The sequence below is a fragment of the Cololabis saira genome, chromosome 15 (assembly GCF_033807715.1).
Source record: "Cololabis saira isolate AMF1-May2022 chromosome 15, fColSai1.1, whole genome shotgun sequence".
In the NCBI taxonomy this organism is placed as follows: Eukaryota; Metazoa; Chordata; class Actinopteri; order Beloniformes; family Belonidae; genus Cololabis; species Cololabis saira.
Window position 1 is genome coordinate 35162075 of NC_084601.1, and position 144179 is coordinate 35306253.

Here is a 144179-nt window from a genome sequence, read left to right on the forward strand (position 1 = left end):
ACACACACACACACACACACACACACACACACACACACAGACATACTGTATACATACACACGCGCACACACACACACATAGCCACACAGACATATACATACACACACACATAGAGACATATACACCGGCTCGTTCACCTGCATGCTTGCTCTGTAGTTTTTGGGGTTAGTTAATCGCGGTAGCTCAGCTCAGTTTGTGATTGGATCCCGAGACTTGGGACGGTTGCTGCTCGTGTTTTGTCCGGTTCCGTGGCGGTTTCGTGTCTGTTCTTTTTTTTTTTTTTCAGATTTCCAGTGCTCGATGTGCGCCTCCATGTGTGTTCTCGCGTCCTGGATTAGCAGCAGATGTCACCCCCCTTCCCCCCAAAAAAACAAAAAAAGATTGTATGTGTATATATATGTATATATATTCAATATAGTAACAATGCACATATACTGTATATATATATATATATATATATATATATATATATATATATATATATATATATATATATATATATATATATATGCCTTATATATATATATATATATATATATATATATATATATATATATATATATATATATATATATATATATATATATGCCTTAGGTTCTTACCAGCATGGTATTAACCATTAATACGTGTGCAGACTAGGTAAAAAAATAAAGATAAAAAAAAGCTTTACTTGGTAAACCTGGAAATGTGATGTCACCTACTGATCTGTCTTTCCTTGTTTATTTCCTCTGAAAAAAAAGATAACATTTAAAATGTTAAAAAATAAATCCAGATTTGACATGGATATTTATTAAGAATTTTATTTCAGGCACTTATTTAGAAAAGTTAGGGGAACAAGGATAAAAAAAAGCAACTCTGCAGACAAATTAGTCTAGTTTTTAAAGACAAATCTATCCCCCATCCTGTCTTGATGTAAGATTTCAGTGGCTCAATATATGATAAATGTTCCATGTTATCCTTTCTGTTCGTGGAGACAATAAAAAAAAAAGTTTAATTCAAGAAAGTGAAGTGAAATCTGCTGTTTGGCAGCAGGCAGTAGGATTACTGACAATGACAATTACTGAAATGACAGTTGTTTTACGGTCATTAAAAGGAAATCTCAGCAGAGGGGAAACCACTGACCGCTTCTAGTTAATGCTGTTTAGTATTTTTTCTACAAAAAAGGGTCATATGAAAAGTCAAATCAGAAAACGCGCAGTGACTGATAAAATCTTATCATTATGAAGTGGAAGTCTTTGTGGTCATCTAAAATTTTACTTTAATATCGGTCAGGAAATTTTCCACCCCAGGGGTGTTCGCTAGTGTCAACAGTACTACAATAAAAACAGTGCGAAAATATGCCTCTTAAAACAAGTTCACAGAATTTGTGCCATGTTTTTACGATATAAAGTCATAATTTGGAATTTATAAAGCGTGTAAATCTGTGTGACAGAAATCTCTGACTGAAGACACCCTGTTACTGAATCACTGTATTGTGAAGACGATGCTCAGGGTTTTCCAGGATCATCAGTTTATGAAGTATCCTCCTTTCCACAATTAACTGCAGAGGCTTCAGAACATACCCCAGAACAAATTTAGCCTTCTTTCCCAGTTTGTTCAGTTTCATTAGGTCATTGGCTCTGATGCTGTTTCCCCAACAAATGACAGCAGATGGGATTAAAGTCTCAGCAACAGACTTATACAAGATATTCACCATCTTGCTGGAAATACTGAAGGACCTAAGCTTCATCAAGAAATAAAGTTTGCTCTGTCCAAATATTTTGTTTGAAATATAAACAAAGCCTTAAAAAAAATCCCTAAATTCATACTTACTTTGGACAATTGATATGAACATCAGTTTTTACATAATTATGACACAATAAAGCCCTTATTGTTGGGCCTCTGTAGAATACCATATTGGCAGGATCTATCCCTGGTTAATCCAAAACTAGGCAAATGGGGGGAATGAATGCTCTTTATTATGTTCCTTCCAACTAGGTGAATATCCGAACTGAAACTGAGTGTCTAAGTTACCAAGAATAAGACTTGAGAGATGAGTCAGATTTCAGTAGAATTAATTAAACAAGGTGTCTCGATGCAGAAATGACTCTGAACAAAGGAAGCATAATCATTGTAAGGCATACATGATGATTCATTCTTATGATTCTGGTAGACAAATCATAGGGTCAAGGTTAATCTTTTTGGGGCAGACTACCAGTCTGTACACTCAGTTGGGCCAAGGCTATATTTTGCTGCTCTCAGAAGTTTTGGTTTAATCAAGTGGCCAAGTGAACAAGCACAGTAATTGGTTCAAACATGCGCACCTAATCTCAGTTATCAAAAGATGGCTATCTTAGCTTGACGTAACTCATGCTAAGCTGCAATGGTATCTAGCATTACTTTACATTTATTCAGATCAAATCTGTCCATCCATCTTCATGTAAGACGCCGCTTCTGAAATGACAAGTGAAACGAATACAGCTGGTGCTGAAACTCGGTTTAATGAGTTTGATCCTGATGGAGGTCCAGGCAAAGGAAGTCAGTTGACCATTGGCCACTGGTCCTGCTAGTCTGAAATGGTCCAGGTCAACCCAGAGCAACAAGCTATGTTATCTATAAAATAACACTGATTATGCTTAATTATCAACCAGTGGAGCAGTGGAAACACACCAAAAAGCAATGCCAGCAACACTGAGGCCAACATTGTTGTATATGTCCAATTTATTTATTTATTTTTTTTTTTGGGCTCTAGTGGCCCTTTATTGAGATGCAGACTGGAAAGGGGTAGAGAGAGAGAACGGGGAAGACACGCAGCAAAGGTGCGCGGGCTGGATTCGAACCCACGACCGCTGCAGGAGGAGGACTGTAGCCTCAGTATATGAGCCGCCGCTTAACCCACTGCGCCACCGAGCGGCCCGTATATGTTCAATTTAAACAACTTAGTAGGAGACCTAATCGAGGTAAGCATTTATTCAGTGCTGATTGAATTTAGTAGTCAGTGAACAGACTCATTAGAGACTTGTCACTGCCCATGTACCACGAAGACTAAATGGACCATCTTCAGATTGCATGATGCCACAATGTATTGTAAAAGTACATACTGGGGAGACAATATTGTGCTTCTGTGGGATATGGGATTTTGTGAATGTACACCAGGACAGTGGGGGCAATTAACAAGGGGAATGCAGAGTGCATCTTTATAGTACTGGGTCTTCTGCTATGGGCGATTCAGTCCCTACACAAACGAAGTGAGTGTCTGGTCAGCATTGCTGATAGAAAGTTGGATTTTTTCCATCAGATATTCCCTTTGTCACCAGTATAAATTTCCAGGTGCTGCCATGGGGTCAAATGGGGTCCAATTTGGTGGTCAAAGGATTTCATTTCTGTTTCATGCAGATAATGTGGTCCTGTTGGCATCATCAAGTTGTGATCTTCAGCTTGCCTTGGAGCAGTTCACACCAGAATGTGAAGTGGTAGGAATGAAAATTAATGCCTTGAAATCTGAGATGATGGATCTCATTCAGGAAAGGCTGGAATGCCCTATTTTGGTTGGTAGTGAGCTGAGGAGTTAAAGTATTTAGGGGTCTTATTCACAAGTGAAGGAAGAATGGAGCGGGACATCGATAGGTGGATTGGTGAAGTGTCTGCAGTAATGTTAGTACCAGTCTCTTGTGGTGAAAAGAAAGCTGAGCCGAAAGGCAAGGATTTTTAGTCACTGGTTCATCCATGTTCCCAACCCTCACTTTTGATCAAAAGCTGTGATTAATGATCAAATGAGTAAGATCTCAGATTTAAGTAACTGAACTTCTTAAGCCAAACAGTGGCAAGGAAAACTCCCCTTTAGAAGGGAATAAACATTGAGTAGGACCTGACTAATGAGGGGGGACCCTCCTGTCGAAGGCCAGTTGGGTAGAGCAAGAAAAAGGAGACCAGAAAGAGAGAATGAAGAACAGAGAGACGAGACACAGACACACTGTCAAAGGTACAAAAGACTAGATATATTACTATTAATTAGAACGTATAAAGGGGTGTAGACATCAGACACTGAGGTGGTCTGGGGGTGGGAATGCAGGTAAGGATGTCAGTAGGTATCCAACACAGACATATACACAGACAGTGGATTGAGATGAAGAAAGGAAAGAGAAGAAGAGGAGAGAAGAAGGGGGCGAGGGGCACCGCTCAGTGGATCATGTTGGTGTCCCCCTGCAGCGTAGGCCTATGGCAGCATATCTATGATGAAGCTATCTTTAAGACAAGCTTTTCTAGTCTTGTCCTATAGCTGCAGCTATGACTACTGGTCCTAACACACTAAAGTTTAGGCTTTACTAGACAGACACGTTTTAAGTTTGGTTTTAAAAGTGGATGTGGTGTCAGCCTCCTAAACCCTTGATTTGGATACTCTAGGAACTACGAGTAAACCTGCACTCTGAGAATGGAGAGCGCTATAAAGAACATAAAGTACTATCAGGTCTCACAAATACTGCAGAGCTAGGCTGTTTTGGACTTTATTTACACAAGTAATAAAACTTTGAATTGGATTCTGAGTTTTACAGGGGAGGGACATGGTCTTTCTTGTTGATTACTGTCAGCACTCGCGCTGCTTCACTTTGGAACAGCTGGACGATATTCAGAGAATTACTTGGACATCCTGCTAATAATACATTACAGTAATCTAGTCTAGAAAATACGAATGTGTGAATTCGTTTTTCACCATCATTCAGGTAGAGAATGCTCGTAATCTTATGTTGTTTCAATGACAATCACAAAGATTTTGCACTGTTGTATGGGAGGCCACCACAACACTATCTAATCCTTTCGTAAGGTGTTTGGGACCAAAAACAATAACCTTGGTTTTATCAGAACTTACAAGGAACAAATGAGTGGACATCCAGTCCTTGATGTCCTAAAGACATGCCTGAAGTTTGGCTAGCAGTTCTGTTTCATCTAATTTCATAGAAAAATACAGATCTGTATCATCAGCATAGCAATGAAAATGAATGCCATGATTCTGATAATACTTTCAAAGGGTCGCATGTATAAACTGAACAAAATTGCACCTAGCACTGAACTCTGTGGGACACCCTAGCAGACCCTCGTCTGTACTGAAGTAACCTAATGAACATGAACAAACTGGAATCTGTCAGATAGATATGATTTAGAATGACATTGAGCTTTTCCTTTAATCCCAACAACATGCTCTAACCCAGGGGTTAGGAATGTCTGGCCTCCAAGCCCTATACGGCCCATGAGACTATTTCAACTGGCCCGCAAAGCAGTACAATTGTTAAGTTTTATATCTTCATTCATGCATATATGAATAAATAAGAAAATCAGAAAAAAAAGTCAACGTTCAAGTCAACGTCAATGTCTGTGAATACCTGCCATGTACGTGTCATTGCATTGGGCTGGAGTGATTGAATCAAGTGATGCATCATGGTGAATGTCAAGAAAAGAAAGGTTGATGCAGAATGCTGGGTATTCCAGGAAAACATTTAAAAAACTTTCTTTGTTGAAGTGTAAGGCAAACCAGCAAATTTTGAGTGCTATTGTAACTCAAAACATGCTAAACTCGATCAGAGAGGACAAATGTGTTTGGATAAAATGAATCTCTTCATCGGACTTTGGGTGCTCAACAAGCAACTTTCACATGACCACAGACTGACAGAGAGAATATTATGTTTGCAAGGGTTGTGATGAGTGAATTAATAGCCACGAAGTTGAAGAGACTTCATGAAGGAGTGCCTCGTAGCCACCACGGAGCTGCTCTCGCTCAACAAAGTGAAATTATTTCAAAGCGTCAGTTTGTCTCAAAAAAAATAATTTCAGACTGGATTACAGATAAGGCACAAAATATTGAAAAAACACTGAAGAACACTGTAACAGACTTTCAGTACTTTTCTCTGGCTTGTGATGAGACAACAGACATCACAAATACAGCGCAGCCTGCCATCTTTTTTGCGTGAGATTACGACACTTTGAATCAAAGGAGGAGGAGTTGCTGTCTTTGCAAACCGTGCATGGCACTACTAAATATGAGGATTTGTTTAATCAAGTTGATGTGGCCATAAATAATTTTGAACTGCCATTTTTTTTTTTCTTTTTTTATCCCCGATTTTGTACCCATTTTATCTCCCAGTGCTCCTACCTAAGACAGTCCTGGGCATTGCCCCCCTCTAACAACCCCAGGAGGCCCTGCACTGAGCTCAGGTCTCCTCCTTAACCTGAGGAGTGAGCAGCAGCAGCTTCTTTTCACCAGACAGGGTGGGGTTTCTCCGGCCGGACGTAGCGCGTGGAAGGATCACGTTATTCCGGCCAGATCCTCCCCACCCCATCTGGCGCCCCGGTTGGCCAGAGGGGGCATGTATAGCCCAGGACTGTTGCATGTTTTTGTGAGGGTAGCTCACATTAGCTACTCAAGGGAACACGGGGAGAACATGCAAACTCCACACAGAAAACTGAACTGCCATTTGAGAAGTTGAGAAGCATTGCCACTGACGGAGCTCAGTGGTTGGCGTCTGAGTCCAGAATAGATCCAAGTTATTTAGTTGTATGGCACTGTATAATACATCAAGAGAGTTTGTGTCAGTGGCGACTGGTGTAGTTTTCTCTGGGGCATGCAAATAGCATGCAAATAATGTAGTAAACTAACACACCTGTATTTGAATAAATTAAATTAACAATAGCATCATTATAATGACATGCAGTGTTTTATTTTTTGTACATACATTTTGTCCTGTTTTTGACAAGTTTCTTCTCCATAGAGTGCATGGCCAATGCATTAAGATGATGCTGTGTCGTTGTGTTCCTGAGGAAGGTCTTGATTCTCTTCAGTGTTGAGAAGCACCTCTCAGATTCAGCTGTAGTCATAGGAGTTGTGATGATGCCACAGTCTGAGAAGGTGTCCTGAAAATGATTCCCCATGAAGAGCTGGTATAGAGGGTCTGCATTGACGTCACATCCCCACTGGACCACGCCTCTTTACTCGCACTGAGTGGCAAAAATGGCTGCAACTAGTAGGGGAAACTGTGGAAAAGACAGGATAACAGCCGATTATCGGCTTAAATTAAAGGCAATTGGAGTTGACAGTGACCCGTACAGTTACCCCAAGAAACAGTGGTCCATGGACATTAATATTTGGCCACGAATTAAGTTTCCTGATATTTATATGTACTTAATTACGCCAGGGAAATACACGAAGCAAAGCTTGAAGGCATACAAAAGTCTTGACGCTTGGTCCGACTTCAAGGCAGAATTTGTTGGCGAAATTAAAGTGATGAGGACAACGAACTTTATGATTTGACCGTTTAACGTTAGCTACCCAAAAATCCAACATTACCTGATACAAAATGTGAACCACAAATCCACATTTCGGTGCCTGGAATCCAGTTGTTTCTGCGAATTGCAGCTATCCATTTATCTCTCTTAAGCTTATTTTTCGTCAGTCTGTAAAACGATAACTCCGATTCCTTGCTAATTCTATGAGTACAGTCGATGGCACAACAGCTCTTTCCCATTTTAGATGTTTTTAGACTGTGCTCAAACTGAAAGTTTACGCTGCCACGCAGTCTTTCTGCCACTCAGTGGGCGTAACCCGCTGTGAAGGCGCATCTGTGACGTAATGCGCATTCCCTCTATAGAGCCATAGTACCACTGCAGCTCTTAAACTCTTCATTGCTGTAGATGAGGGCTCGGGGGTTCAAGGTTGTTGTACTGCTGGAATCTGTCTGCTTGTAGCAGTGTAGCACTGACCAGCTGCTTGGTGAAGGAGAACCGGTTTTGTGCACGGCCTAAAATGGTAAGCAGAAGTAAATGGATGGATGGATCTTAATATATAGTATTGTCTGTGTCCAACTGGACTCACAGCAGTCTGACCAGTACAGATGGACCCTCCTATGTGATTTCTTGATTGTATATATTGTATTGTGTATGTATGTATGTATGTATGTATGTATGTATGTATGTATGTATATATATATATATATATATATATATATATATATATATATATATATATATATATATATATATATATATATATATATATATATGTATAGGCTCTGTCCTTCACAACAAATCAAAGATTAAACACTGTACAAATCTGTGTCACACTAGAGTTGTAGTCTAAAACAAAAGGAACCAAAAGCTACAAGTATGTTGTCATGGTCCACAGATTTGGTTGTTTTTAATAAAGCAATGTTTTGGGAATTTTTTTAATGTTCCGTTGGTCTGATTGTTTTATTTTGAAACAGTTTGTTCTTTGTGCTCTCTGGACAGTTTCTCATACTGTCCTTCTTTCTCTCTTGGGGCATGACTGAATAGGCTTTTCCACATAAAAAAAATTCCCATTGAGTGAAAGACCTGAATGTGGCAGCTGTGATAATTACTATTTCAATTCTCCCATTGTCAAGGAAAGTTGACAACGCTGCTTTATTCATTATGGTCTGTACTATCGGAAACACTGGCATCCGTCACGAATCGATTCTCGTCATACACATTGAAAGCTGAATGCTTGCGAACTTCCGTTCAAAACAATGGTGTGCAGTGCTGTTTTGTAAATGGTCTTTGATCTTTTTTTTTATTATAATGCGTTCCCCATGTTTTCCTTCATCTGGGTTTACATAAGTCCCAGCTGCTTGTAGACCTCTCTAGTACAGAAAACTAGAGCAATGTGGAGTCTGGTTGGAGTCTAGTCTTTTCAGTCAGACAATTCGGTGAGCATACTGTATGGCCGGCCTGGCTTCCACATCAGAGAACTTGACTCGTAGGGAGTGACTGACGGTAATTGCAACATCCATTAGTATCAGCCAAAAATAAATATTAGCTGGCCTTATGCCAGATAAGCTTTCAACATATTCTAGAAATATGAAAATATGTTTTTAGCCTAAATGTGGATTTTCATTTACAATGTACCTACTCAAGTACCTCAATCTACCTAATGACCTAGATTTCATTTGACTAAATATACACATCACATTTTACAGTGGACGAAAACACAAATTTCACAGAAATATAATGGAAAAGAAATTTAAGATTCTAATTTTGTATGTGTAAACTTTACTGTGTAGTAGCTACAGAATACATCAAAGGTTGTAGGCGGCCCCGATTTAGTTTTTTTTTTTTTTTTTACTTTTCATATTTATTTTCCAGTCTACAATACATGGAAACTGTCTCCTTGGTTCCTCAGGAGGTGACAACAAATACTTTTATCTTATTCCTACTAAGGATTATAGGAGCCTATCCCTGTTACAGTGTGGTTGTGTTGAGGACCCAAATGCAGGAGAGCAGGAGTTCACCAAAAAGCGGGGTTTATTGGACAAAAACAAAACCAAAAGCGCTGCTTAGCAGGATCAAAAAAGGCAGAACAGAAACCGGGATCCAAAACTAGAGAACATGGAGGGAGCAAACAATACGGACCGACAGGGAGCAGGGGAAAGACAAGACTAGATATACACAGGGGATAACGAGACACAGGTGCAGACAATCAGAGCAGATGGGAAACAGGAGGGGCAGAACTGAAACACAAACTGGCAAGGCAAGGCAAGTTTATTTATATAGCACAATTCAACACAAGGTAATTCAAAGTGCTTTACATTGACATTAAAAGCGGCAAGACATAATTAGAGAGTAAATAACAAATAAGATTGAATAAAGTTATGAATAAGATGATAAGAAAAGAAGTAAAATAATAAAAAGCACAAGCTGTTAAAAATAAGGGCAGTAGAATACAGCAGGTAAGTTTAATTTAGGAGTACGCTTGAGTAAACAGTAATGTTTTTAGGCCTGATTTAAAGGAGCTGACAGTTGGAGCAGACCTCAGGTCTACAGGAAGTTTGTTCCACCGGTGAGGAGCAGAATAACTGAACGCTGCCTCACCTTGCTTGGTTCTGGTTCTTGGGACACACAACAAACCAGATCCAGATGAACCTCAGGGGTCTGGGAGCTTCATAGGAACTAACAGATCAACCATGTGTTTTGGTCCAAGACCATTCAGGTCTTTGTAGACCAGCAGTAAGATTTTAAACTCTATCCTTTGACTCACTGGAAGCCAGTGTAGTGATTTCATGACCAGTGTAATATGGTCCAGTTTCCTGGTGTAATGTGGTCCAGTTTCCTGGTGTTTGTAAGGACTCTGGCGGCAGCGTTCTGGATCAGCTGCAGCTGCCTGATAGATTTCTTGTTCAGGCCTGTAAAGATGCCATTGCAATAATCCAACCTACTGAAAATGAATGCATGAATAAGTTTTTCCATGTCTTGTTTAGACAGAATCCCCTTAATTCTAGCAACGTTTTTCAGGTGGTAATAGGCAGATTTAGTGATAAACTTTAGATGGCTGTTGAAGTTCAGGTCAGAGGTAGGTCTGGGGGAAGTGTCAAACCCTGACAATCCCAGCTTTCATTGTGAAAGACAGAGGCACAGGAAAAGTTAACAATCCTATGTGCAAACCACAAAAACACTGTGGCAAGACATTCGTCAATAAATGTAGGATTTATTAAAACCTTGATGAAACAGCAGAAAGGGGTGACTCAATGCTTTTGCACACTGAATTATTTCAGAAACATTTATACCATCTGTAAAATTTTTGATGATAGCCACAGCACTTTTATTTGATTTTTAAATGTTATATTCTGCCTCATCACATATAACCATGTTTTGTTCTATGTTTAGTGTTTGCTGCCTATCCATCAGTTCACCAGAGGCATGAGGTGGTCAGGTGTCTACTCTATCACAAGACTTACAGGAACAAAACAAATGTGTGATTAAAGTATTTTGTGTGTCTTTCAAAATATCACATGAATATGAAATAGTTAGCAGCTGACTTGGGAATCCCAGATTTTGTACACAAACCCACACTGGCTAATTATTACAATTATTACAAACTACAACTGTGTTGTGACATTTCTTTTTATCACATCAAAAATTAGCTGCTAATATAGAGGTAGTATCTGCTTTGTCTTTCTGCAGTTGCTTATATTGATTTTTAGTCCCTCATGTTCCTTTGCACATAGGAAACAAATGTGTGTATTTCAAGTACACAATCCACAGTTAAAGCTTCTATCAAAAAGCTGATAGGCCAGCACTACCTAATCCTGTAATGTAAATGTGTTGTAATTATCTGTCCACGTGAATAACCAGAAATAAATAGTATTGTTTTATTACTGTCAGAGTGGGGGGTTGAGTAGGACCCAGATGCAGGAGTTCCAAAAACACAGTTTATTAACTTAAATCCAAAAAAGCGCTGCTGAGCAGGAATTACAAAAAAAAAACAAGATCAGCTGCCAGCGATCAGGGCAGATGGGAACAAGGGAAGTCAGGACAAAACTTAAACTTAAGTTACTTAAAGGACATGGGATTTCAAAATAAAACAGGAACCTAAATACCAAAACTGACAAAAACCCAAAACCGTGCCAAAAACCCCAAACTGTGACAATTACTATTTATTCATCACTGTATGTCATTTAGTGCAAATGGATTATAGCAATCAGTGGCAAGGGTTTGCTGACTATAGAGCACAAAGGACAGGGAAGGTTTACAGTGGAACTTCGTGATGGTGGGGAGGGAATATTGCCCTTTCAAAAGAGACTGGAGATCTCCAGTGTGTCTATACCATATTCTGAAATGTGGTATTCATTCAATGAAAGAGCCTACTGAAGAAATGAAGGGGTTGAAAAGGCTAAAGACTGTTCTGTCAAGCAGTTGACAAATCACAGTCATTGCTCGGTCAAAACGTTATGGGAGAGAATATAAGTCGGCATAAGTTATCCCTCACATTGTGAGGTTTGAGTCACAGTTGTTTCAATGCAGAGAAACACAAAAGGGCAGAGTGTAACATGTTAAATCCACAGTCCTGTGAGTGATTGGTAAAATGGCTTAAATGGTGAGGAGAGTCACAAAGTGCTTGTAGTGGAATCTTTCACAAATATCCTTCCAAGTAACAGCGTTGGGTGCACTGGTGAAGCTTGCTAAATCTTAGTTAAGCCGATAGCCCAGAGTTGTTTCCTTTTGCCCTAATTCCCAGCGGCATCTGTTTTGAGATGATTTGGATGAGCCTTAGAGTTGCAGAATCACAGTGCAATTTTTTATTTTTATTTTTTAGTTTAGTTTAGTTTATTTCGGTCATGACATCACAAAAAAAAGAAGAAAAATGACAACAAGAAAACCAATACAATGTTCAAAGAAAACATTACAAAAAGTTTTCCAATATACAAATACCATCTAGACCGAAAAAGGTGTAGGCTGAAGCAAAGCTTATTCATTGCCAGTGGTGGACAGTAACGGAGTAAATTTACTTGAGTACTGTACTTAAGTACATATCCACAGGATTTGTACTTTACTTGAGTATTATATTTCTTTGGTACTTATTACTCTTACTTGAATACATTTCAGAGACAAATATTTTTACTTTTACTCGAGTACATTTCTAGGAAGGCTGAAAAGTACTTGTTACTTTCAGGTCTGCTCTTTTTTCTTCTTCCCTAAAATCCTATTGGACACAAGCTGTTTTTGTCAAAGGAGGAGACCTATCACAGTGCACGCTCTCCACTGGGATGTACGTAAAGCGGAAATACGTCAAGCCTCCTCAAAACGATACCGCCAAAGTAGCCTGCGTTTGTCAAGACAGAGCCGCAACAAGTCAAGACATAACTGCAACAATGGCTACGCCTGCGTCAGGAGAAGAAAGACAATCCGCTGAGTCGTCTGAGTCTGATAATGAGCCGGACTCGGAGCAGGGACTTTCACAAAATCCTTGGCCGTATCTTAACTCAATGTTTGAGTTCGACCGAGTAAAAAACGAGGGCACAGACAAACCACAGACATTTACAACTTAAACTTTACAACTTAAATTAATTTTAAAAAAATATAGTAATTTACTGATGTGGAAAATAAGAAATTTACTCTTACTCTTACTCTTACTTTTACTTAAAGTAAATTTAAAAGCATTTACTTTTGGATACTTAAGTACCTTTAAAAGCAAGTACTTTTCTACTCTTACTCGAGTAATATTTTGACTGAGCTACTTTTACTTGTAACGGAGTAAATTTTGACGAGTAGTATTTGTACTCTTACTCAAGTACTGGGGTCGAGTACTCTGTCCACCTCTGTTCATTGCCTACCCTCAAAAAGATTAATTAAAGTAATGGAATGAAAGCAAGAAGTAAGAGAAAAGACTGACAGTAAAACAAATTGCCTCCATGGGGATAACAAAAATTCCTCAAGAAATAACAAAAATCTAAAATAAAGGTGCAGTCTACATGTTTCCTTCATCCTTAAAAAATCAAATCAAATCACTAATGAAATACCCAACTCAACATAGCAGCATCACCACTCATTAATTTGATATAAAGAAATCATCCTTCTTTTCAATGTTTTTTTTAAATAAAGTTAAGGTTCTACTTGATTTCAAATCCCTCTCCAACTTATTCCAAACATCCACCGCTGCCACTGTAGCATCTCAGTTTGGTGTTGGTTCTGATTGTTGATTTCCAGTGTCTGCTCTCCCCTCTGAGGTTGTAATGGCTTTGTCTTAAATTGGGCATATTTTGAATACAGTCTGGCAGCATGTTATTGTTGATTTTGAACATAATCTGTGCAGTTTTGAAGTCCACCAGTTCATTGAATTTAAGCTCATTTGTGTCTATAAATAATTGGTTGGTTGTTGTTGCTTTTATCCAACTTTGTATATGAGTCGCATTGCTTTTTTTTGGAGTAAAAATATTGGTTTCGTGATTGTCTTAAATGTGTGTCCCCATACTTCTATACAGTATGTTATATATGGTTTTATTAAAGATTGATACAGGAGATTTAATGAGTTTAATGTTAGAATATTTTTACATTTACTGTATATAGAATTGCAATGGTTTTTGATATTTTGTTTTTTAAGAAGAAGAAGTTTTTAAGAAGTTCATCTCCAGTAACTTCTGAATATACGCAACATAGCTTAAGCAATTCAGATCAACTGATAAGTGAAGCTTGGTTTTCTGCTGTAATAAGACCCCCAAAACCAAGCCAAGGAACAAACAGTTGGTCTTGAAGGGAGTTAAACCTGTCTGAATAACAAGAACTGTTTCAGTGTTAACTGGGAGACAAACAACTGTGAAATTTGCAGAGAGCATGAAAAAAAAACACAAACGCGACTTACATGCTGTGTTTTACCATGCTTACCATTTGACTTGACCATAAATCACTGACTTCAGTGACTTTTAAAGAAAATTCATTTGTAATGACATTTCACAGTAAACGTGGTTGTCGTGCTGTAGTGGTCCCCAACCCCCGGGCCGCGGCCCGGTACCGGGCCGTGGGTCATTTGGTACCGGGCCGCACAGAGAGAAAAAAAAAAAAAAAAAAATTAATTAAAAAATTATTTCTGTAGAATCCCCGACTGATAATGTTTGACTCTCAAACTGATGGTTCACAATGTTTTTATTCCTTGGATGTAAATACACTGCAAACACACCGTAAGAGCTATAAAGGAATAAAATAAAATAGTTAGTCTTTCTACATTCATACAAGTTTAACTTAATGAGTTAATGAGAAAACAAACATAAAAACACATTTATAGAAACACTGATATTATAGGTAATTTACAATTTCCATTATTTCATTTTATTTCTTCAAAAATGATGTTTTATTATTATTATTATTATTATTATTATTATTATTATTATTATTATTATTATTATTACTACTACTATAGCGAAAATACCACAGTTTTTAATGCCGGTCATTTTATTTAGTTCAGCTACACCTTTAGATTGGGCCGTGGAAATATTGTCAGACATTAAACCGGTCCGCGGTACGGAAAAGGTTGGGGACCACTGCTGTAGCTTACAACTTGAACAACAGACATATATGACCCATAACCAACTTCCTCTCCTGCAGTTGCATGCAAAGCTCAGCAGTGATGAACTATAAAAAGGAACATTTGTTTTGTAAATGACAGAATGTCACAGCTATGGAAAAACTCCATAGATAGCCATGTACTGTAGCAAGACAAGGCTTGAATGTAGCCCTATGTGTGGTATCACACGGGTTCAGATGAAGGCTATGCAAATACAGTTCCTTAACCAGGAATCATTATCTATTTTCCACCCTGAGAACTAAAAATAGAGAACTCGAGAGCATTAGAAGCAGATATTAAGGTTTCTTTGATTAAGCTATCAAAACTAATCAAATATAATCGGTTCCAAATGTAAATCATTACCCAAAACCCATGCTTTTAAAACTGCTTACCTGTCATTTTCTTTGTTTGACATATATTGCTTCCTGTTTTATGTTTGTAAAGTGTCTGAGTATATAGAGAAGTGCTCTATAAAATAAACGTTTTATTCTTATCATAAAGCAATAGGCACAATGAAAATGAAAATAGTGATTAAAAGATCTATTATTAGACATGATTTGTGCTAAACTACAACAAAAAGCCCTAACAAAAAACAAACCTCAAGTGCACACTTTCCTGAATTGGGAAGATTGAGGTTTAATGTCCTGAAAGAATGACATACCTCCTGCAAAAAGACACTGGGATAAGAGTATTATACTTTTAATTAAAAAAACACACCTCTGCATCATTTTTACCATCACATCTATGAATCTCAATCATGCCTTGGCCACTAAGAAGAGCCAACAGGTCAACACAAACATTGGTTTTTGCAAACACCGCTGAAAAAAAAAAAGCTTGAATGCAGCAAGATGACTTGCTGGGTAGCAGTGTTTGTTTGCAGCTGGAAGATTCTCGGTTCAAATCCTGGCCTTTTTGTATGAAGCACATTTCCTGATACTTATGTGGGTTTCCAAATTCAAAAATACTTAATTAAGCCCTGAAGGGAAATAAATTGTTGCAATTGTCATAGGTTAAGTCTGTGGGCAGGAAAAATCACGCATAGCAGTTTGTGTTGTTAGGCGTCTGGATGAGCCTCTAACTAAAGACCCTGCTGCTGAATCCCTGTGTTGTGAAGAGGATGCTTAGGGTTTTCCATGATCTTCAGTTCATGAAGTACCACAGTGCGTTGCACAATCAGCTCCAGAGGCTCCAGAACAGTCCCCAGAACAGAGCCAGCCGTCTTTATCCACTTGTTCAGTTTCTTTAGGTCATTGGCTTTGATGCTGCTCCCCCAACAGATGACTGCAGATGTGATTTAACTCTCCACAACCGACTTATAGGAGATATTCAACATCTTGCTGCAACTACTGAAGGACCTAAGATTCCTCAAGAAGTAAAGTCTATCCTTTCTTATTTTCTTAAATAAGCAGCAGTGTGTTGTCCAGGTGCAGACCAAGTTATTTATACTCCATCTCCACTTCTTCTCCCATAATTTAAAAACTAATCAAATTAATGCCGGCTCTCCTAAAATCCACAATCATCTCCTTTGTCTTTTTCAAATTCAAGATTAGATGATTGTTCCTACACCATATCCCAAAGAGTTCTCTTTACTCAGTCTCAGTATTTTTTGCAGAGCTGGGTTCCATTCTCGCTGGGGACGCTGTGGGTGCTGAGTGCGTGTTAAGTTCCTCCACGACTTCAGCACCAGCACCCTGGGTGGGGTTGGCGAAGGGGCCTTTCTGTGTGGAGTTTGCATGTTCTCCCCGTGTTCCCTTGGGTAGCTGATGTGAGCTACCCTCACAAAAACATGCAGCAGTCCTGGGGCCTCATTTATCAACCGTGCTTAGAAAAGGTTCTAAATTCTGTCGTAGGAATTAAATTTAGAATGTGTGTAAGTACAAAAAAATCCGTAATTATCAAACATGCGGACACCGGTCGTACGCACACTAGTAAGTAATCAGTGATGATAAATCCCACCTGTTCTTTACTGCCATGCTCGTGCATGGTTAGCGTCATTTGCATTCAGAAACGCCTCCAATTGACCATATATGGCAGCGACAATCTCTTAATAATACGTGAATGGATTCCTTCACATCAGCACGCTCTTTGAAAACGCACTCCCTGCCGAGCGCACGGTTCTCCAAATCCTCCAACACTGCAAGATAAGCCATGGTACTTGTATTTTCTTTTCAGGTCGTCCTGCCACAGCTGTCTTGTATAGCTTGTCACACCAATTATTCAAAATGTATGCTAAATTACTAATTGAGAATTTTTATTAATTAGAGGTAACAGGGAACATGTGTGAAGTTTGAGATTGCTGAACACTGTGACTCTTTTAATGGCTTCTATTTGTAGTTTCACCGTTCTACCACTTGTGTGTACGCATGGTCAGAGCTGTGCTTAAATTTACATACGTTCCTACGCACAAGTACAAGTTGATAAATTCCATACTGTAGCAGGGCGAGTGCTACCGGGGCCGACCGAAGGATGGAAAGACACAGAGTTTCGTGCAGACCCGTTTATTCAGCCACAAACACCACACACAGTGCAGAAGCACAGCATTAGACAGCTCCTCCGACATTCCTCTTCTGCTGTCCAGCTCTGCCTTATAAGGCAGGCAGGGTGGAGGCGCGGCAGCCACTCAGGTTGATGGGACACAGGTGCGCGTGTCCCATCCACCTCTCCACCATGCCACACACCCCCAACGCCAACCTCGAGCCGGGGTCCGTCCGGCCGAGCCTACTCCCCCCCCCCGCCCCCTCGGAGCGGGAGAGGAAGCCCGGAACCCTCCGGGCCTTCCTGGTCGGGGGGTCGTCCCCGGCGTCGGCCTGAGCAGCGGAACCGTCGGGGTGGTCGCCCCCGGCCCGCCGTGGAAGATGCGCTCGGGACGTCCACGACCGCCTCCCTCACGGCGCAGCCCCGTTCTGGAGCTGGTGCGTCCCGGACCACGCCCTCCTTCGTGACGCAGCCCTGCGCGGGCTGCTGGTCCGCGGGACCAGCCGTCGCTGGCGGCTGCGCCTCCGCAGCCGCCTCCCCAGCCAACTCCGCCTCCGTCTCCGCCGCTGACTCCATCCCAGGAGCCGTCGCCGCGAGCGCTGCCGCGGTGAACCTCAGACGGGGTGCAGGGATGGGCCGCTCCGTGGGTCCCGCCGCCTCGGGAGCCGTCCCTTGGCGGCCCGCAGCTTCTGCCTCCTGGCCTCTCAGCTGCGGCGCCGCCAGCTCCCCCCGCGCTGCTGGCGCAGGGGTGGGTCTCCCTGCCGCCACGAGCGCTTCCATCGCGGCGAGCTGCCGCTCGCCCTGGTCGCGGAAGACGGTTGTCAGGTCCGCCATGGCCTGGGCGAGCGCGTCCAGGGCCCGCTCCGGGAGGGCAGGGGGGGGAGTAGGCTCGGCCGGACGGACCCCGGTGCGAGTTTGGCGTTGGGGGTATGTGGCAGGGTGGAGGTGCAGCCAGTGTAGCAGGGCTAGTGCAGGAACCTTTTATTTTCTCCCTTCACCCAAGACACACGTGCTTCAGCTCCTTCACAGCAGACCCAGGGAGACGAGACCCTTTCTGCTGTCCAGCTCTGCCTTATAAGGCAGGCAGGGTGGAGGCGCGGCAGCCACTCAGGTTGATGGGACACAGGTGCGCGTGTCCCATCAACCTCTCCACCCTGCCACACATACTTTGCGTGGGAATGTTCTTACGCACACATTACGCACATATCTGTGCATACGCACGGTTGATAAATGAGGTCCCTGGGCTATACATGCCCCCTCTGGCCAGCCGGGACGCCAGATGGTGTGGGGAGGATCTGGCCGGAATAACGTGATCCTTCCACGCGCTACGACCGGCCAGAGAATCCCCACCCTGTCTGGTTAAAAGAAGCGGACTGTTCACTCCTCAAGTTAAGGAGGAGACCTGAGCTCAGTGTAGGGCCTCCTGGGGTTGGTAGAGGGAGCAATGCCTGGGACTGACTTAGGTAGGAGCACTATATATATATATATATATATTGCAGAGTGAAGACGAGTGGTGAAAGTACAGTCCCTTGTGGTGCTCCTGTGCTGTTCACCACGTGCTCAGACACACGACAATTCAGTATCACAAACTTTGGTCTGCCTGTCAGGTAGTCAGTAATCCAGGTGATTGTGAGGATTTTGGGATAAGAGGAGTACATATGTATAGTCATTCGAAGATGGATGAGATCTTTCTGGCAATGGAACATGCCAGGATGTGTAATGGTTGCTGAATGCAAATCCAGGAGATGGAGACAGCAAGACTTCACTTCCAGATCTCAAGAATAAAACAAAAAAAATCTGGATAATATACAGACCAGCAGACTTAGAGATTGAGGTTGAGAGGTTAACAAGATACTGGTTGAAAAACAAACAGGATGGAGGTGTGTTTGGCTGTGGGCAGGAAAGGAAGATGCTCAACTTATTTTTGAATGAAACCTGCTGAACAATAGTTCATTGGCTCTGTCCAAACTTCCATCTATCTGTTCCTCCTTCTGCTTGAAGCCTGTGAGCTTCTTCATCCCTGACTGCACTTCTCTTACGTTGTTCTGCTGGAGCTTATTCTCCAGTTTTTTTCAGTGCACCTTGTGATTGTCTCTAATCTTGACCCTCGGTTGTTTTTGTACTAATCTCAATCATTTTCCTGTGTCCCTCCTTGAAGGCTTTTCTTCTTGTTGAGGAGCTTTCTCCAGGTCACTGGTGATCCAAATGAATCCCAGTCTGTAGCCTGAACGACTGAAAATTATCTTGAATGTTTATAACTTCCCTTATTTGGAAATGTTTTATAAGTTAAAGTGCAGCAACCAGCAACAATCGTTTCTCTTAGACTGAAATGTTTAGTTAAGACTTATCTGAAAGCTGCAGACTGGAGAGCAGCAAAAAAACACCTGGTTTTAACCCTCCTGTTATGTTCGTTTCTCAGGTACATCAATGCTGTTCCCGGGTCAATTTGACCCGGTGCATGTTTAAATACCCAAAAGATGTCAGAAAACTAAAAAATCCAAACAAACATTGTTAATATGTCATTACTAACTCCATTACTAACTATTCTATCAATATTTAGTGCAATGGTGTTCCTTACCTCTGACAGGTAATGGTTCAATTATGATATGATTCACTCGTTTTTCATAAAAAATACATGTTTAAACTTTTTTTTTAATGTTTCACCACTTTATAACTTTTGAAAGACCAACATATAAAACACAATAGTTTGCATCACATGCTGCCCAGATTTTGATGCCATATTTAGCTGGTTTGGAAGGCATGTATTGCCTAAATGGGCAGCGACCTCTGAATGCCACCAGCCTTTCATCCACTGTGATATTAGGGCCTGGGTTATAAAGTAGTGGAAGTTGCTCTACCCACTTGTCCCACACTGTCCTAATAGCTGCCAGCTTGTCTCTCTCCCGTCTACCAGCCCTTGTCTCTCGATTATCAAATCGGATTACTCTGGAGAAAATGTGAAAAGTCTCCAGAGACATTGTCGCTCGAAATATAGCCCTGCCCGTCTCAGCATCCCAAAGACTGGCTGTCGATTCATCCTTCGACTTATAGACCCCAGCCAGGATGAGGACCCCCAAATACGCATCGAAATGTGTTTTGTCCAGCTCCTTCCACTTCTCCCCCAACACACGCCTCCCTTCTAGATTGGTCATTTCCAGAATTATTTTCTTTATTGAATCTGGCATGACCAGCTCAAAAGCTGACTTGATGTCAGTCACACGAGTCACTGCCATCCTAGACAGTTTTGCCTGACGCACATTTGGGGATGACGACCACTGTATTTCACAATTTTTTGACATTATTTTGAGTGTAATGTTGGTAGGATTCCCATGCAGAGAATCTTTTATATGTTTTGCCCCTCCCCTGTTGAGTGTCCAGTGAGTGTGGGTGGAGTTTTCCCGCAGTAGCTCAGGTGGTAGAGCGGGTCGTCCAATAATCGGAAGGTCAGCGGTTCGAATCCCGCTCCATCCCAGTTGCTGTCGTAGTGTCCTTGGGCAAGACACCTTACCCTGCTTGGCCCGTGTGAGTGTGTATGAATGTTGGTGGTGGTCGGAGGGGCCGTTTGGCGCGGAATGGCAGCCACGCTTCTGTCAGTCTGCCCCAGGGTAGCTGTGGCTACAAAGCGTAGCTTACCACCACCGGAGAGAATGTGTATGGATGAATAATGGTCTAAGTGTAGCACTTTGAGATTCGTTGAATGGAAAGTGCGTTACAAGTTAAATTCATTATTATTATTATTAGATTGGGGTGAAACATGTCTCACAGTTGCAAAGAAAGAAATAGTCTGACATTTCTGACACTCTTTTACCTCCAGATTGACTGCCGGGTCAAACTGACCCGAACAGTATCTATGTTATATAAACATGCAGGGGGGGGTTGCAAATATGTGAGGTGAACCATTTTCATATTATATGTTGATTACACTAATTAAGGCAAGCAGAAGAAGTTTCATACTGAAAAAATACTTTTAACTATTTTTCCCAGATCTTCAAACTTTAAAACGGGTCAATTTGACCCGGAACATAACAGGAGGGTTAATGATGTGGGCCCAGCTGCAGATGATTCAAGGACTGAGGATGAGTATCACCAGGAAATAAATGACCTTCTTAAATATAAGCAGGATGGGGGCAGTTATTGCACAGGAGTTTTTCCTTTTGGATTCATTTTCGTTAAACAAAATGAGGTGAATGGTGAAAAACCGTGACATTTATATGCTGTTGGTCTGCGGAGTTGCCAAATACTCAAACCAACTATGATCTGATATTTTTTCTTTAATTTGTTGACACAAAAAAAGATTAAAAGAGGGAGCCTTAACTTCTGCATGTAGAGCTGGCTGAGCTATCATTTTACAAACGTGGGGAAAGCTGAGGTCAGCATTGATGACATGCATGCAGGAAATATATTTCCCTAAATATTAGTAATCTGAAAAAGAAAAATGCAATTCAGAGTAGTTGCAAGGGCCTCATTGTCGTTAGATACTCAAATTTAACTCTGGTAAAACTTTTTTTAGATTTTCCCAGAAAGATTAATCAACTTCCTTTACTAGATTTAGAGACGCTTTACTTCTACTGTAATCCTGCTGCAACAAAAGTAACTAAATTTGGCTAGATAATAGACAAGATAAGACGTAGATGCTTGCTTATATCCTGACCAGTCGCACCACCTCAGTGTCTGCTGTCGTCATCCGCTTGTATAATCATCCCTCCAGTTCACCGGTTAGTCATTGTGTCTTTCTCTCTCCTTTCTCAGGTTTTCATTCTCTCTCTGTTCTCTCTTTTCCCTCTGTGCCAGCTGGACTCCAGCAGGACGGTCCCCCCCTTATGATCCGGGTCCTGCTCAAGGTTTCTTCCCTCCTCAAGGGGAGTTTTTAGGAGGGAAAGTTTTTCTTCCACTCACATTATTAATGTTTATGTAATATTGTACACCCCCTCCACGTCTCTTCTCAGGATAGAAACAGTTTCCTTACCTCCTGAAAGCCAAAATCACATCATTTGCATCATTCATATTAAAGTATTTGTTCCCACACCAAACCACAAACTGACCCACCACTTACACTATTATTTCTACATATGACAGGACTCTGATTGTACCAAGTCTGAGGTTTTAGCGGGTGGAGTAATATATATTTATATATTTTTATATTATTTTTTAAGAAACCTCTGGGTGTGGAGTTTGTCTGCATGGATGACAAATAGTCTTAAATCATAGGGCCCTGTTGTTGATGTCTGTGGGATATCTTCATCAGCCAACCAGACGCAACAAGCTTGTATATCCCAAATTAAATTACAAATGCTTTTCTTGGTTAAGTCTGTCCTGTGTCACCATCCTGATGACATTTCTTTGGAGTAAAGTGGGAAATGTTGTCACACAAAAGGTACACAGAGTTTTCCAGTTAAGGAAATTGTTTTGCGTCACTGCCCGCCGGAGTCATGACTCCACAGAACTTTGCTGCTGGAAGTGTTCCGACTTGTCTAATAAAATAAACCCTGGTATTTATTTTCTGTCTGTAGCCTTTATAGCTAAATATCCAAGATACCAGTAATAGGGGGGGAAATCCGACTCAAGTTTAAGAAGATAATATTTCGTTTTCATTATCAGTAATAAGCATAACATCCAGCTTCCAGGTCGCGGGGGCAGCAGTCTCAACAGAGAAGCATAACATTTATTTCTAAAGAAAAAGTGTTGGCTGAGAAGTGTCAGAAATCGTAGTAATGAAATGATCACATCACCAAAAGATTATGATTCCATACACAGACGTTCAAGGACAAAAATGAAAAACATGCTAAGTCACGATGAGATTTTTCAGCACCCTGGACAGATCATCATCTTCTAACTTTATTACAGTAATTAATCTACTTATTGCAGGTTTCCTCCATTTTAATTCCAGATTTTTCTAGATGCAATGAACACTTCAACCTTTACCCTTCCTATTTTCTACAAGCTTAAATGGGGGAGGGGGGGGCATCAGTAAAGCTCAAAAAAGATATAATTTCTGGTTCGATGCAACAAAAAGATAATTTACTGCATGTGTCTTTGCATTTTTTTCTAATGATTTTCATACTGACATCTTTTGGACAAGACATGCATTGCAACAAATGGAGAAAGTGAAAAGTTCCATGTTTCCAGTTATAGCCAAATAATATGCTCAGTTCCACGCAATGAAATATATGAATAAAATGCAACTTCCATCTCTCGATGTCCAAGAAGATATCCTACACCTTTGTCGCCCTGCAGACCAGTAGACTATCCACAAATCTGTTACTTTCCTAAAGCAACAACTGAAAACTTAATTGCATCCTTCAGCAGTTAAAACAAAGCCAACTTAGATAGAGTCAAGATAGCCAAAAAGAGAAGGGGAAAAAAGATACACATGTAAAATATGTGCAATGACATACGGTAATTACAAGTTAAAAGACACTTTTAAATGAGAACTGAGACTGTAAAATGACAACTTGTCCTATTGTTAAATGATGAAAAGGCAAAGGGAGGTGTAGGCCTATCCTTCTAAAATAATCAAACATCAGGGAAGCATGCAAAAGTAATAACCGTTAAACAGGATTTTGATCAGGGCTGAATACTATTGGATCAAGCACTCCATCTAGTGGTTAAAGAAGAGAAGCACATCAAGTCTGACGTCTTCAATTCATGTACGTTGATGTGAATACAATCGTACCACTTTTTTAAAAGTATATATATATATATATATATATATATATATATATATATATATATATATATATATATATATACATACATATATAAAATGACAATACATACATCATTTGTTCAGTGCCAATCAGTGGTTGTCCGACTTCTGCTCTGCATGTGGGTTTGGTTTTATCAATAACTTTGACATTTTCTGGAAAAAAACAGATCTATTCGGGATGGACAACTTTCACCTCAACCGCAAAGGACTCACGGCCCTGGCCTCTCACCTGTCCACACATCTCCCCTGTCACACAAACTGACGCCATAAGTCCACTCCCATCTTCACCTCAACCTCATAACCATCTCACATCCCCGTCATCACAAGCAACAGAGCTGTACATACCAACTGTCCCAGTACACCTACCCGCTCTTCCCGTCCCAACCTGATTCATCTCAACATCCTAAACAAGAACTCTCAGTCCACCAGCCCACATGCAACCCTGAACATGGCACTTTTTAACGTTTGCTCTCTGTCAAACAAGTCTTTTATCATTAACGACCTGATTTTAGATAGCAATTTAGACTATTTGTTTTTAACTGAAACATGGCTCAGCACTGATGCACCAGCTGTTCTCACTAAGGCTTCCCCACCACATTATAGTTTTTTATTTTCTAACAGAACTGGGAGAAGAGGTGGTGGGACTGCAACAATAATTTAAAACTCCATAATAACTAAGGACATTTCTTTCGCAAATTACTCATCATTTGAACACCATGCCTTTGTTTTTAGCAGTCCCCCGATTGTATGTATTACTATTTACAGACCACCTAAGCGCCATCCCTCTTTTATCAGTGAATTCTCTGAACTTTTATCGATTTTACACTCCACTTACAATAACGTTTTAATAACTGGTGATTTTAACATACACATGGATGACAATTCAGATCCCACCACGACTGAATTTTTAAATCTTTTGAACTGTATGGATTTTAAGCAGCACGTTACACAGCCCACTCACAACAGAGGACACGCCCTGGACCTGGTAATAACATATGGCCTGTCCACTGGTGTGTCCTCTGTTGTCGACCTGGCTGTATCAGACCATTATTGTGTGTTTTTTAGTATCACCAGTTTTACCCAACAGGAGGCCCCGGTGAGAACAGTGAGGAAGCGCTATCTTACTCCTGAAGTGGCTGCAAATTGTATTGAAATTTTACATAAAAACCCTGCTGACATCTTACCTGCACCCTGCGATCTTATAGTTGATCATTTTAACAGTAAACTGAGGTCAGCTTTAGACTCAGTAGCTCCACTCCACACTAAAATATTAACAACCAAACCCACATCCCCATGGATGAACACTGACGTCAAAAATTTGAAAATAAACTGCAGGAGTGCAGAGAGGAAATGGAGGCAGACAAAACTAACAGTACACTTTGAAATACTCCGGAACAAACTCAAAATTTACAATAAAGCAGTAAGACAGGCAAGAATTTCCCATTTCTCCCAACTCATCACAGATAAAAAGAATGACCATACATTCCTCTTCTCCACAATCGCTCGTTTAACCAATACTGATTTTAAGAAATCCTCCATGGCACAAACAAATGATCTATGTGAGGACATTGCAGACCACTTACAGAGGTAAAATCGATGGCATCAGATCCACTCTTTTAGAACAAAACAGTGTTGCTTTTAACAGACCTGAACTATGGAGCCAAATCAAGGCCAAAAGTTTTGCTAATTTGAAAATAAAATTTGAACCTGAAAATTCTTTTTTACAGTTTCAATTGTTTTTTTTTTCAGTATCAGATCTTTTTTTCAGTTTCAGAACTTTTTTTTTCAGTTTCACGTCTTTTATTTCAGTTTCAAATCTTTTTCGGTTTCAGATCTTTTTTATCAGTTTCAATTTTTTTTTTCAGTTTCAGACTTTTGGCCCCGAGGGGGGCGTGGCATCAACTGAGAGGGGCGTGGCATCATGAGTGACAGCATAACAGAGAAGGTAGGGGACGTTCCTCAGTCATGTTGCCTTCAGGAAACGTAGGTTGCAGAAGTTATCAGTAGAAGGATGATTCAACACTGTATATACACCATATTCACGTGATTGGCAGTGGAAAAAACTGATATTAGTGACACATTTCTGTTTAAAAAGCTGTTTTAGACTGTACTTGGCACCAATCGCAGTATAAAAGCAGTTCAACAGCCACACTTTAAAGTTTGACATTTCCCACTTCCACATACTACCAAGTACGGTCTAAAACAGCTTTTTAAACAGAGATGTGTCACTAATATCAGTTTTTTCCACTGCCAATCACGTGAATATAGTGTATATACAGTGTTGAATCATACTTCTACTGATAACTTCTGCAACCTACGTTTCCTGAAGGCAACATGACTGAGGAACGTCCCCCGCCTTCTCTGTTCTGCTGTCTCTCGTGATGCCACGCCCCTCTCAGTTGATGCTACGCCCCCTACACCAGATCGGGGCCAAAAGTCTGAAACTGAAAAAACATTTTAAACTGAAAAAAAAGATCTGAAACTGAAAAAAAAGAAGTGAAACTGAAAAAAAAAAGATCTGAAACTGAAAAAAATATTTGAAACTGAAATAAAAAGTTCTGAAACTGAAAAAAAAGATCTGATACTGAAAAAATAAATTGAAACTAAAAAGTTTTTTTTAGGTTCAAATTTTATTTTCAAATTAGCAAAACTTTTGGCCTTGATTTGGCTCCATACTGAACCATCGCTTTTATCTGAGGAGATACTGGAGTATTTTGTCCTGGTTGATGCAGAAATGCTCGGTCAAGTTTTCTCCCGAGTTAACCCAACAACCTGCCTTTTAGACCCAATTACCACATCCCTCTTAAAACGATTGTATGGATTCTTTGAGTTTGAACTTTTAAATATTGCAAATTGCTCTATTCAGACAGGTGTCTTCCCTGCTGCCTTCAAAACGGCAGTGGGGAGGCCCCTTCTGAAGAAGAGCAACTTGGATCCTGAGATGCTTAATAACTACCGACCTGTATCCAACTTACCCTTTTTAAGTAAAATTATAGAAAAACTGTTTTTTATCCAGTTAAATGATGATTTTTAAATAGAAACAATATTTTAGAACAATGTCAATCTGGTTTTAGGATGAACCACAGTACCGAGACAGCTCTCGTGAAGATTGTTAATGATCTCAGGTGTAACATGGACTCAAGGAAACTATCAGTCCTGGTGCTACTGGATCTTAGCGCTGCCTTCGATACAGTAGACCACCACATCTTGTTAAACAGACTGAAAAACCTGGTCGGCCTCTCTGGTACTGTTCTTAACTGGTTTTATTCCTACCTCAAAGATCTTGCAAGTCTGGATACATGTTCCTCAATAACCCATGAAAGTAAGTGGGGGGGTGCCCCAAGGTTCAATTTTAGGTCCAATACTTTTAATCTCTACATGCTTCCACTTGGGGACGTCATCAGGAGACACGGCATCAGCTTCCACAGCTACGCTGATGACACACAACTGTACATCGCTGTGTCTCCTGATGACACTGGACCTATTGATTCCATTTTATACTGTGTTTTAGACATCAAGTCATGGATGGTAGAGAACTTCTTACAGCCCAACCAGGACAAAACAGAGGTTTTAGTTATTGGTCCTGAAGACAAGAGAGAGAAACTTTTACCAAAATTGAATAATTTGAAACCCTCACAGTGCGTGAGAAACCTGGGCGTCCTTTTCCACTCTGAGCTTAATTTTATTCCACACATCAGAAACACCACAAAGTTTTAGGTTTTTACCATCTTAAGAACATAGCCAGAGTCCGCCCGTTTCTCTCTCTGGCCAGCACAGAGGTGCTAATGCATGCTTTTATTTCTAGCAGGTTAGATTACTGTAACGCCCTGCTTTCTGGTCTTCCGAACAAGAGTATGTCACAGCTCCAACTGCTCCAGAATTCAGCAGCACGTGTGCTGACGTAGACCAGAAGGCGGGCTCACATTACACCAGTTTTAGAATCGCTGCATTGGCTCCCTGTACGCTTCAGGATTGATTTTAAGGTTCTTTTACTTGTTTTTAAGTGTCTTAACGGCCTTGGCCCTTCTTATCTCTCAGACCTGCTTTTACCATATCGGCCCTCGCGGACCCTGAGATCCTCCGGTACTGGGGCCTCATCTATAAAGCTTGCTTGCGCAGAAAAAGCGCCTGAAAGTTGCGGAAGCCGCCATCTACGCAAAGCCTCGGATCTAAAAAGAAAAAACTAATCGGAAAAATCTGCGTATCCCTACGGCAACCCCGACCCTCCCGTAAGAATTTACGTAAGACACGGGGAACTGGCGAGGCAGGCTGTGAGGTGGTGAAATGAAGCCAGATTCATCATGTCATACTGATCGTGTCCCTCTGTGTGTGAAGCTCAGTCAATCAGGACTCTGGTGCTGCTGGAGCTGCAGCCGTGGTGACACGCCGGGAACCTCCTCTTCAGCCACCACTTTAGGACAGAACAAATGAGGGGCTGCGTTTAGGGAGCCCCACGGAGCCCCTAAAGGGACTCCGATTTTTTTTCATATATATAATGAGTTTTACGCGCGCGTGAAACCTTTTGTAAGCCTAAATTAGGGTCCCGCGTAAAAACGACGCAGAGCCTACGGCGTAGGGTACGCAGCGACGCGCACCTACGCCGTAGGCTCTGCGTTGGTGTGACGCAGAACCATAAACCCGCCCTGAGCACCTCTGAGGGGAGGGAGGAGGAGTGGGAGCGGGGGGTGAAGCGGGGCTGCGGGGCCGTTCTCGTATCGCTTTCATACAGTGTCTTGATAATTTGCAATTTAAGGCTGAGCCTACCGTTAGTTTTTAAACTGTAAAAAGTAAGGGGGAAAAAAACATGATTTTGAAAAGACGGGGGGACGTGTGTGTCCCTGTTGCGCCGGGGAACCCACGGCGTTTAGCGCAGCAACGGCGTGCTGCCACTCACTCTCTTTATTTCATATTGTTTATATACTTATTCTAACTTTTACTGTGACCAAATAACGTCGTTTTCCTGTCCCCTCATCCACAACATCTAGATCTCCGTGAAAGTCAGTGTCACGGTGGTGGGACACCCTCTCATTCATTCTGACGCCAAACAGGCTGCAGGAAACCACTGCATATGCTCAGTAGGCTCATCCATATGCATTTATGGTAAAAAGAAAGTGGGCGTGTAGAGGGCGGGATATGAGGCGGATCCAGCTGCGCAGCCTTCCAGCATGACTGTGATTCATAAAACGAACATTGCGTGCAAGATTGCGTGCACATGGTTTTATTGATCCGGATTTTTTTTTGCGCCCGGCACTTTCGGCTTTTGGGTGTACGTGCAATTTTAGTATGACTCCTACGCAGTCCATTTTAAATGAGGCCCCTGGTCTTTTATCTGTTCCCAAAATTAGAACCAAAACCTTTGGTGAAGCTTCATTTCACTTTTATGGCCCACGCCTGTGCAACAGCCTGCCGGAGGAACTCAGGTACTCAGAGTCTGTCCATGCTTTTAAAGGTCGGCTCAAGACTCACCTTTTTAAATGAGCTTTTAACTGAGTCTCCTTTTACTTGTTTAGAACTACTTACTCATTTTTTCCTTTATGTAATTTTATTCCTCTTAATTTTCTCTTAAAGCTTTTATTAATTACTTATTTATTTTCTTACTTATTTACTTATTTATGTTTTAATCTTGCTTCTACTGCTTTAGTGCCCATAAGTTATATTTTATATTAGCATTCAAGTATGCTGTTTTTAGTATGTTTTACACTCCTTGTAGTTCTGTTCATATCTTGTTTATTGTTTCTTAGTTTTCAGCTCCAGTGTTCTCCTCATGGGGGCCCTCCACGCCGGGAGCTTGGTCTGCCTACGGGGGGCTGTCCTGGCCTGGATAGTTGGGGTCCTGCTCCAGGGTCTGGATAGTTGGGGTCCTGCTGTCCTGGCCTGGATAGTTGGGGTCCTGCTCCAGGGTCTGGATAGTTGGGGTCCTGCTCCAGGCCTGGATAGTTGGGGGTCCTAGTCCAGGGCTTTATAGCCGTGGTGTGGGCCCCTCTCTGTCTGGGTGGGGGGGGGGTCTCTGGTCTATCGGTGCTCAGCCATACTCCATTTTTATCACAAGGGTGGGGGTGCCGGGTGTGGATGCATCTGTATAATATGCTGTGTGTATGTGTGTATGCCGTATGAATGAGGGTACGGGGAGTGGGGGGGTCAAGGTCTCTTTTTATGTATTAAAAGTAAAGCACTTTGTGTTGCACTCCAGCTGCATGAAAAGTGCTATATGAATAAATAAAGTTTAAGTTTAAGTTTAAGATCAATCCATCTTTTATAGCTGCTTAATCCAATGCAGGGGGACACAGGTCTGCTGGAGTGTATTCCCACTTCCTGTGTTCAATTCAAAACAATCAACCTATGCATTTTTGGCCTGTGGGAAGAAGCCAGAGCACCCAGAGAAAACCCACACAAGGATTGAGAGAACACGGAAACTTAGAAAGCAAACAAATACAGCAGAGAAAGAATTGAGACGTGCAGCAAGACCCAAACTTCTCACCTGGATAACATGGTCACTCAAAGCCCTACATCTGGCATTTAGTGTCACAATCCACTCACACTCTGATACCTTTTAAAATATACCATCTTGGGCTCATAACTTGTTTCAGTGTAAACATCCCTGAAAATGCTTTATCCAAATAGTGCGAAACCCACTGAACGTTAACGAGATCGCTAACAACCGCTAGCGGAACCGCTAACGGGACCGCTAACGGGACCGCTAACGGGACCGCTAACGGGACCGCTAATGGGATCGCTAACGGAACCGCTAATGGGATCGCTAACGGAACCGCTAACGGGACCGCTAACGGGACCGCTAACGGGACCGCTAACCGAGCCGCTAATGGGGTCGCTAACGGGACCGCTAACAACCGCTAACGGAACTGCTAACGGGACCGCTAAAAGAACCGCTAACGGGACCGCTAACGAGATCGCTAACAACCGCTAGCGGAACCGCTAACGGGACCGCTAATGGGATTGCTAACGGGACCGCTAACGGGGTCGCTAACTGGACCGCTAACGGGATCGCTAACTGGACTGCTAATGGGACCGCTAACGGGATCGCTAACGGAATCGCTAACCGAGCCGCTAACGGGACCGCTAACCGAGCCGCTAACGGGATCGCTAACCGAGCCGCTAACGGGATCGCTAACGGGATCGCTAACAACCGCTAACGGGACCGCTAACGGGATTGCTAACGGGACCGCTAACGGGGTCGCTAACTGGACCGCTAACGGGATCGCTAACTGGACCGCTAATGGGACCGCTAATGGGATCGCTAACAGGACCGCTAACAGAACCGCTAACGGGACCGCTAACACCAATAGCACTACCATCCCATAATAAACACCTACCATCCCATAATAACACTAACATCCTATAAAAACACTAACATCCCATAATAACACTAACATCCTATAAAAACACCTGCCATCCCATAATAACACTAACATCCTATAAAAACACCTGACATCCCATAATAACACTAACATCCTATAAAAACACCTGCCATCCCATAATAACACCTATCATGTGTGTGTGTGTGTGTGTGTGTGTGTGTGTGTGTGTGTGTGGGTGTGTGTGGGTGTGTGTGTTCATCTAAGGTTAAAAGGTCAGGGTTCAGATTTCTCCATTTTCCAGGTTATACTATGAAGTCTGTACTGAGTGAGTCATGTGACCAGTTCTGGGTCAGCCTAATCAGTCAACAGCTGAGCTCTGGTTGCTAGGGGCAACAAGAACCTGATACAGAGGGAGCGGGAATGACTCAGCTGGATTTTCGGTTGTGACAAACCTGAAATCACTCCACTTTGCGCTCAAACCGTAGCACTTAGCAGAAAAACGAAAACATTTTGAGAAACAGAGAACCTACCAGATTATCTAAATGTTATTTTCATACAGATATTCCTTAAAATGTGTTAGTAACGGCAATTCGAAAACAAAAATGAGATTTTTTTTAAGAAAACTTCATTTAACATGGGAGTCAATGAAGAGACAGACAGGAATTGGCGTGACTGTTGGCTCCCCCGTTAAAATTTTGTGCACACCACGCCTGTGAAAGTCACATTTTATAAATCACAACACCTATGTCTATATTCTGACCAAAAATGATCTGTCTACCTTTTACGGTTTGGCCGTGACCTCGAGTTACAAATAAGAAATCATGTTTTTTTTTCAGTGTAACTACACTCTAGCAAACTGACTCCCGTGCTCTAGATTTGAAAAAAAGTGATTTCCAGTCCTCGCTTGAGCGCTCATATCTTGAAAAGTGTACATTTTAGGAAAAAACAGTCCGGGGTTTGGAGAGAGAAGAGAAGTTTTCCTCCGTTTTGAAGTTTGAATGACGTTTCTACGTCCAAATATGAGAAAGATACGTGACTCGGAAAAAAGGTGAATTTTGTCTTTTTTTTCTCAACATTTTCCCATCCGCTTATAATGGCGCCATTGAAATGCATGGGAAAATCTTCCCCATTAGTTTGGAAATTTGGAAATGTTTTTGCACTTCGTGCAAAAACTATTCGTGCCATCGTTCTGAAAATCCACAGGACTGTAGTTAAATTCAGGGCCTACAACTTTCTAAATCGGTTCGGAATTTTTCGAGTAACGGTGTGCGAGTGGTGAGGCCCCAAAGTTCATGCAATGCGTTCCGGATGGGGCAAAAAGCGCACGTTTGTGCACGTTGCGCAAAAACGTGCACGCCAATTGCTTATAAAAGTCATACCCATCGATTCCCGATTAAGGCGCACGTTTCTACGTTTTTACTTTTCGCGTTTTCTCAAAGCTGTGGGACTAGTTACGGGACGAAGTTTATACGGAAGAATATGGAATAAACTAGACAAAATTCCCGGGAAATTTTGAAGTGCCACGGACTACTGCCGGATGATCGCGGGGCTTATTTGCACCCATGAAGGTCAAGGACTCGATACTTAGTCATTTGACACCACCCATGACTCTCTATGTCAAACCATTCAAAAGTTATTACAGAAAATATGTAATAGGCTAATAGAACCGCTAACAAGACCGCTAACGGGGTCGCTAACTGAACCGCTAACGGGATCGCTAAAGGGATCGCTAACGGGACCGCTAACGGGACCGCTAACCGAGCCGCTAACGGAATCGCTAACCGAGCCGCTAACAACCGCTAACGGAACCGCTAACGGGACCGCTAACGGGACCGCTAACGGGACCGCTAATGGGATCGCTAACGGAACCGCTAACGGGACCGCTAACGGGACCGCTAACGGGACCGCTAACGGGATTGCTAACGGAGCCGCTAATGGGGTCGCTAACGGGACCGCTAACAACCGCTAACGAAACCGCTAACAGAACCGCTAACTGAACCGCTAACGGGATCGCTAACGGGATCGCTAACGGGACCGCTAACCGAGCCGTTAACGGAATCGCTAACCGAGCCGCTAACAACCGCTAACGGGACCGCTAACGGGACCGCTAACGGGACCGCTAATGGGATCGCTAACGGAACCGCTAACGGAACCGCTAACGGGACCGCTAACGGGACCGCTAACGGGACCGCTAACGGGACCGCTAACGCGATCGCTAACGGGATCGCTAACGGAGCCGCTAATGGGGTCGCTAACGGGACCGCTAACAACCGCTAACGAAACCGCTAACAGTACCGCTAACAGAACCGCTAACTGAACCGCTAACGGGATCGCTAACGGGACCGCTAACCGAGCCGTTAACGGAATCGCTAACCGAGCCGCTAACAACCGCTAACGGGACCGCTAACGGGACCGCTAACGGGACCGCTAACGGGACCGCTAACGGAACCGCTAACGGGACCGCTAACGGGACCGCTAACGGGACCGCTAACGGGATCGCTAACGGAGCCGCTAATGGGGTCGCTAACGGGACCGCTAACAACCGCTAACGGAACCGCTAACAGGACCGCTAACGGGATCGCTAACGGGACCGCTAACCGAGCCGCTAACGGAATCGCTAACCGAGCCGCTAACAACCGCTAACGGAACCGCTAACGGGACCGCTAACGGGACCGCTAACGGGATCGCTAACGGAACCGCTAACGGGACCGCTAACGGGACCGCTAACGGGATCGCTAACGGGATCGCTAACGGGCCGCTAACCGAGCCGCTAACGGGATTGCTAACGGGATCGCTAACAACCGCTAACGGGACCGCTAACGGGATTGCTAACGGGGTCGCTAACTGGACCGCTAACGGGATCGCTAACTGGACCGCTAACGGGATCGCTAACAGGACCGCTAACAGAACCGCTAACGGGACCGCTAACACCAATAACACTACCATCCCATAATAAACACCTACCATCCCATAATAACACTAACATCCTATAAAAACACCTGCCATCCCATAATAACGCTAAAAACCTTAAAAAAAACACCTGCCATCCCATAATAACACTAACATCCTATAAAAACACCTGCCATCCCATAATAACACTAACATCCTATAAAAATAAAATGGGGATCATGTAAGGTCAGGGTTCAGATTCCTCCATTATCCAAGGTAAAGTATTATGAAGTCTGCATTGATGTGTCATGTGACCAGTTCTGGGTCACATGACCCGGAAGTATGGTAGTGTATATTGTATTGGAATGACTCAGCTAGTTTTTTGGATTTGACAAGCCTCAAATAACTTCACCTTGTAATCAAACTGTAGCTCCTATCAGAAAAACAAAGACATCGTGAGAGAGACAGAACCCGGAAGATTCTGACAATCTTAATTTTATTCAGATATTCCTTAAAATGTGTTAGTAACGGCAATTCGAAAACAAAAATGAGATTTTTTTTAAGAAAACTTCATTTAACATGGGAGTCAATGAAGAGACAGACAGGAATTGGCGTGTCTGTTGGCTCCACCGTTAAAATTTTGTGCACACCACGCCTGTGAAAGTCACATTTTATAAATCACAACACCTATGTCTATATTCTGACCAAAAATGATCTGTCTACCTTTTACGGTTTGGCCGTGACCTCAAGTTACAAATAAGAAATCATGTTTTTTTTTCAGTGTAACTACACTCTAGCAAACTGACTCCCGTGCTCTAGATTTGAAAAAAAGTGATTTCCAGTCCTCGCTTGAGGGCTCATATCTTGAAAAGTGTACATTTTAGGAAAAAACAGTCCGGGGTTTAGAGAGAGAAGAGAAGTTTTCCTCCGTTTTGAAGTTTGAATGACGTTTCTACGTGCAAGTATGAGAAAGATACGTGACTCTGAAAAAAGGGGAAATTTTGTCTTTTTTCTCGACATTTTCCCATCCGCTTTGAATGGCGCCATAGGAATACATGGCAAAATGGTCTCCCCATTAGTTTGGAAATTTGGAAATGTTTTTGCACTTCGTGCAAAAACTATTTGTGCCATCGCTCTGAAAATCCACAGGACTGTAGTTAAATTCAGGGCCTACAACTTTCTAAATCGGTTCAGAATTTTTCGAGTAACGGTGTGCGAGTGGTGAGGCCCCAAAGTTCACACAATGCGTTCCGGATGGGGCAAAAAGCGCACGTTTGTGCACGTTGCGCAAAAACGTGCACGTCAATCGCTAATAAAAGTCATACCCATCGATTCCCGATTAAGGCGCACGTTTCTACGTTTTTACTTTTCGCGTTTTCTCAAAGCTGTGGGACTAGTTACGCGCCGAAGTTTATACGGAAGAATAAATAAATAAAGAAGCCTGAGCAATAGTATGAGTGCCTCGTGCTGCGCACGAGGCACTCCTCCTCCATTGAGCTTGCGCATCTCAATGGAGGAGGAGTGCCACGTGGCGCAGCCGTGGCACTAACTAGACAAAATTCCCGGGAAATTTTGAAGTGCCACGGACTACTGCCGGATGATCGCGGGGCTTATTTGCACCCATGAAGGTCAAGGACTCGATACAGATTCCAATGACACCACCCATCTCGCAGCACGAGGCACTCCTCCTCCATTGAGCTTGCGCAGCTCAATGGAGGAGGCGTGCCACGTGGCGCAGCCGTGGCACTAATAATAAAAAAAGGGAAACCTTTTCTAGATACTAATATATCGCCTTCATTTTCATGTTTTTCCTCATTTTTTCGGCCGTGTTTTACTTTTTGGGGATTTTTTTTTTCCACATCAGTGCGGGGTCATGCTGTACACCCGCTGGTGCGCAGTGGGACTTTTGCAACTTTAGCATGCTAGCAGCATTGCCCTTTGGGCCATTCTGGACGATTGCAATATGGTCATGCCACTACTTGGCATGCCCATAATAATAATTCATTTTATTTGGAGGCGCCTTTCACGACACCCAAGGTCACCTTACAGAATAAAAACACAGGAAATACAATTAAAAATACAATAAACATCCATACAAGTAGCAAGACAAATAGTATAACAGTAGACAAACAAACTGGTGGGAAGTAGTGCGTGATGTCCGGTTATAGTGAATGGGCAAGTTTGAACAGGTGGGTTTTGAGTTGTGTTTTGAATGTGGTGATGGAGTCTATTTGTTTTATGTGTGGGGGGAGGGAGTTCCAGAGTCTGGGTGCCGAGCAGCTGAAAGCTCGGGCACCCATGGTGCTAAGGTGTGAGGTGGGAGTGTAAAGGAGTCCAGCAGAGGTTGAGCGGAGGGTGCGGGAGGGGGTGTAATCTTGCAATAGGTCACAGAGGTAAGTGGGGGCTAGGTTGTGAAGGGCTTTGTGGGTGAGGAGGAGGTTTTTGTAAATGATACGGTATTGGACTGGGAGCCAGTGGAGTTGGATGAGGACGGGGGTGATGTGATCAGATGACTTGGTGCGGGTGATGATCCGGGCGGCCGAGTTCTGTATGAGTTGCAGTTTGTCGGTGAGTTTGGTTGGGAGGCCAGTGAGGAGGGCGTTGCAGTAATCAATACGGGATGTGATGAATGAGTGGACCAGGATTTCTGTGCTGGATTGGGACAGTGCTGGACGGAGTCTGGAGATGTTGCGGAGGTGAAAGAATGCAGTCCGGGTGATGTTGTAAATGTGAGGTGCAAATGAAAGTGTGCTGTCCAAAATGACGCCGAGGCTCTTGACGTGGGGGGAAAAGGGCACCGGAAAGCCGTCGATGATGATGGGAAGGGCGGGAGAGGGTTGTGACTTGGTGAGGGTGGATTTGGAGCCGATGAGAAGACTAGTACACATTTAGGTCTGTAATGGAACGTGACTGTTGATATTTATAAGGGAAAAAAGGGGAAAAAAATTGAAAAAAATTGAAAAAAAAAACGGCCCATAGCGCGAGGCCCCGTGCGGTCGCACGGTTCGCACACCCCTTGTGGCGGCCCTGGTCCCCAACATTAAAACCAGGATGAAGGAAAGTCAGGATTTCCGTGTGAAATACGCTCGCGGTTCAACTGCGTCTCGTGGCGAGCCAGCCATAATGCGATCATGAACTTTTGGGGGTGTGATCGATGTCCTGGCCTCTTGATTAAGTTCCTTTATCTGTTCTTGAACAGTTTTAACAAGTTGCATGCAGTTATGCAGTCAGGAAGTTATTTTGCGCTTAGATCTGCAAATGCTAAAAGTAACATCTGCATGAGTGCTGTGACCTCTAACCTTGTGTTCCTCAGTGCAACATGCTTTTATCAACATAATCACTGGTATTTATTCCACTTGTCAATGTTTTTAATGTGTTTTATCTAATGTAACTGGTATAATCCTGGTTTTAAATGTATAATGCATTTTCAAAATGTTAAGCTTTGAACCTCATCCGTCTTTGAGCAGAGTTTAGTGTGAGTGCAAGCTATGTTTTTACTCATCACAAGTCACGAGTAGAGATGAATAAGGGAAGTTCTCAAGGGAAGTTGTTAATTCTCACACGAGCGAGGGGTGCAGGGAGATGTGTGCCCATGTGTTTTTAATCGGCCCCTATGCTGCGTCACTTGTTTTTATCCTCTTCATGACCTCATCACGCGTCTGGGTGCACAGAAGAGTAGAACAGCATGATGTCATGAAGGCGGGCCCACACTCTCACTTCCATGCACACGAAAACATTCTCACACTGTTTTCATCTTACCCACGTTTCACTGTTTGTTGACTTCCATGTCTCACATTCGTTCTCTCTTCCTCTAACATCTCTTATTATACTAATCGTGCTTTCTCTTCTAGTTCTTCACCTTCCCCGCCCTCTTTTTTTCCCCCTTTGGCCCTAAATTTTCTCACGGCTGCAGAAACAAAATCTCACCATTTCTTATAAACCTTTTGCAGAATTGCCTGCTATGTTGTTGTCATTTTTACAGCAATAACAACTGTGATATAAGAGGTCCAGTACAGTCCAGTCTAAAGCAATCCAATTCATTGCAGTACGCATTTTTGTGTGGATTCTGCCATTTGACCTCACTTCCTCTTCAACATATGCCTATTTTAAGAAGGGTGCACAGCCCTGTGCTTCCCGCTTTCAAGGTATGGCAAATGCAGCAAGACGGGACGTTTAGTGGAGATAAAGATGGGAGAGTTGGATAATCCTTTTTCTGGTATTCAAATTCAAACATTTTAGAAGTAGGCTGCCCCAAAGTGTCATGGTTCTGTTTGTTTTGTAATTAATTGTCCCTTCAAACATTAAAAAAAATGATCTCAAACACAGAAAAATTATCATTTCATAATGTTTATAATGTAAAGTCTCATAATTTTTAGTCCTGTGCTTAGAAGGTGGATTTGATGTATTGACTAAAAATACTTTGCTTATCCGGGGTCCAGGGCAGTAACCAGAGGTGGACAGAGTACTCGACCCCAGTACTTGAGTAAGAGTACAAATACTACTGGTCAAAATTCACTCCGTTACAAGTAAAAGTAGCTCAGTCAAAATATTACTCAAGTAAGAGTAGAAAAGTACTTGCTTTTAAAGGTACTTAAGTATCCAAAAGTAAATGCTTTTAAATTTACTTTAAAGGGATTGTGACATGAAAAACACATTTTTCTTGATTTTTTGTGTTTTGTTGGGTGTCTTGACATCAATTACACCCAAAAAACAACGAACTTTTAACATTCAGTGCATTGTGTGCTTTCTGGGATTTTCCGCATAACTATGCAAAAACGGCGCATGTGGTTTGGTGGCGGATCGTTACGTAACGATCCGCTAAATCACCGCCCCCTCCACCCAGCTCCCTGTCTCCTCTCCTCTCCAGCGCACCATAAAGGCTGATTTATGGTCCGCGTTACACCGACGCAGAGCCTACGGCGTAGGGTTACGCGGCGACGCGCACCATACGCTGAACCCTACGGCGTAGGCTCTGCGTCGATTTAACGCGGAACCATAAATGAGGCTTAACACGCCTCTTTTGTTCTAATCACCGGAGGAAAACTGCTAAGAAGACCCGCGGCCACTGACTGGACTTAAGATAAGGGGACACTTTATTTACATGGCTTTATTTTTATGATTGTTTGCTGTGGTTCGCCCTCCTGCTTTTCCGTGCATGCTTCGCCTGTCGCTCCCGGCGCCGCTGTGAGCGTATGGCTGGCGGAGGAGGAGGTTGGGAGGAGGAGCGGAGCAATGATTGACAGGAAAGGGGGGAAAGGAAGCATTTTTCACGGCGCAAAAAAACACTGTAATAAAAAGCCAGGAAAAGATTACTAGAGTGAAGTTTTTCTTGTTACACTCTTTTAGACACATTTGAGGGATGTTGCCCAAGACTTTTAATAGTGTTAAAAGCATGTTAAAAATGATGTCACAATACCTTTAAGTAAGAGTAAGAGTAAATTTCTTATTTTCCACATCAGTAAATTACAATATATCTTTTCTAAATTAATTTAAGGATCTTTTAACTCTTGTTTCTGAGAATTAACTCTTTGAAACCAGCTGCACTGATGTGCTGCTTTTAGAACCACAATGTTATATAAAACCTGCAGAAACACCAAAAACAAATCAAATGAATGGGATCATAAGAGGACAGCAGATGATGCAGAGTTTATTAACAATCATGAACTGAAACCAAATGAACCTGCACCATCCAACTAAGTCTGGATCCCCCTCAAAGACCACTGCTTTACAAAAAACTACATCTCTGCTTTCAATAACTCAATGTTGAAGTCACTTAACTTTACAGGAAGGACATGTACCAGTACAATATAGCAATATAGAGCATAACAAACTGTCTCCCAATATCCGTCTAAAAATAGGATTTCAGGGAAGAAGAAAAAAGAGCAGACCTGAAAGTAACGAGTACTGTTCAGCCTTCCTAGAAATTTACTCGAGTAAAAGTAAAAATATTTGTCTTGGAAATGTATTCAAGTAAGAGTAATAAGTACCAAAGAAATCTAATACTCAAGTAAAGTACAAATCCTCTGTATATTTACTTAAGTACAGTACTCAAGTAAATTTACTCCGTTACTGTCCACCACTGGCAGTGACCAAGCGGGGAAGCCCAGATTTCCCTCTATGTGGCCACTTGGTCCAGCTCATCTGGGGGGATCCCACGGTGTTTCCAAGCCAAGAGACACAGTCCCTACGGCGAGTCCGGGGTTTTCCCTGGGGTCTCATTCCAGTGGGACGTGCCTGGAAAACCTCACCAGGGAGGCGTTAAGGCTGCATCCTAACCAGATGCCGGAGCCACCCTATCTGCCGGCTCTACTCTTCAGTCCCCAGAGGAAACCCTGCAGAGGAAACTCATTTCAGACATTTTTATTCAGTAACTTCTGGAAATAGAGAATTTTCTCCGGTATATTATTAGTAAGGAACACTAAATGAGGAGACGGACCTACTTAACTTCCAGGGAGCTCCATCACTTTATGCTGCATGTTTTGAATCATAAAAGATTCACAGACAAAATACTGCACTGAATTACTGTACACTGAAAGCTCAGACGGAAACAAAGTCACTCCTGCTTGAAATGACCTCCTTAGTTAGTAAATGTAGCGGCTACTTCTGTTTATGGCACAGCTAATTGTTCATAACAGGAATTCCAAAAAAACTGAGTAAATGCTGCTGAAACCTCTTTCCTCAATGTGTAAGTTGTAAGTTTCCTCATGTGGCCCCTCCAGCTTTTTCTGCGTTAATTAACTTGTGCTTTTGAACTTTTCTCCCCCCCATGTTGCAGAGAGCGTGCGGGAGGCGGTGGGTCGGCGGGTGAAACTCACCCTGAGGCACAAAGTCCAGCTGGAGGTTAAAGGTGACAAGGTGGAGAACAGAGTGCTGGTAAGTGAGGGTGGTCGCAATTCTTTTGGTTTCATTAGACTGGAGGCAGTTGAATCCACTTCTAATACAAAGTTTGCTTTTGAATTATTAAAGCAGCACTATGTAACTTTTCCACCTTAATATCATATTTCCAGAGTCATTGTGATGGTACATCAACTTCCAACAGGTTTAATGAACCTCTGTCATGGTTTGAGGGGTCTGTATCGCCTTCACTGGCATTATGTAACTTTGAGGAGCATGGTAGGAACCCTTCCACACTAAAAAACTACACATTTTTACGGCTTTGACTGCTTTACGGCATACGTCACTTCCCCCTCCTTCCCGATTTGTAGTCGAGACGAAGGCTGGGCGGGGCGTGGAGCGCAGAGCTCAGCTGGAGCTGGTATGATGGCCGAAGCAGTGAAAAAAACGAAGAAAATAAAAGTTTTATCGGAGGAGGCGATAAAAAGAAAGTGGGAGAGTAACAAGCTAAATGCCCGGACAAAAAAATAAATAAATGCCCGGACAAGAATAAACATTGGCCCGGCGTTCACTCGCTGGCGTGAGCTGAAAGACGAGGAGGGATGTCCGACAAGAGAGACAGAATTGTTACGATACAAATGTAAATGTAGAGTTCTATGTTCAATAAGAATCAAAATTAGAATGTTTTCACATACAGGGGATTCATCTTGGGTTCTAGTATTTTTCCTGAGAACTGTAAAATTGTGCAGGGCTGATCTGCAAAATATAAGGAATGGGCATTCAGTTATTCACAGGTTATAAAGTTTTTTTTTATTTTGTCAGTAAGTATGTTGGACTAGGGTATGAGTTTGTAGTTTGGGGCGCATTTTCTCGCTGAAACAGGACGGGGGGCGGGGGTGACTTCACTAATAAAACCAAGTTGAACTAGTTATTTTCAACATCGTCATATTATATTGTTTAGCCAAAAAATAGATACATTACCTCTTCGCTATCCATCCTTCAAACGACCGCTGAAAACAGAAAAGTAGTTTTGAAAGTCTTATTTCATTCAATATCAAAACAAATGCATGCGATGGGACAGGATCTTTCCGGCAGTACGCGCTGGTGCTCATGGGATATGTAGTGTTCTTTCTGGTAAAGCACTACCGCTTTTGTCCAAAGGAGCCGCCAAACTCAACAAAAGCTGAAAGTTACATAGTGCTGCTTTAAAACACCACAAATAACTTTTTTGTTCACATTAAAATGACAGTTTGGGCTTCATTTGAAGGATTTTTAGCTTACTTGAGCGTCATCTGGCTGCAGCAGTCTCCCCTCTCATATATTGGCAAAGATCAGTCAAAGTACATTTGGACTCCCGTCCCGGGGAAACAGCTGTGTGTCATTTTAGGCACAGAAGCTTATTCACAGAGCTACAGTAGACATTGTGGTCTTAATTCTGCTTAAGTCTCATAATCGGTGTGTAAAATGGTCTGTTGTGATTGGCAAAGTGTTATTGTCCTACGTGGTGAGATGTGTTGGTGTGGGCATGTTGTTGCAGGAACTAATGGTTCCTCGTGTGTAGGTGAGCAGTTAATATTTCTGAGGCCTGTTTTTGATACCCTCAAATCTGACTACTGTTGAAAGCAAACGCACACATTCTCACTCCTTAAATCAGCTCTGGTTTTGAGGTAGTACACTGCAAAAACTCAAAAATCTTACCAGGAATATTTGTCTTATTTCTAGTTAAAATGTCTCATTTGTAGTCAAAAAATCTCATTACACTTAAAACCAGAGTCATTACCAGAAAAATAACTTGTTTGACAATTTTCACCAGTTTTTTTTAGGTACATTTTCACTTGAAATAAGTAGAAAAATCTGCCAGTGGGACAAGATTTATCTTCTCATTACAAGCAAAAAAATCTTGTTCCACTGGCAGATTTTTCTACTTATTTTAAGTGAAAATCTACTTGAAACAGGTGAAACGTGTTGTTTTTTCCAGTGATGAGTCTTGTTTTAAGTGTAATGAGATTTTTTGGCTAAAAATGAGACATTTTAACTAGAAATAAGACAAATATTCTTGTTAAGATTTTGAGTTTTTGCAGTGTACTCTTTAGAGTACTGCTTGTACTTGTGCTGCTTGTATTTCTTCTTGTGTAAATGCCCCTTAAACGTTATTTCTGCCAATCAACTTGGCTATTATGTTCAGTGGAAGTGGGATGATTGTCCACGTGTGCGTCGTCTGCAGGAGTGATTTAATACAAATACAACGTTTTAGCTTTGGGCAGTCAAATCTGGTTCAGCCTGTTGAGAAATACAAAAAATGTGGAGAAGAGGGCAATAATGACAAGAATAAAGCAGTAGAATAAAATAAACCATCATTTTGTGTCTTGGCAGAGGTTATGTTTTTAAATAACAAACAAATGTCTAAGCTAATATCTCAGCACAATCCTCCAGGAAGATGCCACATTTCTGAGTGCAGTGCCGTTCTTCCTGTCCTGGCTTTCCGTCTCAGCGTCCCTGCACCGTAGATCCGTCCTTCCAGCTGTGCCGAGTCTCTTTTAGACGGGATCATCTCTTCCTGTGTGAGCCCAGTAGTGATTCCAATCCTCAAATTTCATTCTTCAAGAATGTAGAACCGGGTTCAGAAAAGTTCCCGGTGCTAAAAGTACCCATCAAAACTCAGCTCGGGACAAGTGTGGAAGCAATAAAAACCACTGTGCTCATCAAAATATCTGTGCTACAGTCTTTTCATCTCATCTGAGGTTTAATCTCTGAGTTGTGAGCTTTGGTTGTTCTCCAAGACGGTTGCAAGTGGTTGTTAAATATTAGGAGTGACTGTGGCTGCAGTAGCTCCGGCTGAAGGAGCTGCTGTAGTGAATCACCATGTGAGAGCTTCCCTTTTCTTCTCTCGCAGTTTAAGGCCCAATCTCAATACTCCCCCTACTTTTCTTCACTCGCCCTTCTTTTCTTCCCTAACCCCTAAAAAAGAAGGGGGAGATTTTAGGGCACTTGAGATCTAGGGCACTTGGCCCAGGTGCCTGTCCCATTTCTCCTACTCCCCCTCGTTTTCATCCCTAACCTGATCAGGAAGCTGAGAGCCAAAAGCTGTTTTAATTTCAGCTGTAGCGCTGTTAATATGCCACTTTATTAAGTTTTAATATTTTTTCAGGCATAAAGGTAACCTTAAGATCCGCAACCGGGGCTCAGTTTATCCAAATAACGCCTGTTAAGAAATTTGACCCGATGTTTTCGGAGATGAGAAGAGCTGCCGCCCCCGGGGAGCAGCCTCAGCTCACAGCCCGAGAAGAGACGTGTCCGCCGGGTCAAGCTGCTGCGTCGTCCTGGGAGAGAAACTCTCTCCCGGGACGCAGCTCTGTTGAGAATTACGCTGGCTGAAATAAATCATTTAGGAAGATGTTGGTTTAATAGATGAAATCTAACAGTTGTAGCTACGCCTTTTTTTTTTTAGAGTTTTCTGTCTGCAGGCTCCGGAGTTTGGGTCCGCGTTAAATCGACGCAGAGCCTACGGCGTAGGGTACGGCGTAGGGTACGGCGTATGGCGCGCGTCGCCGCGTACATCGACGCAGACCTTACGGCGTAGGGTACGTAACCTACGCCGTAGGCTCTGCATTGGTGTAACGCGGAACCATAAATCCCTTTATTCTGGCGTGATCTTCCGCAACTTTATCTGAAAGTGTGTAAATTACCCAGATAACAGCTGGATTACTTTGTGGTTTCTGAAGACTATTATATCAGAAACATCCAAAACAAATCTGACGAGTCACAGGATTATTTCTCTCTATTTCTCTGAGACGAGTCTGCCTGTTTGCCTTCGGTCGGCGAGTCAAATCGACACAGAGCCTACGGCAAAAGCATTCTGGGAAACTTTCATACCCCCTCGCTCGCCAAGTCAGCATCTGAAATCCCTCGATTTGAAGGGGCTATTCTCAGCCCCTAGCCCTCGTTATGCCCCCTCCCCCTTGGTGAAAAGAGGAATTGGGACACCACTACCTTCACGGGAACGCGCAAAAGTTAGGGTTAGTGAAGAAAAGGAGGGCGAGGGGGAGTATTGGGACGCAACCTAAATCCTTAAAGATTAACTGATGCAGATCATTCCCTGTCGTTTATTTTAGAAGTGGGAACTCACACCCAGGCTTTCGTCTTGATCACTGGATTCTGACACATTGATCAGTGGATTCTGACACATTGATCACTGGATTCTGACACATGTTGGGTCTGATTCAATTCATTTCAGGGGAAATGAGCCTCAGTTCATGTTTTGCTGTTGAAGTTCTACCCAAAAGTGCTGGAGTGGGTTCAGGACGGGTCACGGCTTTGCACACATCAGTGAACCTTTCTTTTTATCACCAGAATGTGTTTGGGAACATTGTCATGCTGGAACAGGAAAGGACCTTCCCAAATCTGTTGGCACTCTGTTTGAAGGAAAATGAAGATTTCCCGTAGTTTGATTAAAGGAGCCATGTCCAGAAAGTGAATAGTTTCAGACTATAATATCAAAGCAGTTTAATGGCAAAGGCTCCGTAACTTCCTAATCCTGACAATGAATCAGTGCTATTAGTTCTTTTGTTTTGCAACCATGGAGGAATTTCCAGACATACTTAGTCAAGAGCTTAAAGGCGGCCAACTTGCCTGATTTATCAGTGTAATCTTTTGTAAATTTTATGAAATTGCAAAAAAAAAAGAAGAGTAATCAATGAAACCTATTCCTAAATGTTTAGATGAATAAAGTTAGCACTGTTGATTTGGCGCAAACAACACGTTTCAAAAAAGTTAATGCAATTAAAGAAGATATTGCAAAAGTTGTGAAAGGGCATTAAAGGAAGCGCCTTGTGACTTAGTTAAGGAACGTGGGCGTTGCTGCGGGATCTGCTTTCATGTAGCTGCAGGTTTGTGGATTCACCGCTGCATGCGTGGGTGAGGGAATCTCAAAAATATTTAAGGGCGCAAAAACGGCACGTCCTGCTCACCTTTCTGTTTTCATTCGCTCTGGTCAAAGGAAGCGGTATTAAGCTCAATTTAATTTTCATTTTTATTTACACTGTACATACAGAGCACATGCTTTTCCTTCATTTACATAACACGACTCTGTAACTCCTGTCAGGACTTGACCAAAGCAGCACATTCACATCCACAACCCCCCACCACACACACACACACACACACACTTACAGACAGTATACTGCATTCCACAGTTGGTCATCAGATTCAGTAATTTCTTGAAATGAGGTAAACCCCACTAAACGATAATACGTCACACTTACTTGTATTTAATTTGTGCAAATAAGAAATAAAGACTGTTCTCTGAACAAAGTTGCAAAAGAAAAACACAAATCAGTGATACTGTCAAAGGAAAGCAGCTTCAAGTTTCAATGATATGACAACCACCACACCTGAATTCCTGTCATAGTAATGCTTTTGAAGAAATGTAGCGCCTCATCATTAATGTTCCTTTGCAGGACATAATATCTGATGGTTGATGATTTCACAAGTCCTTCTGATTAATAGATTTAGTTGTGACAACAAGAGTTCACTTCTTTCAGTCTCATCAAAAATCTGAGTGATGTGGGCAAAGAAATGCTCAAGATCTACACTGCAAAAACTCCAGATCTTACCAGGAATATTTGTCTTATTTCTAGTTAAAATGTCTCATTTTTAGTCAAACAATCTCATTACACTTAAAACAAGAGTCATTACCAGAAAAATAACTTATTTGACAATTTTCACCTGTTTCAAGTAAATTTTCCCTTGAAATAAGTAGAAAAATCTGCCAGTGGGACAAGATTTATCTTCTCATTACAAGCAAAAAAATCTTGTTTCACTGGCAGATTTTTCTACTTATTTTAAGTGAAAATCTACTTGAAACAGGTGAAAATTGTTGTTTTTTCCAGTGAGGAGTCTTGTTTTAAGTACCCGTATAATGATTTTTTTTTTTACTAAAAATGAGACATTTTAACTAGAAATAAGAAAAATATTCTTGTTAAAATTTTGAGTTTTTGCAGTGTATAAACAAGAACTGTTCACTAAAGAATAAAATCTGATGTCTATATGTCGGACACTACTAGCAGTGAATTCTAGTCTTTGGTTGTTGTAATCTGGTCAGTCTGTGTGGACTCATTCACCTTCCCACTAACTGAATCAGCCAAAATCCGGTGTGCAAAACACTTGATGGGGGATTTTTCCTGACGCTATAAACTGAAACAGGTTGCTCCGAACTCGTGCTGTCTGCTAACGCGGCCCTGCTCCTCAGGCAGGCCGCTATCACCGTTGCTTATCTCAGTTGCGTCATCGGAGAAGATTTCATGGCTTCTTTGCCAGTAGCTGGACGTGAGCAGATGTGACCTGACGAGACCTCCATCGTACATCAATACAATGGGTTACAGTACTGTACATGTCCACAGCTGGCTGTCAACCATGACTCATTTTCACATCAAATCTCTCACTCTCTTTCTTTTAACATCATTATGGGTAAATGTACTATGAGGGCCACTTAACTTAATTTCAACCTTAATTTAGCAAAAAATCTCAAACACTTGGGATGAGATGAGTTAGTCATTTTGCCAGCTTGGAACACGTTGTCTGAGTGAGCAGCCATAATGTGCACTCACTCCCTGCCAGAGCAGAAGTTCAACACATGGTGAAGGATAATATATGTTATTATCCCACTCGGTGAAAAATCCTCCTGAGAGGCCAACACTCCCTCCAGCTTCTCTGCAAGTGGAAATATGCAAAGCTGTTGGGCTGTGAAGTCAGGAGGGTCTCAACACGTCATTTAGCCTGAAAACGTGCAGGTTTCCTTTATTTCCTTTTTTTCATCTTTTGTGTGTTTCCTGACTTTACCATCTTTCAGTCTAACGTGAATTATGAATATACAAAATGATAAAAGGTTGCTTTTATTAATCCTGTTTTAACTTCTAAAATGTGCTTTACCCTTTTCTTACTCACCTGTTTGCACACCCGTACAGCAGTTTTCAAAATATCTAACTATATAATGTACAGTAGGGCTGCACGATTCTGGACAAAATGAGAATCACGATTTTTTTGCTTAGAATTGAGATCACGATTCTCTCACGATTTTTTTCCAATATAAAATTTATTGCACTTATTACTTTAACTTTGCAACAGCTGAACAAAAATATAATAACAATAAACATCTCTTGTCTTCTTTACACAAACCTTTGAATAATTTAAACAATAATAACAATTTTGAACAATATTTGTTCCTCCCTGAGTTGAACACCCGTTCAGAAAGGGGACTTGTAACAGATCCTGTAGTTCTGAGGCAACAAATTATTCCTCTGGCTGGGATGAACCCCCCATTGCCTTTTGCTGCTATTAAGAAGCTGCCGATACAAAAGGTAAACGTTACAAAAAATATGATGGTGCCTGATAAAAGACTGGCATCAACTTTGTAACACCTGACATTGAACATAAAAACAATAAACATCTCTCTTGTCTTTAAATAATTTTAACAATAACAATTTTAACAATATTTATGTGCAATATGTGTCAGGTGATGAGAAAGGTAGATGTTTCTCCAAATGTAATCCACAATCATTAACAAAATATAACAAACATGACAACATGATAGTTGACCATGACAGGACTACAACAACCTAGAACATAGGCCTAGTCCTTTTTTTAATGCAGCTATCTTTAAATTTTTTTTTTTTTTTTTTTTTTTTTTAATATAAATCGTCGTCATTTGGAAATGAGATTGCGTTCAAGCATGAATCGAGATCGCGATTTTTTTTAACGATTAATCGTGCAGCCCTAATGTACAGTACGTAGTACTTTATTTTCAACACTTACACCGATCAGGAAATTGAGAATCAACGTCAGGGTTTGGTGTTTAGCCCAACGATTCCTCAAATCAATTGTCCTTGGGCACTTGGGCAGTCTCATCCTGCAGCCCTTTGCTGCATCTCTTCCCCCTCTTCTCTGCCCATTTCCTGTCTGTCTCTCATTTTCAAAATAAAGGCCAAAAAAAATACTCATGATCATAAAACGTAACCATAAAAAGTTCATAACATGGTTTAAAAGAAACACACAGCATTTTAATTATGTGTGCAGAATCCTGTTAAAATACTGGGTGGGTCTGGTATAAAGTCATTGGCCTCTTTTTTCCTTGTTCATGTTTTATTTTACGACTTTTAAGTAAACATCTGGCTGTTTTTTAAAGATTTTTTTTTAAATAAGTTTGGTCTTTTTTCAACAGGTTGCATTGATATTTTCATCAAGAAAGGGTTTTGGTTTTTACGACATTACCGCAATTTTACAGCGGAACAAATTTCAACAGTGATTTAATTGAGACATACAGTGTTATATACCAGGCAGCTTCTCACGTCTCAACGTTTGTGTGTGTGCAGGCTTTGGCGTCACATCGAGCCTATCTGTTGACAGCACGGGTTCCTTCAAAGGTACGTGAATGTTTTTATCAGTGTGTACTCCACACTTCACTCATGTTTTCATCTTCAGTTTGTCCCTTTCCTGCATCCATTTGTTGGGTGCGTTTTCTTGTTTTGTCTCTTTGTGATAAAGATGTTGCTCATACTGACATGCTAAACAACAATGGTCAACATTACACCTGTTTAACACGAGAATATTAACAGGTACTTACTAAACGACTTAAACTGTGGACTCTTGAAGTTTGTGAGTCATCACAAATTAGTGCAAAAAGCGTCTTTAGTTACCGTATTTTCTGGACTATAAGCCGCTACTTTTTTCATAGGTTTTCAACCGTGCGACTTATACAAAGGTGCGGCTGTTCTGTGGATTTTTCTTCCACCGCTCGGGCGCTATAACCGGAATTAGAATCAAAACTAAGACAAAATAAATGCAAAGAAGAATACGCTACTTCTTCTTTAGCAGATAGAAGTAGGTAGAAGCAGATTTCAAACAGATAAATAAATAAATAAATACTGGTTATTTTCTCTTGGTTCTGTCCCGTTTTAATCAGCAAAGTTGCTGCCGTGTTAAAAGACACTGTTAGGAAAGGATCTATTTAGGTACAAACATGTAACATTTACAGTTCAAAATGGTTCTGAACATGTAGTAAATATCTAATTGAACAACATAAATATCTGCGGCTTGTATATCTTTCTTTTTAAATAGAGTGGATGCGGCTTGTATATCTTTTTTTTATTGTTTTTTTTTTTTTAAATAGAGCGCATGCGGCTTATATACAGGTGCGGCTTATAGTCCAGAAAATACGGTATATTTTATCTCCAAATGATCAATGCTAACGTATAGAGATGAGTCCTTTTAATTCATTTCTTTTTATATTTTTATATAATTATTCATATTAATCAAAACAAACTTCACATGGTGTCTTTCAAAAGTTAAGCTTTATACATGAGGGCAAAGCATTAGTTAGGTCACTCACTTAGAATCCTTGATTTTTGTTATTTTAATTGTTGTATGGTGTATAATACCTGAGACTGTTTATGAAGCGTTCTCATCACCTCTTATATGTTTTTACTGGTGACTGTTCAAACCAAGAACTGTTAAAAGAAATTTGAGTGTCCACACTACAGAATGATAATGCTGCGTTTTTGTGCCTCGGCTCCAAAGTAGACACCGGATTACCAGCTACTACGGCAGTGTGTTGTCCAGAGGATGAAAAAGAAAACTAGATGTGCGTGGGTTCATGAAATCCTGCAGACACAAGGAGCTGAAGCATCTACTCTTCTGTTTCCTTTTGATATTTGTGAATTTTTTCACTTTCATGTAAGTCAATACTGGCTTCATGATATTCCTGCTATTGTCAAAGAACAAAGAAACTCCAGAGAGCCCTTTGGCGGTTAATACTGCTTGGCAGTTTGTCAAAAGTTTACCTTTGTTTTTTCAAGTGTATTATGTGTGTAAATGTACATGAAATCACAGTGAAAGTGGTTCCTTGGTTTATTACCTCTACTGTTGACATATGTCTGCGGTGCATTTCAACATCTACTTTATTTGGAACTATATTTACAATAATCTTTTAAAGACCTCATAGTAATTATACTTTGGCCTTTATTGCCAAAGTATAATTACTGGCCTTCACTCCTCATACTGAAGTGTACAAACTCGCGTTATTGCTGCTTCATAATGTTCTACTTCCCTCTTTTTCTCTGCTCCCGTCTCTTCCCTGTTCTTGGTTCGTCTCAGTCTCTAAGTCCTTCTACCCAGATGAGAACAGGTCCCACCATGTGGAGATATTTGATAGTTTTACCCACAGTGCAGCTGTGAGAACACAGCCTGTGGGAAAGAAAAACAGGGACAGGAAGAAAAGTTCAAGCAAGAGGGCCAGAGACAGACTTAGAGAGAGAGAGGGGGGGGGGGGGGGGGGGTGGAAGGACTGAAAATACAATAATGTTTTCCTCGTTGCAAGACCAGTCTACCTATCATATAACTAAAACACTTTTCAAGAAACGGAAAGTAATGAATCCCTTTTTGTCATAAGATAATACACAAGATTTCCAACTTACAGAAGAGCAAACTTTACACAAAAGTATTAAACGTGTCTGGCTATGAGACTCAAAAGCCAATACATATTCCAGCTGATCCCTGAACTTGTTAATGTTTCTGTTGGTAAATGGTTTTATAAATGACATGTCATCAGATTCCTGATTCTTTTTTTAAAAAAGGAAGTAAAGTCATTGTTAAATGAAGTTCTCAAATGACTAATGACGTTGACATTTAATTTTCTCATCCTCTATTTGAATGGTCCACTGGTTACTTTACAGGGGGGGGGTTTTCTTATTTTTTTTTATCTTTTTCTATGTTTGCGTGTGTGTGTGTGGGCCCTCTTCTTTTTCCTTTTGATAACCAAGGAGTGTGTGAATCAAGCCAGGAAACTTATGAACAAGTGGAAAATAATTCAGAGGGATACTTGGCGTCAGATGAGACTGTGGGTGTCCGACCGTCGGTTTGGGACGTGTGATTAATGTGTAAACAAAGAATCTCCAGCTTTTCCATCTCTGCAGAAAAGATTATCTTTATAATGTCACATGATCATGGGAAGTACATTTGATGACCGTAGATTTATTTTTATTTGAAGGAACAGCCATTGTTGGTCTAGTGCAGTGTTTCCCAACGTGTCCTGCGTGTTTTAGACGCTACCGTCCACCGGACTCAAATTAACAGTCGTCACCAGCTTGTCATCAATGTCTGCACAACTCTGTTAATGCCACAGCTCCTAGTAGGGAAACACGGAAACATCCACGACATGCAGGACAGTGTGTCCCGAGCACCAGGGCTGGGAAACACTGGTCTAGAGGGACTTCCTGTGGCTGTTCACCAAAACAAGGGGAAAGTTTTAAAACACGGATACGACTTCCTTGAGATAAATGCATCCGTTTAATGCAGGACTTTCCCATTCCCACCATGTCCGTATTCCAGCAGAAATCAGTGACAGCTAAGCAAAACTGAATCCTTTATCACCTCAGCTGTTTTCTGATTACATTTACATCATGCACAGCTTTTATTTACTAAGAACTGTTTCAAAGGAGATGCCTGTAGCCACACACATTATAAAGAGGAGACGCCACATAGACTGTTGCTGCCGATCGGAGCTGGCGAGCCATGTGGCCGCCATCTCTGGACCGTTCCTCAGCCCTGTTCACTCGCGTGTTTAAAAGGAATTAATACGACCATAACTCACCGGATTCTCAATCGATTTTCCAGCAGTGTTTCTTTGTTGCGTAAATCAGACATGTTGCCATGACACAGGGTGCTTAGTTGCATTGAAAACAGATATTTTCATAGTTTGCGCACGGATAGCAGACTTAACAGAAATACAATATTTTGTCTTTGTGTCCAAGTACATGTACACAAAACATGCATTGAGAGAATGTACTGGTCAGTTTTACTTATTTAAAAAAGAAGAAACAATATCTGATTCTATTCATGTAATCACTATTACCGTATTTTCACGACCATACGGCGCACCGTGTGAAAAGGCGCACCCTCAGTTTTGTGTGTCATTTTTGGTTTTAAAACACACATACGGCGCACCGACCCAAAAGGCGCAGTCTATAGACACGGAGCTGCACACACGCGCGCTGCAAAACACACACACGCGCTGCAGAACACACACACAAGAGTGCTTATTTTAAAGTAGAGCAGGAGCAAAACTTAGTTTGATATTTTATTTCACTTTTCACATCAATCAAACCCTTCAAAGGTTCATCTTCTGTTTCCGCATTAAAGAATTAAAAAAAAACACCGGGTCGCCACACATAAACCTGTCTCACCCCCCAGCCCTTTTCATTTCACTCTGGCTGGAAAAGTCTGTTTAGGCAACGCTTTTCTTTTAAAAATCACCATAGCCGGCAGTTTCTGTCCATCAGCGTGGCAGGCAAGCACAAGAGTAAATACGGTACATATAACCAGATTGCTGCTGTGCCATATTCCTCATCTATGATGTCATCAGGATTCCTGGTCCAGATGGGCTTGGTCTTATTCAGCTCTTCCTGGTCAATGTGCTTCTCCTCCATCTTCTTCTTTTTCTTCTTCTTGTCCATGTCTTTTGAATCCTTCTCATACATGCATGATATTGCTGGTGGACAGATTATTGCAGGGCAGTAACTATTGTAATGACTAAATAACTAATATTGATATTCAAACTTGCTTGTCAAAAGTAAGATTGTTCCCTGTTTTTGATGGTCCACCGAAGAAAACAATGCACAGTGCTCTGAGATCGTTTATCCGTAGCTGCTGTGTTTGTTTGCAGAGTAGTGACCCTTCCAAGATGGCGGCAGCATTTCTAGCGCCCCAGTAGGCGCGGCATCTATTCGCTATTGTGTCTATGTCTGTAGCTACTATGATCAGTCTGTTGGTTTGTAAACTCCAGTTTTGAAACCTTGACCTTTTGCAGTTTGCTTGTAATGTTGTAAATTAATTTAGGAAATGCATTTCACTCTAAAGAGAACTATAGTTAAAAAAAATAACATATACAAATAAGACATGGAACCAATAAATAAAGCTATTATTTTGAGAAGTGGATTCATTTTCTTTTACTTTGCCTCATTTAACTTTTGCAGTCGTAAGAGCCCTCTACTGGCTGTCAAATACATGTTTGTTTCCGTGGGTCCATTGCACAAATGTACCCCTTCATTATGTTTGTGGAACTTGCTTGGAAAAGACAGCTTTCTTCGAGTGGAATCACACATTTAAACTAAGTTAGAACATTAAAGAACTACCTACCAACTAGAGGGTAAACTGCCCTGGTGCCATCAGACTAGCCCTGGCTTGTCCAGACTTGGACGTGGGACTGCTTGCTGTACTTTGTCAGCCTGTCAGTCTGGCAGAGAGACTTTGGCAGCAGATCCCTTAGGTCTTGCGGGTGGCAGGAGCGTGTGTGGATTGGACGTGTTGTTGCACATCCTGTACATGCCCAATCGGATTTAGAACAGGGGAATTTGAGGCCTGTGTCAACACTTAAAGATAGTGTTTTTTGAAAGGCTCCTGAACAGTTGGGATGGTGTCACTGCTACAAGCTAGTATTCGTTTGGTCTGCAGTGATGTTTGAGTTGGTGGTATGTTTCAAATGTATGTCAATGTAAATACCAAGAGCCATGCAGCTCAGCAACAGCAAATGGCTCTTGCATGATTCTACATGATTCTCTTGTAGGTTTGCTGGTGTGCCTGGGATCATTTTCCTGTTGTTTGACCCAATTTTAGAAAAGATTTATCTGTCAGAGAGATGACCTCATATTTCACTTGATAATACTTGAATTACATAAGACTTTGTGATTGATACAGTATCTGCAGGGAGTCCAAATCCCATAAATTTGAAACAAGCCAAAGTCATGAACCCTCTACCACCGTGCTCAACGGTTAGGATGTGTTATAGCTGTCAGCTGCCCCGCCTTTCTCTTGCAGTTTGTTGGCAGATTTGTCTTTCATCTGAAGCAATGGTGACTGTAAATGATGATGTGGGGTTCCCGTTGCTGACTGGACCTCCCATCCCGCCTCCCTGCTGAGACACTCATGATTTTAATGGTATTTTTCCGTCCTGCAAGTCATGTAACTACCGAGATTCAAAAACTCTACAAAAGTGCATCCTAGCTTAAAGTCTTGCTAGCTATAGTATATTCAGCTCGCCAAAGCTCCTTATGCTGCACTTCTGTTGTAATTGGTGAAATGCATTGTGCAACCAACCCTGTTATGTACCGACTGTTTCCATAGTTGACTATGTGCATCGTACACTCATACCACTGTGAAGTTCTCAGTAAATGTGTACTGTAATTTTGAAATTGTGTGCGGCACTTCTTTGCTACTACTACTTCTTTTGTTAAACCTTACGGTTAATGTAGAAAAACGGCTATTTTTCAAAATAGCCGGCTAATGTGCAAAATAACCGTCAGGGTGGCTAATGTAGAAAAACGGCAGTAGCCGGTTAATGCTGTGGATGTGTCAGACCCGACACTTTTTCGGGGAGTGTAACGTTAGGCTTCTTCAACAGCCATAAACAGTCTTGTCAACAACAAGCATGTGCAGCATATGGGCTTCTTCCATTGGCTGCTACACACCAACTGCACTGATTGGAGACTGTAAGTGACTGGTTTGAAGCGCGAATTTCATCCATTCAACTGAACTGTAGGCTATTCTGTAGTAACTGGACTCTATCTACCAAATGAATTACGTTTGCTTAGTTTGTTTTGGTTTCATCAATTTGTGCAAATGGAGGAGGAGGAGAGATCTCATCATGCGCGCGCTTCGGGTTTGCGCGATTCAGGTTTAGGAGCTTCACCTTCCATGAGAGAGACGCAACAACTGTTTGTCTGTTTTTGAGGTGGCAAAGAGAAGAATAGATATTTTCTAACAAAGACTGTCACACTGGATATTTGCGAGTAGATTTCCCAGACCTATAAGGCTGGTAGAGGTGAGTGCACTCCGCTGCGCTTTGCCACCTCGATGGCAAAGCTCTATTCTGGGGTGCCAATGACGTGATCTACTAGTTTGCATTATTCGTTTTGGAATACTCAATTTAAGAATATACTGCATGGGATTTGGACTCAGAATAATTGCTATAATTGCCACGGTATGTGCTCGAGCTGACCGGAGCATCGAGACTGCAGAGATGATCAAAAATGTGATGTCCGCGCACCATGAGCTTAAAAATGTATGTACTTTGCAAAATAGCCGTTTTTCTACATTAGCCGCCCTGACGGTTATTTTGCACATTAGCCGGCTATTTTACATATTCACCGCCCTGCCGGCTAATTTACACATTGACCGGCTACTTTGCAAAATAGCCGTTTTTCTACATTAACCGTAACATATATACCAACCAGACTGCCGCTGTGGCCATACGCTCTTGCCATATTCCTCATTTTTTATGTCATCAGGGTTATTGTGTCTATGTCTGTAGCTACTCTGACATCACCCGCTGGTTTGTAAACTCCAGTTTTAGTTTTGTTTGTGACTTGGTATCATTGTCCCAACCTTCCTAAGTGGCTTTTCTTAGTTTTATTCACTTTAAGCTACTTTCAAGCCCCTTTTTGTATCATTGTTCTATGGGTTAAGGAGAGTTACAAACATAGCCTGATACATCACACCCAAAACTAGAAAGATGTGAGGTCTGAAACTGATCCATAGGGTTTCAAGGACAGCACCGGCAGTTGCTTATCTGACTCCTCACGCAGTTGGTTAGTGCTATGACCAGTCAGAGCTACAAACACGGTGATGTAATCAAGGGACACAATCACATTCAGATTACTTCACTAATAGCTAACTCAGAGCCAGTTTATCAGATGCCTGGGTATCATTTGTAAATGGGACAGGCCTCATCCAGCACAATCCCTAAGAGACTGAAGACCTTGGTGGCGAACATGTCTCGCTATTTTATCTGTAAAACCAGGACTCCGGACTAGGAATGGGTGATATTTTACCGTTCATGATAAACCGTCAAAAAAATTCCCCACGGTAAGAATTTGTATCTCACGGTAAAAATGATAAATTCCCGTTGATGATGTTTTTGTGTAAATCCTGATTTATGGTTCTGCGTTAAATCCACGCACAATGTAGGAAGGAAGGAAGGAAGGAAGGAAGGAAGGAAGGAAGGAAGGAAGGAAGGAAGGAAGGAAGGAAGGAAGGAAGGAAGGAAGGAAGGAAGGAAGGAAGGAAGGAAGGAAGGAAGGAAGGAAGGAAGGAAGGAAGGAAGGAAGGAAGGAAGGAAGGAAGGAAGGAAGGAAGGAAGGAAGGAAGGAAGGAAGGAAGGAAGGAAGGAAGGAAGGAAGGAAGGAAGGAAGGAAGGAAGGAAGGAAGGAAGGAAGGAAGGAAGGAAGGAAGGAAGGAAGGAAGGAAGGAAGGAAGGAAGGAAGGAAGGAAGGAAGGAAGGAAGGAAGGAAGGAAGGAAGGAAGGAAGGAAGGAAGGAAGGAAGGAAGGAAGGAAGGAAGGAAGGAAGGAAGGAAGGAAGGAAGGAAGGAAGGAAGGATGGATGGATGGATTTTATCAATTCAATTTAATTGGTGTAGTTTAGTAGCATTTAGTATCTTTTAGAGCAGTGTTTTGGCTCCAAAGACCGAATCTGGTGATAGATTTATAGTTACAAAGGTGGAGTTGAATTGGTATTTTTTTATCGTCATTTTTATCGTTATCGGGATAAATGCCAGAAATTATCGTGATACATTTTTTAGTCCATACCGCCCATCCCTACTCCGGACTGCTGGATATCAGCTGGCATTGGGAACCTCGAATCTCTCTCTCTGTGGATGGCAAGTTGAAGGGCTGAATGTTTCATTTGTTCACCTCTTTCATTTGCTCCTCCATCAGGGCAATCAGTAGGGAGAAGATCAACACCAGTGGGGTTTCACTAAGTCCCAATACTATCCCGTAGCCTGTCGGTAAAACAGCAAATACATCTACCGTACCTTGCAAAGGAATTATTTGAGTGCCATCTTCTGTTGAATCTTTGAAAGAAAAGGCAGAACCTTTAAACTCTCGATGCCAAAACCACTATTCCTGAGCAGCAGCAATCTTCACTGTTTACATCCAGGGAAATGGGACCTTTTATGAGGAGTACTTGATTTTCTTTTTTTAGATCTCCAGGGGCCGGATTCTCCAATATGTTCTTAAGAACGATCTTAAGAAATGTCTTAAGATCTAAAATTAAGAAGTTCATAAGAAAGTTCTTAAGTGCAATTCCTCAATATTCCGTCTTAAGAACTGTCATTTCTTAAGAATTTCTTATTTTTCCTACTTAAGAACTTCTTAAAATATGTCATTGCATTGCATTTGCCAACAAACAACATTTTTATATATATATATATATACACACACACATACAGGTAGTTTGGTCTTAACCGTCAGTCACTCACTAAACATGGAGAAAATTCATAATAATTAACTACCACACTAACTAACATGCTAACAAACAGTTAACGGTCTCTTTGTGTAATTAATTACAAAGTATATCCTCAAACTATGACCTACTAGTCTAAACTTGTCTAAAATGTGTTGAAAAAGGTGATTTTAGAGTCGTACCTTTTCACAGAAGAAATGTTAAGACAGGTCAAGGTTGTCTTAAAGTTAAGAAAAAAGTCAAGAACAAATTTGAGAACTTTTATTTCAAGAATACCATTTTTTCTTAAGTTTTTTCTTAAGAAGAAACTTAAGAAGAAAGTTGAGAAAATACTTAAGAACTTTTTTGGAGAATATGACTTCTTCTCTTTTTTCTTCTTAAGACTGAACTTAAGAAAAAAATGACACTTAAGAAGATTTTTTTTCTTAAGAATGTTTTGTGAATCCGGCCCCTGATGTGTAAAATTCCGACTACAGGCTTTGACTGCAACATCAGGTTTGAAAATGCGGTCTTCCGCAGTATAATAAAAATGTTGTTTGACATACCTGAGGTTCAGAAATGGGCAGTGAGTGTAAATAAAACTTTCGATAACCTCAGGACACATCTGCAGACTGAAGATCTCCAGTGCAGGCAGCTGACCTCTGATCTGTTGTTCCAGAGCGAGCCAGTGGGTTCTCTAACTTTGTGTGAAAGAGAGAGAGGGAACAGAGGCTGGTTTGTTCCTCGGTGTCTGCTGTCCCAGCAGAGAGAGGCAGCAGAGGGAGAAAAAAAGACAATGGAGGAATTTAACAGCTGGCAAGGAGAGCAGGGGAGGGGGCCCTGCGTCTCTGTGCCCCTCTCTCCCTCTCTCCCTCGCTCTGCTTCATTTCTTTATGCACTCTTTCTGGCTTTCTCAGTCACTCTTATCTTTCTATTTTTTTCTATTTTTTTGTTATCGTTAAACTTGATATCTCTTATACCTCTCATGCACTCTGTTGTCTCACTTTCTTTTATTTATTTATTTATTTGTTATTTTCACTTATTCTGTGCCTTCTTCTTCTCTTTTGCTCTATTTTTTATCCCCCTCCCCATCACACTTGCTTCTTTGGCAGCAAGTAAAGGGAACAACCTTATTTTTACTTTCCCCTCTGTGGATTGAGAGGAAAAGCGTGTGTAAGTGTGTGACTCCGCTCCAAACATTTGTTCTGCAGACTAGTCGGAGCGTTTGTTTTTGCATTCCAGTTGTCTCCTGTAAGTTTGACTTCATGTCTGTTTCTGTTTGATCTAGTAGTGCGAATGATTCATACTGCAAAGGCTCAAACGCTTGTCCTTTCCACCACAGAACTTCAATTATTAATAAAATATTAGTGGCTTCACTGTATTAAAACAATAGTTTTCTTAGCGAACAGTCACCTTCAAAACAAGTTGAAGCTTGTCAAGTTAAGCTTCTGCAGGAAAAGGCTTTAATTCTAGATCCCACTTGATACATGAAGCAGTCCTGAACATTTCAGCCATATGTGAGCAGCTCATAACAGCAGTATTAATGTGACTGTAACAGCATTTACTCTTGTCTCAACGAGGGTTTTAGTGAGGTACAACTCTGGTTGACAGTCAGTGTTGCAGCTCAATCCAGAGACGACGGGTGAAGATCAAGGGCCCGATTTACTAAGATCCTAAATAAAGAGTACTAAATTGCGTGTGCACTGAAAAGGTTTGCGCGTGCTGTTGTTGTGTGGTTTGCGGGTGATCAACTAAGATTGCGTGCGCAATTGATAACAGGTGCAAACCTCAGTATTTAAATGAGGTGTCTTAAGGTTTGCGAGCGCAGATCTGCGCCATGGAGAGTCTGGATGGCACAGTCACAAGTCACAAGCGCAAAATGAAATTTGACGAGTTGGAGTTAGAGATATTAGTGGAAGAGGCAAATAAACACATTCATGAACTACAGCAAAGAAATGTAAACATTACCAAAAGAAACGCAATATCGGAGAAAACCTGCGATAGAATAAATGCAGTTGGTAACACAAAAAACGGAAAAACGTCTGGTTTTTCATATTTCAATTTTAGGCACAGATCAAAAATACGAAATAGAAAAACGGGCCACAGGACCGAATTTGATTTTAATATTGAATTGGTCGGGTTTGCGTGAGCCGGCGGTGCTCGGCATGATCTGAGGAGAAAAAGACAATTCAGACACAGAGCTGGAAAGCGCTTTGATTCATCTATTTATGAGTTAAGTTTATATTCAGATGTCCACAGTATATTGCAAACATTATATATTATATAGCAAACACTGACAGTAAATGTGTGACAGACCAGACGGGACCATCATATGGCCGTCGATTTAACGCAGAACCATAATTCAGGCGAAGCTGCAGTCTGTGCGCTGATCCTGACACAGCGGGTCGGAGCGGATTTGGTCATGATGTTTAACCTGTGTTTTGTGATTAATAAGCCCGGGTTTTAATTAAATGTAATTTACGAAGGATGATTTCACGTTCAATAAGATAAGTAATCAATAAAATACAAAGTTTTGGCACAAAGGCTTGGCCTGCTTGTGGGCGAGTGGAGGGGGGCACATTAAAAGAAGGTGGCAAGATATAAGGCGGAGAACTAAAGAAAAAGTGGCCTTTAATAAAACTTGTGCAACCATTTTTAAAATAGCATGCAGCAGAATAAAGACTCTCTCTGCGTATTCTTTGATTTTGGATGTCGCCTCCTTGCCACAATAACAGCAGCAGCAGATTAGCACCTTCCTTTCGAACGTATTAAATACAGACGCAATCACAATACGCGCAATTACTTTCAGGCTTGGTAAATCTCATTGCGTGTGGTAAATGGACCAATTTGCATCTTCCCCTCCCAGTATTTAGCGCTCTCTGGCGGGTACGCCCCATATTGATTATTCATCAGGACAAAAGTACTAACTGAATTGCGTGTGCAATTTTGCTCCTTTCAGAGACGCAGTCGTCTTTGCACGCCGTTAGTAGATCAGCTGGCACTTTGGTTTGCGGGTGCTGTCAAGTTTGCACAGGTTTTAACACACGCAAACCTTTAGTAAATCGGGCCCCAAGTGTCTCCAGGCTGGGATAGTTTCTCATACCAAATTGAGTAAACTTTCATTGTTTCAATAAAAATTGTAAGCACACCATTGTGTTTTATATTATAATATCTAATGCAGGGGTCGGCAACCCAAAATGTTGAAAGAGCCATATTGGACCAAAAACACAAAAAACAAATATGTTTGGAGCTGCAAAAAATGAAAAGTCTTGTATAAGCCTTAGAATGAAGGCAAATGGCGAAAGGCAAAATGTCAAGAAAAAAGTTGAAATGTCGAGATTAATGTTGAAGTACAATTTCGAGAAAAAAGTTGAAATGTCGAGAAAAAAGTCGAAATGTCGAGATTAAAAAGGAAAGGAAAAAGGAAGAAGAGGAAAAAAAGGAAAAAATAAGAAAAAAAGAGGAGAAAAAGAAGAAAAAAAGAGGGGAAAAAAGAAAAAAAAGAAGAAAAAAAGGAAAAAAAAGGTCAAACATTTTTGAAAAAGCTCCAGGGAGCCATGTGGCTTCAGAGCTGCGGGTTGCCGACCCCTGATCTAAAGCTATAAGACCTCTGTTTATTGAAACATATTTGAAAATAAGATCTCCAAGAGCACATAAAATATCTGTCCATTATATTGGAGGCTTTTATGAAATATTTTGGTTCATTAAATTTGCAAAAGAAATGTAAAAAAAGCTGGACTTGTGACTGACGAGTAGATGCGAGCGTGTTCGCTGTGGCGTCCAGGGACAACTTGTTGGGACATGTCAGTTTTCTTTAATTATTTTTCTGAAGCAATAAACACAGAAAGCTGTCAGGCTGTTTACTAATGTCATGAGTAAATGTTGAAATACAATATGAAGTTGAGATGTTTACTGATGTATTTCAACATATGTTTCTATTTACTTATTCCAGGTTGAACAGTCATTCAGCTACTTGGATATACAAGGGATCAGCAGCAACAAGCCCACTCAGGTCCAAACACACAAATACAGTTGGGAAACATTTCTCTCATTGTTGTTATTTTAATATTATTTATGGCATAGAGACACATATTGTAAAAGTAACACTTCTGTTATCATAAGTTTTCAGTGAAATCAGTTCATATGAAACCCTCAGAGTTTCTAATTGACTGAGCCACTTTCATTCTGAGCCCGTTTCATAGAAACCAGGTCACATTGGGAGCAGGAAGTGTTTTTATTCATGCCATGTTGCTGCGCGTGTCTCCTCCTGCAGCTGGTGCTGGAGCACGAGCGAGGGCCATGGAGCCTGAGGTTCGGCTCAGGGGAGGAGGTGGATGAGGTGATCGCTCACATCGGCAGCTGCCTGCACCGAATCTGTCCAGCTGGGTCACCGGTGTAGGTACCACACACACACACACACACACACACACACACACACACACACACACACACACACACACACACACACACACACACACACACACACACACACACACACACACACACACAATGAGACCCAGAGACTTCCGCATGGTTTAAAAGGAACTGAGCAAAACTCTCATTAATGGGCCATTAAATGCTTGTCGGCAAAAATGGAACAAATGGCCAGTTAAAGGGGACCTATTATGAAAAACATCTTGCTTTAACATATATAAAGTGGTCTCCCCTCAGCCTGCCAACTCAGAGAAGGAGGAAAGCAACCAAATTCTGCAGGGTCTGTACAGCCGCCCGGATGAGCCGTCCAGTGTGATGTGGATCTACGAGCCGTTCAGATTCTGCTCCCGTCGTTACGTAACCAAAATGAAAAAAACACTCCCACAACTAAACACCGTGTAACTGCATGCGAGCGTCCGACTATCGTAGCACTGCGTGACATCAGACGCTCTCTGTCCATCTCCCTCCAGCAGCTGCCACTTTATTGAGGTTTTTGTAGTGAAATGAGGAGGAATCATAGAGATAACTTCTCATTTCAACTAACTGGATCAGCCGTTCCTCACCATGACTGTTTCCTACAGCGCTTTCAACCGGCTTTCAACGCGAGCAGCAGGAAGAAAATAGAAGCAGGGCGTCAAATGTTCAGCTCAAAACGAAAAGAAAATTGATTTTGTCGCTGATGCTCGCTCGCATCGCATGCAGTTAGGACACAGTAACTCCGCCAGCCGGAGCTTCCGCCATTTTTTCATAGCGGTGTATCGCGTCATTCAGGCAGCCAATCAGCACAGACCTCATTATCATAGCCCCGCCCACTCAGAATCCCTCATAGATAATGAGGTTAGAGAATGGGAAGATAAAGACATGGTTTAGAGGCTGAATTTCTAATTTATTTAGCAAAAACAATCAAAAGCTTGTTTTTAAGACATTCAAGGCCTGTTTAAAATAGGGATTAGATGCCATAATAGGTCCCCTTTAAGTCATTAAATGCTGTGCCCAAAAATAAAATACAGAAACTTTCTTTTTGTGCTTCAAGCCAGCATTTTCTCTATGTATTCATTGCCCATGTTTCTTTTCTTCCCCTCCCTGACTGCCGTCTCTCTGTAAGGAAGGAAGATGATGAGGAAGTTGAGCCTGAAGCCTCCAGAGAGGATGGCAGCGCTCCAGGCCTTCTGGGACGGCCAGGGTTCAACTGATCTCGGACCATGCGGTAAATGGGCTTCAAAGTTTAAAGATCATTTTATTGTTTGTATTAAAAAGGCTGAGACATTTCTGTCACGTGATTCCACACAGGGGGCTTTTCTCACCAGTACTGGTGCGTGTGTGATTACTTGGGCCTGCCGTACAGGGAGGAGGTCCAGTGGGTACGTCTTTCTTGTTTGTTTAGTTTTTATTCAGTTGCCCATTATTTATATAATACTCAAAAGTGGTTGTGCTGCTTCTCACGGCCACCAGCTCATTCTCCTCTGCTTAACTTCCCCTTTTATGGTTTTATTTTCCACTTGCCATGATTTCTTTTAACTTCTTTCCTTCCTTGATGATTTTCCTTCACCTTGTCCCCTGCGTTTATCTGTGCTGCTTCCTTTATTCCTTCATCAGCGACTTCTGATAATAATTCTATTTATGTTCTTGTCTGGTTCGCTCTTCATTTCCTCTTATTCTGCTGCTTCAGGCCGACCTAGCAATGAATCATCCAGATTCTTGTCCTTTTTCGCCAGGATGTGGACACCATATATCTCACTCAGGACACCCGAGAGCTCAACCTGCAGGACTTTGTCCACCTGGAGAACAGGCACGCACACTACTAACCTACCTGATGTGCAGCATGGGGCTTGTGAATTTCACATTTTTATCCAACGTGGCCCAATTGTGTGATGATTCTTTATATTATTACTAGGGGTGTAACGATACACTAATCTCACGATACGATACACGATACTGAGGTCACGATAACGATACGATACGATATTATAGCAGTATTTTTTTAACAACCTTGAATGAGGAACATATGACTGGAAAAATTGTCTTTTATTTGAAAGACACAAAATACCCTATTGTTACAGTTTGTAATGCTTTATAACTGTTTAAGTTTTAAAGAGAAAGCCAGGCCAACCATTTTCCACAAACTGAACTAAAAGTAAATGTCAGGTTTGCATTATGCATCTTCAGTTTCATACAAGTACAAATATTTTGCCACAAACTAAATAGTTTTTCTCATGTATGATTTGACTTTTTTCTTTTCCAGAAATTGAACAACTAAAATTAAATAAAAAATAAAAGTAAATAAATACATACAATTTTACATCATAAAACAGATTGATTCATGCACCTTATAAGTGTAAGAGGAGATTTATTTTTGTTAAGAGGTTATTTTGGTAATTCAGGGTTCATTATTTTATAAATATATTCTTTATATTCTGATGTAAATCAGGGACTATAATGACACTAGTCAGTTTATCTGTAGTGATTAGTCTGTTTTAGATTGGGTGGAGTGATACGCCACAGTACGGCACTAGGTGCTGTGTTGATGCTCTAAAATCCTACACTGTTGAGGGACATTAAAGTACACTCCAACTCAGCAGAAGTTGTCCCCGTTTTTCTCCTACTCACAACCCCAAAAAGGTTTAATTTAATAAGGTAAGGCTTAACTCTACACCAGCCTTACATAAGTAAAAGTTCAGAGCTCAAAACGGCACCGCAAAACGGTACTAGTTTCTTCTGAGCGGAGGAAGATTTTGGTTCGCAGGTCGAGGCGCGGTCGTCACGCGTGGCCAGATGCGCGTTACTAGTCAACACAATGGATTAATATTAATAACCCAATATCGCGATACACTTTGTCACCTCCACGACACGTTTCGTGACGTTTTTGTATCGCAAAATTTCGTGGCACGATATATTGTTACACCCCTAATTATTACTATATTCTAGCAGCTATGTGTTTTTAGTAACAGTTTCTTGAAAAATAAGCACAAATATGATATATATTTCTGCTTCCACTCCATGCAGGGATTTGGTGGCGATCATTGCGGCACTGGAACACAACCAGTGGTTCACCAAACTCTCCACCAAAGATCACAAACTGGTAACTTTAACTTTGCTGCATTTCTGTTTCTGTTACCCCCTAGTTGTACTCTTAACCCGCTGGGTTTTAATGTGCAACCACGTCTGCTGCTGGGAAATCTCTCTGATATGAGTGACATGTCATCCGACACCTATCTATGGCTTCGTTTCTTCTTTATGTCCAGTCGACAGATGTGTGCGACCAGATTTTGAAAGTCGTGGCCCGATCCAGCCGGCTGGAAGAGCTGGTTCTGGACAACGCTGGACTCAAAAGGTCAGAGGCCAAAATGATAAATGAGGTCCTGGTGTTTTTGTTCATGAATTCAAGTCCAGTCATTTTGAGCGGATTTCATATTTTCATTGTCAAATAAAAGAATAAAGAGAGAGAAAATATGCAATTTGATTTCAGTTCTGTGATGGATAGTACAGGTTAATCCTAACTTTTCTCATCTGCTCTTTTTCTTCATGGTCTTCAGTGATTTTGCTCAGAAAGTGGCCAGCGCTCTGTCACACAACCCCTCCTCCACACTGCACACACTCAACCTGAGCAACAACTCCCTGGAGGACAAAGGTTGCAACATGTGCACCCATTTACACACCCATCCACACACCCACACATCTCCAACCATGATTACAATCAAGCATACAGGGTTTGGCATGCATGTGCACATTATCTTGATGCCATATCTATGTATTCTTCCTGAAATTCATCCTAAATGAGCTATTTTTGATTTATTTCACAACATGGAATATATTGGGATTTATTGCAAACTTGTGTTATTAAACTTGCACATAATCTCATTTCTTGAGAACTCATCTAACATCTAACACACTTTTATTGATAAAAAATTAAGTTAAATTGAGAAAAATGATTTCTTCTTTTGAGTTTGGTACTAGAACTGTCATGCACGTCATGTTTCCCAGATGCTAAATCTGTATTGCTTTCAGGTGTTTCTGCTCTGAGTGCTCAACTCGCCAAACTCCCCATGGGCCTGAAGCAGCTGAGCCTCTCCAGGACTTCTATGTCCCCTAAAGGTGAACACGGGGAAAAATAATGATAATTAAAGCTGCAAGCAGCGATGAACGGGCCCTCGCGCGTGCAGTTTTCACCAATAAAAGTCAAGGACTCAAAACCGAGTCCGATGAAACCATCCATGACTCTTTATGTCAAACCATTCAAAAGTTATGGCAGAAAATAGGAACCAATCAGAAGAAGGGGTGGAGCTAATTTACACCATTGAAGGTTAAGAACTCTAAACCAAATCCAATGACACCACCCACATGTCTGTATCACAACCTGTTCAAAAGTTATAGCAGAAAATAGGAACTATCAACTATCAACCAATCAGAAGAAGGGGCAGGGCTAATTTGCACCAATTATGTTCAAGGAATCAAAACCAAGTCCGATGACACCACCCACGAGTCTCTATGTCAAACCATTCAAAAGTTATAGCAGAAAATATGGACCAATCAGATGAAGGGGGGGCGCGCCGTCTAGCGTCGCCACGGTAACGCTTTTGACTGAGAAAAGTAATGCCCATCGTCGCAGGATGGAGACACACATTTTGATGTATAACACACCTGGGTGCACGTTACGGTTCGGGCCGCATTAACGGCCGAATAAATGGAATAAATTGCGCCAAAATTATACGTTTTTTTTTTTTTTTTTTTTTTTTTTTTTTATACAAAATTATACGATTAATTCAAAATGGCCGACTTCCTGTTCGGTTTCGGCCATGGCGCCAAGAGACTTTTCTTTAAGTTGTGACATGATACAGGTGTGTACCGATTTTCGTGCATGTACGTCAAACCGTATTGTGGGACTTGAGGCACAAAGTTTTTTAGGGGGCGCTGTTGAGCGATTAGGCCACGCCCATTAATGCAAACCATTAAATATCACATTTTTCGCCTGGCTTGCGTGGAAGATTTGGTGAATTTTGGGGCACGTTTAGGGGGGAAAAAAGGCCCTCATTTTGTTGGAAAAATAAAAACGAGTGGGAAAAAAAAAAAAAATTCCTACAGATACCATACTTACTATCATACCATATTTGTCATTTCTTGCAGGAGTAAACGGCCTCTGTCAGGCTCTCTGTGCCAACCCGGTCGTCGTCTCCACCCTCACACACCTCGACCTGTCCGGAAACTCCCTCAAGGGCGACGACCTCCAGGTACAGAACCCTCCTCATCTCGAATCCAATTTCAAGACAAACTACAGCCTCAGGATTCATTAAAGAGAAAACGTTTCAAGATAGGCTTTCCAGTATCCGCACATGTATAAATAATTGAACATTTAAGAGACGAGAGAGATTATTTTTATTAGAAAAATGTATTTTTTCTGGATGTCTGATGTATTTTGGGGTGGGGTTTGTCTGTACAGTATCTGCAGAATTTCCTGAGTCAGCCCAACTGTTTGGAAACTTTGGATCTGTCCAACAGCGACTGCTCACTGGAGCTGGTAAAATCTGCACACATCATCCACTTTAATGAGCACATTCTCTCATCAAACGATAGGCAAGCCTGAGAGCCAGCTCACTCCGTGTTTGTTTTATCTCGTAGGTGTGTTCATCTCTACTCAGAGGATCACTGAAGCATCTCTCGGTCCTCAACATGTCAAAAACCGTCTTCTCACATAGGTCAGATGTCGAATTCAGATTCATCTTTTATGCAGCTTATCATTCATAAGCTTTTATGAGCTATTATTGCTGACTCACGATTATTTCTAATATTTCAAAGTTTGAACGTGTGGTAACCCTTCAGTTTAATGTGATATTAGCACTTCTGCCCTCTCCTTCATGCAGGAAGTGTAAAGAAATCCCTCCGTCCTTCAAGCAGTTCTTCAGCTGCGCTCAGGCTCTGACTTCTGTCAGTCTGTCAGGAACCCGACTGCCCCACGAGGCTCTGAAGTAAGAAAACACTCCAGGCCGGTTACAGTATTTTCAAGCCGAATTAAGTTTCAGCACATCCTTGAAATGGACATCCGCCGTTGATCCCTGAGAATTACGAGGATTTGTGTCGTTCTGAAACTCCAGTGTCAGCATTCAAAGTCATGCAGCATGAAATGCAGGGCGAAAGAGGAAGTGCGAATGTATTTGTGCTCTGAGTCACAGCAGCAAGCCGCGGGCCAGAGTCCAACGGGCATTCAGACAAAACAAGGAAAGAGGCATGACTCCTTTTTCCGCTTGAAGGACTTAAAATTGAGTTTCACACTAGCACGTGCAACAAAGTAAGCCCTGATTTGTACGGGCTGAATAAAGGCACTTCAGGAAGGGTTCAGGATCTTTGCTCTGGAATAGTCCGGAAGACTGATCATTCTACACTGCAAAAACTCCAAATCTTAACAAGAATATTTGTCTTATTTCAAGTTAAAATGTCTTATTTTTAGTCAAAAAATCTCATTACACTTAAAACAAGACTCGTCACTGGAAAAAACAATTTTCACCTGTTTCAAGTAGATTTTCACTTAAAATAAGTAGAAAAATCTGCCAGTGGAACAAGATTTTTTTGCTTGTAATGAGAAGATAAATCTTGCATCTGGCAGATTTTTCTACTTATTTCAAGTGAAAATTTACTTGAAACAGGTGAAAATTGTCCAATAACAAGTTATTTTTCTGGTAATGACTCTTGTTTTAAGTGTAATGAAATTTTTTGACTAAAAATTAGACATTTTAACTAGAAGTAAGACAAATATTCCTGGTAAGATTTTGAGTTTTTGCAGTGTAAAATCTTAAACTAGAATGAGCAATACTTGATTATGTAAAATATTAGTTTGAATCCATAATAAACCGACGTGTCTGAGTGGTTTGTGAATTTCCTGTGCACAGGGCATTGTTGTTGGGCCTCGGCTGCAACCCAAACCTCAGTGACGTGTCTCTGGATCTCAGCTGCTGTGAGGTGAGACGGCACACACATCCACAGTAACTCCAACATACTGCCCGAGCACTTTGAATTCACACAATAATACCAAACTGATGGAATAAACTTCAGAAAATATTCCAAAACACTTTGTAAAACTCTTTCAGCTGCGGTCCGGAGGCTCCCAGATCCTGGAGGGTTGCATCGCTGAGATCCCAAACATTTCCAGTCTTGATATTTCAGACAACGGTGTGGACATTTACGCTTTGTTTGTGAATCAAGTTTATTTGTGAAGCGCAGCTCATTATTGTTCCTCTGGTGACTCACTCAGGTCTGGATGTGGATCTCACTACTCTCCTTGTCTGGCTTGCCAAGAACCGCTCCATCAGACACCTTTCGCTGGGCAAAAACTTTAACAATATCAAATCCAAGTGGGTGAACACACAGAATGTAAAATGGTGCGGTACCTGGGCATCGAAGCACATCTGATCTCGTAGTAAAACTGCACTCTCCTACTATCTTACAGAAATGTGGCTCAGGTCCTGGACAATCTGGTTCATATGATTCAGGAAGAGGAGTCGGTGAGTGGACGTTTTCAGGATCAACCATGCATTATGTTACACTTTCTTTTCTTTTTTTTTGTCCTACACTGCAAAAACTAAAAAAAAATCTCATTACACTTAAAACAAGACTCATCACTGGAAAAAACAACAATTTTCACCTGTTTCAAGTAGATTTTCCCTTAAAATAAGTAGAAAAATCTGCCAGTGGAACAACATTTTTTTGCTTGTAATGAGAAGATAAATCTTGTCCCACTGGCAGATTTTTCTACTTATTTCAAGTGAAAATGTACTTGAAACTTAAGTTATTTTTCTGATGATGACTTTTGTTTTAAGTGTAATTAAATTTTTACTAAAAATGAGACATTTTAACTAGAAATAAGACAAATATTCCTGGTAAGATTTGGAGTTTTTTGCAGTGTAATGGGAACAGCTTTATATTGTTTGCCTTTAATTTAATCATACTATCTGTGAAGCCATTCTGACAACACTCAGGTAAAATCCTACCTTTTTAATAAGGTGTGAAACTCCTCCACTCATTGCAGCCTCTGACATCGCTGTCCCTGGCTGATTCCAAGCTGAAGGCCGACCTTTCCATCGTCCTCAACGCGCTGGGCAGCAACACGTCTCTGATCAAGCTGGACATCAGTGGAAACTCTATGGGAGACATGGGAGCCAAGATACTGTCCAAAGCCCTGCAGATCAACACCAAGCTCCGGTGAGCAGGGAAACGGAGTATCTTTAAATCATCTAATCTTAAATCATCTACAAGTCAAGTAGCTGCACTGCAAAAACTCAAAATCTTACCAGGAATATTTGTCTTTTTTCTAGTTAAAATGTCTCATTTTTAGTCAAAAAATCTCATTACACTTAAAACAAGAGTCATTACCAGACAAATAACTTGTTATTTGACCATTTTCACTTGTTTCAAGTAAATTTTCACTTGAAATAAGTAGAAAAATCTGCCAGTGGGACAAAATTTATCTTCTCATTACAAGCAAAAACATCTTTAGTAGGTTTTTCTACTTATTTTAAGTGAAAATCTACTTGAAACTAGGGCTGGGCGATATATCGAGATTTTAATATATATCGATATATTTTCTTTTTTTTTTGTCACTTTGTTTTTATTAGATTTTCAGTTTTTTTTTTACAACTGCACATTTTTACCAGATCACAAAAATTATCTGTATATTCACCGTGCAACAAACAAACAAATAAAAATAAAAAGTAGAAAAACAAACATAAACTTGCGGGTTAGCACATTAATAATCTATCCAATAAAAAGAAAAGAGGAAGAGAAAAAAAAAAAAAAAAAAAAGAGGCCTGCATCCTTATGCGTTCTGTAAATAAAATGTCCACTTTTGCCATCTCTTCTCAAATAGCCCTTCCCTCAAACTCAGGATATGGGTCAGATTCCATAGTCGATATTTCTTTAATAATATCCAGCCACTGTTTAAAAGTAGACGATTCAGGTTTATACCAAGCTCTAGTGATGGTTTTCCTAGCAGCTGTAAGGAGTGTCTTAAACAACCAGTGATCCTCTGCCTGCACTACCGTTACAATATGACACAAGTATAAGACAGTACATGTTAATGGAATCTCATACCCAAGTACTTGCGTCAAAACTGAATATACATCATTCCAGAAAAATTTCAATTTTTCACAATTCCAAAAAATATGTGCATGATGTGCATTTAAAGAACCACATTGCCTCCAGCAAGGATAAGATGTTAATGTTTTTTTACTTTGGATCTTAGGCGTTATAAAATACCGAATTAAATTTTTCCAATTAAACACTCTCCATTGGTGTGAGCTTGTGGAAGTATGTTGGAATATACACGTCATACCATTCTTCTGATGAAATTTCCACATTCAATTCTTCTTCCCATTTTGATTTCACATAAATGTTGAATTGCCTTTGCATTCCATTAGACTCTCATAAAACCTGGAGATCACTTTGGTACATTTGATGTTAGGTTTATATGCACTTAGCATTACACTTATCACTGAGTTCATCTCCTGTGAAGGCTCCATCTTCACTTCCTTGTTGTAGTAATCTCTGAATTGTATATATCTAAACAAATCCCTGTTTTGAAGCCCAAACTTGTCTTTTAAAGTTTGTAACTCCTTATTTTCAATTACTGTACCTATTGCTGTAATACCTTTTATTGTCCACTGCTTAAATGTGGCATCATTTTCTCCGGGCTTGAATTCAGTATCAAATGTAATCCATCTGAGTGCCTTCTGATCTTTTCTTAATTTAAATTTCCTAACAAAATCAAACCAAAACTCTAGTGTTTCAGATATCAATATCATTTATATCGATTTTTTATTTATTTTTATTTATTTTTATTTTTTTTTCATGATTTTGATATAGCTTATTTTGTGACAATTTGACTTGAATGTTTTATTTGAGATTTGCACAAATGTTTTGTTATTTGCACAACTGTCAACCTCAGTGGAAAAGTCTGCCTGTTACTGTCTACATTGTATTAATTGCACAGTGTATTTTAATTTAATTGTTATGCAGGAAAGGGATATTTGTTTTATTTTATTCAAGAAGCATTTTTATTCTATTTATGCAGACAGTTTATTTTTATTTCATTTGTTTTATACATTTTGATATTGTGCAGACCTCTGTTAATAAAGGAACCTGTGTGACATTTGGCACGTGAAGCTAACAGAGATGCTATGCTATAATGCTTTGGGGGAAACCCCAATTATGGCACAGAAAAAATATCGATATATATCGAGTATCGCCATTCAGCTAGAAAATATCGAGATATGACTTTTGGTCCATATCGCCCAGCCCTACTTGAAACAGGTGAAAATTGTTGTTTTTTTCCAGTGATGAGTCTTGTTTTAAGTGTAATGAGATTTTTTTTTTGACTAAAAATGAGAAATTTTAACTAGAAATAAGACAAATATTCTTGTTAAGATTTTGAGTTTTTGCAGTGTAAAGCGGTGTCAACTCATCATCAGTGCATCTGAAAACTCCAGTCCAGAAATTCTCAATTCTCCACATATAAGCACCTTTTCCTCATTATTTTGATGTTTCCGTCTGCTTGCTGCAGGACATTAGTTTGGGACCGGAACAACATTAGTCCTCAGGGTTTACAGGATGTAGCTGCTGCCTTGGAGAAGTAAGTATATAGTTGAAATGACATGATTAAATACTCGAGGAGGCCATTCCTTCACACCCTAAGCCTGTGATTTTTCTCCTTCAGGAACTACACCATTCGGTTCATGCCTGTTCCCATAATGGATGCTGCTCAGGCACTGAAGGCAAACCCAGAGAAGACAGAAGACGCCTTACTGAAGGTTTTACTTTACACATGGGATCTATTGTAAAGGATCTCCATCTTCTCAAAGTGGATATTTAGGGAGTGTTTATGTCTCGTCTTGCAGATGGAGCAGTACTTGTTGAGGAACCATGAGACGCGTAAATACCTCCAGGAGCAGGCGTACAGGCTGCAGCAGGGAATAGTCACCACAACCACACAGCAGGCGAGGACGGCAGCACATGCACACACGCTACACTGACAGACTTCAGTGTAATTAATTCAGTCAAAATGCTTCTCTGACCTCTAACAACTTTCCCATGCAGATGATGGATATGATGTGTGTAAGGGTGCAAGATCATCTGAACTCACTGCGCTTCTCGGAGACCAACTTGGTTCAAGAGGACATGAAAGTCGCAGAAAACCTCATGAAGGATGCTAAGAACTCCAAAACAGTAAGAAGATCAGAATTGTGACTTAAATATTGTGCTTAAACCCTTTACTCCTAGGGATGGGCGGTATGGACTAAAATATGTATCACGATAATTTCTGGCATTTATCCCGATAACGATAAAAATGACGATAAACTCCACCTTTTCAACTATAAATCTAACTCGCTCTCAGATCCGCCATGTTTGTTACACAAAAATGTCATCAATGGGAATTTATCCTTTTTTCTTTCTTTCTTTCTTTCTTTCTTTCTTTCTTTCTTTCTTTCTTTCTTTCTTTCTTTCTTTCTTTCTTTCTTTCTTTCTTTCTTTCTTTCTTTCTTTCTTTCTTTCTTTCTGGCTCATTTCTTTCTTTCCTTCTTTCTGGCTCATTTCCTTCTTTCTTTCTTTCCTTCTTTCTGGCTCATTTATTTCCTTCTTTCTTTCTTTCTGGCTCATTTCTTTCTTTCTTTCTGGCTCATTTCTTTCTTTCTTTCTGGCTCATTTCTTTCTTTCTTTCTTTCCTTCTTTCTTTCCTTCTTTCTGGCTCATTTCTTTCTTTCCTTCTTTCTGGCTCATTTCCTTCTTTCTTTCTTTCCTTCTTTCTGGCTCATTTATTTCCTTCTTTCTTTCTTTCTGGCTCATTTCTTTCTTTCTTTCTGGCTCATTTCTTTCTTTCTTTCCTTCTTTCTGGCTCATTTCTTTCTTTCTTTCTGGCTCATTTCTTTCTTTCTTTCTTTCTTTCTTTCTGGCTCATTTCTTTCTGTCTTTTTTTCTGGCCCATTTCTTTCTTTCTTTCTTTCTTTCTTTCTTTCTTTCTTTCTTTCTGGCTCATTTCTTTCTTTCTTTCTTGCTCATTTCCTTCTTTATTTCTTTCCTTCTTTCTTTCCTTCTTTCTGGCTCATTTCTTTCTTTCTTTCTTTCCTTCTTTCTGGCTCATTTCTTTCTTTCCTTCTTTCTGGCTCATTTCCTTCTTTCTTTCTTTCCTTCTTTCTGGCTCATTTATTTCCTTCTTTCTTTCTGGCTCATTTCTTTCTTTCTTTCTTTCCTTCTTTCTTTCCTTCTTTCTGGCTCATTTCTTTCTTTCTTTCTGGCTCATTTCTTTCTTTCTTTCTTTCTGGCTCATTTCTTTCTGTCTTTTTTTCTGGCCCATTTCTTTCTTTCTTTCTTTCTTTCTTTCTTTCTTTCTTTCTTTCTTTCTTTCTTTCTTCCTGGCTCCTTCCTTCCTTTCTTTCTCTTTTTCTTTCTTTCAGGCTCATTTCCTTCCTTCCTTCCTTCCTTCCTTCCTTCCTTCCTTCCTTCACGTACGTAACACAGAACCATAAATCAGCTTTACACAAAAACGTCATCAACGGGAATTTATGGTTTTTACCGTGAGATACAAATTCTTACCGTGGGGAATTTTTTTGACGGTTTATCGTGAACGGTAAAATATCGTCCATTCCTATTTACTCCTATAACTTTTTTTGGTCAACAAATTCAGATGGAGCTGTTTTCCTGGAAATGAGGAAATGAACCACATCTAGCGTCTAAGTCACAACTGCCAGTAATAAGCTTAATTTGAACATATTTGAAACCAATTTAAAGTGTCAATTCACTTCCTGCAGAATAAACCCAAAAATGTTACTGGTTGCCAAGAAATGTTGTGATAAATGTTCTTTATGTCAAAACCAGGCAAAAGTAGCCACAAACTCTCCTCTGTGAATGTTTCCCAGCCTGGATTCCAGTTCTCCAGAGGAATTGCTGCCGTCTATATGGCTCTTTATTTTCAACTGTTTTGTAAATATATCATCTTCCAACTCGTGGACGAGGCTTCAAATGTAGATTTATTGTGTTTTACATTTCCATTTCTCTGTGCTGTGCCTTTTCCTCCAGCTACTCCCCAACCTGTACCACCTGAGCAGCGGCGGCTCCAGAGGCGCCTGCGTTGGAGCCATTCAGGAGAAGCTGGAGTCCATGGCTGGGGAGGTGGCCAGAGTCATGGATGAGCAGCTGCTGGTAAAAAACTACACATTCTGCTTGATTGATGCCAGATTTAATCTCAAACTCCACCTTTAAAACTTTATTTCATTTAATTTTTTATTTATTCCGATCATGGACATATGCAAACAGAAAAAACAAACAAGTAAAATAACAACACAATCATCAACTAAAGCATATTCCATAACCAGAAAGGAGTAGGAAGAGGAAAATCTTATTATACCTGCCCCTCCCTCAAAACAAAATTGAACAATAATAACAGATGGTCTGCACAAATACAATTACTCAGTTAACATCACAAAGAAAGGAAAACAAAAAAATCAAAGATAGATTGTCTGTCTCCATACGCATATATTATAAATCTTAACTATTTAATCGATAGATTTCTATTTTTTTCTCTTTAAATTTTTTTTTTAAACTATATGTTTATACAGCCCTTTCAATCATCATGTAATGAATTCCATATCTTAATTCCAACAACAGAAACACTCATCTGCTTTAAAGTTGTTCGGGCAAATAGATGTTTAAAATTAAATTTTCTTCTACTATCTTCATTATTTGAACTGAAAGTAAACATATATTGTACATTTTCTGGTAATGCTTTACATTTAGCTGTTGTACATGATTGTGAGTGTCTGTAACTGAACCAAATCATCGAGTTTCAGTAATCTTGATTCAATAAATAATCTGTTGGTGTGTTCTCTGTAATGCGTATTGTAAATAACTGTAAGTGCTCTTTTCTGTAGTAAAAATAAAGGATTCATATTAGTTGCCCCAGACTGCAACACAATAAGTTAAATAAGGCAAAATTAATGAACAATATAAAATTCTCATTACTGTATGATTTAACACAAACTTAGCCTTATTCAAAACAAAAATATTTTTGCACACTTTTGATTTTACATGAGCTATATGAGCTTTCCATGTCAATGTGTCATCTATAATAACACCTAAAAACCTAAATTGTGATACTCTAATTAAAACTCCTTCTAAAGTAAGTAAGTAAGTAAAAGTTAACTGAATGATTTCCACCAGACGATGCTGGGGTCCATGGTGGATGCTGCGGAGGGTCTGTGCCCTCACGTGATGAAGAGGAGCAGCCTTCGTCAGGAGCTGCTGAAGGCCGGTGGAGGGAGGATGACCGTCCCTCGCAGCTTCATCACCACCACGTTGCTGGAACAGTCCGGGGTGGACATCATCAACAAGATCAGGTCTGAAACACACGCGCTCCGCTCGGGTTTCATCAGTGGCCGAATTAAAGGGGACCTATTATGGCATCTGATTCCTATTTTAAACAGACCTTGAATGTCTTAAAAACAAGATTCTGATTGATAATATTCTGAGTGGGCGGGGCTATGATAATGAGGCTCTGTGCTGATTGGCTGCCTGAATGACGCGATACACCGCTACGAAAAAATGGCAGAAGCTCCGGCTGGCGGAGTTACTGTTTTCTAACTGCATGCGATGCGAGTGAGCGTTGGCGACAAAATCAATTCCATTGCTTTATTTTCTATAGGACTGTCCTAACTGGCCGCAGTGATGTGGCGCTGTGCAGCGCCGTTTTGAGCTGAACATTTGTCGGACGCCCTGCTTCTACTTTCTTCCTGTCGCTCGTGTTGAAAGCCGGTTGAAAGCGCTGTAGGAAACAGTCATGATGAGGAACGGCTGATCCAGTTAGTTGAAATGAGAAGTTATCTCTATGATTCCTCCTCATTTCACTACAAAACCTCAATAAAGTGGCAGCTGCTGGAGGGAGATGGACAGAGAGCGTCCGATGTCACGCAGTGCTACGTGATATTCGGACGCTCGCATGCAGTTACACGGTTTTATAGTTGTGGGCGTGGTTTGCATTTTGGTTACGTAACGAAAATGCGCAGAATCTTATTGGCTCGTAGATCCACATCACACTGGACGGCTCATCCGGGCGGCTGTACAGACACTGCAGAATTTGGTTGCTTTCCTCCTTCTCTGAGTTGGCAGGCTGTTTTTCATAATAGGTCCCCTTTTAAAGGGGACCTATTATGAAAAACACGTTTTTTCTTGTTTTAACATATATAAAGTGGTCTCCCCTCACCCTGCCAGCACAGGGGAGACAAAATACCATGAATTTCTGCAAGCTCTCTGACCCCCGCCGGACAGAGTCCCCCAGTGTCACATGTTTTTTTTTGAGCCGATTAAAATCTGCTCCCGTCGTGACGTCACGACGGGAGCAGATTTCCAGAGGTTCAGCCTCCGCTGCTGAAACCACGCCCACAACCAGCTCTGTGGCTCTGGCTGGAGCGGTCCTTCCTTCAGCCAGTCGGACGCGGCGCCGCGGCGGAGCGGATCCGGGTTGAATCATCCAGGTTCCCAGATGGTTTGGGAGCTGGGTCCTCGGGGGTCAGTCTCAGGTCAGACCAGCTTCACCCTCCGAGATTTTCAGGCAAATCTGTCGGTTTGATCACCGATAACGGGCGATGCGCACAGGATGCGCTCCGGAGCCGATCTGTGCGCCTGCCGTGGAGTTGCGGCGCCCGTCGCGCAGAATCCGCCGGGCAGATCCGGCTGAAATTCCGCTGGTCGGTCCCCGGGAGTCCCTGCTACCAGTCCAGGCCGGTTCCTGCGGTCCCGGCCGGTCGGAACCGGTCAGATTCCCTGGTTAAAGCCGCGGTGATGCGCGCTGCTCCAGCAGCGCTGCTCCCGGGCGCCCGGCGTGGCTCCGGGGCCAGCGTTCAGCATCCGCCGGGCAGATCCGGCTTAAATAGTGCATAAATGTTATTTATATACAACTCATATTTTATTTTTTTAACAATAAAGTTTCCATTTGTGAAAATTCAGTGTTGTGATAATTTACAGGCTCGGGCTGCTCTGGCGGAGCGAGGTTTATTCTCCTCCCCTGCTACACGTCATTCAGGGAGCCAATCAGCACAGAGCCTCATTATCATACCCCCCCTTCCCTAAAAATGAGGCACAGAAAAAGAGGTTAGAAGCGGTAAAACTAGTGACAGGGCCCACAGGCTGGATTTATGATTTATGTAGAAAAAACAAGCTTTAGATTGTTTTTAAGACATTCAAGGCCTGTTTAAAATATACATTAAATGCCATAATAGGTCACCTTTAAGTTCCACATATACAGGGAGATGATATAATCTGGCTGCACTGACCCCAACTACCACAATCATGTTGAATATGTTGTAATGCTCAATATCATTTTTCTAAGTCAACCCAAGTTTTCTAAATCGGGCTAATAGAGCGTTCAAATATGAGGGGGATTGAAGTAGCTATCTGTTATTGACACCAGACGACCGACCAGAAACATAGATCTACAATCAGACACGCATCTCTCGGATGAAGAATAACCTATAATATGAAATCCATGTGAGGAATGTAAAAGCAAGAAAAAAAAGAGTTAAAACATGTTTGCAGATGCAGTCCACATTAATGAAAACAGTGTCTCGGAAGATCCATTTTCACACATGCACTGCATCGCTGATATTTGGCAAAGCAGTTTAGCAAAGACTGGAAACTGGTGCGAGATTAAGAGGGAAAATAAGTCAGGAAATAGTTTTCTCTCAGTCATTTTTATAGGTCTTGTCAATCTAACTGTCTAAATCTAAGCTTTAGTGCTGTAATCAAATGTTATTTTAAAACATGATCACTGTAGATTCTCTCACAATGAGTGACTGGTATGTAGGTTACTATATCTTTTTTGTTGTTTTTTTTCTCCTTCCAGAAAATCTCTGGAAAATTTAAAATATGCAATATATGTGTGTAAATGTATGAGTGTATTTTTTTCTGAATTAATTCGATGAAAGTCAACAGATTTCCATGGATGGTTTCTGACCACAGACTGACCGTTTTCATTCATAGTGGTGTGTAACTGCCCCAGAAAATAGTTTGACCACGAGTACGTTTTTGTCTGTTTTCATAGTCTCCTTGTGCATTAAGACATGAATCACTTCCAAAATATTAATATTATCTGCCCAGAGCTCGGACTGAAGTTGTCATTCCAAGACCCTGTTTCTTAATTCCCTCCTCTAATCATAAGTTGTTCCCCCAAGAGTTTTCTCTGACTCGTCAAAGCTGCTATAGTCAGGAGGACAAGTCCAGTATTTAGACGTGAAACTGCAGCTGATATTTGATTTAATTTTCATTCACATTCATTTTTTTTTACTGATCTTATCCTGAAGTTGGTGATGAAAAAGATATTGAGCATTTTTACCATTCCTAACAAGTACAAGACAATGATGGGTGATGCTACCCATTCATTGGTCAGCTCTTTGATATGCAATCTGAGTGTTCGGTTTCATAATTATGTATCTTGATGTTATTTCTGGACGTAACAGTGAAGTGAAACTCGCCGTGGCCTCGTTTCTGTCCGATCGGATCGTGGATGAGATCCTGGAGGCTTTGTCCAGATCGCAGCACACTCTGGTCAGTGTCCTCTCTGTCCGTACGTTTGTCACATCCCCCTCATCTTCCTCTCGCTGATCTCTTCCTCCTTCCTCTGTCTGTTTCCAGTCCGACCATCTGATCAGGAAGGACCCACCCTCTGGTTCATCACGAGCCCCAGATGGAGATGGAGGTCCTGGATGAGACGGTGCTACAGCCAGAGAACCACGACCAGAAACATGAACTGGAAGATATGGACTCCTGCATGGTACGGAGACGCAAGTCCTGCATGGTGTAGTATTCATATCTGGGATCGCCAATAGTCTGAAACTTAATCATAATGATTTCTGTAGATGCTTTACAAAGTTAATCACACATTGTTTAAGCTCTGTAATAGGGATGGGCGGTATGGACTAAAAAACTTATCACGATAATTTCTGGCATTTATCCCGATAACAATAAAAATGATGATAAAAAAAATACCAATTCAACTCCACCTTTGTAACTATAAATCTATCTCGCTCTCAGATCCGCCATGTTTGTTACACAAAAACCTCATCAACAGGAATTTATCCTTTTTTCTTTCTTTCTTTCTTTCTTCTTTCTTTCTTTCTTTCTTTCTTTCTTTCTTTCTTTCTTTCTTTCTTTCTTTCTTTCTTTCTTTCTTTCTTTCTTTCTTTCTTTCTTTCTTTCTTTCTTTCTTTCTTTCTTTCTTTCTTTCTTTCTTTCTTTCTGGCTCATTTCTTTCTTTCTTTCTTTCTTTCAGGATAATTTCTTTCTTTCTTTCTTTCTGGCTCATTTCTTCTTCTTTCTTTCTTTCTTTCTTTCTTTCTTTCTTTCTGGCTCATTTCTTTCTTTCTTTCTGGCTCATTTCTTTCTTTCTTTCAGGCTCATTTCTTTCTTTCTTTCTTTCTTTCTGGCTCATTTCTTTCTTTCTTTCTTTCTTTCTTTCTTTCTTTCTGGCTCATTTCTTTCTTTCTTTCTGGCTCATTTCTTTCTTTCTTTCAGGCTCATTTCTTTCTTTCTTTCTTTCTTTCTAGCTAATTTCTTTCTTTCTTTCTTTCTGGCTCATTTCTTTCTTTCTAGCTAATTTCTTTCTTTCTTTCTGGCTCCTTTCTTTCTTTCTGGCTCATTCCTTCCTTCCTTCCTTCCTTCCTTCACGTACGTAACGCAGAACCATAAATCAGCTTTACACAAAAACATCATCAACGGGAATTTATCGTTTTTACCGGGAGATGACAAATTCTTATCGTGGGGAATTTTTTTGACGGTATATCGTGAACGGTAAAATATCACTCATTCCTACTCTGTAATAAATAAAGTTGTGCTTTTTGCTCATTAGATGACTCTCAAATCCAAGAGGAAGAGTATTCTGGTGAGGATGTTGCGGCCCGTCTCTGTGGCATTCGGTGAGAGACAAAAACACTGTCACAAAAATCACGATGATGTCTGAGATCTCAGTATTTGTGAAGTATATTTAAACGGAGCAAAAAATAAACTGTATGAGAAGGTTTGTTACCTAAAAAAGGCCATGGGAAAGAAAAAGTTCTATTGACCTTTAACCCTTGTACTGTCTTTGGGTCAAAATGACCTAATTCTCACTTGATCTTCCTTCCTTCCTTCCTTCCTTCCTTCCTTCCTTCCTTCCTTCCTTCCTTCCTTCCTTCCTTCCTTCCTTCCTTCCTTCCTTCCTTCCTTCCTTCCTTCCTTCCTTCCTTCCTTCCTTCCTTCCTTCCTTCTTTTTCCCTTCCTTCTTTCTTTCCTCCTGCCCTCTCCTTCCTTCTTCTCTTCCTCTTTTTTCCCTTCCTTCCTTCCTTCCTTCCTTCCTTCCTTCTTTCCTTGTTTCCTTCCTTCCTTCTTTTCTCCCTTCCTTCCTTCCTTCCTTCTTTCCTTGTTTCCTTCCTTCCTTCTTTTTTCCCTTCCTTCCTTCTTCCCTTCCTCTTTCCTTCCTTCCTTCCTTCCTTCCTTCCTTCCTTCTTTTTCCCTTCCTTCTTTCTTTCCTCCTGCTCTCTCCTTCCTTCTTCTCTTCCTCTTTTTTCCCTTCCTTCCTTCCTTCTTTCCTTGTTTCCTTCCTTCCTTCTTTTTTCCCTTCCTTCCTTCTTCCCTTCCTCTTTCCTTCCTTCCTTCCTTCCTTCCTTCCTTCCTTCCTTCCTTCCTTCCTTCCTTCCTTCCTTCTTTTTCCCTTCCTTCTTTCTTTCCTCCTGCTCTCTCCTTCCTTCTTCTCTTCCTCTTTTTTCCCTTCCTTCCTTCCTTCCTTCCTTCTTTCCTTGTTTCCTTCCTTCCTTCTTTTCTCCCTTCCTTCCTTCCTTCCTTCCTTCCTTCTTTTTCCCTTCCTTCTTTCTTTCCTCCTGCTCTCTCCTTCCTTCTTCTCTTCCTCTTTTTTCCCTTCCTTCCTTCCTTCCTTCCTTCTTTTCTCCCTTCCTTCCTTCCTTCCTTCCTTCCTTCCTTCTTTCCTTGTTTCCTTCCTTCCTTCTTTTTTCCCTTCCTTCCTTCTTCCCTTCCTCTTTCCTTCCTTCCTTCCTTCCTTCCTTCCTTCCTTCCTTCCTTCTTTCCTTGTTTCCTTCCTTCTTTTCTCCCTTCCTTCCTTCCTTCCTTCCTTCCTTCTTTCCTTGTTCCTTCCTTCCTTCTTTTTTCCCTTCCTTCTTTCTTTCCTCCTGCTCTCTCCTTCCTTCTTCCCTTCCTCTTTCCTTCCTTCCTTCCTTCCTTCCTTCCTTCCTTCCTTCCTTCTTTCCTTGTTTCCTTCCTTCTTTTCTCCCTTCCTTCCTTCCTTCCTTCCTTCTTCCTTCCTTCCTTCCTTCCTCCCTCCTTCTTCTCTTCCTCCTTCCTTGACCTGAAGACAGCACAAGGGTTAAGGGTTAAGTTCCCCGATTTATTTACGGTCTCCCATGAAATGTGGCCAAAGGTGAGTTTTAAACCCTTGTACTGTCTTTGGGTCAAAATGACCTCATTCTCCTTCCTTCTTCCCTTCCTCTTTTCTCCCCTCCTACCTTGTTTCCTTCCTTCCTTCCTTCCTTCCTTCCTTCCTTCCTTCCTTCCTTCCTTCCTTCCTTCCTTCTTTTCTCCCTTCCTTCCTTCCTTCCTTCCTTCCTTCCTTCTTTTCTCCCTTCCTTCCTTCCCTTTTTTCCTTCCTTCCTTCTTTCCTCCTGCTCTCTCTCCTTCCTTCTTCCTTCCCTTTCCCTTCCTTCCTTCCTTCCTTCCTTCCTTCCTTCCTTCCTTATTTTCTCCCTTCCTTCCTTCATTCTTTCCTTCTTTTCATTCTTCCTTCCTTCCTTCCTTCCTCCCTTCTTCTCTTCCTCCTTCCTTGACCTGAAGACAGCACAAGGGTTAAACCGATTTTACCGTTTGGGAACAACTTCTACTTTTTTTTCTTCTTTTTTTTATTCCTAACTGCACTTTGGGAAAGTGAGAATGGTTTTTTGTCAGAAGACCTGAGAAATGAGTGTCCGGACCTTGAACATGTTAACATGTTTTTAATTGAAATTCTTAAATGAGCTTGTGATCGAGTACAGAGATGCAGTGATGCTGTGATTTGCAATGCAATATTTTAATCATAAGGTCTAGATATTTGACTCACACATCCCTTTGCTGATTTGTGTCTGCCTGACAGAGATGGAGTTTGACCTGGACAAAGCTCTGGAAGAGGTTCCGATTCACGTTGAAGACCCGCCTCTCCCTGCTGCTCCACAGACATCGGACTACGGCGATCTCCCTCCTCCTCCCACTTTCCCAGATGTCCAGTCTGTCAGCCTGGGCGAACTCCCAACCGTGGAGCACAAGAAACTTGAACATTGCACCAAACTTCGGCCAAAGCCCCAAAAGAGAACGAAACCCAGTAAATCACCTGTAAGTTTCCGCCAGAAGAAAAAAAAAACAGTTTTTCTGATATCCCTTAATCTCCTGCTGTTACATAAGACATTTTAGAAATTTCAATTACAGAATTTATGCCATTTTAAACATATTAAAATGTGTTTTTTGCTGTGTGTCCTTCAGCGGGCAGCCACCGGTACCTCAGTACCACAGGAAGCAGAGCAGAACAGCATGATGGGAAAGCTGGACGAAGGCCTGGATGACTTCTTCTCCAAAAAAGTCACCAAGCTTGGCTTCAGGTAAGTGTACTTTTTGTATTATTTTATTTTATTTATTTACAGTATACAGGACTGTCTCAGAAAATTAGAATATTGTGATAAAGTTCTTTATTTCTGTAATGCAATTACTAAAAAAAAAACTAAAATGTCATACATTCTGGATTCATTACAAATCAACTGAAATATTGCAAGCCTTTTATTATTGTAATATTGCTGATTATGGCTTACAGTTTAAGATTAAGATTCCCAGAATATTCTAATTTTTTGAGATAGGATATTTGAGTTTTCTTAAGCTGTAAGCCATGATCAGCAATATTAAAATGATAAAAGGCTTGCAATATTTCAGTTGATTTGTAATGAATCCAGAATGTAAAAAAAAAACAACATTTTTGCATTACAGAAAATAAAGAACTTTATCACAATATTCAAATTTCTGAGACAGTCTGTATGCATGAAATGGGCAGCCAGCAGATGTTTAGGAGATATTCACTTACTTTGCTTCAGGCTTCCCCAATTTCACCATGAGGATTGCTGTGGCTTCTTCAACGTAGTACCTGTATTGTTCACTCTAGGTGACTGAGCAGTAACGGGGGGTAACACACTACACGACCTGAGAATGACACAAAACCAGGCGTGATGTTGCTCATTTGGAACAGGACCGGGGGAGAAACGAGCAGAGCTAGCTGTTTGCATAATAATATGCCGCCATGAGGGTTTGTTTTAGATGACTTGAGTCCCACGTTTTGTCCTCCCTCCGTTCCTCGCTCACTCATCATTGTCCGTAACTCGGATGTGGAGTCATCAACGGCTCTAGTAGTTAAGAAGGCTAATAAAAGCCTGTCTGGAACCGCAAATGGGCCAACAATGTATCAATAAGCCTCATGAATTCATCTTTTATTGTTCAAACATAACAATTGACTGCCGATCATTCACCAGTTTGCCTCCAATCCAGGTATAGCTGCTCCCAACTTTTTCCAACTGGTTAATGAAAGTGCAACGCTCCGACTGATGGTTGTAAACGTTTTATTACAGGATTTTCTGTCTTTTAAACGCCCAAGACCACCGTGAACACTGAAACAAAATACACAGTGGCAAATATTCATCAGTGAAACCGTCATGTTCCCATATATGAATTGCTTAACTGAAACTTATTACACAAAGTATTAATGCTCTCAAAATACAAATTATACACATTATACACATATAAACAAGAATATTTCACTCCAACCAGAATGTTAGGAGTTGCTACAAGTCCATTTCTTCCGTATTTCAGTTCTTTGTCTTCCAATTACTGCTTGCACACACCAACAGACCATGAAAAAACTCACGTCTCTACCAAAAGGCATCACGTGACCACGTGATGGCGTGGTCAGATGGCGTTATTAATTAACCAATTCTCCCCAATGTATGCACACAATAATCAAAATATAAATGGATAAGTAAAATAAATCAATTCACACAGAAAACAAAAGCTTATGTGTGCATTCGCTACACCAGGGTTTTTGTCAGTGGCTTGCAAACAGAACTCTAAATATTCTGGCACAAAGGCAGCTTTAGGTCGTCTCCTCAAATCCCTGATCGACTGAAACATTCTGTTTCTTCAGAATAAAAAATAACCAATACTTTCTTAGACTATTTAAATTAATGGCATTAGAATTGCTTGCCACTAGGGATGGGCGGTATGGACTAAAAAATGTATCACGGTCATTTCTGGCATTTATCCCGATAACGATAAAAAAAATACCAATACAAAAAGTGTCATCAACAGGAATTTATCTTTCTTTCTTTCTTTCTTTCTTTCTTTCTTTCTTTCTTTCTTTCTTTCTTTCTTTCTTTCTTTCTTTCTTTCTTTCTTTCTTTCTTTCTTTCTTTCTTTCTTTCTTTCTTTCTTTCTTCTTCTTTCTTTTTTCAGGATAATTTCTTTCTTTCTTTCTTTCTTTCTTTCTTTCTTTCAGGATCATTTCTTTCTTTCTTTCAGGATAATTTCATTTCTTTCTTGCTCATTTTCTTTCTTTCTTGCTCCTTTCTTTCTTTCTTTCTTTCTTTCTTTCAGGATCATTTCTTTCTTTCTTTCAGGATCATTTCTTTCTTTCTTGCTCATTTTCTTTCTTTCTTGCTCCTTTCTTTCTTTCTTTCTTTCGTTCTTTCTTTCAGGATCATTTCTTTCTTTCTTTCAGGATCATTTCTTTCTTTCTTTCAGGCTCATTTTCTTTCTTTCTTGCTCATTTTCTTTCTTTCTTTCTTCTCTTTCTTTCTTTCTTTCTTTCTTCTTCTTCTTTCTTTCTTTCTTTCTTCTTCTTTCTTTCTTTCTTTCTTTCTTTCTTTCTTTCTTTCTTTCTTTCTTTCTTTCTTTCTTTCTTTCTTTCTTTCTTTCTTTCTTTCTTTCTTTCTCATTTCCTCAACTTATCATTTTTACCGTGAGATGACAAATTCTTACCGTGGGAATTCTTTTGACGGTTTATCGTGAACGGTAAAAATATCACCCATTCCTACTTGCCACACTGTCATTCATTTTATTCTCTGCATCTCTGTTTGATCTGCAGACTTCCCTCTGTAAAAGGTTCATCCACCAGCCCCCAGGAAGCAACAGATAAGAAGCGTGAGTCCAGGAGAGTGGCTTCTTTAACCTCATCAAGTCCCGCACGTCCCGGTCAGACAAGAGCCACGTGGCTGCGTCTGTCTCTTCACCGACATCTGCGTCCTCCACCGCCACCACCACGTCCTCCGTCAGCCCGGTGAAGGAGGACCTGCCACCACCGCCATTCCCCACGCCGCCTGTCAAAACTAACTCCACTGCGGTGGAGCATCAACACGAACTCCACCAGACACAGTCAAACCCCACAGATCCTGAGCCTGAAGCGTCTCCGACTTCTGCTGAACCTGCTGACAAGGAGAAGGATGAGAAGAATATCGGACATAAAGAGAATCCAGAAGAGGCTGAACGAATGGAGAGGAAGGAGAACGTGGAGAAAAAGGACAACCCACACATACCCCGTCACATCGGGGTTCCTGTGATGGGAAGGGACCTGCTGGCCGAGATGAAGGCCAGGCAGGAGAGAAGCCGGCAGGAGAAGCTGGCTGAGAAGAAGGTGGGTGGAGTTCCTGGGTCAGCTACATTAATGACTCTGATACAGGTGTAAAACAGGCCCACCGCGCATTTCAGCATAACACCGCTGTGCAGAAGTAAAGATGGCAGAAGTGAAAACAAAAAGACAGGATAACAATGATTTAGCTGTTTTTAAATGTTGAATTAGCAAAGACACCCTGAAACTGGTGCAAGATTAAGAGGGAAAATAAGTCAGGAAATAGTTTTATCTCAGTCATTTTTTTAGGTCTTGTAAATCTAACTTTCTAAATCTAAGCTTTAGTGCTGTAATCAAATATTATTTTCAAACATGATCACTGTAGATTCTCTCACAATGAGTGACTGGTATGTAGCTTACTATATCTTTTTTGTTGTTTTTGCCCCTTCCAGAACATCTGTGGAAAATTAAAAAAATATGCAATAAATGTGTGTATATTCTAGTAATCGAGTATTCTACTGAAAATTCCATTGATTAATCGAGTAATCGGATAAAACATATTTTTGTTTAGTTAAAGAGCAATTATAGATATGCATAAGATGTTAGATGTTAATTGACATTACTAAGACTAAATTATATAATACAGTAGGTTCATGGCTGTGCATTTAAAAACCCTGAATTTACACCAGTCGACCAAATTCACTCCCTATACTCAAAAAAGTAAGGATCTTACCAAGAAATGTTCTTATTTCTAACCTAAAAGTGCCATTACACCTGATAACACACATCACTTAAAAGGTTAGGTGTTTTTCCCACGTGTTAAAATTGAACTTTCATTTGTGTCAAGCTAATTTTAAATTTTAAAGTTGAATTAACTAATGGTTAAAGCAGAACAAAATATATTTTTCTTTAAAAAAATACATGCGCATTTTGTTATATAAATTAATTCTTCCAAAAGATAAAATAAATCATATTTGTCTATTTATAGAGCCATTTATAAATTGTCTTTTCAGTCCTCTTTCTAGCACCACCTAGTGTCAAAACCTGAACATATGAAAGCTTCCCAAAAAAATCAAATACGAGAGCAGCTGAACTACAAAACTATTCAAAGGAGTTTTTAGTAAAGCGTCCATTCAATGTTCTTTTAGTGACTCCTGTCATCATAAACTCTGTGATTCTGTTTTTAGTCCGAGTCATCTTCAGGACCAGACAAGGTGGATGCCGACAAAGGTGAGTGTGTTTATTTTAATGTTGCTGTTTTCTGTTCATGCCTGGATGTTTTAAGTGAAGAACCTTCATCATAGATGCCTTTAAACTTCTGTGATCAGATTCTGATCCTGTTGTCCCAGCAGACACTGACGAATCCAAACCAGAACCGATTCCGAGGTCCAAACCGCCAGCCGTCACCCCCAAACCAGCCGCCCCCCAGCCCGTCAGAACCCCCCTGACCCCCCACACGCCCGGGCCGCTCAGCCCGACCTCTGCCAGGACAAACAGCAGCGGTGAGAACCGACTGCTGTCAACCGTCAGGCATAGAATGCAGAACTGTGAATTACAGAACCTGAAATTTAAGGAATTTATTAAAGGATAGCCCCTTGAGATGTAACACCTCATTTTCAAGGGAGTCCCATAAAACATACAACATTACAATATATCACATCACAGTACAGACATACATGATATAAAACAAACAGACATCTTGCTCACCCTCCCACACACAACCCCTACCACATTAGTCTAGTTACAAAGTAGACTAATTAAATAACCGAAACAATGAGATAAATATAACATAATAAGAGAAAAGAAAAAATAAATAAATAAAAATAAATAAATGGAAAAAAGGACACAAAAAAATACATGAATAAATTAAAAACATAGGCAATTTGTTTTAAGATGAGAATATAATGCCAACTTAAAACAATGAAAAGAGGTAATAGAACGCAAAAAGAGGGGAAGATTATTCCAATCTGATGGAGCTTTAAAATAAAATGATCTTTTTCCAACCCCTTTTAAAATTCTAGGAACAAAGAAAAAAGGAAAATTCATATGTCTGAGTGAGTATGGAGAGTTATATGGAATCATGAGTTCTTTTAAATATGGAGGACAGTGAAATTAAACACATTTAAAAAGGAACTGAAGCCAGTGAAACTGCCGTCTAGATTTGTGTTGAAACCAGTTCAATGAATCAAACATAAAACAATGATGTTCTGAAAGGACAACGTAACACAAATCTACATAATGAATTAAATAATACAGTCAGAAGTTTAAGATGGGTATCTGGAGTATTTTGATAAACAATATTTGCATACCGTAATCAACAAGTGGTAGTATGAGTTGAAAAATTTACCTTTTTCTGACAGGAAGTGTAAAACAGTTGATGTTGATGAAAATGTCATTCTCTCTCTTTTTATTTGTGTCCCAGATGACTCTGTGGAGACTCCAGCAGGAAGTCAGTCTCCCAGAGTCCCACTTCCTCTTCCTCGCCTGAAGAGGACGCCATCAGAGCAGGACAGGGAGAGTCCCGGCAGCAGCCCTGCAACGCCACTGGATGGTCAGTATCTGTCTGATCTTTACTAACAGTTAGTTAGTTAGTTTACATTTAGTGTCCTTTCGGAAATTCTTTTTGCATCTGTGGCAGTCAGAATACATCGTCAAAAACAAAAAAACAGAACAATATACAAGACAATTCGACATAGAACGATTAAGTGCAGTATATCACAAAACTATACAATAACATAACTTAACACAATGAGTGCGTTTACATGCATCAATAACCCTTTTAAAACCCGAATATTGGCAATAACCCGGTTTTGCACGGCCATGTAAACACCAATAACCCCTTTGACTAACCCGAATTTGCTCATATTCTGGTTCTCTTCTGGCTCGTTCATGTAAACGCCATCAAACGGAACAGGAATTTGTTTTCTGCGCATGCTCTTTTTGCAAGGAATCTTGGTCTTTTGAGTCCAGGAAGTTCACGGAGAAATGCAAGACCACGCCACACTTTTGGAGTGAGGAGGAGACTAATCACTTAATAAATGTAATGAAGGATATGAACATTTCTGCATTTGTAGACGGTAGAAAGTACCGGGATAGCGAGATTTACAAGAAGGTGAGCGGAAAGTTGCGCGAAGCAGCATTTGTTTTGAATTTGGATACAGGAAGAAGAAGCGGAAATGACAGGAATTACGTCATGATGTTCTCCGTGCGTCGCTGGTTTGATCCAGATATCCCAAATGATTAATTACCACGTAAACAGGGATAACCCTGTTTGCTCACGCATGTAAACGGAATATTCCGAATGTTTCAGTAACCGGAATATTAGCAATAACCCGTATTTTGACTGTATGTAAACGTAGTCAATGATCCTAAAGTGCTTCACACCAAACCTAGTGGATTATGAAATGAATAATGCATGTATAATTTATTTAGCAGAGCTATACTGGAGGGTATACAGGACTGTCTCAGAAAATTAAAATATTGTGATAAAGTCCTTTTATTTTCTGTAATGCAATTTAAAAAAAAACAAAAATGTCATACATTCTGGATTCATTACAAATCAACTGAAATATTGCAAGCCTTTTATTATTTTAATATTGCTGATTATGGCTTACAGTTTAAGATTAAGATTCCCAGAATATTCAAATTTTTTGAGATAGGATATTTGAGTTTTCTTAAGCTGTAAACCATGATCAGCAATATTAAAATAATAAAAGGCTTGCAATATTTCAGTTGATTTGTAATGAATCCAGAATGTATGACATTTTTGCATTACAGAAAATAAAGGACTTTATCACAATATTCTAATTTTCTGAAACTGTCCTGTAAAAGATCTTAGGGCCCGGGAGGTCGGCAGAGCCGGCAACCTAAAACTCTGCCCTGATGGTAACAGCAGATATTCTGCATTGAGGGGATGAGATACATCACTGCAGACTGCAGGACAGTAGCTCATTAAGAGGACTTTACAGCAACTGAGTAAAAAGACAGTTAATAATAATAATTTAGCTGCTGATCAATCACCAATAAATGCAAATCTCTATTTCGACATGAGTCATTGTGTCAGCTGGACGATATCTAGAAACATAATATTCAATTTATCAGGTGAACAGATGTTTAATGAAGGCTTTCAAGTCCACAACTGACACGCACACACACACACGCACACACACACACACACACACACACACACACACACACAGCACATGTGGAGCAAATGTTCATCAGAGCAGATGCTTTTACTCCCAGTCCATGTTGGATTCGTCCAAAAGCCTCCGTGTGCGTGGGATTCTGCAGTTTGACATCTGCTTCTGTAATGAACACTTCCAAGAACTGCTCAGGGTTCCTGCTCTGTAATCAGAAGGGCAAGTTGTCTCATTTAATTGTTGTGCAAAAAGATGTCGTTTTGAAATCAGAAACAAGAAAAGAGGAGAATCTCCCCTTTTCTAATGTGTTCACTGCAGACGAAGAAGAAATGTTGCATAAAACACCGAGCTCTGGCTCGTGGACTGTGTGGAAAGTAGCCACTCTACTGTGGCCAAATTGTGATCAAATTATTTTCATTAAAAAAAGGTATTTTGTACAAATGCTGGCCGAAATGATGAGAACAACATGATCGTTTCATGTCCATCAAGAAAAATACAGGACTGTCTCAGAAAATTAGAATATTGTGATAAAGTTCATGCAATTAAACAAAACAAAAATGTCATACATTCTTGATTCATTACAAATCAACTGAAATATTGCAAGCCTTTTATTATTTTAATATTGCTGATCATGGCTTACAGTTTAAAAAAACTCAAAATATCCTATCTCAAAAAATTCGAATATTCTGGGAATCTTAATCTTAAACTGTAAACCATAATCAGCAATATTAAAATAATAAAAGGCTTGCAATATTTCAGTTGATTTGTAATGAATCCAGAATGTATGACATTTTTGTTTTTTTAATTGCATTACAGAAAATAAAGAACTTTATCACAATATTCTAATTTTCTGAGACAGTCCTGTACACTTCTGACAAATGGAATAATTTCATCATAAATACATAAGTGACAGAAATATATTGTCATTAAGTTTTGTAATGAATGTATTATTAGTTTACATTAATGTGGGGGTGCATGTTGTGAAACAAATTTGCATCCTGTGATAGAGACAGATATGAGAATGTTAGATTAAAATAAGTGTGTGTTTGCTGAAATGTTTTTGCTGCATCTCCTGGTCTTCCTGCAGTGGAGTTTCCTGCGGACGGGGAAACCTTTGACGAGGCCTCGGGTAGCGAGTCCAGCGCCGGCGGGAGACAGTGGTCGTCCCTGAGACACGAGTCCAGCCCTCCGTCCCCCAAGGAAGACGACCGCCAGCGGGCCAAGTCCCTGCCTGCCTACGGTCCGTCCACTCGCATTCACCTCCTCAGTGTCTTTGGGACTAATTAAAACACTCTTTACTTAGTTTAGTTTATTTGTTCGCACATATTAAAAACAATACAAAAAAAATAATGACAATACAATAATTACTGCAGTGCAGGTGAGAAAAAAGAAACCCAAGGTGGGCTTATGAAGGATTGTCACCAGAGATAAATACAAATAATAAGTAAACAAGGTAATCAAACTTTACCAAAGCAGCACATGAAGAGAGAGAAAAAAAAAAGAAATTTAAATAAATACCTAAATACATACAAATACACCATCAAATTTACAAATAAATGATTGCAATGTGCGTGTGTGGGTGCGTGCGCATACGCATACTCCCGAGCATGCACACAAAGCTACATCTTAGAGATCGTGTGAAAAGGGTTTATTTCAATCTACATTTGAAATTGCAGAGAGAAGATGAGGAGTTAGCAATAGTTATGTGTGAGTTCCATAATAAAGAACTTCTGACTTTAATGGAGAACTGACTAAGAGTGGTACGGTACTGAAGGGAGGATGAATATTGTCAGATTTAGTATTATAATCATGAACTTGAGAGTTAGTCTGGAAGTAATCTTTGAAAGTTGTAGGGAGGATATTTTGACAGTGAGTACATTTATAAATAAAAGAACAGGACTGAACTATGTTAATGTCGTAAATAGACAATACATTTCGAGCTTTGAAGAGGGGGCTACTCGAGGAACAACTACTTCATAACTTTGACGTGTTAAAGATCGGTTGAAAAAGCTTTTTTTTTTCAAGTTCAAACACATTAAAAACAGTGTCTTTAAAGTGTTTGCAGAAAATGAAATCATATTTTCTTCAGATGATTTTGCAGCAACTGAAACAAATGTTCAGTAATTTAACCTTGTGGGACTTTTGAACCGCTCAGATTTTTGTTTTTAATAAACTAATGCATTAGGGAATCAGATTATTCCAGACTTTGATAGTTAAATATTGGCCTGTCACTGATGGTTAGTAGTTAGTTAAAATATTTTAGCTAAATGATTTTACCCTTCATAGAATACAAATCATTTCTTCTACAGGAATTTCCTTAAATTGAATTCATAATACACACCACCTGGATTTTAAAGTTTGAAGTAACTATGGAGTTTTACTTTTCTATCACTATAGTGGAACTATTTTGTTCCTTTTTCCATTTGAAGTTAACATGAATTAAGGCTCTTCATTTACTTTTCCTAATTTATTTTTAATACATTTAAACCCAGTGTTTGTAATTTCAGAATAGTAAAGAGTGAAATTCTTCTTGTTTGCATGTTTGGTGATAGTTTCTGCTGTTTCTGCCTCTCTGTCTTCAGTGACGTCTCTGTCTCAGACGGACACAGATCTCAGTGCAGCCGAGGGAGACGTTGACGCCTCGTCTACCGACCTCACGTCTACCAGCAAATCTGAAGACGAGTCTGGGGATGAAACTCCTTCCATGTGATCCGGAAAGATATTTCCCACCTCTGAAAGGCTGCTTGACTGTCCTCGCTATATTCTTGAATGTTAAGGAGGTTGATCCCGAACACACGGCCAAAGCAGAGACGGCAGTAACCAGCTCGTGCTCTTTTGATTTAACGCTTTAAACATGTTTGCCAAGTGGACACTGTGACATTTTCTCCATATCTCACACTGTTATCAGCCTGTCTGGTAAACTGACACCAAAATAGCTGCATGACTGTCTCTGAGCTCTAATAGGAGCGTAAAGAGGAGTCCAGATGGTCTTCATCAGGTGCAGAAACAATCTGCGGCTGCTTAGATAAATGCATCCAGCTGTAGAGCTTATGTAGTCCATATCACTGAGAAGAATGAGGCTGACTCGTGTTTTTGCAGCTGTAAGTGGGTCCGGGGTGAAGCTGCCGGGTCGTATCTGGTTCTGCAGTTAAAGCGGAACCAGGAGCTGCAGCAGGTCGTCTGAAAACCCGATCTGGACCAATCGTGGGGAGTTTTCCAGCCTGAGAGGAAAAGCTTCATGTTTCAGCTCCAGAGAAGGTGGAGCTCCAAGGTGTTTCTCCTCCTTTCAAATGGAGTTAAGGTTGTGCAGGTTTGGATCCTTCTCTGCAGAACATTTCAGATCAGAGTCACCGGTGACCATGTCATCAACTCATAACCGATGTTTCATACTCTTAAAACAAAAACCAAAGCATTCTTGTCCATGATCATTCAGTATTATTCATCTCGCTCTTATTTCAGTTCAGCTTCACCTTGAAGGATATAAATCTGAGTCTATCAGAAGTTTTCCACAAACGTAAGCGAATAAACTGTAAAACTTCAATCAGATGATGTAAAGAATTGTAAGTACAGGTACGATTTGGAAGAGCAGAGATTTTTTATTTGCATGTCTTGAGCATCAGAGGGAGATAGTTTCGCCGGGTTGATGTCTGACTCGTGAATTCTGCCTATTTAAGCACAGAAGTCCGACTTCTACGACTTCTACGTTTTAATTTGCTGCCTTCAAGTCCCAGAAGAGGTGAATTGCACATATTCCTCATTTCACTGGAAGCTTGTCCTTCAGCCTGGATGGATGGCTGTGTTTTTTATCTTATGTTTTGCTTATGTAAAGAGGAATTATATAGAGAAAATGGTTTTATTTGTTGAAAGTTTTTCCTTTCTGACCATTTAAATATAAATATGAAAAGATTTCAAAACTAAAGATGGTGTAATCGGGTTTTCTTTCCACTGCAAATATTGCTTTTCTATCACTTTAAGTTCACAAATGTGCCCTGTGAGAGCAGGTCAAGTAAAGGTCTTTTATATTTAAAGTTGAAACCACGGCGTCGTCATAGCGAGCATTGTTAAACCAACGTGTAGCGCTGCACTTATATCCCTGTAAATACGTACTAACGTTTGTTTAAGGTTCTGTTTCTACCATAACCAGGGTTTTAATCAGTTAAACGCTGAAATTGTGGGATTTATGTTGTATTATGAGCAGAGTGTATGATTTACTGAGGAGACATGCTGATTAATCTGCATCAGTTTTCACTTCTGATACTTGGTGGATTTTTTTTCTTTTTATAGGAAAATATTTTTTTTTATATATATTTTTTTTCAATCATCTTTTGTTTTGTTTTATATCAGTGAGCATATAAGACTGGAAATGTGACAAAGCTGTCAGATATTTCCATATTTGTATGTTTATATCAATAAACCGAGTTAATGGTCACAAACACGCTCTCTCTCTTTCTCTTTCTGTCTCTCTCAACCTGATCTCACAAAAATCCGTGAAATGTCCACGACCTCTTACCAATATTTTTCGTGGTGGTGCCACGGAAAGTGGTAATATTCCGTGTGAGCACCACGGATATTATACCTATGCAAAGTCAATGGGATCCGTTGTCGTGATATAGCCTATACACGGATTTGGAAGTTAACAGTGTTTTGACGGCAAGTATTTAACCGTGTTTTCTAACTTTTTGTTTGCTGTTGCCATGACGACGGAGGTGGTGCAAAACATCATCAAAACACCATTAAAACATCAATAAAACACTATTAAAACACTTGTGCGGCATCACAGTTACAAAAACTTGTAACTAAGCCACTATAATAAATAATATATAAATAATAATAATTTAATAAATAATCAAGTGGTGATGAAAAATACCACTAAATAACATTTTAGAAACAAAAATAATAATATTAAACAACGTCCATTGAACTTCCAAATCCATGTATAGGCTATATCACGACAACGGATCCCATTGACTTTGCATAGGTATAATATCCGTGGTGCTCACACGGAATATTACCACTTTCCGTGGCACCACCACGAAAAATTTTGGTAAGAGGTCGTGGGCATTTCACGGATTTTTGTGAGATCAGGTTGGTCTCTCTATCTCTCTTTCTCTCTCTCTCTCTCTCTGTCTCTCTCTCTCTCACTCTCCTCCTCTCTCCTCACATGTACAAGAGGCTGATTCTCTATTATCTCATTTCATGGATTTTGGGCAACAGCTGAGGAAGAATCAGTTTAAATTTCACTTCAGTGGATTACGTTTCTGCTGAGAAGCGACACTATCGAGTTCGGAGAGATATTCCTGTCCTTTATTGTTCCTCCTAAACCTCTGGAGTTCTCCGACAGCATGGACGGTGCGCTGGACCGGCTGGATGCTGCAGGTTTCTTACAGATCTGGCAACACTTCGACAAAGATGGTACAAAGACTACTGTACATTTGTAATGGCTTTCATCAGCACCACATCCCAACTAGATAATTTTCTTTAATTTCATCTAAATTGTGTTTCAAATAAAAAAAAGCCTCTTTTTACCATTTATTTTAATTATAAGTAAGCAAATATAACGTGAACATCCTGAAAACTGGAACAAAACGGAATGATTTGAGGTAACAATTTACGTGATATCTGTTCTTTCTTTGGTGCACGACTTCTTTTAATTCTTCCTTGAATGTTGCCTGTCGCCTAAGAAGTTTTCTAAGTTATAATCCAACTTTATTTGAAATTTGAATGTTAATGTGCGTGTGTTCAATGCCTTTTTTATTCTGTGTTTCTTGAAAAAGAGACCTCAGTCGGTGAAAGAAGCTGATTACATGCTTATGTGACAGAGAGTCTTAGAAAAGAGCCCGAACCCCCAAATTATTGTTAAGTGGTGTCTTTTCAGTTGGAGTTGGACGGATGGATGTTGTTTGTTGGTGTTATGTAACCGTCCACTTATCCCACCATCTATGGGGGACTGAAGCCGACAAAATGCATTACTGGTTCAATAAATTAATTCATATGCCAATACATGCAGCAATATTTAATTTACTAAATTTGACACATATCACCTTAACTTTTCAATTTCTCAATTGTCATTTTACAAAGTTAAATCAATTTCTTTTAACAGGTTAAGCGTTTTCCTCCATCATTCCCCTGCCCACCCACCTCAATTATAATAATAATAATTAATATGTTGCCTCAAGCGCATTTCATTTATGTCCTTTTCTGTTTTTTTTCTCTCTCTCCTTTCTATTTTCTCATGGTGCTGACCAAATGAGTGTTTGTGTCTGTGTGGGTTGGGGGTGTAGTCAGATATGGTATTTGTAGGGGTTTACACTGAAAAAAATAAATCTAAGCGCATGTAAATATAACATATTTAAACCTGTGATATTAACAATTAAAAGTGAAGTTTGTTGCTTTACATGAAAACATCTAGTTTTTAATTAATCTGCATTTGTTCAAAAAACAAGACATTGTGCATGTTTTCCTTACCAAGCAGTATTTCTGTAATCCCAGGCAATCTTTTCATTTACACACAAACAACAAGCAATGATCTTGTTGTATTTACCTTTCCTTTAACAATTTTAATCTATTGGGCAGATTGACCAACGTTTAGATGAAACATGCTTTATTTGTAGAACAACCACAGTAAAAAAATATCTTGCTTGATCTGCTTTTAAAAATTAAGGCAACTTTTTCGCATGAGAGTCTTTGTATAAACTACTTAATTTTTAGTATGTACAAAATTAATTTGCAAGTAAAGTCAACTTAATTTTGATAAATAAAGTAAACTAACTAACTAACTAACACAATTAAGTTGACTTTACTTGCAAAATGTATTATTTACATACAAAAAATTAAGTAGTTCATACAAAGACTAGTCTTTCTTGATCTACATAATAATCTCATGCCAAAAGTTGCCTTAATTTAAAAATAAAAAGTAGATCAAGCACCATATTTGTAACAGTGAAGTGGGCCCCGCCAGGGGACTGCAGATGTAAATTAACCAACTCTGGTACAATCTATCACATAGAAACATGTATGTTTGAAATTGTCCATGGTCCTTTATAAATCTATCAAATTTTAAAATAAAATGATATCTCTGTATAAACACCAGAAAATAATAAATGGGAAAACTGACATACATTTTAAAATAATTGACTTCAGAAAAAAAATGAAAGTTGAAAACGTTCTCATTATTTATTTATTTAAAAAAATCAATAATCTACTCTTACTGCTGCTTTATTAATATAATTGTTTTTCGGTGAACCCACCTGCATTTTTGATTTGATATTAACTTCATGGAGAAGTGTTATAGTATATTAACAAAAGGGGCATAACTGGTTTCTCTGCATTATTGTCTGTTTCAGATGACGGCTACATCGAAGGGAAGGAGCTGGATGCGTTCTTTAAACTCGTGTCACAAAAACTTGGGATGAAGGTAAAGAAGTTAGTGTGAAACCACAGTTTAAAACGGGTGGCTCATTTCTTGTCTAGTCCTCATATGGGCTTGTAGTTGTGTGATTTTTGCACAGACCTTGTTTTTAGATGAGTGAAACCCATTCAGTGCGTTGCTAGTGGCCTTTCAGCAGGGGCAAACATGCACATGTAGAACCCGTTTCAGCAGCATTCAAACTAAAAGATTCCACGCTGATGCTGCTGATGCTGCTCCTGCTGATGCTGCTGATGCTGCTGATGCTGATGCTGATGCTGCTGATGCTGCTCCTGCTGATGCTGCTGATGCTGATGCTGCTGATGCTGCTCCTGCTGATGCTGCTCCTGCTGATGCTGCTGATGCTGATGCTGATGCTGCTGAGCTCGGACACAACGAAGCTCCTCGTTTCAGCTCTCATCACAGAAATAACACCTGAAACAAGGATATATTTTATTGGTGAACATCATAGGTCAGCATGAGGAAACACATGCTAGAATAGTTTCCTGGTGGTAACTGAGTTAAGTTGTGCATGTTCTAACCAGTACTGGAGTTGAGGGGGGATGAGGGGGGATGGCATCCGCCCTGAAATAAAAACGGTCCAAATCATCCCCCCTTTCCATCCCTTATGTCATTTCATCAATGAATGTGGTTTTACTGCTATTTCAACATTTAGAGTCATCACCAGAAAAATAACTTATTTGACAATTTTCACCTGTTTCAAGTAAATTTTCACTTGAAATAAGTAGAAAAATCTGCCAGTGGGACAAGATTTATCTTCTCATTACAAGCAAAAAAATCTCGTTCCACTGGCAGATTTTTCTACTTATTTTAAGGGAAAATCTACTTGAAACAGGTGAAAATTGTTGTTTTTTCCAGTGATGAGTCTTGTTTTAAGTGTAATGAGATTTTTTTTACTAAAATGAGAGATTTTAAACAGAAATAAGACAAATATTCTTGTTAAGATTTTGAGTTTTTGCAGTGATCCATGTTACTTATCCTGTGAAGGACAGAGTCATATTGATAAGTTCAGAAAAGTGTTTTTTATTGTTGTGTTTTGATGTATTTGATGTAAGCCCAGTGGGTATTTAAAGCTTACAGAAGGCTGCATTTAACTGCTGCTATGTCATCCCTGCAGTATTTCTGCAGGTGTTTTGGTCACCGCTATTATTTGTAATATATATCATATTATTTGTAATCAGCACAAATTATCTGTCCCCATATGATAAAATCCACCACCCCCCCTGATTTCTTTTACAACTCGAGTACTGGTTCTAACCAACCCTCAAGCTCATTCCCTTCACCCACTTCCCCATGTTTTCCTTAACTGGAGTTGGGCGGAGTCAGCTCCTGTCATGATGGTGACGTTACACATCTCTTTATACTATCTGTGGGGGTATAATAATATCAGAGGTGTTACTTGTGTCTAATTATTACCTCAAGCAGAAGCCAGACATTGCAGTGGAAACCATGTGCCGTCCATTTATTGGATTGTTTTATTGATTCTCCAAGTATACAGCACAGATTTTAGCTGTAGCTTTTATTGTTGCATCTTTTGGATGAGATGCATGAGTAGTGTTGCATCTGTCTGTGCCATTTCACCTGAAAGGAGCCTTTTCTTCAACTTCTTTTGATGTAATATTGGTAGTAATAATAACTAGAAAATGTCAGGAAATTTGGATATGGGTATGCCCTACTGCCCATTCATCCGCTCCAGCTGCTTGTGTTTGGGGTGGTACTGGATGGTTCAGGTTAATGGTTCATTCATTAATAATGAATATACTGTTATAATATTATTAAATAATAATAATAAAAACAATGCTGTTTTCAGAAGGAGGAGATGGCTGAGGAGAAAATCAGAGGAATCAGACAAAGACTTGCATCCTCCTATGATACTGCTGCAAATAGACGTCTTCACATTCAAGAGGTACGACTCTCTGAAATGGAAACTTTTTTCTGTGCGTAGCCAATAGATCTTTTTCAGACACAGGAAGCAGCAAGCGCTCACATGTGTAGATTCTGAGTATGAAGGAATACAGATTTAGACCACTGAGTCATGTAGCTTCTGTGGATAATTGTGCAAATAAAAAAGAGAAACTATTCAAAATCAAGTAAATCATCTCATTCCAGTTGGCCTCACTGATGCTGCCTGAGGAGGAGAACTTCCTACTTCTGTTCCGCCGAGAAACTCCGCTGGACAACAGTGTGGAGTTCATGAGGGTGAGGGTCAACACCCAACAAGTAACAGAGCTGAACAAAGAAAAAACAAAAAGAAAAAAAAGAACCTGTAGCTCAAAGCGTGATTTTTATTATGTGCTTATCTTTTCATATATGATTGGAGAAAAGCTCTGCAGCAAATATTTTAATCCTTCGATCAGAAATGTCCCTGCATGCACATGGATTGTCCTGATCTTAATCTAAAACGATGAAGGATCTATAAAACCACCTGTGAAAGAAAAAAATGTGTAAAGTTTGGACAATGTTAGTGATATTAGTTAGTTTTTACAGATCTGGAGAGAATATGATGAAGACAGCAGCGGCTACATCTCAGCCAATGAGCTTAAGGTGAGTATTCAAACACATAGCACACCGTAGCTTTCTACAGACATGATGATGGGAATGTTGGCGACCAGGGCAGCTGACAGTCTTGCCGGGGCCCGGGACAAAATAATCTAAGATGGGCCCCTCTGCGCCCGGATCTCTCCTTCTCCCTCTTCCTCTCCTCTCCCTCTGCTCTTCAGGTTTTTATACAAGCTAATGGACGTTAACATTAGAGCTAGCCAGTTAGGATAAGTTACAAGGTTGGTAAACGTTGTAACTGTTTCTTACCTTGCTCTACGCTGACTTTATTAATTCCAGCTTCACCGTCACCACCCTTTTAAAATATTTGTGTAGAGAATCTCTGAGGCCTCTATTTTCTTCTTCTCTTCTTCTCTTTTCTCTTCTTTTCTGAGCACCAGACTTGTGCTGACCGGACATTTTGACCATTTATAATGGTTTAATTAAATGATAACATCAAATTTTGATCAACGGCCAAACCATTTTTGTGTTGGGGGTTCATGACCACAAGGACAATTAGGAAGAAAACAAATAACAAGCTTTCATGTAACTCAAATACTACATATTTTTTCCACAAATAGGCATATTTTGAAACATTTTGAAAAATTATTCCATAATTAAATAAGAATTAAAAAAAAAAAAAAATTCTCTTCAGTTCTGATCCCCCCCCCCCTACCCTGGGCCCGGGACAACAGACCCGTTTGTCCCCCCCTATCGGCGGCCGTGTTGGCGACTAAAAGCAATTGATGGAATCCTTCAAATAAAATTGTTCAGGGTTGACATTCTGAGCTTTATTGAGACATCTCGGCCGTGTCTCCATGCAGGGTTTCCTCAGAGACTTGTTCTTCCAGCACAGGAAGTCCGTCAGCCCTGGAAAACTGGAGGAGTACACAGAAACCATGGTAACGGCTCTGAGCTCCTCAAAGATGCTTCCCACCAGCAGATCACCTCAGTCTGACTTTTCCTCTCCCTTTAGATGAAGATGTTTGACAAAAACAGAGACGGCAGACTGGATTTAAATGACTTGGCCAGGTAATGTTGCTCACCGTCTTATGACCGTGACGACAGTCGTGATGGGAAACTCAATTTGTATTCACACAGCACAGAGGGCTGGACTAAAGCTGCTTAAAGGTTGGAAAAACTGGCCATGTGAGACGGGATTGTGGCTGTATTTAGCTCTCTAACTTATAATCAATGAAATGAACAGACTGTGGACTCTTCATCATCAGAAATTATTGTTACCGTCAACAGAGTCTGACATGAAAATCAAAGGTTGATGGTAAATTGTATTGTTCATTTTCCATTACTTTTTGTGTTTTCTAGAATTTTGTCTCTGAAAGAAAACTTCTTACTGAAATTTAAGATGGATGTAAGTTTGAAACAATACCTTTTTTGAGATGTTATACTTTTGCTTAATAACAAAAAATGTTCAAAGATAATACAACACATTTACAATCTTCACCCTTCCATGTGCAGCTGCCTTTTTGTAGCTAAAAAAAGTCTTGTTTTTAATTTTAACCCTTTTCCACTTTAATGTTTTCAAGACCTTGAAAATTCTGTCTCATTCTGATCTCAGGCTTGCAGTCTGGAGGACAGGAAGAGGGACTTTGAGAAGATATTTGCTCACTATGATGTTGTAAGTTCAGATTTCTTTGATGTGATTATTATTATTGTTCAATTGAGATTTCTTATTGTTATTGTCAATGATTTCTCTATTAAGACTAACTGAACCAAATTATTCATGCTGTTACACACATCTAGGATATACTCAGTACTCGAGTTGTAAAAAAAAATCAGGGGGGATGGTGGATTTTATCATATGGGGACAGATAATTTGTGCTGATTATAAATAATATAATATATTACAAATAATAGCAGGGACCAAAACACCTGCAGAAATACTGCAGGAATGACATAGCAGCAGTTAAATGCAGCCTTCTGTAAGCTTTAAATATCCACTGGGCTTACATCTAATACATCAAAACACAACAATAAAAAACAGTTTTCTGAACTTATCAATATGACTCTGTCCTTCACAGGATAAGTAAAATGGATCACTGCAAAAACTCAAAATCTTAACAAGAATATTTGTCCTATTTCTAGTTAAAATGTCTCATTTTAGTAAAAAAAATCTTATTACACTTAACACAAGACTCATCACTGGAAAAAAACAACAATTTTCACCTGTTTCAAGTAGATTTTCACTTGAAATAAGTAGAAAAATCTGCCAGTGCAACAAGATTTTATTGCTTGTAATGAGAAGATAAATCTTGTCCCACTGGCAGATTTTCCTACTTATTTCAAGTGAAAATTTACTTGAAACAGGTGGAAATTGTTACATTTTTCTGGTGTTATTTTTCTGGTGATGACCCTAAATGTTGAAATAGCAGTAAAACCACATTCATTGATGAAATGACATAAGGGATGGAAAGGGGGGATGGCAGTTTTACAGGGGGGATGATTTGGACCGTTTTTATTTCAGGGGGGATGCCATCCCCCCTCATCCCCCCTCAACTCCAGTACTGGATATACTAATATTTCTACTACCACTACTACTACCACTACTACTACTACTACAAATAATAGTAATAATAATAACCAGCTATAAGTTTTGCCTTTCTTTTTTAAAAGATTTTGTGGTGCTAATGGCCTTTATTGAAATAAAGGTGGACAGTAAGTGGGTATATAGAGAGAGGGGGAGGCACCCAGGAAAGAGCGACAGGCCAGATATCCAGGGCTCCCAGGTTTTACCATTTGACGTAGTAAAAATATTGCTGTTGTGCTTACGCTGACAATTTTCTCTGTTAACCAACATGTAGAAAATGTAAAAAAGGAAAGGTTTTATAAATCTGATGCATAAAAAAAAACGTTTTGCAGACATTTGCACAGATTTTGTGTGTTTTTGTGTTTAGAGTAAGACGGGCGCTTTGGAAGGTCCTGAGGTGGACGGATTTGTCAAAGATATGATGGAGTTGGTGAAGGTAACAAGTTTTTTTTTTATGGAGATGAATGTGTGTGTCATGTTTACTGATTATCAGACACCAGAGCACCTGTGGGTATTTGGATTCTAATTATTTAATGACTTCAGTTTTCCCATTGTGCCTTCTTTATGCAATTAGGCTCAAAAACTTCTCTCATGAAAAGCCATAGTTCATATTCTTATCATATTACATGTTTCATACTTTTAAGAGGCAAGAATTGCACATTTAAAACCCTAAACATTAAAGGTTTTTCGAGAAGAATTTAACTTATACTTTCAAAGTTCATCGTAGAGAAGCCAAATATGACAGAGTGAAGCAAGAGTAACTATTATTTATTAAACTGATGCCACTGCAGGACAATCTAACAAGAAAACAGCATGGAGCTCAAAACAGAACAGATTGACCATGGGCCAGCAGAGAAGGCAGGAAAATCAGGACAATAAACACCGACGCTGACATGACACAGGTGTTAACAGTTGGGAGAGAGGAGAATAGGGCACTAAAACAAGTATTACTTGGAATCTCAGTAAGTTTCAAGTTTCAAAAGAGGGAAAGAATTAAGGGATTTAGGATTAAGGATAAAGGATTCATCAATTCTTCAAGAAAAAGTTTAAAAAAACATTGTGAAAGTAACATAAAATTATAAGTACCGTATTTTCTGGAATATAAACCACTACTTTTCTCATAGGTTTTGAACCATGCGGCTTATACAAAGGTGAGGCTATTCTGTGGATTTTTCCACCGCTAGGGGGAGTGCTAACCGGAATTAGAATTAAAAACTAAGACAAAATAAATGCAAAGAAGAATACACACTTCTTCTTTAGCAGATAGAAGTAGAAGCAGATTTCAAACAGATAAATAGATAAATAAATAGCAGTTATTTTCTCTTGGTTCTGTCCAGTTTTAATCAGCAAAGTTGCTGCCGTGTTAAAAGACACTGTTAGGAAAGGATCTATTTAATTACATACATATACATCATTTACAGTTCAAAATCATTCTGTAAATGTAGTAAATATCTAATCTAACAACATAAATATCTGCGACTTGCATATCTTTTTTTTTTTTAAATAGAGCGGATGCGGCTTATATACAGGTGCGGCTTGTATATCTTTTTTTTAATTATTTTTTTAAAAAATAGAGTGGATGCGGCTTATGTACAGGTGCGGCTTATAGTCCAGAAAATACGGTACATTAATCTTTAAGAATGATCAGAATGAAAATAAATGATGACATTTCATCATATATGTGAAAATGGAGCTGGTTCTCTGATGTTTACTGTACAATCAGATGTTTGCAGCTTCTCAGAAATGATGGATGGATGGATGGGTGGGTGGATGGATGGATGATGGATAGATGGATGGATGGATGGATGGATGGATGGATGGATGGATGGATGGATGGATGGATGGATGGATGGATGGATGGATGGATGGATGGATGGATGGATGGATGGATGGATGGATGGATGGATGGATGGATGGATGGATGGATGGATGGATGGATGGATGGATGGATGGATGGATGATTTATACAAAGCAGCAAGACAAGTATAAGCATTTTGATGAAGTGAGACCGTCTCTGTTGACACTTGTGATCTCTAACCCCCTAAAGCCCAGCATCAGTGGAACAGAACTGGACAAGTTCAGGAAGTCGTTGATGGGTCACTGTGACATCAATAAAGACGGAAAAATCCAGAAGAACGAGCTGGCGCTGTGTCTCGGCCTGAAACTCAGCTAGTGGACCCAGAGAACATTTATAAAAGAGGCTTCTTTTTTCAACATTTCTCCTGTCTCCACGTTTGTCCTGATTTATTCCGCCTGTCCGCCTGTGTCCACCAAAGTGTCCTTGGGCAAGACACTGAATCCCCCGGTTGCTCCCGGTTGTCAGGCCAGCGCCGTTGTCTATGGCAGCTCCGCCGACGACCGGTGTGTGAATGTGTGCGTGTGTGGGTGAATGTTTGCAGTGTAAAGCGCTTTGGGGCTGTAGGAATACAGCTGGAAAGCGCTATATAAGTGTAAGCCATTTACCATTTACCATTTACCATTTATTCTCTCGATATGAATTCTGAAATTAAACTCTGCTCTTCTCTTTTTAATGGTAATGTGTTTTGCTTTCTCTTTTCCTCATATAACTTTTTTCCCATTCCTTGCTGAGGTTGATATTAAACTGTTGTTGTTTTAAGATACTTTACTCACATTGAAATAAAAAGGAAAAAAAGATAGCTATATTCCAATAATTGTACATATTTGTCTGTATTGAAACACTTAAATGTAGAATAATCTTTACATTTAAAATGCAGATTAATGTGTATTTGATGTTACTTGTTTAAACTAATTGCAGTGATGGATTTTTTTGTAAAATGTTGTAATGTGAATTCTGAATCTCTGTTTTTGTGACATTATTGTGAAATTAGTAAAAATAATTATGCTTAATGACATTTAGAAGCACTTTCCATGTGTGTATTTCTCAACAAGTCGTTAAATAAGAAAAGAACCTGTCCTCTTTCTAAGCTCATCACCACAATTCTCACTGTATTGAAGGGCCATATCATTCACATGCTCCTGCTTCTCTTATAAACGTTGACATGTAAATGAATGTTGAATAAAGTGCAAAAATGAAGTGCAGGCAAAATCAGATGTGCTGACAGATCACTAGACAATAACCTGGCATTGTGGTAGTTTAGCTCATTCGTGCTTCTTCTGCTGTCAAAAGTAAAACTTCAAACTATTAAACACAACCAACAAGTAGATGGTCAGAAAATAATACTCTGAACTCTGTAATGTCCATGAATGAAGGTTCTCAGTGAGACAGGACCTCAGAGCAAACCAATGTTTCAGACAAGATCAGGAGGAAGTCGTCCAGACTCCTGATCAGAGGATATTAGCTTTATATTAGGCTTCACCAAAATCCAGCTCTTCAGATTCAAGAAAACTTTTCTGTCTCTCGAGCATGAAAACTCACAGAAACAGACAAACAGAGGTTGGTAAAGGACAATGTATGTAAATGAAATAGATTGACATTAAAACAGACTTACTGTAAAGGTACTATCATTAAATGTATCTATAATGACGATTGTGTGAATTTAAAAATAAAGGAATGATTCAAAATAGCAGATGCCTCGATGAGTTTTTTTTTACATTTCTGTATTTACTTTGTTTTACTATGTCCTGAAGTACTTTTTACTATCGTTGAAGTAGTTTTGTCCAAGTCAGGCAAAAGACAAAACAAAACAAGAGAAAAAAAAAAACCATCCAAACACAGACAAAAAATAGACGCCAACAATGGTTAATAAATACAGAGAATATATATACAGTGAATACATGAGATAGCAGCAACATTTTGACAAATGGTCAACTCAATTAGTGAGTCATGTCAGTCCATATTTTCTCCCCCTAATTGATTTAGGAGTGGAGACCACAGTTCACGGAACATTTGTTCTCGGCCGTGTCCTTTGAGAGTTAGCCTCTCCAATGGGAGGAATTGTATTATTTGTTCTTTGAACATTTCAAAGGTGGGCAGCTGTTCCCCTTTCCAGAGTAGAAGAATACATTTTTTTGCGTAATATGTTATCGTAATTAGCAGTCTGTATTTCTTTGAGTCCATTCGTATTTCTGGCAGTTCATTTAATAAATAGGCACATGGGGATAAATCAAATTGTGTCGTCAATGCAGCTTTTGTAAATAAGTGGATAGAGTTCCAAAATCCATTTAATTTTTCACAATACCAGAACATATGCGCGAAAGTACCTTTATTGGTTTTACATCTGGGACAGTTTGGTGAATTGTCATTTGAAATTTTATTCATTTTTACTGGTGTTAAATAAAATGTATGAATGAATTTAAAGTTGGTTTCTTTAATTTTGTTAGTTGTGAATGGAAAATGTATTCTGTCACAGATATTAAGCCAAATGTTTTCAGTTTCCCAGATCTCCAATAAAGGTAAAAAAGATGGATTAAATTATTTTGATAGTATGTCATATACTTCACTTATTTTGCCCTTAATAGTGGTTGATGTTATTAGTAATTCTTCTATTTCATATAACTCTAATCTTAATTTATTTTATTTTCTCAGTGATTGTATAATGTTTGTCATTTGTAAATATTTAAAAATATCCAAGTCATCTAAAGTTGTCATGTGATCGCTCATCTATCCATCCATCCTACTCAGGATCACGGGGGTCAGCTGGAGCTTATCCCAGCTGTCTTTGGGTGAAAGGAAGGACCATCAAGTCAAATATTAACATAAAGGATTTAACTTGTTTTGCCAAGACCCTGACCCTGAAGAACCCTTGGCTCTTTCAGCCAGGCCTCTGGTGTGGCTGAGCAGGAACTAAGGCATATCATTTCAGGACACTTGGAAACAGAAGTCTGTTGGGTCTTGCATTCAATCTGCCTGCAGCTTGTGGGCTGATGCCAGTAGTTTGCTCTGCCACAGGTCGACCCCCATCGGTGACAGGTTGAGCAATGGATGATCTAAATATAGTTCTGCAAGGCAAGGAAAGTTTATTTGTACAGCACATTTCAGCAACAAGGCAATTCAAGGTGCTTTAATTCAATTCAAGCGGTTTCAGGAGACCCAGAACATGACCGCCGAGTAGGGATGGGCGGTATGGACTAAAAAATGTATCACGATAATTTCTGGCATTTATCCCGATAACGATAAGAATGAGGATAAAAAAAAATACCAATTCAACTCCACCTTTGTAACTATAAATCTATCACCACATTCAGTCTTTGGAGCCCCCAAAACACTGCTCTAAAAGAATACTAAATGCTACTAAACTACACCAATTAAATTGAATTAATAAAAACCAATTAAATGAGTTACACCTGTACTGCAAAACTGGAATGACCCAAGGTCCTCGCTCTCAGATCCGCCTTCCACCATGTTTGTTACACAAAAACGTCATCAATGGGAATTGATCCTTCTTTCTTTTTTTCTGGCTCATTTCCTTCCTTCCTTCCTTCCTTCCTTCCTTCCTTCCTTCCTTCCTTCCTTCCTTCCTTCCTTCCTTCCTTCCTTCCTTCCTTCCTTCCTTCCTTCCTTCCCGCACACATCCGTTGTGCGTCGATTTAACGCAGAACCATAAATCAGTTTTACACAAAAACGTCATCAACGGGAATTTATCATTTTTACCGTGAGATGACAAATTCTTACCGTGGGGAATTCTTTTGACGGTATATCGTGAACGGTAAAATATCACCCATTCCTACCGCCGAGCAACTGTTACATAAACATAACATAAACAATGGCAGGTAAAAAACTCCCCTAGTGGGAAAAAAAACCTTAAGCCAAACATTGGCTCCCTTTAGGAGGGAAGACACCTTGAGCAGGACCTGGATCATAAGGGGGGACCCTCCTGCCGGAGTCCAGCTGGGCAGAGCAGGAAAAGAGAGATCAGAAAGAGGAGAGACACGGACACAATGGCTAACTGCTGCACTACAGGAACGACTATATAAGCAGATGTAGACAGTAGACACTGAGGTGGTCAGAGGCCAGGACAGGTCAGGATGTCAGCAGGCATCTACCAGACATCCATACAGACAGGTGGAAGCAGCAGTGGGATGATCAGAGGGGGGGACTGCAGGGCAGCATACAGCTCCTGAAGCTCTGGCCTGCAAACATGCACAGAAGAGAAAAGGAGGGGGGCAGACCAGCACAACACACTACAAAAACAATGGAGAGCAATTATGGTTATGAGATACTTATAATTAATAACATGGATTAAAGACTTCCTGTCAAACCGCCCACAGAAGGTCAGGATTGGCCCCCACACCTCCACAGCTCTCACACTCAGCACCGGGTCCCCTGAAGGCTGCGTGCTGAGTCCTCTTCTTTTCACCCTATACACTTCAGACTGCACCCCCATCCACGCCAGCAACACCTTCATTAAGTATGCGGATGACACCACAGTGGTAGGTTGCATCACTGGAGGGGACGAATCTGCATACCGCGATGAGGTGCAACAGCTGACTGTGTGGTGTAAAGACAATAACTTGCTCGTGAACATATCCAAAACAAAGGAGCTAATCATAGACTTTAGGCAAACAAAACGGACATTCAGCCCATTCACATTGGCGAGACCTGTGTGGAAAGGGTCAGTGACTTCCGCTTCCTCGGGGTCCACATAGAGGATAAAATGACCTGGAACAAGAACACCACACAGGTGGTAAAAAAGGCACAACAGAGACCACTTCCTGAGAATCCTCAGGAAGAACAACATCAGCCAGAGACTGCTCGTGTCTTTTTACCGCTCCACCATGGAGAGCATCCTCACCTACTGCCTTTGCACATGGTTTGCCAGCTGCACAGTGGCAAACAGGAAAGAGCTCCTGAGGGTCACCAGAATGGCTGAGAAGGTCATTGGGTGCCCTCTACCCACACCGGTGGACCTTCACGGCTCTTACTGCCTCAGGAGAGACAACAACATTATGAAGAACTCATCCCACCCGGGCCACTACCTGTTTGAGCCACTGCCGTCAGGAAGACGCTACAGGGCCATCAAATCCAGGACAAACAGACTGAAAAAAAAAAAATTCCCAACCGCTGTCAGAGCCATAAATGCCTCAAACATTCTTTAAGTCTGTATATTGTTTTTATATTGTTGTTTTTATATATTGTTTTATATTGTTTTATATATCTATTGTTAATATTGCACTGTTTTTTGTAGTACTGAAGGCTTGCACCCTACCTTTCGTTGCACTTGTTACAATGACAATAAAGAGAATCTTGAATCTTGAATGTTGAAAGAGATGGAGGGGTGATGGGCACTGCTCACATAATGAAAGTATGAAAAGTAATGAGATAAAAAAGACAGAGGTACAGTGCTGTGTCACACTAAAGAAACGTTAGAATTAAACTAAAGTTACAGTGTAGTACTGAAATTAACATTGTTTAAATTAAATTCAGAATGGTTTAAAATTGCAGTCAAAAGCAGCTGTAAACAAATTAGTTTTTAATCTTGTTTTAAAGGAACTGAGGGTTTCAGCGTCCTGCAGTTTCTGGAAGTTTGTTCCAGATCTGTGGAGTATAAAAGCTGAATGCTGCTTCCTCATGTTTGATTCTGATTCTGGGAGGACAGAGCAGACCTGAACCAGGAGACCTGAGAGGTTTGGATGGTTGACATGGCAACAACAAGTCTCATATGAAGGTCCTAAATCATTTACATGATTTACAAACTAACAGAAGTTTTTTTTTTTTAGTTTAGTTTATTTTGTTTTGGTCATTTACATTTTAAGATGTTTTCATATACACACTGTATATGTACAGTATACACACAGGTATAAATATATATATTATATATATGTACACATTTCCTTTTTTTTTTTTTTTTTGACCAAAAAGGTATAGGCTGAAGCCTCATGGCTTATTTTGCCTATCCTTTTCAACAAAGGCAGACTTCAGAAACAAAAGATACTAATAAGAAGAAAACGAAACGAACAAACAAAACAAGAAAATAAACAAAGAAGAGAAGAAAATAAATGTGGTCACTCACGATTTGAGGATAGCTGCAGGAGGAAAGTTGCATAATTTAGACAGTTTAATATGAAGAGAATTTATATTTGTGTTCTATATTTATCCATTATTTTAGATTTATATATTTTTTTAAATTTATAAATTGAGCTACTTTTTTTTAGTTCCTCATCCAGGCGGTTCCATAGTTTCACCCCTTCGACACTGATACACCTTTACATTTTTTTTGTTCTTGGCCATTTCTGCTCAAAAATGCCATAGCCCCTTAGGTTGTGCCTGCTTTCCCTCACCTGGAACAACTCCAGGACACAGCGTGGGAGCATCTGGTTGTGTACCTTGTACATGTTATTGCTGTCTTGAATTTGATTAAATCGTATAATTTTATGGTGTTTGACCGGATGAAAAGTGGATTTGTTGGTGCGTAGTATTTAGCATGGTTGACAATTCTGATTGCTTTTTTTTGGAGTAGAAATATTGGATTCATGTTTGTTTGATAGTTGTTCCCCCATAAGTAGTATTTTAATGTCTATTCAATGAGATACAGGGAGCCAATGTAAGGAGCTCAAAACTGGAGCAATGTAGTCCACTCTCTTTGTTCTAGTGAGGACATAGACAGCAGCATTCTGGATGTTTATGTTTACATTCATTGATATATTTCATACTTTCCTACTTCTTTCAGACTTTTGAATGGGGGCATCTGTAACTAAAGGCAATTTCCTCTCGGGAAATCAATAAATATTTCTGCTTCTGATACAGTGCAACTCCACCTATGGAGAGATGGATGGATGAATGACCTCTACAGTATATTCTTCCTTAAAAAGTAATATGATGCATTTCCTCAGTTGAAAGTAAGATGTAGCTAATTAGGTCAAGTGCTAACACCTGCTCAGGTGGCCGTTTGCTCTATCAGTGTGTTGGGATTGGTTGGCTCAGTGTTTCCTCAACATATAAAAAGGATCACAGTGACTCAGTACATATGAGAATTAAACTGGGTTTTCCCCTTTTGGCTGCCAAAACAACTGGGTTTCTTGCTGTTGTGTTTTAGAGCTCAAATGATGGCTTCCAGATTTTCAGGAAGGTGAGCCTTTTTTTTTTTCCTTTTTTCTTTAAAAAAAATGTATTGTTATACTAAAAGTGGTTATTTCAATCTCATTTTCCCCTCCCTAGTGTGCTGTTACTCTTTCTGATAAACTTTGGGCAGCAGGTAATAGGTGAGCATGTTTACTACACAAACTGTATTTCTATAGAACACTTTCTTGGTACACACAATTCTGAAATGATTTATTTCTTTAGCAACTCGATATGGAGGCAGAAGCATTATACCTCACTCTGAACAAAGTGAGGTTTCTCCACGGAGCTACAAACCTGCTGCTTCCCGCTACGATGGCCATGTTCTACCAAGATCATCTCTGGGTAGCTACAGGCTTGCAGAGAAGGCGTCACCTAGAAGCTACAGTACCCTCGCTGCAGCAAGTAGGCAGAGTGGCTCTTATGGTAGGCTTGGAGATGGTCCTGCACATCAAGGAAGTGTTTCCAGTTACAGGCCTACTTCCTCCTGGTCTCCTAAACCCAGAGAAACGCCACAGCAGCCACGGAAGGATGGTTCTGCACATCAAGGAAGCGTTTCTAGTTACAGGCCTACTTCCCTGTTGTCTTCTAAACCCAGAGAAACCCCACAGAAGGATGTCCTCTTGAGCAAAACCAGCATGTCTGCTAATCCATCACCCCAGAATAGAAGGGAATTCAGGTCACGTATTGTTTCAAGTGGGCCAGTCCAGGAGCAGCAGCCTAGCTTGAAAGCCACAGCCCGTCAGCAACCAGGCTCTCTACCCTCGACCAGGCTGCAGGTCAAAGTTGGTGTGCAGGACGGTGCATTTGGCTCTAAAGTTCAATCCCCTAATAGAAACGGGCAACTCGCTGCTCACCCAAGAAGTCCCAGACCAGTGGATTCAAGCTCCTTCTCCAAGGTTCAGCAGCCCCGCTCAGGAACTTCTGGTGTGCACCAGAGTAAAGGCATGAGGGGTACCGTTCCACTCAGTGAAAGCAGGTTTAGCTCGGGTTCCACCTCGGATCGTGTGCAGGCAGTGTATCCTACAGCAAAACTGGTAAAGCATTCTAGCTCTGGTGTGCACCAGAGCAACGGGGGGCTACGAGGTGCAGCATCCAGCTCTATGATGTCCCCTACCTTGAAAAAGCAACCCAGCACCCATCCAAGAAGCCTTCCACCAACCACTTCACGTTCCTCCAGGGTTCAGCTGCCAAGCTCAGGAACTACTGGGGTACTCAAGACCAAAGGCATGTGGGATACTGCTCCTGCACAGATTGGAAATGAGTTGCGCTCAGTTTCTGTCTCAAATCACAGAAGTGGCCCGTCTACCACAGCCAAACCACCACGGAGAGAGTCGAGCTCTTCTGTCTCTAGCAAGAAGGACATTAAAGCTGCCATGTGGACTGGTGACTTCAACCCAAATGTCAGGCCACGTTCAAAACCAGTTCCCCTGGCTTCTCGTTATACTCATGAAAGGCAGCAACCTCATCTGGCTGCTGTATCCAGCAGGAGTCGTCAACCTTCAGCATATTGATCGTAAGACCATGTTGAGGTTGTTTGTGTCCACAGGTTCCTGAATCTCGAGGGGTAGTACTGGAGTAGCTCTGGAAAAAGCTGTCACACTAAGGCATCTTACAAACTGTCTGAGTAATTGGCAGCTCTGTGGATTTCCCTTTCCAGTGTTCAAAATAAAGGTGTTTTTCTTTTAAAATGACTATTGTATGGTTTTTTTTTTTTATATATATATATATATATATAAAAAGGCTTGGTACAGATGTCTCAAATTCCTGTGATACATCCAAAGTCAGACCCCCTCCCTAACACCTTGAGTTGACAGGGCCGGATTTAGCGAAGCCCACTAAGGTGGGCAGACTGAAATGTAGGGTGGGCGATGCTGAAAACATTTTTGGGGGTCAAACCCCCAAAATTCATAGAAAACTATGCTGTCATCATATCGGTTCATCTATCTTCTCCACAGTATGCTAACCCAATTGCCCTTCCTGACACTTCCCTCTGCATTTACCCGGGCTTGGGGCCGGTGTTCTGCCAGTCCTTGCTCCCTGCCGAGAAATGCTTTGGGCTTCTGCGCATGCGCACAATCGATTTTCAAAGTTTGATTGCCCCGCCAATCATTTCTTGCACAATGTAAAATGGATAATATGGGATGTTGAGTATTTGATCCGTCAAAATACATTACACGACATGAATTGCATTACACATTGTGAACATTATACGATAAAGAGGAAAAAGAAAACGCTATTGCTTTATTTGATATGAATTCAGTCATTGGCCTCTATTTAGCCAGGCAGGTCATTAAGAACATTCTTATTTACAATAACGGCCTGGCAAGAGACAAGGAAGTGGGCTAGGGAAAAAAATACAGAAAAAAACAAAACTCAAAAATTGTAGCTCTGCAAAGGTAGAAAACCATTAGGTAGCATTTTTGGCAAAGCAGCTAAAATGGCAGAACACCTGCACAAATAAGACACTGGCTTGTGCCCTGTTGAGGCTGCATTTATTTCATGTTTTTTCTTTTTGGCTTTTTTTTTTATCAATCGTACCCTACGGCGTAGGCTCTGCGTTCATTTAAAAGGTCCCGCTGGCGGCTCCAGAGCCTGCATGGCATGGACCGGGATGGAGAGAGGCATCTCCATCCCGGCGAGGGCGGAGAGCGCCGGTTCAGGCTCTGGAGCCGCCACGCCATACGGTACGCGGCGACGCGCACCATTCTGCGTTGGTGTAACGCGGAACCATAAATCAGCCTTCAGTGTGCGCTGTTGTGAACACCGGGTCCCTCCGCCGAGACACAACTTTTGCGGTATGCGTTCATTGTTGTGTCTAAAAATGATGCGCAGTGCCCACCCAATCAGAAACGGTACAGATATTCTGTGATATTTTTTTATATTTATAAAAAAAATAAAGGATCCCCATAACTTTGATTGGGTGGGCAGGATGCACGTTTGGGTGGGCACAGCCCACCACTGCCCCCCCCCCCCCCCCCCTAAAATCGGCCTCGTGAGTTGGTAGTAGGGGCGGAGCAGGGGTCCCAGCCTAGGGGGTTCCGAAGCATTCTAGATGGGCCCTTGTGGCCTAAACATCCCCAATAAAACATAATCGCTAAAAAAAAAAAATATGCCACAGATCAGCGCCTCTGACACACAACCACAGCACGCAGGCGACACGGTCAGAACAATTCACATGAGGTTTCATTATGTCAAACCTAATAAGCCTAATGCAGACTTTAAGATTAAGTTTCAAACTGGAGATAAAAATCAAATGACATCCAGTGATGTCTATGGAAGCCCATTTCCGCCAGTAAAAGAAAAAAATAAGGAATCTAAGACTTAAAAATATCCCCAGGGTAAGTCATTATGACAAGTCATAATTTCAATTTCTTTTTATCTCATGACTTTCTATCATTTCGACTTTATGTCATTTCGAGGGGATATTTTTATTTTTAAGGCTACGTTTTCATCTTTTTCTTTTACTGTCGGAAATGGGCTTCCATAGATGTTGGATTCGAGCCGAGTAGCACAATTTCAGACACGTGTTCAACCTACACGACAACAGTTTACAATGTGCGACGACATGTATTTAACACTGACTGAGCGACACGTGGGTCAAACAGCAACAAACAATATAGGAAAGGCCATATATTCAGCGTCATGACAATGTTATCAGAAATTAATATGACAGCTTACCAATGATGGTTTCATCCAGCGGTGGGCAGAGAACCACAACAAAAAATATTTCATCAGCCTGCTGAAACTCAGCTTGATTTTCCTGCTTTAAGGCTCCACTTCTGATGCAACAACTGGCTAAAGGCTGATTTATGGTTCCGGGTTACACCAACGCAGAGCCTACGGCGTAGGGTACGCGGCGAAGCACACCCTACGTTGTAGGCTCTGCGTTGGTCTAACGCAGAGCCATAATTCAGGTTTAAAAGTAAACAGACAACATGCGCGCGCACGTACCTGTGCATGACAGGCAGACACACAAGGGGAGAAGGGACTATTTCTTTCATTTTTATTTTTTAAGCAACTTTATCCGCAATTGTCATGAAGTCCAACTTTCCTTATTTTATTCAGCACACTTTTTTTTTTCTCTTCGGCGTGGGCCCCCACGCAACAGTGGGCCCGAGTCGGCCGCCCCCTTCGCAGTGAATCTGCAATATTGCTAAACTGTACAGTACATGTGGATCTCAAAAGTGCAGTGGTGTTATATTTTGTACTTGTCAACTGGCCAAATTGTGACAGCTGGCCTCACAGGCACTAATAGACATTGTAACATTCCATGTGATTCATCTGTGCAGTTTAATGGGATCCTTGTTACAATTTCCTGCAGTACCATTTCACCTTTCTTCACTTCATAATGCAGCATAAAGGTAATGGCCATAGAGCACAATATTGCACCATCCTGTATAGATGCCCTTCATCAAGGGTTGGAATAGATATACTTTTCTCGAGGGAAATTCCAGTATCACAATGGAATAAACAATGAAAAGATTTGTGTATTTGTATACATGCACACAACAGTGGGTGTAAAAGTCCATCCAGAGCAGGGAGTTAAGTCGAGCTGTTAAAGTCTGATAGTATGAAGGAGCGTCTGAGTCGTTCAGTCCTGGACCTGGGTGGAATGAGCTATCCATCAACCACAGATTGTTGTACAGAGGGTGAGAAGGAAAAGATTTTGTTCACCCTCTTCTCAGCCAGTCCCAACACAGAACAGGCTTTCATCACCAGCTTAAGTCTGACGTCACCCCACCAGCACGACAGAAAGAATCATGCACTTGCCACCAATGGTGCTGAAATGGGGTGGGGGAGCTGTTGCCCAGGTCCCATTCCACCAGTTGCACACCACCATATGCCATTAGGCCAAGACCCAACTGTACTGACAAGCTTTGACAGACATCTCGCTCTCGTCCTAGCCTGCAGATTGCTTCCCAATCCTGCCATAAACTCGATCCCATTTTAATTATTCCTGCCCTTTGACAATCGGCAGGATGGTCCCCCCTTATGAGCCTGGTCCTGCTCAAGGTTTCTTCCCTCCTAAAGGGGAGTTTTTCCTTGCCACTGTTTGGCTTAAGGCTTTTCTCCCACTAGAGGAATTTTTACCTGCCATTGTTTATGTAATAATTGCTCGGGGGTTTATGTTCATGTTCTGGGTCTCTGGAAAGCGTCTAAATTAAATTAATTAAATTATTTAAATTAAATCACACACAAACCAATCGAAAATGACAACTCTTATTTTGAATCAAATCAAACAAGCATGCCAGTCAAATGCATACATTAGGTACAGCACAGCCAATTACATTTTTTTATTACATCTTTGGAGCAGGGTTAGGGATTATTTTGAGCTAAGCTAGCAAAAATATTAAAAAGCAAACATAACAGACGAACCGGAGTAAAAAATAAAATAAAATACAATCAAACAAGATTGAACTTCAACATTTTAACACAACATACAACAGTTCTATAACACAATCGGAACCAGGCGTTTCAGATCAGCTGGCAGTAGAGCCAGAACCCCCAAGCAACTCTGGCTCTCAAGTCTCACGCATTGACCGTGAGACTCATGCATTTCAACAAGTTCACACACTCACATGCTAGACATGGCATTTGTCACCCTGAGAAATTATTAACTTTTTTTTTTTTTTTTTTTTTTTTTTTTTTTTTTTTTATATTTTTTTTTTACCTTTAATTATTAACTTAACGTCGCAGACATTCAAACAGGCCATTTTATGAGAGAGTCTAAGGCAGACTAAGCTGTGGTGCACTGAGCGCTCATCCAGCTCAGAGTAGCTGTCTGGAGTTACCAACCCATGAGCCAATCAGAAAATATAATTTTTTGTTGCCGGGTCTGAGTCTGAGTAACTGTTACTTCATTTTCAAAAATAATCTGGTGCATTTCCTCCACCTACTGAAAGGAGTGAGCCACAGTTGAAAGCGAGATATTGCTGATTGGTTCAAGTGTAAACAGCTGCACAGGTAGCTGAAGTGGCCGGTGGTGATTGTTCCCAGCTGCTCCTAATTACATTTTACCAGTTGCTCTGTCACTGTGTTGGGATTGGTTAGCTCAACACATAAAAACAGGTCCCAATGCTGCAGGACACATCACACTGAGTTTTACCTTCATTTGTTGTTTACCTGATAACAGCTGGGTTCCTTGCTGTTTGGTATCAGCTCTTAATGGCTTGTAGATTTTTGGGGAGGTAAGTTAATTTTTCTTCATTCTGTTGATGATGTTGATACACAAAATATGTTTATAAAAAATCTTGCTTCTCTTCCCAGTTGGCTGTTACTTTTTCTGACAACCTTTGGCCAGCATGTAACGGGTGAGCATTTGCACTACATAGAAACTGCATTTCTGTATAAAACCTTCTTGGTAGACTCACCATATGAAATGTCTTTCTTTAGCAACTCGTTATGGTGGCAGAAGCATAATACCTCACTCTGAACAAAGTGAGGTTTCTCCAGGGAGCTACAAACCTGCTGCTTCCAGCTATGATGGCCATGTTCTACCAAGATCATCTCTGGGTAGCTACAGGCTTGCTGAGAAGGTGTCACCTAGAAGCTACAGTACCCTCACTGCAGCAAGTAGGCAGAGTGGCTCTTATGGTAGACATGTAGATAGTCCTGCACATCAAGGAAGTGTTTCCAGTTACAGGCCTACTTCCTCCTGGTCTCCTAAACCCAGAGAAGCAAGCAAAACCAACATGTGGGCTAATCCATCACCCCAGAATGGAAATGAATTTGGGTCACGTATTGTTTCAAGTGGACCAATTGCATTTCATTCTGGGGCCGAGCAGCAGCCTAGCTTAAAAGCCACATCCCATCAGCAACCAGGCTCTACCTGGCTGCAGGTCAAAGCTGGTGTGCAGGATGGTGCATTTGGCTCTAAAGTTCAGTCCCCTAATAGAAACAGGCTCGCTGCTCACCCAAGAGGTCCAAGACCAATGGCTTCAAGCTCCTTCTCCAAGGTTCAGCAGCCCCGCTCAGGAACTTCTGGTGTGCACCAGAGCAAAGAGGGGATACGAGGCGCAGCATCCAGCTCTATGATGTCCCCTACCTTGAAAAAGCAATCCAGCGTCCGTCCAAGAAGCCTTCCACCAATGACTTCACGTTCCTACTCCAGGGTTCAGCATCCAAGATCAGGAACTTCTGGGGTACTCCAGAGCAAAGAAGGCATGTGGGATACTGCTCCTGCACAGATTGGAAATGAGTTGGATGAGAACTCGATTTCTGTCTCAAATCAGGGAAATGAGCTGTCTTCCATAGTCAAACCACCACAGAAAGAATTGAGCCCTTCTGTCTCTAGCAGGAAGGACATTAAAGCTGCCATGTGGACTGGTGATTTTAACCCAAATGTGTGGCCATGTTCCAAACCAGTTCCTGTGGCTTCTCGTTCTCCTTATGTAAGGCAGCAACCTCATCTGGCTGCTGTATCCAGTAGTAGTCGACAACCTTCAGCATATTGATCGTAAGACCATGTTGTTAGTGTCCACAGGTTCCTGAATCTCATCGACGGGTAGTACTGGAGTGACGTCTTAAGCTTGATGTTGCCTTGTATTTATCAACTTGTGCTATTCAGATGTAACTAGTATAGCTCTATTCTTGGTCAGGCTTTCTCAACTGGACACGATTTGCAAAGTGGATGTAAAAATGGTGGATCTGGTCAACTTGACTATGGCTGCCTAGCTCTGGAAACAAGCTGTCACACTAAGGCATCTTACAAACTGTCTGAGTAATTGTAAGCTCTGTGGATTTCCCTTTCCAGTGTTCAAAATACAGGTGTTTTTCTTTTAAAATGACTAGTGTGTGTGTGGTTTTTTTTTTTTTTTTTTTTTTTTTTTTTTTTTATATATAATATAAAAGGCTTGGTACAGATGTCTGTCTCAAATTCATGTGATGCATCCAAAGTCAGACCCCCTTGAGTTGGTGGTAGGGGCGGAGCAGAGGTCCCAGCCTGGGGGGGGCAAAGCATTCTAGATGGGCCGTTGTGGCCTAAACATCCCTGTTTATAAAAAAAAAAAATGCCACAGATCAGCCCCTCCGACACACAACCACATCACGCAGCCGACACGGTCAGAACCATTCACATGAGGTTTCAGCACCATGGATTTTGCCAGTCATGTCAAACCTAATTATAAGTCTAATGCAGACTTTAAGATAAGGATAAAAATCAAATGACATCCAGTGATGTCTATGGAAGCCCATTTCCGCCAGTAAAAGAAAAAAGTAGCACAATTTCAGATGCACGTGTTCAACCTACACAACAGTATACAATGTGCGACATGTATTTAACACAATGACCAAGCGACACGGCAACAAACAATATAGGAAAGGCCATGTATTCACGTCATGACAATGTTATCAGAAATAATGACAGCTTACCAATGATTTCATCCAGCAGTGAGCAGAGCACCACAACAAAAATTTCCATCAGCCAGCTGAAACTCAGCATGACTTTCCTGCTTTATGGTTCCGCATTACACCAACACAGAGCCTACAGCGTAGGCTCTGTGTTGGTGTAATGCGGAACCATAATTCAGGCTTAAAAGTAAATAGACAATGCGCACGCACGTACCCGTGCATGACAGGCAGAGGGGAGAGGGGACTATTTCTTTCATTTAAATTTTTTAAACTTTATCCTTATGAACGCAATTGTTATATAGTCCAAATTTCCTTATTTTATTGAGCACACTTTTTTTCCTCTTCGGCGTGGGCCCCCACACAGCAGTGGGCCCGGGGCGGCCGTCCCCCTGCCCCCCCGCCTACTCCACTAGTGGTTGGTAGCTTTTCCAGGTTGCTACACCCAACAAGGATTTCGCAGTGAATCTGCAATATGGCTAAACTGTACAGTACATGTGGATCTCAAAAGTGCAGTGGTTATATTTTGTACTTGTCAACTTGCCAAAATGTGACAGCTGGCCTCACAGGCACTAATAGACATTGTAACATTCCATGTGATTCATCTGTGCAGTTTAATGGGATCCTTGTTACAATTTCCTGCAGTGCCATTTCACCTTTCTTCACTGCATAATGCAGCATAGGTAATGGCCATAGAGCACAATATTGCACCATCGCGTATAGATGCCCTTTATCAAGGGGTGGAATAGATATACTTTTCTCGAGGGAAATTCCAGTATCACAATGGAATAAACAATGAAAAGATTTGTGTATTTATAAACATGCACACAACAGTAGGGTGGAAAAGTCCTTTCAGAGCAGGGAGTTAAGTCAAGCTGTTAAAGTCTGATAGTATGAAGGAGCGTCTGAGTCGTTCAGTCCTGGACCTGGGTGGAATGAGCTGTCCATCAACCACAGATTGTTGTACAGAGGGTGAAAAGGAAAAGATTTTGTTCGCCCTCTTCTCAGCCAGTCCCAACACAGAACAGGCTTTCATCAACAGCTTAAGTCTGACGTCACCCCACCAGCACGACAGAAAGAATCATGCACTTGCCACCAATGGTGCTGAAATGGGGTGGGGGAGCTGTTGCCCAGGTCCCATTCCACCAGTTGCACACCATCATATGCCATTAGGCCAAGACCCAACTGTACTGACAAGCTTTGACAGACATCTCGCTCTCGTCCTAGCCTGCAGATTGCTTCCCAATCCTGCCATAAACTCGATCCCATTTTAAGTATTCCTGCCCTTTGACAATAGGCAGGATGGTCCCCCCCCCTTATGAGCCTGGTTATATTAAAGCAAGACTTCACTGATCTGATGAGCACAGCTGCATGTTTAAATACGGAGGTTTTTTTCAGTGGACCAATACCGACGGTTCGGCAGGGAGATGAGAGATTCAGCAGGCTGATGGCGCTAAACAGATGGCTTAAAGATGCATGTGCTGCTCAATCAATTAACTTCATTGATAATTTCATCTTTTGGGGTCGCCAGCATCTTTTTAAGGCAGGTGGATCTCGTTTGAATAAGGCTGGTGGACAGTTATTCAGCTGCAACATTTTCTATCATCTACGTCACAAACAGGCCCCCACCAACAACAATAGGCAGGACGTTCCAAAACTGATAAGGCGGCGCTGTGATGAGAACACTGAGACAAGGACTGACCATGGAAAACTGAGTCAGAGAGAAACTGCATCATCATCCTTATCCTCACTCCAACAGGGGGAGTCTCCCCCAGCCCCCCCAACAGGAGACAGACCCTCACCCCCCGAGAGCCCACCCAGCTTTCTGTCTCCAGGCAGTCAGGACATCCCACTCCTGGAATTCACTGACAGAATGGAAAGCCTGGTGAATATTGGATTACAACTAACACCATGCCAAAATCCTTTATCTAACCCCGCACATCGCCCAACCCCTCCCAAACCACCACCTCGGACAAAGCGGCTAACCAAAAGTCACCGCCCCCCCTCACCTCCTCTGAACTACCATATCAGTGATGTCTGATATGGGCCGGGTCCAGGTTGTGATGTCAATATTAACATTGTTCTGTCCCAGGAAAAGTCTGGGCCCCATGGAGTTAAATCAGCTTTCTCTATCCCTGTGATAATAGGTAACAGAAAACGTATCAAACTGGTGAGAAATGAAAAAAGTTCAGTTAAATCTGCTAATCTGTTGAGTATAGCATGTCATCCTCGCATCTCACCAGTGTCTCCTGTTAAGGATTTACATTTAGCCCTTTTAAATATCAGGTCTCTGGTTGGCAAATCTTTCTTAATCAATGATTTTATTAACGAGCGCAACCTTGATTTTATGTTTTTAACTGAAACTTGGTTAAGTCAGGATAATAGTGCAGCAGTTCTTATTGAGTCAACACCCCAGAATTTTAGTTTCTTTAGTGAAGCAAGAATACATAGGAGAGGAGGCGGAGTTGCCACTCTGTTCAAGGACAGCTTTCAATGCAAGAAAATGTCTTGTAAATTTGATTCCTTTGAATATGTTGCCATTCAGTTAAAATCCCCCTGTTGAGCAATCTTAGTGACCATCTACAGACCCCCCAAATATGATGCAAGGTTTTTTGATGAGTTTACCAAACTACTGTCAATTATGTGCATGGATTTTGATTGTGTTGTTTTAGTGGGTGATTTTAACATTCATGTTGATAATCCTAAAGATGGGTGTGCGAAGGAACTTTTAAATATTCTGGATAATTTTGGGCTTTCCCAACATGTCACAGATCCAACGCATAACCGAGGACATGTTTTAGATTTAATTATTTCCAAAGGTCTTAATATCTCAGAGGTTGTGGTGAACGATGTTGCTCTGTCTGATCATTACTGTGTTTTGTTTAAAATGACCACTGTTGCCAATCCTATGAAAGGTGAAGCAGAGGTAATCAGAATGCGTTATATAAATGATAACACCTGTACATTATTTATCCAGGGTTTTACACCATCAACAACCCTGTCCTCAGTTCTAGTTGATGACCTTGTTAACAGTTTCAGTTCCAATGTTATGACTGTTATTGATTCTATTGCCCCAATTAAGACCAAAGTTCTGTCCGGGAGGAAAAAGTCACCCTGGAGAAACGCCACACTAGTTAAAGAACAGAGAAGGCGCAAAAACAAACTTCAGGTATATTACAACATTTATAAAGAGAGTCTTCGCAACTATAACCAGAAACTGAAGAATGCTAGGCAATCGTATTTTTCAGAGATTATCGATAGAAACAGTAATAATGCTCGTACACTGTTTTCTGTGGTAGACAGACTGACAAACCCCGCAGCCTCAATCCCACTTGAACTGCTGTCAAAAAAGACCTGTAACGACTTCGCTGACTTTTTCACAAACAAAATATTACAGATAAGACAAGCAATGTGCAGCTCCCCCTCAGGAATGATAACACTCTGGCCTTCCTATCCTTTAGTAAATGTTGGACCACCGTCCATATGGTTATGAATTCATGACATTTATGATTGGGTGAACATTTATTTTGGACCAGTAAAGGGCCGAAGCCAAAGCTAAAGTCTCATGATCCCTGCCTCATGGTGAGTTTACGACACCTCCAGCGTGGTCTGGAGAACGGAAAAACCCCATGGACACCAGGATTTGCATATGTGACCCTCTTGGTGATAAGGCACCACACTTTGATTGGACAAGGACCCCGAGCTGCAGGAAGGGGTATCAACTTCCTGTATGCAGCTATAAAAGAGAAGACCGCCCTCTCTCCGGCCTCTTCTCTCTTTTCTGCTTCTTCCTTCTCACCCACAGGTCTCTGTAACACCAGGGAGCCAGCCAAGGGCCGGCTTTCTCCTTCGTGAACGAAGGAGCGTCCGTTTTGCAGCGCTGCACGAGCGACCCACGCAGTTCCGAGCCCAGAAAGCCGAACTAGGGACCCTGCATTGCCTCGACGTGAACGCGACGCCGATCCGAAGTTGAAGGAAGCCAAGTGCTGTGCCCAGGGGTTAATTTGTGCCGGATCCTGCCGGAACAAGATCCGGCACCTCTCGATTTTGGCCTCCCTGCGTTCCGGGACTTATTTGGGCAGATCCGGCACCTCTCGTATATATAAAACAATAATAATATAAAAAAGTTTTTTTTTAATGTATAAAAAATAATAATATGCATACATTCATTTACAGAACAAATCCCAAGCATTTCATGTTGTTTATAAAGATTTAACGTCATTTGAAAGAGTCGGAGATTTGTTGATGCAATGAAAAGATGGGCCAGCAAACCACGCCCCTGACCAAAAAAACTTTGGAAATTTGCTGGATCTGGGGAGCCAGCAGCGAGCAACGCAAACATGTCAAAAACACAGCTGAATTTACTGTATTTTTTCAAAAAGAAGGAAGAGTTGCATGATTCTTCAAAACGAATAAGAAAAGCAACAAGCGGCGATGAGGGCAGCTGCAGCACAATCAATGTGCTCCTTGCGCCGCGCAGCACATACACATGAATGGATTTGTGTCGGTTGCTGTGGATTATGTTCTCACTACAAATAAAAAATCGGGCTGAAGCCCCCCCAAATTTGATCTCAGCCCCCCCAAAATTAAGAGGACATTTTTCCCTTTCCAACGATACCAATACCAATGTTTGTACAATTTAAAACGGCGTTATTTTGGGGTTGATGCAGCCGCATCTCTCTGCTTGCAGTCACTGCACTCTGTCCAGCAATGTCCCGCCCACAGCACCATCTGATTGGTTACACACAGAGAGAGGCACGGGAAACAGCCAATCAGCGGTGAAGGCTGTGCATGCGCTGTGCTCACACACAAACAGAGGAGCGGAGAATTTAGTTATTAATTATTTAGTTATTAATATTAGTTTAGCCGGGTAGAGAAGCTCCGGAGAGGATATGTTTCCAAGGTAAGTTAAGGCACCAGGCACCTTATTATTGTTATTCTAGCTTTCCAAAGTGCACCAGATTGATGCATTTAAATGCATTATGCTCAAAAAATTTCCCGGAACCCCCCCCCCCCGGTACCCCCTCGATGTTCCGGGACCTCTTCGTGGACAAATTAAGCACTGGCTGTGCCCAGCTGCTATCCCCTCATCTGCAGCAAGGACACAGGAGGGAGTGATAGCCGCTTTATCAGGATCCCCTGCTGAGCGTAAACACCCAGCTGTTCCCCGAGGAACGCTGACCGACCACCCTTTTTTCCTTCAACTGCAAAGATTCACGTGAGAGGCTGTTTTTGGTGTCTGGGCAGAGAAAACTTAGTAATACACTTTAAAAGTTAGTTTACACTGTGAGCTGGACTGCTGATCCCGTCATAGTTGTGTTTATTAACTTAAGTGTTTTGTTTATCTTCTTATTGGTCTACGGTTGCATCCACGTTGCTGGATCGTTATGACATGCTTCTCGACAACCGAAAACAAGGCCCTTCTAAATTTCCCAGTTGAATGACCAGAGCGCACATGTGAAGTTTAGTTTCACCGTGGGTGATTTCTGTGTGGGAAAGATCAGAAGGTCTTGGGTTTCTGGTAATGAGAAATTATTTAAGAGTGTCTATTATTTTACTTTTCTTCTGCATCTCTCTCTCTCTTCCTCTCGTACTAACCCCCCCCCCCACACGCACACACACACACACACACACACACACACACACAGACGCTCCCCTCGGTCATAAATTCCCGAGCCGTTCTGAGATCCGACACACACACACACGCACACGCACACGCACACGCACACGCACACACACACACACACACACACACACACACACACACACACTAGTCACACCCCACACAGATGACTGGAACTTTTGCATTGTATAATTTCTGTCCCTGTTTACGTAGTGTGCCATCAGGATTTTATTTGGGGTGTTGCGTCTATCATCTTTTGACACCTGTATGTAAATAAATCCTGATTGATTTTTAATGAGTGGTTTCTGTTGTTTCATGCATTTGGTCACAATTGATTTGTTTGACAGAGCCTAGTGCTCGAATTTCACCCTTCAATTACTGTATTAGGCATAAACCTTAATTTCTGAGACTGATATTCTGCTGTAAAAGTTATCATTTCCCTGCTTAAGGAACAGGGTGGTGCCCCGAGGATTTTATTTATCATATTGGTCATTCAATTTGATAAATAGTCGACTTTATTAATAATTCTTGAATAAAATTATTAATAACCCTTCGATAACTGATCAGCCAAGCTACCTGAGTTGCACAACATAAAGCTGGGACAGTTCAGCGTTTTAAATTACAAAACCCTAACGGAAACAGTTTCAAAATTAAAGCCCACAACATGCTGTCTTGATATTCTGCCTTCAAACTTTTTCAAAACAGTTTTTAACTGCATAGCTCCGGAAGTATTGCAGATAATAAATACTTCTCTTCAAACAGGCCAGTTTCCCCAGGCGTTGAAAACTGCAGTAATAAAACCTCTTCTAAAAAAATCAAATCTGGATGCTACAACACTTAGTAACTATAGGCCAATATCAAATCTGCCATTTTTGGGGAAAATCATTGAAAAGGTCGTTTTCCAGCAAATCCATGCTTTTATGATGCAAAACAACCTCTTTAATGTATTTCAGTCTGGATTTCAGCCACACCACAGCACTGAGACTGTACTCATCAAAGTCCTAAATGATATTCATCTGAATAATGATGCAGGCAAATCCTCTGTTCTGGTATTACTGGATCTCAGTGCTGCATTCGACACAGTTGATCATAACATTCTTCTCAGCAGACTGGAAAAGTGGGTGGGACTTACCGGCACTGTGCTTCAATGGTTTAAATCTTACTTGCATGACAGGGCCTTTTTTGTGTCAATAGGAAACCATGAGTCTGAGAGAACCAAGATCACATGTGGGGTTCCTCAAGGGTCTATTCTCGGACCGCTTCTATTCAACATCTATATGTTACCCCTAGCTCAGATTATGGAACATCACAACATTTCCTACCATACTTATGCCGATGACACACAGCTCTATATTTCAGTGTCACCACATGACTACAGTCCCCTGATCTCATTGAGTAACTGTATTCACCAAATCAATGAGTGGATGTGCCAGAATTTTCTCCAGCTAAATGCAGAAAAGACAGAGGTGATCATTTTTGGCCCTAAAAATGAAAGGGAAAAGATCAGCGCTCACCTTGGCTCCATGTCATTGACAGCTACAAATCAAGCCAGAAATCTTGGTGTAATTATTGACTCAGACCTGAACTTCAACAGCCACCTAAAGTTTATCACTAAATCTGCCTATTACCACCTGAAAAATATTGCTAAAATTAAGGGGATTCTGTCTAAACAAGACATGGAAAAACTTATTCATGCATTCATTTTCAGTAGGTTGGATTATTGCAATGGCATCTTTACAGGCCTTAATAAGAAATCAATCAGGCAGCTGCAGCTGATCCAGAACGCTGCCGCCAGAGTCCTTACAAACACCAGGAAACTGGACCATATTACACCGGTCATGAAATCACTACACTGGCTTCCAGTGAGTCAAAGGATAGAGTTTAAAATCTTACTGCTGGTCTACAAAGCACTGAATGGTCTTGGACCAAAATACATGGTTGATCTGTTAGTTCCTATGAAGCTCCCAGACCCCTTAGGTCTTCTGGATCTGGTTTGTTGTGTGTCCCAAGAACCAGAACCAAGCAAGGTGAGGCAGCGTTCAGTTATTCTGCTCCTCACCGGTGGAACAAACTTCCTGTAGACCTGAGGTCTGCTCCAACTGTCAGCTCCTTTAAATCAGGGTTAAAAACATTACTGTGCTTGTGCTTTTTATTATTTTACTTCTTTTCTTATCATCTTTTTCAATCATATTTGTTATTTACTGTCTAATTATGTCGAATTATTTACTGTCTAATTATGGCTTGCCGCTTTTAATGTCAATGTAAAGCACTTTGAATTACCTTGTGTTGAATTGTGCTATATAAATAAATTTGCCTTGCCTTGCCTTGCCTTGGTCCTGCTCAAGGTTTCTTCCCTCCTAAAGGGGAGTTTTCCCTTGCCACTGTTTGGCTTAAGGCTTTTCTCCTACTAGGGGAGTTTTTACCTGCCATTGTTTATGTAATAATTGCTCGGGGGTTTATGTTCATGTTCTGGGTCTCTGGAAAGCGTCTAGAGACAACATCTCTTGTATTAGATGCTATATAAATAAAATTGAATTGAATTGAATTGAATTAAATTACACACAAACCAATCGAAAATGACAACTCTTATTTTGAATCAAATCAAACAAGCATGCCAGTCAAATGCATATATTAGGTACAGCACAGCCAATTACAATTTTTTATTACATCTTTGGAGCAGGGTTAGGGATTATTTTGAGCTAAACTAGCAAAAATATTAAAAAGCAAACATAACAGACGAACCGGAGGAGAAAATAAAATAAAATAAAATACAATCAAACAAGATTGAACTTCAACATTTTAACACGATATACAACAGTTCTACAACACAATCGGAACCAGGCCTTTCAGATCAGCTGGCAGTAGAGCCAGAACCCCCAAGCAGCTCTGGCTCTCAAGTCTCTCAAATATAATTTTTTGTTGCCGGGTAAAGTCTGAGTAACTGTTAGCCTACTTCATTTTCAAAAATAATCTGGTGCATTTCCTCCACCTACTGAAAGGAGTGAGCCACAGTTGAAAGCAACATCTTGCTGATTGGTTCAAGTGTAAACAGCTGCACAGGTAGCTGAAGTGGCCGGTGGTGATTGTTCCCAGCTGCTCTGTCACTGTGTTGGGATTGGTTAGCTCAACACATAAAAACAGGTCCCAATGCTGCAGGACACATCAGACTGAAACTGAGTTACCTTCATTTGTTGTTTACCTGTTAACAACTGGGTTCCTTGCTGTTTGGTATCAGCTCTCAATGGCTTGTAGATTTTTGGGGAGGTAAGTTAATTTTTCTTCATTCTGTTGATGTTGGTACACAAAATATGTTTATAAAAAATCTTGCTTCTCTTCCCAGTGTGCTGTTACTTTTTCTAACAACCTTTGGGCATCATGTAACAGGTGAGCATTTGCACTACACAGAAACTGCACTTCTGTATAACACCTTCTTGGTAGACTAACCATATGAAATGTCTGTCTTTAGCAACTCGTTATGGTGGCAGAAGCATTCACTCTGAACAAAGTGAAGTTTCTCCAGGGAGCTACAAACCTACTGCTTCCAGCTACGATGGCCATGTTCTACCAAGATCATCTCTGGGTAGCTACAGTTTTGCAGGGAAGGCGTCACCTAGAAGCTACAGTACCCTCGCTGCAGCAAGTAGGCAGGGTGGCTCTTATGGTAGGCATGTAGATGGTCCTGCACATGAAGGAAGTGTTTCCAGTTACAGGCCCACTTCCTCCTGGTCTCCTAAACCCAGAGAAGCAAGCAAAACCAACATGTGGGCTAATCCATCACCCCAGAATGGAAATGAATTTGGGTCACGTATTGTTTCAAGTGGTCCAATTGAATTTTATTCTAGGGCCGAGCAGCAGCCTAGCTTAAAAGCCACATCCCATCAGCAACCAGGTGCTCTAGACTCTACCTGGCTGCAGGTCAAAGCTGGTGTGCAGGATGGTGCATTTGGCTCTGAAGTTCAGTCCCCTAATAGAAACAGGCTCGCTGCTCACCCAAGAGGTCCAAGACCAATGGCTTCAAGCTCCTTCTCCAAAGCTCAGCAGCCACGCTCAGGAACTTCTGGTGTGCACCAGAGCAAAGAGGGGATACGAGGTGCAGCATCCAGCTCTATGATGTCCCCTACCTTGAAAAAGCAATCCAGCGTCCGTTCAAGAAGCCTTCCACCAATGACTTCACGTTCCTACTCCAGGGTTCAGCATCCAAGATCAGGAACTTCTGGGGTACTCCAGAGCAAAGAAGGCATGTGGGATACTGCTCCAGCACAGATTGGAAATGAGTTGGATGAGAACTCTGTTTCTGTCTCAAATCAGGGAAATGAGCTGTCTTCCATAGTCAAGCCACCACAGAAAGAATTGAGCCCTTCTGTCTCTAGCAGGAAGGACATTAAAGCTGCCATGTGGACTGGTGATTTTAACCCAAATGTGTGGCCACGTTCCAAACCAGTTCCTGTGGCTTCTCGTTCTCCTTATGTAAGGCAGCAACCTCATCTGGCTGCTGTATCCAGTAGTAGTCGACAACCTTCAGCATATTGATCGTAAGACCATGTTGTTAGTGTCCACAGGTTCCTGAATCTCATCGACGGGTACTACTGGAGTGACGTCTTAAGCTTGATGTTGCCTTGTATTTATCAACTTGTGCTATTCAGATGTAACTAGTATAGCTCTATTCTTAAAAAAAAAAAAAAAAAGTATAGCTCTATTCTTGGTCAGGCTTTCTCAACTGGACACGATTTGCAAAGTGGATGTAAAAATGGTGGATCTGGTCAACTTGACTATGGCTGCCTAGCTCTGGAAACAAGCTGTCACACTAAGGCATCTTACAAACTGTCTGAGTAATTGTAAGCTCTGTGGATTTCCCTTTCCAGTGTTCAAAATACAGGTGTTTTTCTTTTAAAATGACTAGTGTGTTTTTTTTATTTTATAAAAGGCTTGGTACAGATGTCGATGTCTCAAATTCATGTGATGCATCCAAAGTCAGACCCCCTCCCTAACACCTTGAGTTGGTGGTAGGGGCGGAGCAGAGGTCCCAGCCTGGGGGGGCAAAGCATTCTAGATGGGCCCTTGTGGCCTAAACATCCCTGTTTTATATATAAAAAAAAAAAATGCCACAGATCAGCCCCTCTGACACACAACCACATCACGCAGACGACACGGTCAGAACCATTCACATGAGGTTTCAGCACCATGGATTTTGCCAGTCATGTCAAACCTAATTATAAGTCTAATGCAGACTTTAAGATAAGGATAAAAATCAAATGACATCCAGTGATGTCTATGGAAGCCCATTTCCGCCAGTAAAAGAAAAAGTAGCACAATTTCAGATGCACAACCTACACGACAACAGTATACAATGTGCGACGACATGTATTTAACAAAATGACCAAGCGACACGGCAACAAACAATATAGGAAAGGCCATATATTCACGTCATGACAATGTTATCAGAAATGATGACAGCTTACCAATGATTTCATCCAGCAGTGAGCAGAGCACCACAACAAAAATTTCCATCAGCCAGCTGAAACTCAGCATGACTTTCCTGCTTTATGGTTCCGCGTTACACCAACACAGAGCCTACAGCGTAGGCTCTGTGTTGGTGTAATGCGGAACTATAATTCAGGCTTAAAAGTAAATAGACATGTACACGCACGTACCCGTGTATGACAGGCAGAGGGGAGAAGGGACTATTTCTTTCATTTACATTTTTAAACAACTTTATCCTTATGAACGCAATTGTTATATAGTCCAAATTTCCTTATTTTATTCAGCACACTTTTTTTTCCTCTTCGGCGTGGGCCCCCACACAGCAGTGGGCCCGGGGCGGCCGCCCCCCTGCCCCCCCGCCTACTCCACTAGTGGTTGGTAGCTGATCCAGGTTGCTACACCCAACAAGGATTTCGCAGTGAATCTGCAATATGGCTAAACTGTGCAGTACATGTGGATCTCAAAAGTGCAGTGGTGTTATATTTTGTACTTGTCAACTGGCCAAAATGTGACAGCTGGCTTCACAGGCACTAATAGACATTGTAACATTCCATGTGATTCATCTGTGCAGTTTAATGGGATCCTTGTTACAATTTCCTGCAGTGCCATTTCACCTTTCTTCACTGCATAATGCAGCATAGGTAATGGCCATAGAGCACAATATTGCACCATCGCGTATAGATGCCCTTTATCAAGGGGTGGAATAGATATACTTTTCTCGAGGGAAATTCCAGTATCACAATGGAATAAACAATGAAAAGATTTGTGTATTTATAAACATGCACACAACAGTAGGGTGGAAAAGTCCTTTCAGAGCAGGGAGTTAAGTCGAGCTGTTAAAGTCTGATAGTATGAAGGAGCGTCTGAGTCGTTCAGTCCTGGACCTGGGTGGAATGAGCTGTCCATCAACCACAGATTGTTGTACAGAGGGTGAAAAGGAAAAGATTTTGTTCACCCTCTTCTCAGCCAGTCCCAACACAGAACAGGCTTTCATCAAAAGCTTAAGTCTGACGTCACCCTACCAGCACGACAGAAAGAATCATGCACTTGCCACCAATGGTGCTGAAATGGGGTGGGGGAGCTGTTGCCCAGGTCCCATTCCACCAGTTGCACACCATCATATGCCATTAGGCCAAGACCCAACTGTACTGACAAGCTTTGACAGACATCTCGCGCTCATCCTAGCCTGCAGATTGCTTCCCAATCCTGCCACAAACTCGATCCCATTTTAAGTATTCCTGCCCTTTGACAATAGGCAGGATGGTCCCCCCCCTTATGAGCCTGGTTATATTAAAGCAAGACTTCACTGATCTGATGAGCACAGCTGCATGTTTAAATACGGAGGTTTTTTTCAGTGGACCAATACCGACGGTTCGGCAGGGAGATGAGAGATTCAGCAGGCTGATGGCGCTAAACAGATGGCTTAAAGATGCATGTGCTGCTCAATCAATTAACTTCATTGATAATTTCATCTTTTGGGGTCGCCAGCATCTTTTTAAGGCAGGTGGATCTCGTTTGAATAAGGCTGGTGGACAGTTATTCAGCTGCAACATTTTCTATCATCTACGTCACAAACAGGCCCCCACCAACAACAAGAGGCAGGACGTTCCAAAACAACTGATAAGGCGGCGCTGTGATGAGAACACTGAGACAAGGACTGACCATGGAAAACTGAGTCAGAGAGAAACTGCATCATCATCCTTATCCTCACTCCAACAGGGGGAGTCTCCCCCAGCCCCCCCAACAGGAGACAGACCCTCACCCCCCGAGAGCCCACCCAGCTTTCTGTCTCCAGGCAGTCAGGACATCCCACTCCTGGAATTCACTGACAGAATGGAAAGCCTGGTGAATATTGGATTACAACTAACACCATGCCAAAATCCTTTATCTAACCCCGCACATCGCCCAACCCCTCCCAAACCACCACCTCGGACAAAGCGGCTAACCAAAAGTCACCGCCCCCCCTCACCTCCTCTGAACTACCATATCAGTGATGTCTGATATGGGCCGGGTCCAGGTTGTGATGTCAATATTAACATTGTTCTGTCCCAGGAAAAGTCTGGGCCCCATGGAGTTAAATCAGCTTTCTCTATCCCTGTGATAGTAGGTAACAGAAAACGTATCAAACTGGTGAGAAATGAAAAAAGTTCAGTTAAATCTGCTAATCTGTTGAGTATAGCATGTCATCCTCGAATCTCACCAGTGTCTCCTGTTAAGGATTTACATTTAGCCCTTTTAAATATCAGGTCTCTGGTTGGCAAATCTTTCTTAATCAATGATTTTATTAACGAGCGCAACCTTGATTTTATGTTTTTAAGTGAAACTTGGTTAAGTCAGGATAGTAGTGCAGCAGTTCTTATTGAGTCAACACCCCAGAATTTTAGTTTCTTTAGTGAAGCAAGAATACATAGGAGAGGAGGCGGAGTTGCCACTCTGTTCAAGGACAGCTTTCAATGCAAGAAAATGTCTTATGGTAAATTTGATTCCTTTGAATATGTTGCCATTCAGTTAAAATCCCCCTGTCGAGCAATCTTAGTGACCATCTACAGACCCCCCAAATATGATGCAAGGTTTTTTGATGAGTTTACCAAACTACTGTCAATTATGTGCATGGATTTTGATTGTGTTGTTTTAGTGGGTGATTTTAACATTCATGTTGATAATCCCAAAGATGGATGTGCTAAGGAACTTTTAAATATTCTGGATAATTTTGGGCTTTCCCAACATGTCACAGATTCAACGCATAACCGAGGACATGTTTTAGATTTAATTATTTCCAAGGGTCTTAATATCTCAGAGGTTGTGGTAACGATGTTGCTCTGTCTGATCATTACTGTGTTTTGTTTAAAATGACCACTGTTGCCAATCCTATGAAAGGTGAAGCAGAGGTAATCAGAAAGCGTTATATAAATGATAACACCTGTGCATTATTTATCCAGGGTTTTACACCATCAACAACCCTGTCCTCAGTTCTAGTTGATGACCTTGTTAACAGTTTCAGTTCCAATGTTATGACTGTTATTGATTCTATCGCCCTAATTAAGACCAAAGTTCTGTCCGGGAGGAAAAAGTCACCCTGGAGAAACGCCACACTAGTTAAAGAACAGAGAAGGATATGTAGACAAGCAGAACGCAAGTGGCGCAAAAACAAACTTCAGGTATATTACAACATTTATAAAGAGAGTCTTCGCAACTATAACCAGAAACTGAAGAATGCAAGGCAATCGTATTTTTCAGAGATTATCGATAGAAACAGTAATAATGCTCGTACACTGTTTTCTGTGGTAGACAGACTGACAAACCCCGCAGCCTCAATCCCACTTGAACTGCTGTCAAAAAAGACCTGTAATGACTTCGCTGACTTTTTCACAAACAAAATATTACAGATAAGACAAGCAATGTGCAGCTCCCCCTCAGGAATGATAACACTCTGGCCTTCCTATCCTTTAGTAAAGCTGGGACAGTTCAGCGTTTTAAATTACAAAACCCTAACAGAAACAGTTTCAAAATTAAAGCCCACAACATGCTGTCTTGATATTCTGCCTTCAAACTTTTTCAAAACAGTTTTTTTTACTGCATAGCTCCGGAAGTATTGCAGATAATAAATACTTCTCTTCAAACAGGCCAGTTTCCCCAGGCGTTGAAAACTGCAGTAATAAAACCTCTTCTAAAAAAATCAAATCTGGATGCTACAACACTTAGTAACTATAGGCCAATATCAAATCTGCAATTTTTGGGGAAAATCATTGAAAAGGTCGTTTTCCAGCAAATCCAAGCTTTTATGATGCAAAACAACCTCTTTAATGTATTTCAGTCTGGATTTCGGCCACACCACAGCACTGAGACTGTACTCATCAAAGTCCTAAATGATATTCATCTGAATAATGATGCAGGCAAATCCTCTGTTCTGGTATTACTGGATCTCAGTGCTGCATTCGACACAGTTGATCATAACATTCTTCTCAGCAGACTGGAAAAGTGGGTGGGACTTACCGGCACTGTGCTTCAATGGTTTAAATCTTACTTGCATGACAGGGCCTTTTTTGTGTCAATACGAAACCATGAGTCTGAGAGAACCAAGATCACATGTGGGGTTCCTCAAGGGTCTATTCTCGGACCGCTTCTATTCAACATCTATATGTTACCCCTAGCTCAGATTATGGAACATCACAACATTTCCTACCATACTTATGCCGATGACACACAGCTCTATATTTCAGTGTCACCACATGACTACAGTCCCCTGATCTCATTGAGTAACTGTATTCACCAAATCAATGAGTGGATGTGCCAGAATTTTCTCCAGCTAAATGCAGAAAAGACAGAGGTGATCATTTTTGGCCCTAAAAATGAAAGGGAAAAGATCAGCGCTCACCTTGGCTCCATGTCATTGACAGCTACAAATCAAGCCAGAAATCTTGGTGTAATTATTGACTCAGACCTGAACTTCAACAGCCACCTAAAGTTTATCACTAAATCTGCCTATTACCACCTGAAAAACATTGCTAAAATTAAGGGGATTCTGTCTAAACAAGACATGGAAAAACTTATTCATGCATTCATTTTCAGTAGGTTGGATTATTGCAATGGCATCTTTACAGGCCTTAATAAGAAATCAATCAGGCAGCTGCAGCTGATCCAGAACGCTGCCGCCAGAGTCCTTACAAACACCAGGAAACAGGACCACATTACACCGGTCATGAAATCGCTACACTGGCTTCCAGTGAGTCAAAGGATAGAGTTTAAAATCTTACTGCTGGTCTACAAAGCACTGAATGGTCTTGGACCAAAATACATGGTTGATCTGTTAGTTCCTATGAAGCTCCCAGACCCCTTAGGTCTTCTGGATCTGGTTTGTTGTGTGTCCCAAGAACCAGAACCAAGCAAGGTGAGGCAGCGTTCAGTTATTCTGCTCCTCACCGGTGGAACAAACTTCCTGTAGACCTGAGGTCTGCTCCAACTGTCAGCTCCTTTAAATCAGGGTTAAAAACATTACTGTTTACTCAAGCGTACCCCTAAATTAAACTTACCTGCTGTATTCTACTGCCCTTATTTTTAACAGCTTGTGCTTTTTATTATTTTACTTCTTTTCTTATCATCTTTTTCAATCATATTTGTTATTTACTGTCTAATTATGTCGAATTACTTACTGTCTAATTATGGCTTGCCGCTTTTAATGTCAATGTAAAGCACTTTGAATTACCTTGTGTTGAATTGTGCTATATAAATAAATTTGCCTTGCCTTGCCTTGCCTTGGTCCTGCTCAAGGTTTCTTCCCTCCTAAAGGGGAGTTTTCCCTTGCCACTGTTTGGCTTAAGGCTTATCTCCCACTAGGGGAGTTTTTACCTGCCATTGTTTATGTAATAATTGCTCGGGGGTTTATGTTCATGTTCTGGGTCTCTGGAAAGCGTCTAGAGACAACATCTCTTGTATTAGACGCTATATAAATAAAATTGAATTGAATTGAATTGAATTAAATCACACACAAACCAATCGAAAATGACAACTCTTATTTTGAATCAAATCAAACAAGCATGCCATTCAAATGCATACATTAGGTACAGCACAGCCACCTACATTTTTTTATTACATCTTTGGAGCAGGGTTAGGGATTATTTTGAGCTAAGCTAGCAAAAATATTAAAAAGCAAACATAACAGACAAACCGGAGGAGAAAATAAAATAAAATACAATCAAACAAGATTGAACTTCAACATTTTAACACGATATACAACAGTTCTACAACACAATCGGAACCAGGCCTTTCAGATCAGCTGGCAGTAGAGCCAGAACCCCCAAGCAGCTCTGGCTCTCAAGTCTCTCAAATATCATTTTTTGTTGCCGGGTAAATTCTGAGTAACTGTTAGCCTACTTCATTTTCAAAAATAATCTGGTGCTTTTCCTCCACCTACTGAAAGGAGTGAGCCACAGTTGAAAGCAACATCTTGCTGATTGGTTCAAGTGTAAACAGCTGCACAGGTAGCTGAAGTGGCCGGTGGTGATTGTTCCCAGCTGGTCCTAATTACATTTTACCAGTTGCTCTGTCACTGTGTTGGGATTGGTTAGCTCAACACATAAAAACAGGTCCCAATGCTGCAGGACACATCAGACTGAAACTGAGTTACCTTCATTTGTTGTTTACCTGTTAACAACTGGGTTCCTTGCTGTTTGGTATCAGCTCTCAATGGCTTGTAGATTTTTGGGGAGGTAAGTTAATATTTCTTCATTCTGTTGATGATGTTGGTACACAAAATATGTTTATAAAAAATCTTGCTTCTCTTCCCAGTGTGCTGTTACTTTTTCTGACAACCTTTGGGCATCATGTAACAGGTGAGCATTTGCACTACACAGAAACTGAACTTCTGTATAACACCTTCTTGGTAGACTAACCATATGAAATGTCTTTCTTTAGCAACTCGTTATGGTGGCAGAAGCATTCACTCTGAACAAAGTGAAGTTTCTCCAGGGAGCTACAAACCTACTGCTTCCAGCTACGATGGCCATGTTCTACCAAGATCATCTCTGGGTAGCTACAGGCTTGCTGAGAAGGCGTCACCTAGAAGCTACAGTACCCTCGCTGCAGCAAGTAGGCAGGGTGGCTCTTATGGTAGGCATGTAGATGGTCCTGCACATCAAGGAAGTGTTTCCAGTTACAGGCCTACTTCCTCCTGGTCTCCTAAACCCAGAGAAGCAAGCAAAACCAACATGTGGGCTAATCCATCACCCCAGAATGGAAATGAATTTGGGTCACGTATTGTTTCAAGTGGTCCAATTGAATTTTATTCTGGGGCCGAGCAGCAGCCTAGCTTAAAAGCCACATCCCATCAGCAACCAGACTCTACCTGGCTGCAGGTCAAAGCTGGTGTGCAGGATGGTGCATTTGGCTCTAAAGTTCAGTCCCCTAATAGAAACAGGCTCGCTGCTCACCCAAGAGGTCCAAGACCAATGGCTTCAAGCTCCTTCTCCAAGGTTCAGCAGCCCCGCTCAGGAACTTCTGGTGTGCACCAGAGCAAAGAGGGGATACGAGGTGCAGCATCCAGCTCTATGATGTCCCCTACCTTGAAAAAGCAATCCAGCGTCCGTCCAAGAAGCCTTCCACCAATGACTTCACGTTCCTACTCCAGGGTTCAGCAGCCAAGATCAGGAACTTCTGGGGTACTCCAGAGCAAAGAAGGCATGTGGGATACTGCTCCTGCACAGATTGGAAATGAGTTGGATGAGAACTCTGTTTCTGTCTCAAATCAGGGAAATGAGCTGTCTTCCATAGTCAAACCACCACAGAAAAAGTCAAGCCCTTCTGTCTCTAGGAAGGACATTAAAGCTGCCACGTGGACTGGTGATTTTAACCCAAATGTGTGGCCACGTTCCAAACCAGTTCCTGCAGCTTCTCGTTCTCCTGTAAGGCAGCAGGCTGCTGTATCCAGTAGAAGTCGGCAACCTTCGGCATATTGGTCATAAATATAGTGTGTTGAACTTTGACCGACTTCTGTCTTCAGGTTTCTGGCCCATACTGGAGTTGCAGTTTATCAGGTGGAATAAATGAGTTGGAAGCTACATGGCCTTGTGTCTCGTTGTTTGTAGGGGGGGTCACTCTACTTTTTGTCTTACAAATTGCAGTAAAGGGACATGCAATCCTCGCTTTAAACAAACTGTGTTAAAGCAAGAATTGTAACTAGCAAGCATGATACCCCATCGGCAAAGGTGTCAAGTAACAAAGAAATACTTCATTACCTTAAGTAGAAATTTTGGTTATCTATACTTCACTGGAGTAATTTTTCAGATGAAGTTTTACTTTTACTCACATTTTAAAAACAGCCTCGTTACTCTATTTCATTTCGGATTCAGATGTTCTTGTCCAGTTTTGTTCTTGCATCCGTTGCCCTCAGATTCCTGCAACTAAACTTGGATGTACATTCCAATAAAGGTTAGGATAAATGATAACATGCCTCTGAAGTTTAACTTTTTGCACCATAACAATACTTATAGGCAACTAGTCGTCGCTTCTGCTCTCTGAAACACATGTTAATGCTCAATAGTACACATGGTTCTTTAATATATTTGCATTATACTAAAATGCATTCATTTTCAATGGCTTTTTTCCCCCCTAACATTACATTATTTTGAATCTCTATCTATACTTCTACCTGAGTAATGACTGAACACTTTTGACACCTCTGCCCATCGGCTTCCAGGGCAACATGGCTGCATCAATAGAAGGGGGGGAAAATGGCCTTCACAATTGCTTTTCAGTAACCAATGGGTTACACGATTTGCAGCTATATTGATTCTGGTGTCTCAACGCTAGAGGGCTGTTTCACAAAATCAGGATAGTGGCCAAAGCTGGGATTTTGGCTGAATTGGGTCTCAAAGCAATGGCACAAAGGTTTACCATGGCAATTAAATCCTGTGCAGCGAGTCTGTTCCAGAACAGTCTAACAGCCAGGCTTGGTTAAGTCTGGTTCCTTATCTGTTTGGTCAGCGTCATACCAACCAGAAAATAATTTGTATCACATCTCAGGAATGTCCTGCTCTTGTCTTTCCTGTAGAGGGCATTTGAGTCCAGTTTATTGTTGTGTACCTTACGATATCTGTACGAGTCCACTATCTCCACCTCACCCTGGACGATAACTGGCGCAGGTCGTGTTTGGTTCCTCCTGAAGTTGGTTTCGGCTTCACCACAGAAAGCTCTCCACCAGTCTTTTGTTCTCCATCATTGCTGATATGAGTATGGAGGAGTCGTCAGAAAACTTTTGGAGGCGGCAGGATCCAGAATCAAACCTGAATGTGGTGCTGCAGTGGCTGAACTCACCCTGTGATAGGGGTTTTCGTAATGAGCTCGCCAACAATTAACAGACCATAGACTATTTAGCAATGCAGTAACCCATACATTTATCCACAACATTGATAGACTATCGGGAATTGGTACATGAATACTATTGATGGTAATTTAGATTTTTTTTTCTGACTTTTTTCTCCTAAAATTCTCCCTGACCAAACTGAAATTTAAGATCAAAGTTTTTTTTTTTTTTTAATCCTGTAAAATGTTATACTGTAAAAACATACTACAGAAAATACAAATCACAAATCTTTACATTTGGTAATTCTTTGCATTATTGAACAAGTTACTATCAGTTCAGGGAAATACGCACCAGTTTAGTTACTGCATCCCACAGAAAGAGCTTCTGTCCTGTTTTTTTTGTTGTCTAATCGGGAGGTGTAAATCAGATGTCAACTGTGAATGAGACCCAGTATTAAAGTAGTAAAGGTCCATCTCCTGAAGGAGCGGCGACGTGAGTTTAACCAGCAGTCTCACATCAGTTGGAGAGGCATGATTGCTCTTACTTTTCAATATGACCTCACTTAAATCGCACGTGATTTCTAATGGGATTGCTTTGTCACTACATCTTGTGGTATCACCTTTCAGCTGTAAGATGTTGGAGCTATTGGTTTCATGTGAGGATTAAGTGCTGATTAGTTTGGTTGAACATTTGGTTACATTTTTATTCAAGATTTGATTATTATATGTACAAACATTCAATTCACCCAGTCACTTTGAAATTCGTAACTTATTTTATTTTATTTATTTCATATAACTGTGTATATTCATTTTGTGTACTTTTTTTTTTCTCAAATACGTGAATTATTTCTGTTGTGACACCTTTTGTAATTTTTTAAAATATTTTTTACCTGTAGCCTACTGTTTATTTTTTTTATGCCTTTATGCCCCTTCCCTGTAGGTGTAAGTAGCTCAGTGGGAGCACCTATGTTGTTGCATGTCCAAGGTGGACTGACAATAAATTCTGTTCTATTTCTTAGGGCTGGACAATAATTCAATCTCAATATATATCACGATATCCTTTTATTCAATAATGGTGATATGAGTTTAAAACACATTTTCGATATTTCGATATAGATTACAGTCTAAGATAACGGCGTTTCACTCACTGAAGTTCACGGGGCAGCAGATTCAAACCGAACACATTGGCTGACTTACGCCGCAGACACGGAGCCAGAGACTTTAATTTGATATTTATATTGACAAAGTTGAGAGTTTTATGTTTATTAATTTTGATGTCATATTTCTTTGTTTGAAGGCTAAATACAAATAAAAGGTGAACATTTATTTATTTGTACAGTTTCTGTTTCTAAAATGTTATATATAAAATGTTATGTTATATGTATATATATATATATATGTATATATATATATATATATATATATATATATATATATATATATATATATATATATATATGTATATATATATATATATGTATACATATATATATATATATATATATATATATATATATATATATATATATATATATATATATATATATATATACATACATACAGTATATATATAAGCAGGGTCTTTCTGTGTGGAGTTTGCATGTTCTCCCCGTGCTTGCGTGGGTTTCCTCCGGGTACTCCGGTTTTCTCCCACAGCCCAAAAACATGCATGCTAGGTTAATTGGTGATTCTAAATTGCCCGCCCGTGTGAGTGTGAGTGTGTCTGGTTATAGATAATGGATGGATGGATGGATATATATATATATATATATATATATATATATATATATATATATATATATATATATATATATATATATATATATATATATACTGTATATACATACACATAATTTATGTTGCCATTCTCTACATTGACTTTTAGTAGCCCTAATGTTGATTTAACATGAATACTCTGTGTGTGTGTGTATGTTCATTGCACATATCTGTTTATTTTCATATGTCCATGGTTATAAATCCGCTGTAGCATATTTGGTTCTAATTAGTCATAGGTATGCAGTCTACATCTGACATTTATGACAAACCAAACTGTTTGAAAATCAGTACAAAATTGAGCAAGTTATGGTAATTTAAGAAGTAAATGCACCATTAAAACAGAATTATGAGTAAGCTAGCTCACTGTGGCAAGAAGGCCGCCAGTGTTAGACATCTATTTGTACCAAAATTGAGTAAATGTTATAAGTGCTCACTAATAAGTGAACAAAATTAAATAAAAAAAATATTTGAAATTACGAGAATTAAAAAGGTAAAACATTAATATTACATTGAACTTTTAATATATAACTATTATGATAACTATTAATGATGAAAGTAACCAAAATGTACAACTTCTGCAACAATTCAGAAAATAACAAACTATAGCTTCAAATTGAATTATTCTCTTTAAACCTGAACTTTTTGTTGACTTTTTAGCTTTATAGCTACTTAACTCTGAGTAACTGCTACTTCTTTTTCAGCAGTAATCTGGTGCATTTCCTCCACCTACTGAAAGGAGTGATCCACACTTGAAAGCGAGATCTTGCTGATTGGTTCAAGTGTAAACAGCTGCACAGGTAGCTGAAGTGGCCGGTGGTGATTGTTCCCAGCTGGTCCTTATTACATTTTACCAGCTCTGTCACTGTGTTGGGATTGGTTAGCTCAACACATAAAAACAGGTCCCAATGCTGCAGGACACATCACACTGAGTTTTACCTTCATTTGTTGTTTACCTGATAACAGCTGGGTTCCTTGCTGTTGGTATCAGCTCTCAATGGCTTGTAGATTTTTGAGGAGGTAAGGTTATTTTTCCTTAATTCAGTTGATGTTGGTACACGAAATATGTTTAACAATCTTGCTTCTCTTCCCAGTGTGCTGTTACTTTTTCTGACAACCTTTGGCCAGCATGTAACAGGTGAGCATTTGTATTACA

At 40.7% G+C, this 144179-nt stretch overlaps 3 protein-coding genes across 3 annotated transcripts in view; all 3 read left to right on the forward strand.

Moving 5' to 3' along the window:
* The first annotated feature begins 10305 nt into the window (after window positions 1-10305).
* Window positions 10306-95792, forward strand: LOC133460842 (F-actin-uncapping protein LRRC16A). Its single transcript, XM_061741604.1, is given in 40 exon segments — window positions 10306-10330; window positions 40977-41074; window positions 49402-49452; window positions 62255-62314; window positions 62576-62697; window positions 63846-63943; window positions 64027-64097; window positions 64452-64525; window positions 65740-65815; window positions 65979-66067; window positions 66270-66364; window positions 66742-66828; window positions 67858-67961; window positions 68171-68248; window positions 68350-68426; window positions 68592-68696; window positions 69615-69684; window positions 69813-69894; window positions 69977-70076; window positions 70172-70226; window positions 70751-70923; window positions 73280-73348; window positions 73433-73526; window positions 73614-73712; window positions 73813-73941; window positions 75790-75912; window positions 76930-77105; window positions 80220-80307; window positions 80395-80418; window positions 80420-80533; window positions 81608-81674; window positions 83873-84108; window positions 84256-84371; window positions 86894-86958; window positions 86961-87439; window positions 88561-88603; window positions 88726-88875; window positions 89796-89924; window positions 92603-92755; window positions 94098-95792. Coding segments are annotated over 40 exon segments (4272 nt in total). The 3' UTR covers window positions 94226-95792.
* A 937-nt stretch (window positions 95793-96729) lies between these two features.
* Window positions 96730-106288, forward strand: LOC133461295 (secretagogin-like). Its single transcript, XM_061742155.1, has 11 exons — window positions 96730-96927; window positions 98859-98929; window positions 100752-100847; window positions 101051-101140; window positions 101429-101485; window positions 102304-102381; window positions 102456-102511; window positions 102803-102848; window positions 103056-103115; window positions 104392-104460; window positions 106072-106288. The coding sequence occupies exons 1-11, from the start codon at window positions 96858-96860 to the stop codon at window positions 106195-106197; spliced, it is 819 nt and encodes a 272-aa protein (XP_061598139.1). The 5' UTR covers window positions 96730-96857; the 3' UTR covers window positions 106198-106288.
* Window positions 106289-130907: 24619 nt separating this feature from the next.
* The window catches only part of LOC133460843 (protein MTSS 1-like), a 145361-nt gene continuing 132089 nt past the window's right edge, over window positions 130908-144179 (forward strand). Inside the window, exons 1-3 of the mRNA XM_061741606.1 lie at window positions 130908-131063; window positions 134174-134299; window positions 139362-139608. Coding sequence (XP_061597590.1) covers window positions 130908-131063; window positions 134174-134299; window positions 139362-139608 — 529 coding nt within the window. The remainder of the gene's footprint in view (window positions 131064-134173; window positions 134300-139361; window positions 139609-144179) is intronic.

Excerpts from the sequence above, each read along its gene's own strand:
- LOC133461295 (XM_061742155.1), top strand. The coding sequence starts at position 96,858 with ATGGACGGTGCGCTGGACCGGCTGGATGCTGCAGGTTTCTTACAGATC. Across the intron at positions 96,928-98,858 it reads GCAACACTTCGACAAAGATG|ATGACGGCTACATCGAAGGG; the intron begins GTACAAAGACTA and ends TGTCTGTTTCAG. Across the intron at positions 102,512-102,802 it reads GATTTAAATGACTTGGCCAG|AATTTTGTCTCTGAAAGAAA; the intron begins GTAATGTTGCTC and ends TGTGTTTTCTAG.